The sequence below is a fragment of the Camponotus vicinus genome, unplaced genomic scaffold (assembly GCF_025532165.1).
Source record: "Camponotus vicinus isolate PSW18456_S1 unplaced genomic scaffold, iyCamVici1.0 SCAF_3, whole genome shotgun sequence".
NCBI lineage: Eukaryota > Metazoa > Arthropoda > Insecta > Hymenoptera > Formicidae > Camponotus > Camponotus vicinus.
The window spans coordinates 3,361,812-3,483,707 of record NW_028141967.1 but is presented as its reverse complement, the minus strand read 5'-3'; the positions used below and the strand labels follow the sequence as shown (position 1 = coordinate 3,483,707).

The following is a 121,896-nucleotide window of genomic DNA, read 5'->3' as shown; positions in this document are numbered from 1 at the left end:
CGTTAGTTGCTTTTTCGAAAAACAAAATAAGAAATCAAAAATAGATTATTCGCGTTACGATGAAAAATATAATTACAATACGGTATGACTACAAGAAATTTCAAACTTCTACATTTTTTTCGAAGTTCTCCGAGCGGCGATAAAAGTTTGTTTGGTTTTCCTTTTTCGAGTGGGGAACAAAATATATAAATGGACAACCTTTAACCGAATATAGGCATTTTCGAGATTTTTTTCGCCCGAGGAAACTTGTACGATTTTCGCTCGCGTGTTATTCCTTTGAGGAAAAAAAAAAATGGCGTGTAATAAAAATTTGATATCAAGTTGTGTAAAGTTGGCTACGAATTTATCTCCAAAGATAAATTTCGCGAGCTACATTTCCAATTTAGCGGAAACGAGTGAACATAATTATAGTGTATTTACGAGTTTCGCGTGTGCCTGCTCCGATACAATGCTTGCAATTTTATATAAATTGGGGCATTTAGGCGGCGACGCAAAATTGCTAAATATTGCCGGCGAAATAATTAGTGCACGAAGAGCCTTCAGAGAAGACGAGAAATACGAAGAAGAAGAAGATGTAGGTGGACATGTAACCTACCTACTCCAAAACTACAGCAGGATCCGGTCGACGAGTAATTATTTTACTTATTTTATTTATTTTTACTTTCGATGAAAAAATACGAAAAATCGCGATTATAAAGTTAAATATTTAATTACTAATTAATCGCAGGAAACAATAATCCCGCGAGAACAGCGACGATGCGACCTTCGCGTAGACGCCGCGCTGAGGAAGAACCCGAGGCAGGTCCTTCACGTAAGTTTGCACGTAATAAAAACGAGTGCTAATTTTTCTCAGATAAATTGTTCGGTAGTAATAAAAATAATAATTAATACTAATAAAAAATATTCTACATTTCAGGAAGACCGCGATTACTCGAGGAAAATCCGGCGATTCCCGTTGTCGTTCTTGACGATGACGACGACGGCGAGGAAAACATGAACGATGACGCTACCGACATCGCATACGCAGTCAGCAGCCCCGATAGCGAAGTGTTCTCGCCAGGTAAGATGATGTTGATGTAAAATATATACTAAAACGAAAATCCGAATATAAAAGTATTTTTCAAACTTTTTTTAAATTTTGTTTCTATAATATTAAATATTCAAATCTTAAAATATTATTAGAATTTCCGCGAGAGATGGAGGAGGAGCGCGAGAGAGTGGAGATTAATGAAGAAGAGACAGAGGAGACCGGGGAAGCAGAAGAAGTGCAGGAAGAGGAAGAAGTGATAGTGGTAGAAGAAGAAGAAGAAGAAGAAGAGACAGAGAGAGAGGAAGAAGAGGGGTATGAAGAAGAAGAGAAAAATGTATACGCTCCCTCCAGAGAAGGTAACTTTATTAATTTATTTCTCGGTATATTTTTATGCTCGAATTTAATCTAACAAATTCTTAATTTTTCTTTAGAAACTCGTCGCAGGGGGATTAGCTATTCCCCGGAATATTAGTAACGGAATAAAAAACAACGAATATTGCTAAAAAGGTGAGTTATTTCGTTGTATTAACATTCATAGTACGGATTACATTCGAGTATAAAAATATTAAAATAGTAAAAATAATAAAAATAGTATTTTATAATTTATACGGTTTTTTATTTTTAACAGTGCAATACGGAGGTGGTGTTGACGGCGAACAAAATTCAGCGCTCTCCCGCAGCAATGAGGAAGAAGAAGAAGAAGCGGCGGAGGAGGAGACTGAGGGCGAGGTAGCCGAGTTACCCCGCTCGGAAAATATTTCATCCGAGACTGAGGAGGGTGAAGAGGACGCGGAGGAGGAGGAGCATGAGTACCAGCAGCAACAACAACATCAACAATAGCAACAACAGCAGCAACAACTTCACCATCAGGTCGGAAATAATAATTTTAATTTTGTATATTTAATATCGGAAAATGCGCGCCAATTTAGAAGATTCCGGGTAATCGGCAGAGAAGCGAGTTTTACGATACGACCGTTGACTGAAGGCGTCGATATATATCACTCGTTAGAAAACGCGTTTCGCGAAATTCACGCGTATGCGTTAAATTCATGCGAACCGGGCGATTACGTAGGATTATCGTTTGATTCGCCGAATTTATCGCGTGGTCCTGCGGGGATATCTTTTCGTCCGGCTCGCGATTTGAGTTATGAGGATATTTGGAGACTCGTGAGTTCGTTAGCACAGAGCGCCGGTGGTCTCGATATCGCCGACCAATTTAACATACGGGTTTATAATGTCTCGATGCCTTCAGGTCGCGGTCGCGTCGCGTTAACACGCGGAGATGTCGCGAAACGTTCGATAGTCGAAATTAATAATTCGAATAACCTGTGCTTCCCTCGAGCCCTCGTAGTAGCTCAAACTTATAGCGAGCGCGGTAATATCCGTACAGGCGAACTGCATGAGAAATGGAACGCGATAAGATATCCGCATTCTTCGTTACAACGCGAATGTGCATTGCAATTAACGAAAAATGCCGGTGTCGTAATACCGGAAGAGGGATGTGGGATTCGCGAAATCGAACATTTCTAACGTTATTTCGCCGCCGACAATATCGCGATTGTTGTGTATAATTTTAAACTTTCGGTCGCGGCGAAAAACCGTTGTATGACGGAACCGAAATACTCGCTTCTCTCGGACGCGAGTCCTCGCGGCGATTAAATATCATGTATTACGAGGATTCGCATCATTATAATCCTATTTGAAATTTAAAAGCCGCCGCTGGTACTCGCGATTATTGTGTAGCGTGTAATGTAGGCTTTCGAAATGATAAGCCTAATAGTCACCGGTGTTTAAATAAATGCCCGCGATGTTTATCCGTACCGCCGTGCGATTCCACTTACGCCGAAATAAAATGCGACGCGTGCAATCGGTTATTTTACGGTGCAGGGTGTTTCGAGCGTCATCGTAGCGAGAAATCGTACGACGGTAGAACACGCGCTAATGTTTGTAGCATCGTGCGATTTTGCGATAATTGCGGTCGTATCGTTAAATCGAATTTAAAACACGAATGCGGCGTTTCTTATTGCAAATTATGCCGTTCACAACAACCGCGCAATCATATGTGTTATATGCAACCTCTTCGTCAACGTGTCGATATTTTCTCTGCCGGGCCATCTTCATCGTCGATAATACCGGATGAGGTAGATATATCTGAGGGAGATATATCTGAGGTAGATATAGCACGAGAGAAGAAGAAGAAGAAGCACGGAACATAAGTGATAACGCGGAAAAGAACGAACGTGCATATGAACGCGGAAAGGGACGTGTGGCTTTCGTATTTTACGATTTCGAAACGCGACAGGACGAGACGGTCGAAGGAACGGGAAATATAAAAAAACATATTCCGACGCTATGCATCGCGCAACAGATTTGCGAAGCATGCGTGGGGGAAAATGACATGTCCGTGTGGTGTCGTTGGTGCGGAGTGCGAGAGTTCGTATTTCAATCCGAACCGCGATCCGGTTAAACAGTTTGTAGATTTCGTTACGCGTCCGGTAAAATATTTTAAACACATAATTTGTATAGCGCATAATGCGAAAGCGTTCGACGCGCAATTTATCTTGGAAATATATCGTGGAAAATTGTAGGGATATTGAACCGAAAGTAATTTTAAATGGCACAAAAATTATTCTTTTAACCGCGGGACATAGAAAATTCATCGATAGCGTTAATTATATGCCGATACGCTTATCCGAATTACCTAAGGCTTTCGGGCTAAAGGACACTGAGGATAAAGGCATTCTTCCGTATTTATTTAATACTATCGAAAATCAAACGTACGTCGGACCGTTACTTGATGTACGATATTATTCTCCGGATAGCATGAAATTGCAAGAGCGCGAACGCTTTCTCACATGGCATACCGAAATGAGGGAAAAAAATACCGTGTTCGATTTCCAACGCGAGATAGTGCGTTATTGTCGTAACGATGTTGATATTCTTCGACGAGCGTGCGTAGCGTTTAGAAAAATTTTCCTAGATCGCGGAAATGTATGTCCGTTCGAGGAATGTACAACTATTGCTTCGACTTGCATGACGGTTTTCCGGAAAAACTTTTTGCAAGCCGATACGATAGGCATCATTCCTACGGGGGGATACAGATGCGCGAGCAATCATTCGCGTAAAGCCTTACAATGGCTGATATGGATGGAGCGCGAACCATCATATAAATCATGCGGGGCGTGCGCGGGAATATCGCACGATCGAGGGTACGCTCGTCGACGGTTACTTCGAAACGTCTGTTGCGGGAAGGACGCAGCGTCACATGTTGCAATTTCACGGTTGCTTTTGGCACGGATGTCCGTCTTGTTTCCCTGTAAATCGCGATAAAGCGCTTTCGTTGGGGGAGGATCGCAGAGATACATTAAATTCACGATATGAACGAATTCTCGCAGTTTCATGGCGACTTCGTCAGCGGGGATACATAGGTCCATATTCTGAATCCTCTTTTATCGATAAAAGTGCCTCTAAGAGTGGCTTATAGCCAATCAGAAGGCTTATAAGCCACTTTTAGAGGCACTTTTATCGATAAAAGAGGATTCAGAATATGGACCATAGTGTCGGAAAAGTGGGAGTGCGCCTTCGACCAAGAAATGCGCGACAATCGCGTAATGTATGATTTTCTCACGAACCATCCGATGGTAGAAACACCACCGCTCGATCCTCGCGACGCGTTTTTCGGTGGGCGTACGGGAAATATCCCAACTCAATACGAAGTCACAGGTACGGAGAAAATACGCTACGTCGACGTATGCTCTTTATACCCGTTTGTATTGAAGACGGGCGCTTTTCCGATCGGTCATCCGGAAATTTACGTCGGCGATGAATGTAGCGCGTTAGTCGGAAGGTCACCGAATTATAATTTCGACTCGCTCGAAGGCCTCATACGCTGTAGAGTACTCCCTCCTCGTGATTTATTTCACCCCGTACTTCCGCATCGCGTACGAGGAAAATTACTCTTCGCGTTATGTCGTAGTTGCTGCGAAACATTTTCTCAGACACCGTGCACTCATAATGATAGCGAGCGTGAATTCGAGGGTACCTGGGTAACCTGCGAATTACGCAAGGCCGTCGAGAAAGGTTATCTCGTAACGTCGGTAAGCGAAATTTGGCAATATAGAGTTAGCCAATACGATCGTGCGTCGCGGCAAGGTGGATTGTTCGCCGAATATATTAATACGTTTTTACAGCTTAAACAGGAAGCCAGTGGTTGGCCGAGCGAATGCGGGGAAAACGACGATGAGGCAAAAGAGCGATACTTGAGGGAATATGAAAAAACTGAGGGTATCGTTCTTGATAAGCGAAACATCGCGCGGAATTCTGGTTTACGCTCGGTTGCGAAACTGTGCTTAAATTCATTCTGGGGAAAATTCGGCCAACGATCCAATTTGCCTACTACCGAAATCGTAAAAACACAACAACGTTTCGCGACATTACTAACGAGCGCCGAATACGAGATAACCGACATATTACCCGTGAATGACGAGGTAATGTATGTTTCGTGGCGACTGCGACAAGAGGCTCTCGTTCCCTCGCCGATAACAAACGTCGTGATAGCAGCGTATACGACTAGACTAGCGCGTTTAAAATTGTACGAGTACCTAGAACGTTTAGATCGTCGTGTATTATATTATGATACGGATTCGTGTATTTTTATGAGCACCGGTGATTCGAACGAATACATGCCGCCTACGGGAAATTTTCTAGGCGACATGACGGATGAACTCGAAAGCTACGGCCGCGGTAGCTATATCGAGGCGTTCGTGTCCGGGGGTCCGAAATTTTACGCCTACATCGTGCGAACACCGGAGGATAATACTCACGAAACTTGTAAAGATAAGGGTATTACTCTCAATTACGAGAACTCGCGACGAATTAATTTTAATGCTATAAAAAAGCTACTATTAGCGAGAGAAAAAGACACACAGGAAAACGAAGAAGAAGAAAATAACGAAACTTCGATAAATCTACGCTTTAATGCGATTCGACGTACGGCGTTTCATGAAATTGTTACGCGAAGTGAAACAAAAATATGTGCGCCGGTATTAGTAAAGCGTAGATTTATCAATAGCAGATATTCGCTACCATACGGATATGTGGCGGTATAACAATATTCTTATTTCTTGGGTGACTTTTTCTTTTTTAAATAAAAGTCGCGCATTTTCCGATTTTATTTTAAAAAATAGAATTATAAATATTGTAAGTAGCATAAGAAAAATGTAAAATTTATAACAATATAAATATAATTCTTCTTTGTATATATTTCTGTATATTAATAATAAGCAAAAATTTTTTATAAAAAAATGGCTGGTTTTGAAAAATATTAATAAATGTGAAAATTTTTTATCTTAATTCGTGTTTAATACTTTTAACTTTTCCCTTCTTCCTTTATAACACCCCCGCCTCGCGTTCAATCATCCGCATGTTCATCTTTTTACCTCTGTAGTGCAATGTAGTCTAATTATAATAATTATAATAATTATAATAATTATTGTCTCCTACTGAGATGCTTTGTCTCTTTTTCCGATAAAGTGCGTCATGAACCGTTCGAGCGGAGGGGGCTTGTTTCGATATTCCATAGCGGGCTCCGAGACGGAGTGGGGAGGTAAGGATTGTTTCCTCGAGACATATACCGCCGGCTACCCTCCGAAAGTCGGTAGGTGGGGGGGTTCGTTCTGCCAAGACGTAGCGAGAGCGACTAAGGGCTAGGTAACGGGAATTTGACTCGGAACCCTATACAGGTGGGCCAGGGCTGGAATGGGAGGAGGATTGCTTCTTCGAGTCTAGTACCGCGGAGGTAGGGAAATAAAAATTTGATAAATCGGCGACACAGCCGGCGTCGACCAATCGCAGCTCTGGGCCACTATGGTGCGAGCCAATCAAACTCTAGACCACTATGGTGCAAGCCAATTAAACTCTGGGCCACTATGGTGCAAGCTAATCAAAATCGAGACTTCGGGAGGTGGGACATTGTTTCCACCAATCAGAACGCCTCCCTCCACTTCACCTGGCCACGCCCACGGCGCCAGGGGCCGAGTGGTGGGGGTTTGTTTTGACGCACCATAGTGGCCCATATCTACTTATATATACAGGGTGAGCCATTTTAATTAACGCACGCAATTATTTCGGAAACAAAGCATTTTAGAGAAAAATGTTTCAGACAAAAGTTGTTTGGTTTCGAGGGGGCCATAAGATGGTATCATTGGTTTGACCTTGAAGAGTTATTTGAAGGTCACATGAAGGTCACCTTCAATTTCTTAAATGGAACCTACTATTTGTCATTGCATATTCTTGTAGCTTATCTCGATAGCTTTCCAAAACACTATAATTAAGTACCTTTTCGTTAAGTAGTTTTCGTTAAGTAGCTTATCTCGATAGCTTTGCATATTCTTGTAGCTTATCTCGATAGCTTTCCAAAACACTATAATTAAGTACCTTTTCGTTAAGTACCTTTTTGAGTTATGAGGCTTGAAATAATTTCTTAATTTTACATAAACCGTAAAATATCTTGTAAAATATTCATTTTTCGATTATCTTACCTTAATACTTTTATGTACAAAATAATGAGAGGAATCAATTGGTGTAAAGGAAACACATAGTTGTTTCGAAGAAAAAATATGTAATTTGCAATTAACAATTAAAAATAAGAAAGATATTTGGGGTGGGACATTAAAATGGGACACCCGTATATATCACAGATTATTTTATTTATTTGTTAATTATTAATTGTAACTTTTTTCACATATATGACAGTCAAAATTTTTGTATAATAACAATAGATTTTTAATATTTGTTATTTTATTAAATTAAATAATTTATTGATAGATATTGTGACACATCTTTTTGTAATAATACATTTAACCTGTATAAATAAAATTTTAAATGTCTTATAAATACACTATATAAAATAGTATACGCAATAGAACATAATGTAAATAAAAATATAAATATAACATTGGTTTATACTTACTGTTAAATTCTTCATACTTTGAGCTAAAATGGAGATATCTCTTGTTGATCTAGAATTAGTAAGAATGGCGTATTTTAAGCTGTCATTAAATTTTATATTCGCCGCTGAATGGATTATTATAGTCACTCTTTCTGTTAGCATTTGCCTATCGACAGCTGACAAACCTAAGTTTTTTTCAGTGACATCACCGAAAATCGGAATTAATTTTTTGAAATTTAAGGGTTGCTCTTTTCGCACTTTATCATATAATTGAAAGAGAATATATTATGTGACGTATTTATTATAATAATTGTGCCATGATTCTTAAGAAATCTTTAATAATATTGCATAAAAATCGTAAAATATTTTGATTATTTTATATCTTATTTTTAATGTTTTTTTATCGTATACTTTTATCAAATTTTAAAATTAAGTTTCTAAAATAAAAAGTATTTTTTATATAATAAAATTTATAAGAAAAATTTTGCCACTTAAATATTGTAAAAGTTCTTAAAAAATACAGTGTTGCACAAAAAAGAATCTACTCATGTAATAATCAGTAATTAACTTACCGGTAAGTTTAATATTTTTTCGAGCCTTTCGTTAATACTTAGTCCTTTTTTCGAACGCATCAATATGAATATCTCACGAACATCTGGGCAAGATCGCAATATCTTCTCGATGTACACTTTACCCAGAAATCCTGTCGCGCCTGTTAAAAATACACTTTGTCCAACGTAAAATGTCGCAATTGAGTTGGCTGGATCAATTATATTCTCATCCATTGTTAAGTAAAAAAATAAAACCAATATAAATTATAATAACAACAATACTAGCCAAAAATATATGCAAGCTCAGAAATGGAATCGTCTGTTTTATGTCGATACCGTTATTAATAGGGGTATGATCGGACAGAAGTGATAAATTGGGACTAGTCATCAACGACGTACGCTATTTAATGAAAACATAATCGTTATGTGCTATATAATCATTTGCTAAGTAGAGATGTGTGACTATATATTAATAAAACGGAAATTCTGCAAGTTAAAGTTGAAAGAGCAAACTTACACAATGCAGTGATATAAATATTATAATGATATAAAATGACTGCAATTTATTCTACAAGTGTAATATGGGTAATTCTACACAAAAATTGGATATAATCTGTATATTTAAACCATTTCATTATAAATAAAAATAAATATATCTATTCAAATTAAATTGAAATAAAATTAATTAAATTGAATAAAATATTTATACAGGGTGTAACTAAAAAAGCGCCCACGGAGCAAATAGCGTTGTTCCTGATTAAAAATAGAGTTGAAAAGTACTGAATCATTTTTTTCTATAATGCTTAATAAAGCGGTAATTATTGAGTAAAGTTGCACCAATAAGCACCGACCTTTAGCCTCCTTGTCGAAATTTTCTTTAAGGAAACGCTTTTGACGAAAGAAATATGATTTTTAATGCAAAATAAAGTTTTTCGTATTATTACGACGCATAAGAATATTGCACGATAACGGCATGACATAGCGCCGTAGCGGCGGAGCGCTCACGCACACTACCAGCCGCGCGGCTCACTGACGTGCGCTCGGCTAAAGGTCGACGGCTAAAGGCTACTTATCGACGCACTTTTATTCAATAATTACCGCTTTATTAAGCATTATAGAAAAAGATAATTCAGGACTTTTCGATTCAATTTTTAATCAGAAATAACGCTGCTTGCTCCGTGGGCGTCTTTTCAGTTACACCTTGTATATGTATGACTGAAAAGTGTAAAAATAGTAATGAAAATAGTAATAACTTAATAAGTTAAGTAAATAACTTAAGATATTTATGTAAAGCGACTCTAAAGAACTTATTTGATTTCTCATGTTGCTGTTAATTAATATAATATTTCATACACAAGATACCGAATATATACATGCATATACGTATTAAAAAGTAAAAACTTTTAACTTTTTAACAACTTTTTTATCTTTATTATTTTTCATTTATTTTATATATTTTAATTTTTTTTTTTAATTAATTTTATTTTCTAAAATTTACAAAGTTTAATTCTAAGAATGTATATGAAAAACGTTTAATTTATTTCTTAAACATTTTTTTCAATTCTTTAACAATTAAATGCTGATCTATCAAAACTGATATAAATTTTCATTCATTTGGTTAGCTTATTTATTAGGAATTTGTATTTATTGTGTGTTTATATATTTTTAACTCGAGTATCAATAATTTTTGAGATTTTGAGATTTCAAAGTTTTTTTATGTAATTTAATCTTCTTTACTAGCTTCTTAATTAAAGTTTTTCCTGTATTTTTTAATGATTTTTAATGACTTTTAATAATATTTTATTTGACACAGTTTTTGTCCATAGGACATATAAAACGTAGAAAAATGATAATAAATAATTAACAAATCTGAATCAAATCTGATTCAAGTTCAGGACGTAGAATGTAGAACATAAAGTGATAATCACATAATAATTAACGTAAGCAAACGTAGGTGAAGGTCTGGATAGGTCTAGGAATTTAAGTTTTTGCATATTTATATGATGAAATACATTTATTACATCGTAGTACATCTTTTTTCCTCCACAGATTGTAAAGGCAAAATGTAATAACATATATCTGACAAGTTTTCTTTCTTATCACCAAAAAAAGATATATTTGATTTTATTTCACGAGGTCTCGCTGATGGGAGAAGGTGGAGAATGACTTGAGGAGGATGTCGGTTGACAACTGGAAAAGGAGGGCAAGGAATAGAGATGAGTGGAGGAGCATAGTGTTACAGGCTAAGGCTCACCCTGAGCTGTGATGCTATTGGAAGAAGAAGAAGAATTATTTTAAATATACTTTTAATAATATTTAATTATAATATAATATACTATATTAAATAATTTTATACGACATATTCGACAACTATTTCTCAAATAAAAAAATAATTTATAAGAATGCAATTTATCGTACTTCATCACGCCACGTTTCTATGCTGCAACAATCATAACTTTAACAACAGTCAATTAGTATATAGTTGTCAGAAGCAAATGGATTATTGTAAAACACTCGTACTATTCCTTTTCCATAACTGACCATTAATCTCACTGGACTGTTAAGGTTTTCCAACCAGCCTTTACGGGTTCATTTATCGCTGGTGAAACAGGATATAGAAAATTTTAATTTAGGAAAATTTCATATCAATAAATCCGTATATAGATTTATCTTATTGTTTAATTTAAATTATGTAGAAGTTTAAGGAAAATAGGATAATACTTTATAATTTTATAATAAACTCTTTTGATATTACTCGAAATAACGTAAATTGTTTAATTTATCGTTGTTTGATATTAAAAGAATTTTATACAATATTAAATGTGTGAAGTAATTTTTATATATAAAATTTATATATAAAATCCATAAAACCCAATCATAATTACAATTACATTGTCAGAATCATAGTGATAAATTACATTAAAATATTCTCTTATGATATATGCATTTATTTGACATAACAACGTATTTATAGATAGTCTGCAATTCACGCACGGCAGTGCAATTCACCCCCTCCCTAAATATCTGCAAATAATCTCGAATATACGTCAGATATGCTACATAAATGTAAGAAAACAATATTATTCAGATTAATTATGAAAAATATTAATGTAAATAATTCTAATGAGCACCGATTTGAAAAACAGTTATATCAACACAGAGAATTATTTCAAAGTCGTTTGCAATACACTGGCTCTAAATGTAATATGTCAATAAAAAAGAATTTAAACTTTATCAAAGGTATATATAATTATTATAATAAAAGTACATATATATAATTTTTATAATTTGTTTATCATAAAAATATGAGATACAGGAATCAGTGCAAGAATTTACACTCACTTTGATTTAAATACTTCCAAGAGATAATCATTCATGGTTTCGGTAATTTGAATCGTTTTTCTCTAGTCGATTTCCATTGGATATACGATCTCATCGACGGCAAATTTTTTTGACTTGCGAATAAGTCAAGCTGACATACACCAAAGCCTTAAGGAGATCCTAAAGTCGCCTGTTTTATCGACAAAAACGCCGCAATTTTCGGAAGTGTGCCATTTTTTATTGCCTGTATAGAATTAAAAATCCTTCTCCAGAATTGAAGTATACACGCAAACGGACACGTGAAAACTCTATATAGTATGAGATTTTATATTGAGAAAGAAAATAAGTATAAAATTACATTTTTATTATCGACTTCTTAAATCAACATGGCGTCAGAGCTGTCAACTTGTACAAATATTAGCTTCTTATAAAAGTTTTATAGCTTTTATGCATAAAATTGTAGTTTTCACGATTGTGTACTGCACCGTAGAACATTGTCGAACTATAAAAACTGAATTTAATTGCTTAATTAATAAATGGCATTCTTCCGAAAATTTTAGTCCGTATGTACCTGAAATATCGGTGAAATATCGGTGAAAAATAGAGTGGAAAAAGCAGTGCATCTTCTTTATAAATAACATGATAGAGAGAGATACAGGATGAGGATTAGATGAGGGCGCTGTAATCGTGTAAGAGTTCGCCGTTCAGTTTAGGATCCCCTTAAGAATAAAATTTAGTTAATGAGATAACGTTTACAAGAAATTATTTTTAATTGTAATTAATCGCGCAGAATTTTCAGGCGGAAAACACACCATCTCGATAATCTTACGATTACTTACCACCAAAGTTTTTAAACTTTCGCTTAAAACGCAGATGTCTCTTGTCGCCCGAAGGTTTATAAATATAGTCTTCTTTTTAGTGTATTATTAAATCTCACGTTCGTCGCTATGTGAAATATTATAGATACCTTTTCGATCAAAGTTTTTCTGTCAGCAGACGACAAACCTAATCCCTCGATGTCGATATCAACCTTCAACGAAATCAATTTTTCGAAATAATGAGGTCATTCGTTACGTAATCTATCAAATGACTGCAGAATATAATACGCATAAAATGGTATAATTTTCTTGATTCTTGAATCCCATAATTTTGGAAAATGTATGTGTATATATATATACACATAGAAATATAAATAAACGAATTATTAATATATATAACATTTTTATAACACAATATTACATACAAAGTAGACTTGATTCTGCATTCTCGACGCTTCTGTCGCACCAGCAATAACTAGGAAATTGCCAGTCATTTCTTAATCGTATTGCGGTTAGTTACCGTGGAAGTGCGTGTGATTAGTAGTGTTGCGGATTTAATTTAATTTAATTTAATTTAATTAATCAAAACATGAGAGCAGTACGAATAATTAACGACGACTGTCATTTTCACAGTTTTCGATTAATATTTCTATTTAAACTTGTAGCAAGTTTCCATCCTTAGTTGGCGCAATTTTTTGATACCATTATTTTTGTAGGATATATTATAATTATATTAAAATAATTTCTTGCCGCATAAACTTGCGCTTTTTTACCTTTTTTTTAAAAAGGTAAGTTTTTAGAAATTAGGTTCGTTTCCCGATTCAGCGACTTTCGGACCGATATTTTTCTCGCCTACTTCCATCTAGGGGGGAATTTGTTGGAACTAAATCTCAAACCAAGAGATTATTCCAAATAAAGTCTTGATCATTGTATCAAAGAAAAATTTCGCGCAATTACATCCGCGATAGGCTCTTATTACCCGAATATTAATATCACACAAGTTTATTTTATATTCGAGAGTCGACATCAAGAATCTAAAATTTAATTTTTAGAAATTATATTATTTTCTTAAGTAGATCTTTTTTACTTTTATTGCTTCAAATGTATTAGCGCCGTATCTGCAATTTTAATATAAGCAGGAAACCATGCTATAAGCAAGTAATTGCAATGTTAAGCTAATTAAGTAACTTTTTAAAAAATAAATTATTAGTTTAAATTGAAGGCTTTCTATGAGAGAAGTAAAGGGAGAATAATATTTTCAGTTGAAAAATATATATTGGAATCAGAGTAACATTCTATAATAAAATATTTTTTGTTACATAATTTCATAAATTCTCATTCCTGCTGAAGAAAAATATTATCATTTTTCTAATTTTTTAATGTCTTAAAAGAGGTTCCACAGAATATCAAATTACTTTCATCAAGGTACAATGTCTGCCTTATATATATATTCATATATTATATATAATAAACATAAATTAAAAAAATAATAATAAAAATTACACAATATAGCATAATATACCATAACAATATACCATGAACCATATAACAATAAAATATACCATGACAAAATAAAAATTAAATATACAGATTATAAAGTTCGTTATATAGAACGTATATCTTTCGCAGCTTTCATTCCAACAATAAAAGAATCAAAAGATAAACTTGAATCAATAAAAAACAATGATATTGCTATTTGAATGTCTCAATTCCATATGGTAAGATTCAGCTAATTTTATTATTTAACTTGCTCTTTATTATTTAACCTATCACTACTCAAAATGCGGTTAAATTATACATGTCATTAATTTCATATGTCATTAATATCGCAGAGCGTAGCTAACGCAATCTTCTATCGAGAGAAAAACTGTACGTTTTCTCTTTTTGTATTGTGTAGATGTGCATTGATGACGGTGATGATAAAGATCTTTCTTAAATGAAAATTTCCAACTTTGCATCATGATATCTCCATTTATAGATCACGCAGAACAAAAATAAAGATACTTTTTTTTATACAATTCAAACTCGCTCTATCGATTAAGCTTAAGAATTCGATCCGTTCAATCGTTGTTAAGATTCGATAATCTGATGACTCTCAATCCGACTTAATCGATAGAGCCAGTTTGAATTGCATAAAGAAAGTATCTTTATTTTTGTTCTGCGTGATCTATAAACGGAGATATCATGATGCAAACTCGAAATATAGAAATTTTCATTTAAGAAAGATCTTTATCATCACCGCACATCTACACAATACAAAAAGAGAAAACGTACAGTTTCTCTCTCGACAGAAGATTGCATTAGCGGCGCTCTGTGATTTTAATGACATATGACATTAGTGACATGTATAATTTAACAGCATTTTGAGTGACAGGTTAAATAATAAAGTGCAAGTTAAATAATAAAATTCGCTGTATCTTAACATATGAAATTGAGACATTCAAATAGCAATATCATTGTTTATTGTTGGTTCAGGTTTATCTTTTTATCCTTTTATTGTTGGAATAGAATCATTGTTAGAGAAAACGCGTATAGTTCTCTCTTCTTATTCATATTTTTATAATTTACAATAATTCATTAATAAGTGATACTACTTCGTCCATCTCCATTATTGTGATATGAGTACCTTCCACGTAATGTATTTGTACTGCACTTTCGGTAATCTAAAAATATTTTTTATTTATAAAAATAATCTTAAAAATGACAAAACATTACGTTCTAATCAAATTTACCTTATGTAGACCATAATCCTCTTCAGTAAAAGTGATAGACATAACTGTGGGTTTTAATAAGATTATAGATGATTTAAGACGTGGCAATGATGTTATATTATAATCTCGTATAGCGATTATATGATCGTAAATCGTCGAACATAACAATCTCTGATTTTCAACAGTTAATTCATTGATATCCTTCGAAAAGCTTGCAGTAAATAATTCTAATTTCTCTTCCCACGTATTGCACTTATTTAGTTCTAATGCAAACTGTAAATAATAATATTGTATCAGTACAACAAAATGACAATCTGCATTTTAAACTGAAATAAAATAGGTAAATGTTTACTTTAGGTTATACAGCTCAAAAAATTTTTATTTTTACATATGCTGTAGTGTATATATTTCCTAAATAATATACTGTTTGAATTTTGCGGCGGTCTCTCTTCGTTCCTGAGATATGCGATTTTGAAATTTTATACTTACTTGTATCATTTTTTCGTTACATTCTAAATATGTTTCTAAATATTTATATTTTTCTGTTACATTTACCGAGGTCATTTTTCTGAATAACTTTCAGAAAGTTTTAGCCACTTGTTATTTATTAAATAGTTATTAACAAAAAGTTTCATGAATAGAATATAATTTTACCACATCATATATGTTTAAGAAGAAATATATTTAATAGAATATATCTATTTGTAAACTTTGCTTTGTCTTGCAAAGTACATGCGTGGACACCGTGTGTTCCGCTACCCCCCCCCCAACAGGGGGACTCCACTTTCGGAAGATATAACCTAATCTAACCTGTGTCTGAAGTGTAAGAAATATTTTATTTTGACATATGACATTTCGCTTCACATGGTTCATATGGTTCATGAGTTTATATAAGTTTGCAACTTTCTATGCAAAGCCAGATATATTCCATAATTCAGACATGGGTTGGGTTAGATTACATCTTCCGAAAGTGGAGCTCCCCCCGTATAATAGGGACGGGCGGAACACACGGTATCCACGCGTGTACTTTGCAAAGCAAAGGAAGTTATATACAAACACTTATTAAATGTTACACTGGCTTCAAGATTTTTAGCGAAACTAAACAATAATTCTATAGCTTAGCGACATGGAAGCGACAACGAGCAAACGTAAACAAAAAAATATAAACACATAAGTAAAATATAATATGAAACCGTGATGAGCAAATGTAAACACATAAATAGAAACGTGAAAAGATGACATAAAAGTACGAAATTTCAAAAGTGCATATCTCAGAAACGAAAAGAGATCACTGCAAAATTCTAACGGTGTATTATTTAGAAATGTATCCTCTAGAACATATGTGAAAATAAAAATTTTTCGGGCTGTGTAACCTAAAGTAAACATTTACAATAAAATAATATGCTTATATTATATTATGTTATTTCATATAATTTTAATTACGTTAAAGAAACTTTACAAAATCTGTAATTTAGATTATATAAAATAATATAATAAAAAATTTAGCTTATTTTATAATTTTAAAGCACATTCTAACAAATTATTTCAAAATTTTTCCTCTTATTCTATTAACTATATACTATCCTATTAACTACACATATATATTTTTAATAATTGACTAACCGTTTCATTAGGGTCAAGATACAAATTGATTAAAAAAAGTAAAATGTTATTTTGTAGCTCTTGTTCTGTAGTATAATAAAATAATTTCTTAAGCAAGAATTTCATTTGATCAGGAGCTCCATCTATAAGTATTAAACGTCCGGAGAAATTCTTAGCTTCTAATAATCTTGCTAATTCGATGGTAATTAAAGTTCCAAATGAATAACAGACAATTAGAAATTCTTTTTGACTTTGTATTTTCTCCAACACGCGCTAGAAAAATAAGAAAAAACATGTATGAAACTGTACGTAAAAATGGCGCGCATGCGTGCATGCGCGTATATATAATCAAATATTTATTACTGTTTAAAGTTAAATATACAGCAATTTAAATAAAGATTTGAAATACATTATATAATAATTTCGTACAGGCAGAAGATGTGCTGCTGATTTCATTACTGAACGAGTAACACCCGGCATATTAAGTATACCGTGTTGCAAACATATCGCCGAAGATTTAATTTTCGATCCTATCAGTTTATATACACTTGCACACCCGTCGGTTCCTGGTATAAGGAATATTTCACTCCCAGCAACTTTCCTCTCTGTAGCGAATTTTACATAAATATCTGGACTCAAGTCTGAATCGTTAAGCTTTCGAGTCAACATTTTTAAACCGTCCAAATCATTTACATTAGCTTCGGTGTCATCTTTTCCGTACATCTTTTCTTGTTCAGCTGTATTTGTTAATTTTCTAAGTTTTGCAAAAGTGAGATTTTGAATATCTTGTAGTGTCAATAAAATATCGAATTCTTTCTCCAATGTCTGTTTAATCTCCACTGCCATCATTGAATCCACGCCTAGTTCAGCCAGTGATATGTTTGGTGCCACTATGTTTGGATTTTTTAAACCTATTTTGAAAATTAGAGAAAGAATTAAATATTTACACATGATTTTAATCTGATCTTATCTAATCTTCCAACTGCAATATAACAATTGTTAAAATGTACATTTTTGCAATAAAAATTTATTTTTTATAAGCAAATCTCTTACATAATACTTCTGAACTTACTCATAATGTTAGCAACAGCGTTAAATGGATCCGTTGCTTCGCTAGAATCTTTTTTTTTCTCAGCAACAACCATGCTGCTTACGATTGACCGATCTTGTAGCAAGAATGCTTCTAATGTGTCCAAGCAGGAGGATATTTCTTGTTGCAATGTACCACCAATAACAAGTTCTTTGTCGTCTTCTTGCATATCTGCGACAAGTCCAACGTCACCAATCGCGCCCCACTGTATAGCCAAACCATGTAAACCTTCTTTCATTCTTCTTTCACAAATTCTTTCCATTACGGAATTTGCCATTCCGTAATTTGTTTGGCCCGCGTTACCTCTTCCACATGAAACGGAAGAAAAAACGACAAAATGTCGGAGCTGGGGACAAATTGTTCTGGATAATTCGTCCATCCTTTTCGTCGTCCATGCCTTTGATATAAAGGAATCTTCGAATGTTTGTGGGGACTGATTCTTGAATATTTCATCTTTTAACACAACTGCGAGATTGAATATAGCATCCACGGGACCTTGTTCTTCGGCAAATTGTAATATAGATTTACAGTCTTCGTATTTCGAAGTATCAGTAGCTGCAACGATTTGAACATTCACACCGTAGGATTGCCATAACGTTATTCTTGATCGTTGATAACCGTTTTTTATCCCAGTTCGCGAAGTCAACACTAGGTTCCTTGCGCCACGTAATATTAACCAATCAATTAATTCTAGACCGAAACCACCCAGACCACCTATAACGATGTAGCATTTATGTTCCAGACAGTAGTACCGGGGATGTGCAAGTATAGGTACATCCAGTTCATCTTCTTTTTGAATTTTTATCATTATCTGTAAATAACATTATATTATATCTTAAAGTGTCAGGAAAAAAATAAGATGAACATAAAAAATGAGAAGCTATTATAAAAAATGTAGATTACAGATAGAAAACTATAAGAATGAATAAATTATCGGATAAACTTCCGAAAAGCCCATACCTCCGATTTTTTTTAAACTACGTGTACTTACGTATTTTAACGTGCTGATTACGAATATGATAGTGAAAATTGGCGCAACTTTCATTTTTATGGTGAAAATCATAAAAAATCATCAAAAATTGACGTTTTTTGGATTTATTTTATCAAATACTCGAAAATTCAAAACATGTCCTCCCACATAAAAAAATATAACAAAACTTGAGAGTGTGGAAACTACAAAAGCTAACAGTACTGCGTAGAAGTATCCCAATATATGATCTCGCTTTCCGTGAAAAGTTGCAAACCCATGTGGAATCGTATATGTACTGCAAAATACATGCTTAGATGAGAGGACAGATATAAGATTTAGAGTCCATCGTTTTTGTCGAAAACTATCACTCGTACGGTAAAAATGAATAGAACATAAAATGCATATTTCGAAAAGATGTACAACTTTTGTTTAAAACATTTTTTGAATTTTCCAGTATTTGATAAAATAAACCCAAAAAACGTCAAATTTTGACGATTTTTTATGGTTTTCACCATAAAAATAAAAGTTGCGCCAATTTTCACTATCATATTAGTAATCAGCACGTCAAAATACGTAAGTATACTTAATTTCAAAAAAATCGAAGGTATAGGCTTTTCGGAAGTACACCCAAATTATCAAATAAAATGTAGTTGTGTGTACAATAACAAAATAGAAACAAATTTAAAAGAATCGATAAAAAACCTTTAAAAGAAGGAGAATTTTTCCAAATGTAATGTAAAGAGGAAAGGAGTACAATGGATAACTTTTACATATTACAACATAGTTAAGAAGATAGAATACATAAAAAAAAAGCTGTATAATATTTTTTTTTAAAATCTCTTGAAAAATACTTAAAGTGGAAAAGTTTGCGTCACAACTTACGTTCAATATTAAGTTTTAATTAAGGAAAATGGATAGAAATATTCTTAGCATAGAAATGTTTGCGTTTCAAAATATAAACAGGAAACAAGAGTGATTTTGATTTATATTAAATAATTCTAATATTAAAGATAATACAATGGAAACAAAAGCTGTATACATTTTTTTGAGAATTTAATATTTTAATTCTAATTATACTTTCTCTATTGTACGTACACTAAAAAATGATCATACCTTTCCAATATGCTTTCCAGCAGCCATATATCTAAAAGCAGTTTCTATTTCATCCTTTTCGAAGACTTTTCTGCATAATGGTTTGATGGCGCTATTCTTTAAGCCTTCTTTTAATTTATTCCACATTATTGCCTTACGCTCTGGTTCTGCAGAAAATAACTTATCCAATAAAATGCCATGAAAACTAATGCCTTTTGAAAATGCAAATATTTCTAAAGGACTATTGGAGACCATATCAAACTTTCCAATCTCGAGAAAACGACCACCCTTTGCTAAGCAACGGACGGACGCTTGCAGTTTCTCTTCAGCTAAAGAATTCAATACGATATTCACTCCGCGACCTCTCGTTCCCTGAATAATCATTTGTTCGAAACTCGTATCACGAGAATTTCCGATGTGATCCTCGGGAATAGAGGGAAACGTTTCTCTTATAAAGTCTCGTTTCTCGATACTTCCAACCGTCGTAAACACTTCGCAACCCTCGTAAAGGGCAAGATAAATGGCAGCTTGACCAACACCTCCCGTACCAGAGTGAATCAACACTTTATCGTCTTTTTTCATTTTACCGCTTAAATACAAAGCGTAATAACACGTGCTATATACACAAGGAACCGTCGCAGCGTCTTCCATCGTCCACATGTCAGGTATAATCCAACTAAGATATTTGTCAGTTATGAGAATATTTGTCATTCCTCTGAAAATAATATAACTTAGAAAATCATTTAGAAATATTATAAATTATATATAAAATATAGCAATTTTTTCATTTCTTTCATTAAAAACGTTTCCAATTTAAATATAAGAAATGTATTTTATATCGTTTATTTTAGATCTTTATTTTTGGTTTATTATTAGAATTATTTTAAAGAATATATTCACACATTTTTCTAAGAATATATTCACACACATATCAAGATTCTCAAGTTTCTATCACTACCCAATATTCACTTACCCCGTTGAACACAATCCCATTATTCTTTGCCCAGTTTTATTAAAACCAACAAATTCCATTCCAATTAAAGAATTATTATTTCGTTCGGTTGTAATAAATACGATGGTGAGTCTACCGCTAGCTATCATGACATCTTTAAAATTGATAGATGCATAGACTACTCTTACAAGATTTTCTTCATCATTGTTGATGAAAGATATCATACTTTGCATCCAACAAAGAGTACTCAGATCACCTCGCACCTAAATATAAATAAAATAAATAAATAACAAGTTATTTTAAGCCTTTTAAAGTTACAGTAAGTAAAACTATTATTTAATTTATGAGGGAAAGTATCGCAAATTATCACTATTTCAATTTTCCTAAATACCGAATCTTCTTGAAATCGTACCATTTGAGAAACGTAAGCACTCTGTACGAGTATTGGTTCTAATAATGATAATGGAAAATGTCTGTAGGATCCCCAAATGCCGGAACGTATAACATTGATTGGTAAATCCAGTTGTAGCTGCCTCATGTATAACGATTCTTGCAACGAAAAAGCAGGCGCATCTCCATCTTGAATAAATACACTTCTAATTATTTCACCACCCGGTTCTTTTCGCAAACAATTGACAAGGCCGAGTAGACCGCATTCAAAGTCCCCTTCTGCGACGATTATAATTCTCGTATTTGTGTTGTCATTTTCCACGTTCATGAATGATTTAATCTTATTTACCCACGAAAATTCGTAATTGTTTACATGCACGATCTGTTGATTCGTCTGAAAATTTTGTATTTTTCTTAATAATATAATTGTCTTATCGTTGGTGCGTTTTTCCAAAATTACTTTTAATCCATATTTGTCCAGACATGAGTAATCGTAAATAGTATCTAACTCTTCCAATGTCAGAAGAAATCCCTTTGGCATTATGACAGACAACAATTGTTCGTATAAATCGTTTCTATTTTTTGTTAAAATTCCGAAACCTATGATCATCAAACAATTTTCATTTTTTGTCAGTTTTTCAAATTCTATCCTAGAAATATTATTGGGCAAGGAGATATCTTTGAATCTTTCGTTGATCGCTACTATTTTGATATTGTAACTAATTTGTGGTAAGTCGTCTAAAATTTTATAAACATGTAAAGAACTTAAATTCTCCGGCATCACATGATCGCTATTTTCAATAAATTCGATGATTTTTACGTTTATCATGTTGTAGCACTCAAGTGCAACATGCACCGACATTCTTATTGCATCTTGCAAAGGTATCACATTTAGATCTCGATGAGCAACAAACTTATACTCTTCAAAAACGAGGTTGGCTACATTTTGTCGACGAGATATAGCTGTAGCTACAAGGCCGTGTATTTCTATTCCTCCAGATATCAAAACATCTAAGTGTTTATAATTTTGTATAAGGACTTCTGCGGATATAAAGACAATAGCATATCAAATATATATTTTTCGAAAGATAATATTCGATTAAATATGTATATAATTACATTTATAATACTGTATACTTACGGTTTTCTTTATTTGCAAATTTTTCAATATATTTTATGTGAGATCTTGGATCGATTACCGCTTTACGAATTCTTGTTGGTACAAAAAGGCTTCTCGAATCCTGCCCTAAAATCATCATCTGTAACATATTGTCCATAAATGTTACCCAATTGTCAGTCCAGACAATATGACCATTCTTTCCTGTGATTGACGCGCTTCTTAATCCACGAAATTGGCCGGTATAATGATAACCACGAAGTTTCAACTCTTTGTAAATATCTTTTATATTCATCTCCTCTTTATCATTATCGTTTCGATCAACAAATGTACTACATATTTTCTCGTCTTCAATATTACCTGGAATTCGTACTGTTCCAGTGACGACAGAACTGTACCCTTCGATTATTTCGAATTTGCAACTACCTATAAGAATATAATTATCAATTTCTTGTATAAGTATTTAATTTACAAACGGAAATTCTATTCCATGTTTTATAACGCGATTCTATAAGCTATGTTTCATAACGAGAGGATGTTTTTAACGAAAGTTTTTAAACCATTACAGCCGGCCTTCAATCGTAGAAAGGAAATATCAATCATTGTATGCAATTTGCAAGTTAAATAAATGAAAATAAATTTTAATTTTAACGAAAGTGTTCCCATAGTATGGCACGCCGTTTTGCTATTTAATATCATCATAAAAATTCTATCACATTAAAATAATACTCAAGAAAAAGGAATTATTATTATGTCTAGACATATTTATAATTCATCAAATTATTATTTAGCTATAACATAATTGAAAATGCAGAATTCAAATTATGTCTAGACAAAAAATTAATTCTAAATTTATTTTATGTTATAACATAAATATTTCTCGGGAATAAAAATTATGGACATAATTTTAATTCCCGAATTTTTATTATGTACATAATTTCAATTACCGAATTAAAATTCACGAATTAAAATTATGCACATAATTTTAATTCCCGAATTTCCATTATGTACATAATTTTAATTCCTGAATTAAAATTCACGAATTAAAATTATGTACATAATGGAAATTCGTGATTGGCAACCCTGCACGTCTACGCGCGGCGTTACGTTCGATATCGCGGCGTTAAGCCTTGTGTCCACGATGCTAGAAATCGGTCCGAGTCCTCGGATCGAAAAATGTGTAGCCAATTAATATGCAGTTTTTACGGAAAGGCAGCAATTTCATTGGCTACACATTTCTCGGTCCGAGAACTCGGACCGATTTCTAGCATCGTGGACACAAGGCTTTACACATATGCCCCCGTCCTACGAACGCAATCTCAATGTATAATGTGTCTTTTGCCGCGTTTTTACATAACCTTAAAGTTCTATGTTCAGTTAATGACATTTCCTCGTGTTCCTCGATGACTATTTTCAATAATATGGTTTTTAATCTTTCATGTAATCAGATAAAATAATTGTTTTTACGGTAATTATTCAGTTTAGGGGCCTCACCTCAAATATCGATAAAATTAGACTCATTCGACGCGTTTTTGCACGAAATGACAGAATCTGGCAGAAAAAAGTGTCGCTCTGCTCTGCGAAGCGAAATATTAATGCTTAAAGTTGAGGACTATTCAGGTTAGAAAATCTGTCATACCGATGGCACTAGCACTCACACACACACACACACACACACACACACACACACACGCGCGCGCGCGGAGGGGGTGCAAGGGGGTCCTTTGGCCCCCGTCCCCCTCGCTTCGCGTGGAAAGTTGCAAAGTGGAACCTCGCTTCGCGTGGAAAGTTGCACCCTACCGTAGGCACCCCTACCGGCGGGGTGGGTGCAGGAGGATACAACTTTCCACGCGAAGCGAGATTCCACTTTGCAACTTTCCACGCGAAGCGAGGGGGACGGGGTGGGTGCGGGAGGAGGGCCGAAGGCCCTCCCTTGCACCCCCCCCCCCGTGTGTGTGTGTGTGTGTGTGTGTGTGTGCGTGCGTGCGTGCGTGCGTGCGCGCGCTAGTGCCATCGGTATGACAGATTTTCTAACCTGAATAGTCCTCAACTTTAAGCATTAATATTTCGCTTCGCAGAGCAGAGCGACACTTTTTTCTGCCAGATTCTGTCATTTCGTGCAAAAACGCGTCGAATGAGTCTAATTTTATCGATATTTGAGGTGAGGCCCCTAAACTGAATAATTACCGTAAAAACAATTATTTTATCTGATTACATGAAAGATTGAAAACCATATTATTGAAAATAGTCATCGAGGAACACGAGGAAATGTCATTAACTGAACATAGAACTTTAAGGTTATGTAAAAACGCGGCAAAAGACACATTATACATTGAGATTGCGTTCGTAGGACGGGGGCATATGTGTAAAGCCTTGTGTCCACGATGCTAGAAATCGGTCCGAGTTCTCGGACCGAGAAATGTGTAGCCAATGAAATTGCTGCCTTTCCGTAAAAACTGCATATTAATTGGCTACACATTTTTCGATCCGAGGACTCGGACCGATTTCTAGCATCGTGGACACAAGGCTTAACGCCGCGATATCGAACGTAACGCCGCGCGTAGACGTGCAGGGTTGCCAATCACGAATTTCCATTATGTACATAATGAAAATTCAGGAATTAAAATTATGTACATAATGGAAATTCAAGAATTAAAATTATGTGCATAATACAAATTCTGGAATAAAAATTATGTGCATAATACAAATTCTCTATAAATATTATGTCTTAACATAATAAAAATTTCTTTCCATTTAAAATTTAATATGAAATCTAGGATTAAAATGACAGTCACACGTAATTTTAATTTTCAATTTTTATTCTGTTATAACATAATTTATATTTACCGAATTTCTATTAGGACATGACATAATTTTTAAATCGTGATTTTCTATTATGTAGCTTAATTTTAATTTTCTATTATGTAGCTTAATTTTAATTCACTGAATTATTATGACAGCTTACATATAATTTATATTCCTACAATTATTATTTTGTTACGATATAAATAAAAATACATTAATATTATCTCAACATAATAAAAATGAATTAATATTATGTCTTGACATAAAAATAATTCCACTTCTAGTATAGGCTGTATATTTCTTTATGGTTCATATTTTGAATCCTCTTTCATCGATGAAAGTGCCTCTAAAAGTGGCTTATAACCAATCAGAAGGCTTATAAAGTCACTTTTAGAGGCACTTTTATCGATAAAAAAGAATTTAAAATATGGACCTATGTATTTTGAATTAATTTTGTCAAGACATATAATTTTAATTCATTTTTATTATGTTATAACATAATAAAAATGATGCCGAAAAACTATCTACTTCAGTTTAAATCAATTATTGAATTTTTATTTTAGGTTAAGAAAATCTTATTAATAAATAGCAAAACGGCGTGCCATACCATAGCATTATTAATGGTCAAATACGCGATAGATCTGATATGCATTTGCGTCAGAAACTTAGATATTTTAGGTAATCAATAGTTTTAATGAATTACAGAAAATTAACTTAGCTATGATGTCTTTAAATTGCAATCTTTCGAGCATAGATTTTAGCAATACATTAATTAAAATAGCAAAAGTAAAAATAAAAATAAGATGTATGAAAATCAATCAAATCAACAAAATTAACAATATATTTGTTACTGTAAATTGACAGAAACTAAGATTTCTTGATTATTTATTGTTTACTTTCTCAGCAGAATACAAGCTTAACCAATATACTGTAATTTTTGCTCATATCTACTGTTACTTTATTGGTAAACTGTTAATAATTTGTTTATTAGATACAAATCTTTTCTAAATTTTTTTAACTGAATTTTTTCGTTTATTCATATTTTATGTTTTAAAAAACTTTTATCTTTTTATATATCTAGATCACGAAATTATTTTAATTATACAAGTTACCTTTTTGGATCATAAGAGTTAAATCGACTGGATTTTGCTTTGACAGAATTGTAGAACGTAGGAAATTGACGTCTTCAAATACAATTGGTATATCGAGATGATTTTGCTTTTTTAACCAGCCGATCATTTGCCATATAAGGAAAAGGTATCCTGTAGCCGGTAATAAATTTTTTCTATTAATGACATGTCCAGTAATATATATTAATTCTTCATCTAATAAATTAATGTTAACAATTACTTCCTCAATATCAAGTTTTTTTTGTCCTAAAAAATGGTATATATGCCAATCTTCGGCATGATCCCATCTGTAAAACGTGTTATTAATTTAACAATATATAAAACATTAGCCTTATTAATGTTTAACGTCGTTAAAAATAATGCAATTTAATTTTCCGTTTTTTTAAATTCTGCTATTTTTCTGTAGTAAACATAACGTTGAAGAATCTTATGTTACATTAAGCAAAATTTACCTTATAAGATGAGAAATCATCGGTGTACTACGACTCACAGGAAATTTAACTTCCGGATATAAATTTGCGATTTGCAGCTGTAATCCTGCATTATAAAGTTTTCCAATTCCGTGTAAAAATATTTCAACATTAGGTTTGTGAGAGAATTTGTATAACGCAACATTTGTTACAGTTGCCTTTAACGAATTATTAAGAACGTATTGTAGAATGTCGTGCGACGCTATCTCAATCGTCACCGCATCATTTGGAATAAAACGCACAGCTTCTGAAAATATTACCGGGGCTAACAGATTATTTGTATAATATTTTGCTAGATACGAGATATTTGGAGATGTACTGAACCATTCGTAGGATTCATTCAACATGTTCAACCACTTTGAGCTCGGAGAGACTTTCTGTGGCAATATCTGATCCAAGTATTCCAAAAGTTTAACTCTCGCAGGCTCGACGTAACGACTATGAAAAGGTACATGTCCACAGGAAATTTCTCGTACAGAAATATTGTCATTCTATACAGAAAGAAATTTTGTTTAAATAAAATCATTTATTTAATTCAACATAATTATAAATATAGATATATTATTTGTACTTTTTAAGTGTTTTCAAACCTGTAGTTTAGCGAGGAATGCTCTCACAGAGCTTGTTGGTCCACTCACAATATAATTATACGAACTATTATAACAAGCTACATCGATATCCGATGGACACATATTTTTCATAGTTTTAAAATCTAAATTAATTTCAGCCATCAAGCCACTTATTATTTTTGACTTGAGAAATGCTAAACCGACATAATAAGCCAACAAGATGGTTTCTTCGGCCGTCAAGCATCCATCGGCATATCCACAAATCAATTCGCCAATGGAATGACCCATTATAATATCAGGAGTGATACCAATACTAATTAAAAGATCAACTATTCCGATCTGTATACGTAATATACGTAATTTTTGTTATATATTTCAACACTTTCTATTTTTCTTTTAATTAAAATAATATTATAAAATATTACAAATTTAACTTTCTGCATACAATTATGTAACATATAAAAGCTCTTTTCAACTTCAATTTTTTTACAAGAATTTTGAGTTTTTTATAAAATACTGATCTTAAAGATACGATGCTTCATTAGATAATACAAAAAAATTCCACAATATATAGACGATATATTTTTATTCATACCTGTAATCCAATAAGACCTACAAATAAGTTGACTACGTTATCGAAAATATATTTGTCTTTATTTATTAGAATATCTGTGACAAATATATCATAAGGTTTCAAAACAGTATCGCATTTTTGGATTGCTTTAGCGAACACTGGAAATTCTATTAAAGCTCGACCTATATATATGTATCAATATATAAAGGATATAATTATATTACATACGTTGTCGATAAATTATTTTAAATTATGTAATATTTTTACATAATTAATCTAAACATACATAAATGAAAAAACATACATAATCTCTAGAAATCGCTTATCTTTGTTTTGCACACGCTTTCTATAGTATCATTATTATATTTTAGTTTAATTCGTATCGAAGGATAGACTTTTTACATCTAAATCTACTTAAGCAATTATTTAATAAAAATTTACAAATGAAAATATTATAATTGTTAATTTTATTGTATATAAGAATATATATGTATAATTTAAAAATCTTTAAACGTTAATTGCAAAGAAACATCTTAATAATAATTATTACATTATAATATATTTGATTTACTTGCCCATATTAAAACACTGACATCCAATTCCAGAAAATATGAAGCAAATCGGTCTTTTCGTATATAAATTACATCTCCTTTTAATTATTGCATTATCATTTATTTTGGATCCAGCAATTATGTATCCTCTGTAGGGTCATCTTTTATATTGCCGCTATAAATACGATGCAGGAGAGATATATATTCTACATCTACTGACCGACTCTGTACCTAAAATGATATATTAATTATAATATATCTTTAATATAATTGTAAAAGTATAATTATCTTATAACATTTTAATAGATTATTCTTCTTTAAAGTTAATTATAATTAGAAATTTATTGTTAGATAAGCAAATGTTTTATATATGTATTTGATCTTGAAAAATCTGAGTGCTTTTAAAATATTCTATAATTTATTTCGTTGCCATGTTGGATATTATTTAGTCACTTTATTCAAGTAGGTATATTAACATAAGATGCGTTTCGAAAACAATCGATTTTAATATGTCTTAGACCTGTTCATATAATATTCTACTCTTTTTTTCGTTTTTATTGACTAAAACTAATTTGAATCTGTCTCTATAACTTTTATGTCTAGATCTCATTATTAAAATTAGTATTTCAATACGCGACTAATTTACTTTAATTAAATATAATTTAATTATTATAACAATGATTTTTTTAAATTCTTTATATAAACAATCTTTTAAATCATTTTTATTTTTCATTTTATATTAATATAATTTTTATTCTTCGCGTTAAATTATTTAATAGTAATATATACTTACGTCATCTAACATGATTTTAACTGCTTCTTCGGTACGTCCAGATATATTGTAACTACAAGCTTAGGTAAATTATTATTTGTTTCATTGACTTTAATTTTCGAATTTGATTTCAATAATAAATGGCCATTAGCACCACCAAATCCGAAGGAATTAATGCCGACGTAACCACCTTTCCATTCTGTCGGTTCAGTGACTATTTTTACTCTTCCTTCAATGATAGCAGTCATATTCTTTCGTGGATGTTTAAAATGTATAGTAGGAGGGATTAGACCAGTTTCCATCGCAATTAAAACCTTTACAAGATAAATATATTTGTTATTATGCACATAGATAATAATATCTTAGTTTTATAATTGTAATAAATCATAATTATAATAAATAATAAAAAATGACAGATAAATAAAAAATATATAAGTTTATATATACATTAGATTACATTATAATGCATATAGATAAAAATATCTTATTTCTTCAATTATAATAAATAATAATTATAATAAATAATTAATAATTAATAATTATAATAAATAATTAATAAATAAGAATTAATTAATAAATAATAATTATAATAAATAATAAAAAATGACCGATAAATAAAAAAAATACATAAGTTTATATACAGCACTAGATAACATAGATGTATTAACACCATTTTGTAAATCTTTGTTGTAAATCTTACCTTTGCAATTTGACAATAACCGCTGGCGGCTTCAGAATGTCCAATATTTGATTTTACTGAACCTATTAATAGAGGAAAATCTCTTTTGATGCATAAAGCTTCGTCGATTGCCTGAAGCTCCACGGGATCGGCGGCTACAGTGCCAGTTGCATGAGCTTCTAGATAAGATAGCTCAAGAGGCGAAACGTTACATTCTTTGTAAAATTCTTTCATTAATATTTTTTGTTTATCTAATGATGGAAAAGTAATTCCTTCTTCTTTGAAACCATCGCAGTTGGTTTTACCATAAATAAAAGTCGCATAGATTCTTCTTGCATCCTTTGCTTTTTGCAAGTATATTGCTGCAGCCGCATCACTACGCATGTAACCGGCACCTTTTTCATCATAAGGTTTACAATAGCCATCGCTAGATAAAACTCCTAAAATAATATCAATAATTTATTTCGATTGAATATAAAAAATATAATTTACTTTTTTATTTCCGGTTTCTTAATTAATATATCAAATATTTGGAAACTTCGATAAATATATAAAATAAGCGAATCAGATATATTGGTATATTTTGAAAAGAGAAACTATTAGATCAAATGTTGTGTTAATTAAATAATGCATCATTAAATAAGTTATACCATTTAACAATCTCGAATACATCTTTGAGAACATAATAATATTATTTTTCACATACCCAGGGAATAAAACTGTTGAGTCACAGAAGGATGAATGCACAAATTGGAACTAGCGACAATAGCCGCGTCGCAAATTCCAGATCGAATCAAATTGTAAGCTTCTACCATAGCGAAATGGCTCGAGCTACATGCGGTATCAATGTTATATGATGGTCCAGTAACGTTGAGCCAGTAAGAAATTTTATTTGCGAACATATTTTTATTGTAACCAAGTATGGGTAATCCAGCAACCTAATTACGATACAGTTTTTATATTAAAAATATTTTTTTTACAATATCCTTGCATATATATATTAATACGTTCATATATGCATGTTTTTCTTATCGATTTTGAATCGAATTAAGTTAAATTGTTGACATATATGAGTCTGAAATAGTAAAATTATTAACATACATGAGGCTTTTCGTATACTACATCGCAATATGAATCGCAAACTGTCACTGCTGTGACAACTCCCGTCCTTGTTCCCTGCAGTTCTGCGGGATTGACACCTGCGTCAATAATTGCTGCATAGGTGTTTTCGAGCCACATTCTAATTCCAGGATCGAGCGTATGACCTTCTACGACCGATATATTAAAAAATTCTGCATCAAATTTTTCTATATTGTTTATTTTTCCTATTCGAGGAGGCATTTCATAGATATCTGTCAAAATTTAAAACGATTTATATGAAAATAACATATATTTAAATCAAAAATAAGAACTGCATTCTTAAAGATAGGTAAGATAATTTTAAGAATAGATGACTTTTCGATTATTTTTTATTATAACATCAAATGCAAGAAACTTGCGAACATGTTATAATATAAATGATTTATGTAAGTAAATTGCACATAGAATATTAATTGTCAATTTTAATGTTCATATTTATAAGTAAACCGCATATATATATTGTAAATTCCTTAGTATGATTAATATATGTTTTACGAGAGATATAAGTATTATCTTTTTAAATATAAACCCAGCAAACACCAAGTAACAGTCATATAATTGTTAGTTATAATTTCCCACTCAACAATATAATTGGTATTTAACATATAATAGTTATATAACTGTTACTTGGTGTTTGCTGGGAAGAATAATGATATTCTTACCCAGGAAAAAAGTTTACATATACATCTAATTATATAAAATGATATATAAAATATATTTATATATATATAAGTATATTTTATATATCATTTTATATAATTAGATGTATAGGTAAACTTTTTTCCTGGGTAAAAATATCATATATATATATATATACAGGGTGATTCTGAATAACTTTATGTTTTTGCAAACACATAATCTTGACCGAATTCTAAGACGATTTTTACTTTGTCAAAATTTCGTGCAAAGCATAGTTTTTGAATTATTAAAGGAAGTAGTTAACGTATGACGGGTCGAATACAAGAGGCAGGCAAGGGTGGCGTGATTCACCGTCAGACGCGGGCGCTCACGCGGGGCGCCTTCGGCGATCAGCTGGTCGCTATACTATGCACGGACATACATGCGAATACATACATTCTCTCTCACTCTCTCTCTCTCTCTCATTCGCTTACTTACCCGTGGTTTTTTTTTTTTTTTTTTTACGAGGGGAAAATGCATTTTATGCATACTCACCGGTCGGTCTGGTGAGTTATGTGGGACTCGAGTACCAAGTCGAATTACCAACTCGGTACTCCCTACCCACTAAAAACCCCTCTCTTTTCACGAATTTCCTTTGACACACTGTCCCTCTGACTTCCCGAGATCTGTTTTCACATAACGTCAAAAAATAGTTATTATTACCTTGTTCGATGACTTTTGATGTATTGCTGTAATTGCTTGAAGGAGAAATGAATTTTCCGATAGATCGTACGTTCTCAAATTTAACGTAGATATCACGTTGCAAAAGACAAGAAATCCACACTAAATTACACAGCCACACAAAAAAAAAAATTTTCGGGTTCGGGGGTCAGACCATGTTTACTATATGTTTTTGGGGTCGCTGAATCCGAATCTGGGGTCAGAATAACCCCATCGGGCCAGGGTTTCCCATAACCTCAAAAAACCCCTTTTTTGAGCCATATAACGATAAACCCGTCACATCAGTACAATAATCATCACAATAACCCCATGATACCTCGAAACCATAACTCCATAATCATATAACCCCATAACACCATAACCCCATAACCCCATAGCCCCATAACCCCATTGCCCCCAAATCAAACGAAAACAGTTCATCTCAGGCAATTTGTATTAATGCAAATTTTTGGATCCACATCTTGATAAATTCCCAGAGAATCTTGGAGATTTTAGTGAAGAGCAGGGAGAACGCTTTCACCAAGATATAAGAGTTATGGAAACTCGTTATCAGGGACGGTGGGATGTTAATATGATGGCAGACTTCTGTTGGACTATGAAACGAGATACACCAAACAGTGATCGAAAGCGAAAAGCATTACGTAGATCGTTTGATGAAAAAAGAACCCGCTACAGTAGCAAAAAAGAGTGATATACTTTATATTCAATTTTTACATTTTTTACCCAGATATTTAGATACTTATTAGTCTTTTTGATATATTTTATATTTATGCATTGTAGTTATTCGTTTTCTATTCTAGTCTTTCGTTTTTTATTCTAGTCATTCGTTTTTTATTCTAGTCATTTCATACAAGGTCTTATAAGATAGGGCATATGATGTACAAAATCCGATCGTGCAACCTTCCCGCGGTGTACATCGAGTAACGCTAATGCCGACGGTTCTATCGTTGTTTAATGGTTTTATGGGTTTATAACATTTGATTCCGCTGGTAAAAACTATTCTGAACATCCGCGACGAAATGTATTAATACAGAATGCCAGAGATGAACAGGTTTCGTTTGATATGTAAAGGGTTTATCGTTATATGGCTCAAAAAAGGGGTTTTTTGAGGTTATGGGAAACCCTGGCCCGATGGGGTTATTCTGACCCCAGATTCGGATTCAGCGACCCCAAAAACATATAGTAAACATGGTCTGACCCCCGAACCCGAAATTTTTTTTTTTTGTGTGGCTGTGTTATTAACTGAAAGTTTTTCTTCTTTCATGAACTGTATTCTTTTATAAACTTTAACGTAATCACATTTATTTACTCACTCGATGAGACGAGAAATTTGCTAATGACTCTATCACTAATCACTATTAATCACTGTCGAATAATAACTATTGGCGATTAAAAATCACTCGATGAAAGAAACACGCGTGGACACGTTACTACACGACGCGACGACACGACAATGCGACGATAATTATTCGGCGACTGCAAGCAGTTTTTTGTCATGGTAGGTTGCGGTAGGTTAATGTACTACTGGCGCTATCGAACGCGATCATGTGTTCGATTGAAGAATGCGGTAAACATAATAAACATTTAACATATTAATATTATTATTATCATGAATGTGTGTGATATCCATACATCGTATGATATCTATTTAAAAATTAATTAGATTAAATAAGTGTTTTTAAAATACTAGAACAACACAGGCGCGCGCTTCGCGCGCGCTATTGAGCTATTACATGGAAAAAATAAAATATTCAAATATTTAAATATTCGAGAAATATAATATATATTCCAATATATACTTAATGTTATAATTCAATTTAATAATATTAAATAACTTTAATAATAAAATTGAACAACTATATATCTCTCTTTCTCATCTTTCTTCCTTTCCCTTTTTTAATAATTTAACTCTCTCTTTCCCTTTTAATTTTCCTCTTTCTTATTATTTTATTCTTTCTCTCTCTTTCTCACAATCTTACTCTTTCTTATTTCTCCCTTTTTCTTCCTTTTTATCTCTCTTCCTCTCTTTCTCTCTCCCTCCATCTCTCTCTCTTTCTCTCTCTCTCTCTCATTATTTCATTTTTTCTAAACTAATTTTTTAAATGTTATTTTTCCAAATTAAAAAGAACAAATATGTAATATTAATGTGTAAAATATTTAATAGTTTTTTAATAGTTTACAAATTTAAAATATGCAAATCAAATTTAAACACTTTTTTTAAATACTTGCGACAGTTTAAAATAAAATTTGCATAGTGATAATTAATCTGTTTTATACAAATTATCCATATACAATCAAAAAAATTTTTTTTTTAAATGTCATTTTTTGAATTTTTTAAATTTAAATATTAATTTAAATTTTAAATTATTATAATATATATATAAATTTTAAATTTAAAATTTTTTTTAAATTAAAATTTTTTTTTAATTATTATCGTGTTACCATCATTATCATTATTATTTATGAATTTATTAATTTTATTATAATAATTTTTTTATTATTAATTAATTAATTACAAAATATAATTAATGAATTTTTAATAAGTAATTTAAGCATTATATAAAAAATAATACAAAATTATAAATTAATTAATAACATTTAATAATTTTAAACATTATTATATATAATAAAGATATTTAATATAACTTTTATATATATAATTTACTTTTTTATTTTTTATATATAATTTATTTTTCTTTCTTTCTTTTCTCTCTATTTCTTTTTTTTCTTTCTTTTCTCTGGCTCTTCACTCTCTTTTTCTGCGCTCTCTTGATCTTTTGCTTATTCTTCCTTAATTTTAAATAAAGCGTTTAATATATGTTATATAATAGTTAAATATTATTACCTAATATTATATTATATAAAATTACATACGTCACAAAATAAATCAATATAATTGCAATCACTACAAAACACAAAAAAATTTTGATACATCTATATCAAGATCAAGTACATAAGCTTTATACACACGTTATATCGCAACACAAATTCATACCCACATATAATTGCTAAAAATTATCCTCATATAAAAATTTAAAAAGAGGAAAATCAAGTATATATTTCTTTATATACATAGTTTTTAACTTTTTTATTATCTCGTTGATCGCCAAGGTAAATTTTTAATGCTTGCCAAGTACGAACGCGTGAAAAAGCAATATAAAGTTGCCCATGATTGAAAATATCTTTGCGAAGATCTATTCCTACTCTGTCAAATGTTTGTCCCTGTGACTTATTAATTGTCATAGCAAAAGCTAATTTTATTGGAAACTGTCTTCTTTTAAAAATGAAAGGATATATATTTTCACAATATAGTGTTATACGATTCAAAAAAACGATATCTCCTACTTTATCACCCGTTAAGATTTTACATTTTAATAAATGATCAGAAAGTTCAATAATCATTAATCTAGTACCATTGCAAAGACCTTCATTGATATTGAGATTTCTAATCAACATAATGATACAATTCAGTCTCAAACGTAATTCATGAGGAGGAAGAGATGATGGAGATAAAGTATTTAAATATTCTGAGAGTAAAACTTCATCAATATTACCATTATCACCACAATTTTCAGTACTATCTATACTTGTATAAATTCGTTCTTCAGATATATCTAATAATTCAACAACTCGTTTATTAATTTCGTCGACGTCAGCATTTCTTGCTGAAAGTATTGCACACTTAGACATTTTATTAAATTCTTTATTTCGTATTAAATCACCATATATATCTTCTACAACATCAGCATTAATGGGTGCAATACAATAATCTGGAAGTTGTATATTATCATTAGAATCATTTAATATGCTATCTCCCAAATCCAACAGAAACTTTGCAAATTCAGTTTCCTCTGGGAAAACTCTCATGTTTTCCGTTAAAGAGAAACTTATAAAATGTTTCCAATTAGAACTAAACTTGATTGAAAGATTCACGATTTCACATCGGGTACCATGTATTTTAATAGGAAGAAGTTGCCTAAAATCACCACCTAATACGATAATTTTTCCACCAAAAGGTAAATTATTATTCATGATATCACGCAATGTTCGATCTATAATCTCTAGAGCATGTCGTGGTGCCATTGGCGCTTCATCCCAAATAAAAATATCGATTTTTTTCAAATATTGAGCTTCCTTTGATTGAATTTTAATGCTAGATGATGAATCAGCAAATAATGGAACTGGCAATCCAAATATCTTATGAACCGTTCTTCCTGCTGGCAACAATGTCGCTGCAATGCCCGTAAAAGCCATTGTACATACATGTTTATTACGAATTTTAGCTAAGTGATAAATAGTTGTATATGTAAACGTTTTACCTGAACCACCTGGGCCATCGATATAAAAACAATTACTATTATGATTATTATTGTCTAATCTATTTAATATAAGATCTACTATTTCTTTCTGTTTGTCATTTAATTGTTCATATTGTCTAACACCCCAATTTCCATAGTTTCTTCAAGTGATACATAATCATTCTCTTTATCATTATCTTGTAATTGTTCCATTTGTGGAAAATCAGCAAAACTTTTGCCTTCAGCACGCAGCATAGCATTGATTTGTGCATAAGCTTTATTTTGTCCTTGTAATATTCCAAAATGTCGTACATAATCTTCCGACATTGTTACTTTAAAATTTTCCCAAAGCTCTTCAGGATGCAATGGTTGACAATGTAATAATATACGTACAAATAATCTACGAAGTTGTCTTGGCATCATCCATCCAACAGCTTCGTTCATAGCTCGCTTCCATTCATCATCATCTTCAATCAAACCTAAAGCTAGACATGCCGCTGAAAATGTTTGACAAACTTCTCCATTTACAGTTTTTAGCTTATCAAAACTCGTAGCTCCCTTTATTGTCAGTAGTAATAATCGTAAATGATATAATTCAGTTTGTGTTGGACTAACGGAATACATTCGTCCTATGCAATTATAATGACTCTTGCGTCTACTCCAATGGGATATATTTTTACCATTAATTTTTTCTTTTTTAAATGTATAATAACGTGGAATTTCTATATACAAATATTGTTTTGCTTCTTCATCGCGAGAATTTAATGCAAAATAATCTATTAACATAGTAACTTGATTTAAAGCAGAAGTTGTAGCTTCTTCATTTGTTTCATTTTCAATTATAACATTTTGTTGATTAGGAAGATGGACAGGTAAACGTACGATAGTATGGCTTTTATCTTGTAATTTTTTCTCAAGAATACGCCAGCTCGCTTCTACAGGTCCAACATAACGAGCTTCTATAAAATTGCGTATTTCATCATGATCTATAATTATATTTTCTGTTATTGGTTCAATTGTAATAGCAGCAGCATCATGTCCTTTATAAATATATTTATACAGATATTTAACTGATTTGATACTTGAAACAATTTCAACATTAATATGACAATTAAATATAATTGATAAAATAGGACAATATGGAACTACATAACGATTATCAATTATATATCCACCAGGACGTTCAAAACTTTTGCCATTATTTCGTCGACGATAATAAGGATAAGCATCTTCATCCATTCTGGTCTCTTCATGATACGGTTTAGGGTAATTTTTTGAACATTTTCCATCTACCAAACACCAATCACCACAAGGTCCATGAATCATATGTTTCATAACTATGTCATGTAAAGCTTGATTTTCACAAGGATCAGGAATTTCAGCAGAGATATACTTGTCAACGATTTGTGGAGTTGTAATTTTGAAATTGTATTTTAAAGTAACTAACATGTGAACATGTGGCAAACCGCGCTTTTGAAATTCAATAACATATACAAAAGCTACTGTTTCCCCAAAAAACTTTTGCTTAACAATCAAATTAATTAAATAATCTTTTTTAAGATTAAAAACACGTGCACAAATGTCAGGTCTATCAGAAGCTTGTTGTCCAGGCAAAAGATTTTCTTCAATTTCGCGCCATTTTGGATTACAAGTCATTGTAATGAAAAGATCTGGTTTGCCAAATTTACTAACAATTGCCATTGCATCTTGGTAATTTTGTAACATATTACGAGGTGATCCAACAAATGTGGATGGAAGTATAACCATCTTTCCAATTCGTCCATTTAAATTATTTGCCGTAGTTTGCATGTAATCTCTTAAACCTTGATATGTTTCAGTACGTAGTTGTTTTTGATGATCTTTACAATACTTTATTTTGTCCTTTTCAATTTTCACATAATTGTCTACAAGCCACTGTTGAAATAAACGACGACCTAATAAAAAGACGTTAAATTCATCACGAATAGCCATGCGATATTTAATATACTGGCCTCTAGTTATTCATTTATTACTATTTAATTTTGTTAAATTACAATGCCATCCTTGAGTTCCATATGGATAAAATAATGGATATATCCATGGTTCAACATTTGGATCCATGGTACTAACATTTTGTAAAGTTTTAGTATTGCTATTACATATTGTTACATATGATTCTGGAATTTCTCCATTAGCAGTTGTACGAAAAAGAGCAGCAACTTCATTAATTCTTTGAGCATTATATCGACGTCGATCCATACCTGGTTTTAATGTAAATGATAATTGTAATTCTGGTAATATTTCTCCAGATTCTATTTCTAATTGTCGTTGATTTTCTAATTCTTCACCCATCATTTGATAAGATTGAGCAAATATATTCAATTCCCGCATTATATGTTCAAGATTTTGTATAATTTCAAAATCTAAATCTGAATTTTCAATAAGACGATAATTTATTGCTTCATTAGGATCTATAATAAAAAGTTGACCATAAGTTGGATTTTCATTTTGAACAGCATATAATGCTGTATTTATTTGATAATAAATTTGTCCTTGTATTTTGAAACAATACGGACCTGATCGCCTATTTTGAAAATTAACTAAATTAGCATTAAATGATGCAAACGAAAATGAACTATTATAACTACGAATATGTTTAAAAAATTTATTAGATTTTTCATGACTTCCATCGAATAAAGTACGAAGAAATTGAGGAAATTTAGGCATTAATTGCAAATGTACTGCACCGTGATTACAACAATCATGAAAAGAATTTCCATTATTTGATATTTTTTCAGCTGCAAAATGTTTGGCGTTACAATGAATACAATTTACATCCATAGAACCAATATAGTATTCAACTATGTCGCCAATTAACGTTGTATTATTAATATTTAAACGAGGTTGTTTTTCTTTTTGTGATCGATAAGAGGATTGATATTTTGCACGTTGTTGATATAATGGAATAATATTTGTAGAATTTTCTCCAACTATTTCATTATTTAATTCTATTATACGTTTATCATGTATATTGCCAGTGATACAAATACCATGATTTCTTTGATCAATTATTTTTGATGAAACAATATTAGTAATTATTGTTTTCGCATTTTGACGACGACGACGTTGATTCTCTGCATTTCTTTCGAGACGTTGTTGTCGAAATTGTTCTTCTTCTTCCACACTGCGCTTTGCTTTACGTTTTGGCATTTCGAAAAAACAAATTTTGAGATCAATGATTACTAATTAATATTTAATATTTAGTGTTTACTATTTATTATTTAATATTTAAATTTTTTAATAATTTTAATAATTAATATTTAATATTCTTAATCAATATTTAATATTTAAAATATACATACACATATAAATATAAATATATATATATATATATATATTATATTTTCACACATAAATATGTATATGTGTGTGTGTATACATGTGATTAACAAAAATGTAAATATTTATATAAAACATTATTTAATTAAATTAATAATAATTATTATTTAATGTACAATTGTTTTACTAATATTTATAATAATTATTTTAATATATTAATATAAATTATAATAATTATAATAATTTTAATGAATATTTTACTTTTATATATAATATTAACAATGACAAATAATAAGTTGTTATATTATTATTATTATAATCAATGTCATCATTTTTATCATCATCATCATCATTATTATCATCATCATCATCATCATTATCATCATTATCATCATTATCATCATTATCATCATTATCATCATTATTATCATTATCATCTTTATTATATCAATATCATAATCATCATTAACATTATCATTATTATTATTAACATCAAATTATTTTTTCAATTTTAATATAATACATATATAAAATTATAATATAATAATATAATGCAATAAATAATAAAAGATAAAAGTAAAACACAAATGATACGTAATATATATATAATGTATATAATGTAATTTTTAACTTTATAATATAATGTATGAATAATTAATATATGAAACAATGTATGAAACTATAATATATATAATATAAATCAAACTATATATAATAACTATAATGCCATATAATACTTTATAATATAATAAATACTTAATATTATTTAAACGCTCATTAATTACAATTATTATACATTAATTGTGAAGACCTTTGAAATCAGCTCGTTATGTCTCTCTCTTCCTAAAACATATAATAATAATAAATATTAACATTAATATATGAAATAAAGAATTTATATTTATAGATTTATATTTATATTTATTTTATATTTATAGATTATACTCCTATATATATTTCTATATTTATTTTTATTTTATATTTATTCTATAATAATTTTAAATAAATACACATCACATTAAATAAACATAATAACTCTAATAAAGATAAAATAAACTTAAAATAATATTTATTTTATTATAATAAATTAAATAAAATATTTTATAATAATATTAAAAACATATTAAATTAATTTGTTAAATTTTTAAACTATTATACTATTCTTATATTGCTTACCTAGATTTTCAACAAAATATGTTTTAATTTTGAGATGTTTAACCAAACGATTTTATAACTGTATTCCTGAAACGAAATAAAATCATATATGTTTTTAATTAATAATGTAATTTTTATATACAAATTATTATTGAAATATATTAATATGATATATTAAGTATTATTAAAATTATTAACATTAACTTATATTTTGCTTTTGATGTATATTGTAGAATATGAAATATTATACAAAATGTATCAGAGCTAGTGTATCAGCAATTTTTGAAAGTAACTACGCATTTTGAAAAATGTTTTAAACAAAAGTATAGTTTCAAAGGGAACATAAGATAATGCCAAAAATTTGACTTTTGATAGCCGTTAAGAATTACTTTTAATTTCTTAAATAGAACCTACTATTTTTGATTGCATATTTTTGTAGCTTATCTCGAAAACTTTCCAAAACACTATAATAAAGTACTTTTTTCTTAAATACTTTTTGAATTATGAGGTTTAAAGTTATCTTTTTTTTGACATAAAATGTAAAATGTAAAATATCTTGTAATATTCAGTTTTCGGTAATCTTATCTTAATTCTTTTATACATCGAATAATGAGATCAATCAATTGGTGTAAAGAAAACACATAATTAATTTAACAAAAAATATGTCGCAAATTATACACTTTTTTTTAAAAGTACTTAAGAGAAAAGTATTTTATTATAGTGTTTTAGAAAGCTCTTGAGATAAGCTACAAGAATATGCAATAAAAAATAGTAGGTTCCATTTGAAGATGACCTTCATATGATCTTTGAACAACTATCCAAAGTCAAATCTTTGCCACTATCTTATGTCCCTCTTGAAGTCATACAACTTTTGTTTGAAACATTATTCACAAAAATGCGTAGTTTTCTAAAAAAAAACTCTTGATACGCTCACTCTGATACACTCCGTATAATACGTGTTAAATTAAGTAGCTCTTTTTTTATTGTTGAAGATATGCGATTTTGAAATATAAAACTAAAAATTTTAGAAAAGAACAATAGTAATACCTTTTACATATATTTTCAAGATCATATCTAGTAATTTCAGGACCTTTCAAAAGATTTCTATTTCTTCTTATATTGTTTATTAAAATTATTATTAACACATAAAGTTAGGCCCTGCGCACAATAGGAAAAATATTAAATATTAAATATTATTTTATTTCCAAACAAAAAATGAGTTTAATTCCTTATTCCTAATTCTCAATACATTGTGCGTAAGTTCATTTCATTCCTTTGTTTTGAAATAAAATAATAATATTTAATATTTAATATTTAATATTTAATATTTTGAAATAAAATAATAATATTTAATATTTAATATTTAATATTTTTTAGATTGTACGCAGAGTTTATACAAATAAAGCTTTATACAGATAAAGTTGGTAAATGTTTACTTTACGTCACATAGCTCGAAAAATTTTTAATTTCAAATATGTTGTAGAGGACACATTCCTAAGTAATACACCGTTTGAATTTTGTGGCGCTCTCTCTTCGTTCCTGAGATATACAATTTTGAAGTTTCATACTTATTTGTATTATCTTTTCGTTATTTTCTAAATATGTTTATATTTTTGTGTTTACATTTCCCAAGGTCATCTTTCTGAATAATTTTCAGAAGGTTTTAGCTGCTTATTGTTATTTATTAAATAGTTATTAACAAAAAAAGTTTCAAGAATAGAATATAATTTTACGACATCATGTATGTTTAAGAAGAAATATAGGCGCGCGCGCGCGCGCACACACACACACACACACACACACACACACACACACACGCACGCGGGGCTGCAAGGGGGGGCCTTCGGCTCACCCCCACCGGTAGGGGACACATTGCAAAGAGTTCAATCACAATGGATATATGCTGTAAGTTGTAAAGCGAGGTCCACTTTGCCTACCGGCGGGATGGTTGCGGGAGGGGAGGTCGAAGGCCCCTCTTGCACGCGCGCGCGCGCGCGTGTGTGTGTGTGTGTACACATTCATTTGTGATATTTTTTAATTGTATTAAATTGTATTAAATTCTTAGCGACATGGAAGTCACAACGAGCAAACGTAAACAAAAAAATATAAACACACAACAAAAATATAATATCAAACCGTGTTGTGCAAATGTAAACAAAAAATGTGAACACATAAATAGGATATAATGAAAAAATGACATGAAATTATGAAACTTCAAAATTGCATATCTCAGGAACGAAGAGAGAGCGCCACAAAATTCAAACGGTGTATTACTTAGGAATGTATCCTCTACAACATACGTGAAAATAAAAATTTTTGAAACTGTGTGACGTAAAGTAAACATTTACCATAAAGTTATGTATATACGTATACATAACCCCATATACAAACATACTAAAATTATGTTTGACAACTTATTATATTAAAAAAAAAAACAAAAATACATCACAATAGAATAGAATAAAATTGAAAAAATTATGAAGAAGAAAATTATTTTACATACCGTATCAAAATCTTGATAACTCGTAGCGTCTTCGAAGATTTAGACACAATTAGATATATTAGAATTAAGTTTGTTTTTCAGGTTGCCTAAAAGACATGTAAAGTCGATGTCTCGAATATCTCGAAGTTTATTGTTGTCGTTTTTCCACGATGCTAATTGGTTTTATCGTTGCGCTTATTTCATGAGTGGTTGTCATCTCAGATTTGTGTGTATCGAGAGGTTAATATTGAAAGTAAAGAAAGAAAGAAAGAAAGCTCCATTTAAAATTAAAGAAAAGGAAGATAAGCAAAAGAGAGGAAGAAAAAAATAGATTGAAGGAAAAGAGAGAAGAAGATAATATTAGATAATAATGTTACTTATTTTTTTATTTAAAGTTAAAAGAATAGAAAGGAAAGGACGAGAGAACAAGAAAAATAAAGTGGGAATCAAAAAGAGGAAAAGAGAGAGAGAAAGCAGAATAAAAACTTTATTTAAAATTAATGAAGAGGAAAAGAACAAGCGAAAGAGAGGGATAAATAAAAAGACAATATGTACACAATATTTAAATACATTTTCTTTAATTTAAGATTAAATTTTATTCAATAATAAAATAAAAAACATTAAAATTTAAATTTGAACATTTTCTTATTAATTCTTATCTTATTAATTTTTAACGTAATTAAATTGAATGCCTCTTGCTTCCATCCTGCAAAAAAGAAATAATATAACAAATTAATAAATTGATAAAGAATTAGGCTCTTTTATGTATTAAACAACACGATACGAGAAAAGAATGGCTCTAAATCGCTCTTTTCTCGTATCATGTTGAAATAATATAAATTTATTATATACATGTGTGTGTATGCGTCTGTTTGCGTGCGCGTGTGTATAAGTTAAAATTTATATGATTTTTCGCTTACGACGTCATAATTCATTATAATGTTAAAGAGAAACCAGAAATCTTAAAAAATTTTATATTAATTATTTATTTTTTTTTAAATTGTCAATTTAAAAAAATAAATAAATTGCATTCAATAAACTTTATGTTATGTGTATAAGAAATACGACAAATTGTTTTAATAAATATTATAGGATTCATATACCATCCGATATCCGACGTACGACTCCGATACTCAATAAGAAAATTTGATTTCTAGAGACTCTGCCAGAGACTCTAGAAACCAAATTTTCTTATTGGATATTGGATATCTTACGTCGGATATCGGACGTAGTGTGAATCCTGTATAAGTTGGATAAATTTAATAATAAGATTTATAAAATAAGAATATAAACATAATTTTTTAATATTTGCACAATAATTGTACCTGTGTGTCATTAGAATCTTCTACTTTTCTCTTTTTAAGTGTACATGTACTATTCAGAAGTTCTAATATTGGCATATGTCCAGCAATTTGTTTTATATCTTTTAAGCTGTTGACTACTAAATGTGGTGGCATAGCTAAAAAATTATGAAAATATCAATTTTTATTAATTATAATATTAATAAACTGTATATGTGAGAAATATTGTTTTATTTGTAAAGAGACGTTATGTATAAAATTATTAATAATGTATATATTAAATAAATAAAAATATAACATATAAAAATACAAAAATAAAATTAATCTTAAAATTTCATCTTCGCTAATAGAAGAAATTAATCATATTGAACGTTTTAACAATTTTTTAAATTTATGTTTTCAAAAATCTTTTCGCTATAATGATATTTTAATTTGCGAATTTCGGAACACTCTCTATATATACAATACATAAATATATATATATATATATATATATATATATATATATATATATATATACATATATATATATATATATACACACAGTATAAAATTTAAAAATTTATGTTGGATGTATAATCCAAAATTAAAGAATTAATACTTTTATTATTAGTTTCATGATTCTAAAAAATTACTATATTACTGTATATATATATTACAAACTTTTTTTACCTGTACTTTGCATTATACCAATAATTTCTATATGATCGCCTTTCCGTATATCATATGTTGAATAATCATCGTCCGTAAAGTTCAATATGTGTACCTCGAGTTTATATATTCCATCTGTGATAGAGCCACAGCCAATCATTTTATTTAATTTATTATTGTGCGTGGTTAAAAAATTTGTCTTTACATATCCCCTTAAGACTGTAAAATAAACATTTAATAAGAAAAAGTAACATAAAATTATATTTTATTATATTATTAAAATTATAATAAATTTCTAGAAATAGTTTTACATGTGTATAAACAAATATATACGAAGAATCTCGCACGATTCTTATGTAAAATGGAGTTAATCCCGGTTAAATTTGCTGAAATTTTAAGATGATGTAAATTATGACTTATTGAACAAAAGTTTCAATAGTAATAGGCCAGATAATTAATAGTTCTTAAGTTATAGCTTAAATCTTCAAAATTGACCTCCATCGTCAGGCCATCATCAGATATGTTAATGTATTTTATTCTTTATAGAGTTTTTCTTTATACAAACACCATATAACCAATTTGACCGGGACCCCATTTTACATAAAAACCGTGCGCACTTCTTTATAATCTATTAATGTTAGCATTTGATCATTTAATTTTTTAAATATATTTTTTGTTCATATTAATATATAAATATATTGCATAAAATAATATTTAAAATATAATAATTACAATTGCAAAATATAATAATATAATAATTATTAAAGATATATTAATTATGAAAAAATATTCGTTATAAAAAAATATATTCTACAGTATTTGACAATCTTTGAATGTATTAATAAAACTTGTGATAACTATATTATTGTAATAAATAAGTATTAATTATACATATGTATGTTTATAAATATGTTAATAAATATATAATTTATATATTATTAAATAATATTTTATGTGTTATATCATACTTTATATATTTTAAATTGTTATAAAAATGTAATAATAAATTGAAAACGATAAAAATTAAAAGTATAAAATTAGAAGTATATATAAAAAAGATATAAGAAAAAATACTCACTAATTCGATTTGTAGTATTGAGAACTTCACAAAGTTCAACCGGTTCAGGTTCTGAATTCACTAAACTTATTGGATCGAATATTCCCAAATTCGAAACAATAGTGTTAGATTTAATTAATAATTCGTAAGACATATTGCCATTGTTAAACTGAGCCATTTTTGGCGGACGTGCCTGAACACCATCCAAATGAATGATCTATATATATATATATATATATATATATATATATATATATATAAAGAAAGGATCTATATATCTATATATGATATGATATGATCTATATATACAGGGTGAGCCATTTTAATTAACGCACGCAATTATTTCGGAAACAAAGCATTTTAGAGAAAAATGTTTCAGACAAAAGTTGTTTGGTTTCGAGGGGGCCATAAGATGGTATCATTGGTTTGACCTTGAAGAGTTATTTGAAGGTCACATGAAGGTCACCTTCAATTTCTTAAATGGAACCTACTATTTGTCATTGCATATTCTTGTAGCTTATCTCGATAGCTTTCCAAAACACTATAATTAAGTACCTTTTCGTTAAGTACTTTTTGAGTTATGAGGCTTGAAATAATTTCTTAATTTTACATAAACCGTAAAATATCTTGTAAAATATTCATTTTTCGATTATCTTACTTCATACTTTTATGTACAAAATAATGAGAGGAATCAATTGGTGTAAAGAAAACACATAGTTGTTTCGAAGAAAAAATATGTAATTGTTAATTGCAAATTACATTTTTTTTTTTAAAGTAAAAAAAAGCGCAAGTTTATGCAGCACAACAAATTATTTTAATATAATTATAATATATCCTACAAAAATAATGGTATCAAAAAATATCGCCAACTAAGGATAAAAACTTGTAGTTTTTAGAAATTATATCATTTATTTTAGTAGATCTTTTTTACTTGTATTAATTCAAGCATATTAGCGCAATATCTGCAATTTTAATATAAGCAAGAAATTGTGCCATAAGCAGGTAATTGCAATGTTAAGCTAATTAAGTAAATTCTTAAAAAATAAATTATTAGTTTAAATTGAAGGCTTTCTATGAGAGAGGTAAAGGGAGGAGAATATTTCTTTTTTCAGTTGAAAAATATGTTATTGGGATCAGAATAATATTCTATGATGAAATACTTTTTATTACATAAATTTTCATTCCTGTTGAAGAAAAATATTTATTATTAAAATAATTATTATTTTTCTAATTTTTTGATTTCTTAAAATATCATTCTACAGAATATCAAGTTACTTTAGAACAATGTCTGCCATAGAAGCAGCTAAACAAATTTTAAATGACGTTCGTCGAAATTATACAGAATTTAGTGTACTAGGATATCTGTTTTATCTTGAACATATTCCTAGATATTTTCGTCATTCTCTAGATCCTACATATATGAAATAACAGATCAGCAATGCTAACAAATATTTCTTTTCAAATATTTCTAGTGGTTACACAATGTACATAGAAATTTTATATATATACAGGATGTCCCAGACTTAACAAATCAGCCGTTAATGGTAGATTCCTGAGATTATTTGGAGACGAAAATTCTAATACCAAAATGTTGAGGAAGACTTCATAAAAATGTCCAAACTACTGACTACTGTCGCATGGAAAACACAATCGCGCTCACTGCAGAATCCTATTTTTTATTTTATATTCATCTCTCTATCGATATCGATATTGTCGCGCTGTACGCGGGCCCCTTAATGCGCCATGTCCCTGAGCATAGAAGAACGTAACACGTCGATTGGTAATATTTAATCTTTTGTAGCGCCGAAAGTACATCTTCCTCAACATTTTGATATTAAGATTTTCATTTCCAAATGATCTCAAAAATCTACCATTAACGGCTGATTCGTTAAGTCTGGGACACCCTGTATGTGTATATATATATATATATATATATATATATATATATATTCATAAAAAATACATATTATATATAATAAAGATAAATTAGAAAAATAATAAAAATTAAATCATATACCATAATATACCATAACAATTTTCCCATGACAATAAAATATACCATAACAAATAAAAATTAAATATACAAATTATAAACGTTTGTTATATAGAACGTATATATTTCGCAGCTTCGATCTTAACACTAAAAGAATAAAAAGATAAATCTGAACCAATAAAACAATGATATTGCTATCTCAATTCCATATGTTAAGAGATTCAACTAATTTTACTATTTAACTTGCACTTTATTACTTTTTCATTTAAGAAATATCTTTATCATCACCATCATCAACGCACATCTACACAACACAAAAAGAGAACACGTATAGTTTCTCTCTCGACAGAAGATTGCGTTAGCGACGCTCTAAGATATTAATGACATATGACATTATAGTGACATGTGTAATTTAACTGCATTTTGAGTAGTGACAGGTTAAATAAAAGGTAATAATAAAATGCAAATTAAATAATAAAATTAGCTAAATCTTAACATATGGAATGGAGACATTCAAATAACAATATTATTGTTTGTTATTGGTTCAGATTTATCTTTATTTCCTTTTATTATTGGAATAGAATCATTGTAGAGAAAACGCGTACAATTCTCTCTTCTTATTCATATTTTTATAATTTGCAATGCTTCGTTAATAAGTGATACTACCTCGTCATTGTTCATTATTGTGATATGAGTACCTTCCACGTAATGTATTTGTACTGCACTTTCAGTAATCTAAAAATATTTTTTATTTATAAAAATAATCTTAAAAATGACAAAAAATATTACGCTCTAATCAAATTTACCTTATGTAGACCATAATCTTCTTCAGTTACAGTGATAGGCGCAAGTGTGGGTTTTAATAAGGTTATAGATGATTTAAGACGTGGCAATGATGTTATATTATAATCTTGTATAGCGATTACATTATCGTAAATCGTTGAACATAAAAGTTTCTGATTTTCAACAGTTAATTCATTGATATCCTTGGAAAAGCGAGCAGAAGCTAATTCTAATTTCTCTTCCCACGTATTGCACTTATTTAATTCTAATGCAAGCTGTAAATAATAATATTGTATCAGTACAAAATGACAATCTGTATCTTAAACTAAGATAAAATAATATGCTTATATTATATTATGTTATTTCATATAATCTAAATTACGTTAAAGAAACTTTACAAAACCTTTGTAATTTAGATTATATAAAATAATATAATAAAATAATAATAATAATAAATTTAGCTGATTTTATAATTTTAAAGCATATATTCTAACAAATTATTTTTTTCATAATTCTTCCTCTCATTCTATTAATTATATACTATTTTATTAACTATATATATATATATATATTTTTTTTTTTTTATAATTAACTACATATATATTTTTAATAATTGTCTAACCATTTTATTGTTAGGATCAAAATACATATTTATGAAATTAAGTAAAATGTTATTTTGTAGCTCGTGTTTTGTAGTATTATACAAAAATTTCTCAAGCAAGAACTTCATTTGATCAGGAGCTCCATCTATAAGTATTAAACGTCCGGAGAAATTCTTAGCTTCTAATAATCTCGCTAATTCGATGGCAATTAAAGATCCAAATGAATAACCGATAATTAGAAATTCTTTTTGACTTTGTATTTTCTCCAATACGTGCTAGAAAAATAAGCAAACATGTAGGAAACTGTACGTAAAAATGGCGCGCATGTATGCATGCGCGTATGCGTATATATAATCAAATTAAGTGCACAACAATTTAAATAATGATTTCAAACAGATTATAGTATAATTTCGTACAGGCAGAAGATATGCTGCTGATTTCATTACTGAACGAGTAACACTCGGCATATTAAGTACACCATATTGCAAACATATCGCCGAAGATTTAATTTTCGATCCTATCAGTTTATATACACTTGCACACCCGTCGATTCCTGGTATAAGGAATATTTCACTTCCAGCAACTTTCCTCTCTGTAGCGAATTTTACATAAATGTCTGGACTCAAGTCTGAATCGTTAAGCTTTCGAGTCAACATTTTTAAACCGTCCAAATCATTTACATTAGCTTCGATGTCATCTTTTCCGTACATCTTTTCTTGTTCAGATGTATTTGTCAATTTTCTAAGTTTTGCAAAAGTGAGATTTCGAATATCTTGTGCCGTCAATAAAATATCGAATTCCCTCTCCAATGTCTGTTTAATCTCCACTGCCATCATTGAATCCATGCCTAGTTCAGCCAGTGACATGTTTGGCGCCGCCTTGTTTGGATTCTTCAATCCTATTTAAAAAATTAGAGAAAGAATTAAATATTTACACATGATTTTAATCAGATCTTATCTAATCTTGAAACTGCAATATAAGAATTATTAAAATTTATATTCTTTGCAATAAAAATTTAATTTGTATAAGCGAATCTTTTACAAAATATACAGGGTTAAAAGTGTGGAAACCCCTTAATATTTCGAAAAATACGCATTTTTAAAAAAAATGTTTCATACAAAAGTTAAAGGGTTTTATGTGGCGCATTACACAGCAACATTATTATGACCTCGAATAGCGTTGTCAAGGTTATGTGAAGATCACCTCCAACTTTTTAAATGGGACACCCTATATGCTTTTGCATATTCTTGTAGCTTATCTCGAGAGCTTTCCAAAACACTATAATTAAGTTAGTTTTCATTAAGTACTTTCCGAGTTATGAGGCTTGAAATCATTTCTTAATTTTACATAAACCGTAAAATATCTAGTAAAATATTCATTTTTCGATTATCTTACCTTAATACTTTTATGTACAAAATAATGAGAGGAATCAATTGATGTAAAGAAAAAACATAGTTGTTTCGAAGAAAAAATATGTAATTTGCAATTAACAATTCCATATTTTTTCTTAAAAACAACTATGTTTTTTCTTTACACCAATTGATTCCTCTCATTATTTTGTACATAAAAGTATTAAGGTAAGATAGTCGAAAAATGAATATTTTACTAGATATTTTATGGTTTATGTAAAATTAAGAAATTATTTCAAGCCTCATAACTCGGAAAGTATTTAATGAAAACTAACTTAATTATAGTGTTTTGGAGAGCTCTCGAGATAAGCTACAAGAATATGCAAAAGCATATAGGGTGTCCCGTTTAAAAAGTTGGAAGTGACCTTCACATAACCTTGACAACGCTATTCGAGGTCATAATAATGTTGCTGTGTAATTTGCCATATAAAACCCTACAACTTTTGTATGAAACATTTTTTTTTTAAATGAGTATTTTTCGAAATATTAAGGAGTTTCCACACTTTTGGTAAACCCTGTATACTTAATGAATTTACCCATAATGTTTACAACCGCTTCAAATGGATTCATTGCTTCGCTAAAATCTTTTTTCTTCTCAGCAACAACCATGCTGCTTACGATTGACCGATCTTGTAGCAAGAACGCTTCTAATGTGTCCAAGCAGGAGGATATTTCTTGTTGCAATGTACCACCAATAACAAGTTCTTTGTCGTCTTCTTGCATATCTGCGACAAGTCCAACGTCACCAATCGCGCCCCACTGTATAGCCAAACCATGTAAACCTTCTTTCATTCTTCTTTCACAAATTCTTTCCATTACGGAATTTGCCATTCCGTAATTTGTTTGGCCTGCGTTACCTCTTCCGCATGAAACGGAAGAAAAAACGACAAAATGTCGGAGCTGGGGACAAATTGTTCTGGATAATTCGTCCATCCTTTTCGTCGTCCATGCCTTTGATATAAAGGAATCTTCGAATGTTTGTGGGGACTGATTCTTGAATATTTCATCTTTTAACACAACTGCGAGATTGAATATAGCATCCACGGGACCTTGTTCTTCGGCAAATTGTAATATAGATTTACAGTCTTCGTATTTCGAAGTATCAGTAGCTGCAACGATTTGAACATTCACACCGTAGGATTGCCATAACGTTATTCTTGATCGTTGATAACCGTTTTTTATCCCAGTTCGCGAAGTCAACACTAGGTTCCTTGCGCCACGTAATATTAACCAATCAATTAATTCTAGACCGAAACCACCCAGACCACCTATAACGATGTAGCATTTATGTTCCAGACAGTAGTACCGGGGATGTGCAAGTATAGGTACATCCAGTTCATCTTCTTTTTGAATTTTTATCATTATCTGCAAATAACATATTATATTTTAAAGTGTCAGGAAAAAAATAAGATGAACATAAAAAATGAGAAGCTATTATAAAAAATGAAGATTACAGATAGAAAACTATAAGAATGAATAAATTATCAAATAAAATGTAGTTGTGTGTACAATAACAAAATAGAAACAAATTTAAAAGAATCGATAAAAAATCTTTAAAAGAAGGAGAATTTTTCCAAATGTAATGTAAAGAGGAAAGGAGCACAATGGATAACTTTTACATATTACAACATAGTTAAGAAGATACAATACATAAAAAAAAAGCTGTTTAATATTTTTATTTTAAAATCTCTTGATAAAAATACTTAAAGTGGAAAAGTTTGCGTCGCAACTTACGTTCAATATTAAGTTTTAATTAAGAAAAACAGAGAAATATTCTCAGCATAGAAATGTTTGCGTTTCAAAATATAAACAGGAAACAAGAGTGATTTTGATTTATATTAAATAATTCTAATATTAAAGATAATGGAAACAAAAGCTGTATGCACTTTTTGAGAATTTAATATTTCAATTCTAATAATACTTTCTCTATTGTACATATACTAAAAAATGATCATACCTTTCCAATATGCTTTCCAGCAGCCATATATCTAAAAGCAGTTTCTATTTCATCCTTTTCGAAGACTTTTCTGCATAACGGTTTGATGGCGCCATTCTTTAAGCCTTCCGTTAATTTGTTCCGTATTATTGCCTTACTCTCTGGTTTTGCAGAAAAAAACCTATCCAAGAAAATGCCATGAAAACTAATGCCTTTTGAAAATGCAAATATTTCTAAAGGATTATTGGAGTCTATATCAAACTTTCCAATCTCGAGAAAACGACCACCCTTTGCTAAGCAACGGACGGACGCTTGCAGTTTTTCTTCAGCTAAAGAATTTAATACGATATCCACTCCGCGACCTCTCGTTCCCTGAATAATCATTTGTTCGAAGCTCGTATCGCGAGAATTTCCGATGTGATCCTCGGGAATAGAGGGAAACGTTTCTCTTATAAAGTGTCGTTTCTCGATACTTCCAACCGTCGTAAACACTTCGCAACCCTCGTAAAGAGCGAGATAAATGGCAGCTTGACCAACACCTCCCGTACCAGAGTGAATCAATACTTTGTCGTCTTTTTTCATTTTACCGCTCAAATACAAAGCGTAATAGCACGTGCTATAAACACAAGGAATCGTCGCGGCGTCTTCCATCGTCCATTTGTCGGGTATGATCCAAGTAAGATATTTGTCAAATATGCGAATATTTGTCAATCCTCTGAAAATAATATAAATTAGAAAATCATATAAAAATATTTTATTAAAATTAAATCGAAGAAATTTTTTTTGTAAATAATATTTTAACAATAAAAAGAAGAATGTAAAATATAGCAATTTTTTCATTTCTTACTTCATCAAAAACGTTTCTAATTTAAATATAAGAAATTTATATTTTATATCGTTTAGTTTTAAAGAACATATTCACATTTTTCTAATAATATATTCACACACATATTAAAATTATATCAAGTTTTTATCACTACCCAATATGCACTTACCCCGTTGAAAACAATCCCATTATTCTTTGTCCAGTTTTATTAAAACCAGCAAATTCCATTCCAATTAAAGATTTACTTCGATCGGTAGATTCGATGGTGAGTCTACCGCTAGCTATCATGACATCTTTAAAATTGATAGATGCATAGACTACTCTTACTAGATTTTCCTCATTACTGTTGAAAGATATTCTACTTTGTATCCAACAAAAAGTACTCAGATCACCTCGCACCTAAAATAAATAAATATAACAAGTTATTTTAAGCCTAAAGTTACAGTAAGAAAAACTATTACTTAATTTATGAAGGAAAGTATCACAAATTATCACTATTTCAATTTTCTTAAATACCGAATCTTCTTGAAATCGTACCATTTGAGTAACATAAGCGCTCTCTACGAGTTTTGGTTCTAATAATGGTAATGGAAAATGTCTGTAGGATCCCCAAATGCCGGAACGTATAACATTGATGGGTAAATCCAGCTGTAGCTGCGTTATGTATAACGATTCTTGCAATGAAAAAGCAGGCGCATCTCCATCTTGAATAAATACACTTCTAATCATTTCACCACCCGGTTCTTTTCGCAAACAATTGACAAGGCCGAGTAGACCGCATTCAAAATCCCCTTCTGCGACGATTATAATCCTCGTATTTGTGTTGTCATTTTCTACGTTCATGAATGATTTGATCTTATTTACCCACGAGAATTCGTAATTGTTTACATGCACAATCTGCTGATTCATTTTAAAATCTTGTATTTTTCTTAGTAATACAATTGTTTTATCGTTGGTGCGTTTTTCCAAAATTACTTTTAATCCATATTTGTCCAGACATGAGTAATCGTAAATAGCATCTAACTCTTCCAATGTCAGAAGAAATCCCTTTGGCATTATGACAGACAACAATTGTTCGTATAAATCGTTTCTATTTTTTGTTAAAATTCCAAAACCTATAATCATCAAACAATTTTCATTTTTTGTCAGTTTTTCAAATTCCATCGTAGAAATATTGTCGGGCAAAGATATATCTTTGAATCGTTCGTTGATCGTTACTATTTTGATTTTGTAACAAATTTGCGGTAAGTCGTCTAAAATTTTATAAACATGTAAAGAACTTAAATTCTCCGGCATCACTTGATCGCTATTTTCGATAATTTCGATGACTTTTACGTTTTTCATGTTGTGACACTCAAGTGCAACGTGCACCGACATTCTTATTGCATCTTGCAATGATATCACATTTAGATCTCGATGAGCAACAAACTTGTATTCTTCAAAAATGGGGTTGGTTACATTTTGTCGACGAGATATAGCTGTAGCTATGAGACCGTGTATTTGTATTCCTCCAGATATCAAAACATTTAAGTGCTTATAATTTTGTACAAGGACTTCTGTGGATATGAAGACAATAGCATATCAAGTATATATTTTTCGAAAAATAATATTCGATTAAATATGTATATAATTACATTTATAATACTGTAAACTTACGTTTTTTTTCATTTGAAAGTTTTTCAATATATTTTATGTGAGATTTTGGATCAATTACCGCTTTACGAATTCTTGTTGGTACAAAAAGAGTTCTTGAATTCTGCCCTAAAATCATTATCTGTAACATATTGTCTATAAATGTTACCCAATTGTCAGTCCAGGCAATATGACCATTCTTTCCTGTAACTGACGCGCTTCTTAATCCACGAAATTCGCCGGTATATTGATAACCACGAAGTTTTAATTCTTTGTAAATATCTTTTATATTCATCTCCTCTTTGTCATTGTCATTTCGATCAATAAATGTGCTACATATTTTCTCGTCTTCAATATTACCTGGAATTCGTACTGTTCCAGTGACGACAGCACTGTCCCCTTCGATTATTTCAAATTTGCAACTATCTATAAGAATACAATTATCAATTTCCGTTTGTAAATTAAATAGGGAGAGCTTTAGTTGCCAACATTCCCGATTGCCTACATCCCGATTGCCTACATGTATTATTGCACACACGAAAAAAATAAAGAAACGAAAGTACGATTGCACACATGACATTATTGTTTACATGCACATTACACACATGATATTATTGCACGCATAAAATAAGAAAATCATATTAACACTTTCCACACATGACTTTATTGCACACATGAAATTATTGCACACATGACATTATTGCGCACATGATATTATTGTACGCATGCACGTTGCATACATGATATTATTATACACATGCACATTGCACACATGATATTATTTCATGTAAAAAATAAAAATATAATTAGATGCTTTGGGCAAGATTTTCGTATGCGACCCATCTCCGAATTTGATCAATTTTTACAGACATATAGTACGCGTACTACATAAATAAAGTCGAATGCCACAAATGCGAATAAGCAGAAACGTTTTGTTCTTAAGGTATTCAAATTTTATTTTTACATCATGTTATTTATATTATGTTGAATTTTTCGATTGTGTAAGCACAAGATTCTCGATTCTTTGGAGAATTGAGTGGATCACTCAGAATATAGTGCGGCCCGAAATGACGTCTATAATTCTTCTGTTCCACATGGGTTTTCAACTTCCACGCGAAGCGAAATTCGTTTCTATTTCAAAGTATAGTCCTAGGTCCAAAATATTTTTGAATTCTAATATTTCTTTCTAAATTGAAATTTTAAATATTATTCATTTAAGAAGAGATAATTAAAATTAAAATATAAAAAATAAACGTTTCTACACATTCGCTCTTATAGCATTCGACTTTATTTAGTACTATATGCTTGTAAAAGTTCATCGAATTCGAACGTGAGTCGCATACATTCAAAAGATTTTAAGATGGGATTCTGTGAGCAATCCAGTATCAGTCTGCTTTTAATCGTGGATGTGTATGTGCGCAATAATATCATGTGTGCAATCGTACTTTCGTTTCTTTATTTTTTTTGTGTGTGCAATAATACATGTAGGCAATCGGGATGTAGGCAATCGGGATGTAGGCAATCGGGAATGTAGGCAACTGAAACCCTCCCTATTTAATTTACAAACGGAAATTCTATTTCATGTTTTATAACGAGATTCTATGTTATGTTTCATAACGAGAGGATGTTTTTAACGAAGAATAAATTCCAGCCGGACTTCAACCGTGGAAATGAAATAGTGTAGAAAGGAAATACCAATCATTGTATACAATTTGCAAGTTAAATGAATAAATATAAATTTTAATTTTAATGAAAGTGTTCGTATAGCATTATTAATGGTCAAATAAGCGGTCAAATAGATCTGATATGCATTTACGTCAGAAACTTAGATATTTTAAGTAACCAATAGTATTAATAAATTACAGAAAATTAACTTAGCTGTGGTATATCTAAATTGCAACCTTTCAAGCATAGATTTTAGCAATACATTAATTAAAATAGCAAAAATAAAAATAATAATGAGATGTATAAAAATCAAACAAATCAACAAATTTACAATACATTTTCTATTGTTTGACAGTAGAAACTATGATTTCTTGATTATATTATGTTTACTAACTTTCTCAGCAGAATACAAGCTTAATGCAGTACCAATATACTGCAATTTTTGCTCAAATCTGCTGCTACTTTATTGATAAACTGTTAATAATTTAAAAGAAAAAAATTACTTTAATTAGAAGTGATTTTAATAGATAAGACTCAAAAAATTAATAATTAAAAGGCAATCAAACCACAAGCGTTGATAGGTTACGCAAATATCCAAACAGATAATAATTTAAAAGTGTATTAAATTTCAAAAATAATGATATTTAAGCGAAAGAAGGAGTACATGGTCGCTAGATATAAAAATTCAATACAATATTAAACGCAAACGTTTCGATCCTCTCAGCAATCCTCTCCTTCCAGAGAAAGATAGGGATGTATGTGGGAGGAGGTCGGACGTGTCTTTACGCCCATTTGATCAATGAGCGACAGAATTCATCCGTGGCAACGGCATTGACGCATATCCTGTGGAGAGACCATTCACACATTTTTCAGCCTAACGAATAATCGCTAGAAAACAATATTCGCAGACTAGAAAAATATGTGAGGCGCAAGTGGCTGGATCGGGAATCGAACCCGAGTCTTTCGCTTTCCGGGCAACTGCTCTAGACCACTGAGCTATCCAGACCTCACACCTAATGCTGCTTTTTAACACAGTGATATGCGGCTCCAGAGCGATGTTGGTATCTCGCTCGATGGATGCAATGCCGATTACCATGGAGGATCCCTGAAAGGTCGCTCGCTGAGCAAATAAGTACCGGTGGAGGTATTCGCGTGCATGCTGGCTTCCGACTGGCCTTCTGTATGAAACGGCACCGACAAGCCGTAGAGTGACCACATCCCCCAAGATCCCTCTAGTATATACTAAAATCTCCACTGTACCAAATAGCAGTGGCGGATGGACCCTAAGATAGGGCCGGAGCAAGCCTCCAGAGAAAGATAGGGATATATGTGGGAGGAGGTCGGACGTGTCTTTACGCCCATTTGAGATCCTTTCAGCCTGGATCCTTTTCAATGCTACTTAAAGAAACGTAATAATAAAAAAAAATTCAAAAGACATAAATTCGCAACGCAATGTCAAACAAAGAATCGTCGAAAAATTGCTAGCGTACAAAGATAAAAATAGAGATTACAGTCGAATCAAAATTTACATAATAAAAATTAGGAATTACAGTCGCATCAAAATTTACATAATAAATGACCGTTTCACAAATATACAAATAAGTCAAGCTATGGTAATGCTTGAGGGGCCGCATGTTACTCACCTGAGCTCCTAAACACAGATCGGAGCTGTGTAGAAAAAAGATGGAGAAATTTGTTGTCGGCTATAGGAAAAAGCCAGGCGTTGGAAGCCTTAGATGGGTAGCCTTATTATCAAAATTAAAAATGCTTCTTATTTTGCAAGTAATAATATGTCCAAAAGAAAGAAAAGCCGAGATCTGAAAAATAAAACAGGGCACAGCATTCCCGCAACTAAAAACCAAGCAAAAAGAACACAGCACAAAAAATGTCATAAATGCAATTGAAGTAAAAATTAAATAAGCGCAGAATACGTACGAGCAACAAACTGTGTAGGAAAAGCGTGCCAAATGCAAGCAGAAACATATCGCCATAATTCGACAATGATAAGAGAACGATGTGTCGCCGGCGGAATGGCGCCACACACTGAGCCGCGCGAAAAGAAGCTTAGGCATACCAATGAAAGGGGGGGGGGGAGAGACCGAAATACAGGAACGGAACGAGCACAAAACGTGGCTCCATAATTATTCTGAAGGAAAAGACTTTATGATGGGAAGATAAGATTTGTCTAAATTAATGGTGTCACTCTGAACATTCAAACTATTTTTTTGCCGTGTAATGTGGATCATTCCCGAAATGATTCTTCTTAAATACGAAGAATCTTCATCCAAAATTTTCACTTCATCCCATTTAAATTCATGCCCCTCTAACCTGTGTTGAGAGACCACTGATTGTGAGAGGGATTCAAAGGGCCTATTAATGTTCGATTTATGCTCTTTAACTCTAGTAACGAGCTGTCTACTAGTCTGCCCAACATAAGAAGCTGTGCAATTTTCACAACAGATTTTATAAGCCACATTAGAATAATTTACTGTTGGCAAAGGATCCTTGTAAGTTTTAATAAAACGATTTAATTTATTCAAAACGACAAATGCTAAAGATTTGTTCAAATTAGCGGCAATATTTTTGAATTGTTTAAAAACACCATTAATATATGGAATAACAAAAAAGGAACGAGAGAACGGAGGAGAAGAAGCCGGAGGAGAGGAACTGACGATATTGCTATATATGAGAGATTTAATCCTATGCGAAATAGTAGTAAAGATAAATTCTGCAAGTGTGTGTATTCTACGCTTATTTAATTTTTACTTCAATTGCATTTATGACATTTTTTGTGCTGTGTTTTTCTTGCTTGGTTTTTGGTTGCGGGAATGCGTGTTGCTCTGCCCTATTTTATTTTTCAGATCTCGGCTTTTCCTTCTTTTGAACATATTATTACTTGCAAAACAAAAAGCAGTTTTAATTTTGATAATAAGGCTACCTATCTGAGCTTCCAACGCCTGGCTTTTTCCTATAGCCGACAACAAACTTTTTTCTCCATCTTTTTTCTACACAGCTCCGATCTGTGTTTAGGAGCACAGGTGAGTAACATGCGGCCTCTCAAACATTACCATAGCTTTACTTATTTTTATATTTGTGAAACGGTCATTTATTATGTAAATTTTGATGCAACTGTAATTCCTAATTTTCATTATGTAAATTTTGATTCGACTGTAATCTCTATTTTTATCTTTGTACGCTAGCAATTTTTCGACGATTCTTTGTTTGACATTGGCTGCGTTCAGCAGAAAAAGCTGCTTTGCAACTGTTGTAAAATTCGTGAGCTTGATTGGTGTATGCTCTTAATTTTGACTGAATCTAAGAGCATACACCAATCAGATTCACGAATTTTACAACAGTTGCAAAGCAGCTTTTCCTGCTGAACGCAGCCATTGCGTTGCGAATTTAGGTCTTTTGAATTTTTTTTGATTATTACGTTTCTTTAAGTAGCATTGAAAAGGATCCAGAGAGGATCGAAACGTTTGCGTTCAATATTGTATTGAATTTTTATATCTAGCGACCATGTACTCCTTCTTTCGCTTAAATTATTATTTTTGAAATTTAATACACTTTTAAATTATTATCTGTTTGGATATTTGCGTAGCCTGTCAACGCTTGTGGTTTGATTGCCTTTTAATTATTAATTTTTTGAGTGTTAATAATTTATTTATTAGATACAAATATTTTCGTAATTTATTTTTTTCAATTTAATCTTTTCGCTTATTCATATTTTGTTTTAAAAAACATTTATCTTTTTATATATCTAGATTACGAAATTATTTTAATTGTACAAGTTACCTTTTTGGATCATAAGAATTAAATCGACTGAATTTTGCTTTGACAGAACTGTAGAACGTAGGAAATTAACATCTTCAAATACAATTGGTACATCGAGAACATTTTGCTTTTTTAACCAGCCGATCATTTGCCACATCAGGAAAAGATATCCTGCAGCCGGTAATAAATATTTTCTATTAACAACATGCCCGGTCATATATGTAAATTCTTCATCGAGTAAATTAATGGTAACACTTGCTTCCCTAATGTGAAGTTTTCTTTGTCCGAAATAATGGTATGCATACCAATCTTCGGAATGATCCCATCTGTAAAACGTGTTATTAATTTAAAAATATATAAAACATTAGCCTTATTAGCGTTTAACGTCGTTAAAAATAATGCAAATTAATTTTCCGTTTTTTTAAATTCTGCTATTTTTTTTGTAATAAACATAACGTTGAAGAATCTTATGTTATATTAAGCAAAATTTACCTTATAAGATGAGAAATCATCGGTGTATTACGACTCACAGGAAACTTAACTTCTGGATATAAATTTGCGATTTGCAGCTGTAATCCTTCATTATAAAGTTTTCCAATTCCATGTAAGAATATCTCAACGTTTGGTTTGTGAAAAAATTTGTATAACGCGACATTTGTCACAGTTGCATTTAACGAATCATTAAGAATGTATTGTAGAATGTCGTGCGGCGCAATCTCAATCGTCACTGCGTCGTTTGGAATAAAACGCATAGCTTCTGAAAATACTACTGGGGCTAACAGACTATTTGTATAATATTTTGCTAGAGACGAGATATTTGGAGATGTGCTGAACCATTCATAGGATTTGTTCAACATGTTCAACCACTTTGAACTCGGAGAGGCTTTCTGTGGCAATATCTGATGCAGGTATTCCAAAAGTTTAACTCTCGCCGGCTCGATGTAACGACTATGAAAAGGTACATGTCCAGAGGAAATTTCTTTTACAGAAATGTTGTCATTCTAAAGAGAAGTAAATTTCTTTTAATAAACTCATGTTTACTTAATTCAACGTAATTATAAGCATAGATATGTTATTTGAACTTTTTAAGTGTTTCCAAACCTGTAGCTTAGCGAGGAATGCTCTCACAGAGCTTGTTGGTCCACTGACAATATAATTGTGTGGACTATTACAACAAGCTACATCAATATTCAATGGACACATATTCTTCATAGTTTTATAATCTAAATTAATTTCAGCCATCAAGCCGTCTATTATTTTTGACTTAAGAAATGCTAAACCGACATAATAAGCCAACATGATGGTTTCTTCGACCGTTAAGCATCCATCGGCATATCCACAAACCAATTCGCCAATGGAATGACCCATTATTACATCAGGAGTGATACCAATACTTATTAAGAGATCAACTATTCCGATCTGTAATATACGTAAATTTTTTTATATATCTTAACACTTTCTATTTTTCTTTTAAATAAAATAATATTTTAAAATATTACTATAAATTTAACTTTCTGTATACAATTATGTAACATATATAAAAGGCTCTTTTTAATTTCAATTCTTTTACAAGAATTTTGAGTTTTTTATGAAATACTGATCATTTTAAAGATACGGCGCTTCATTAGATAATACAAAAAAATTCCGCAATATATAGACGATATATTTTTGTTCGTACCTGTAATCCAATAAGGCCTACAAATAAGTTGACTACGTTATCGAGAATATATTTGTTTTTATTTATTAGAATATCTGTGAGAAATATATCATAAGGTTTCAAAACAGTATCGCATTTTTGGATTGCTTTAGCGAATACTGGAAATTCCATTAAAGCTCGACCTATATATATGTATCAATATTTAAAAGGGTATAATTATATTACACAACGTAGTCGATAAATTATTTTAATTTAATAATTAGAGATTTGGCTCAAGTAATCAAAAAATTAAAAAGAAAATGGCATAAGAGCCAACGCGCGGTAGTTGGAGCGCAGAGAAGCAACAACACTTCTTTCTTTTTTCAATATTAGTTTATTAAAAAACACATTATAACAACAAAAAGCGAACGTTTCGGGTCATCTTTTGATCCTTCTTCAGCGCGATGTTAACAATATATATTACAGATAGTGACGCGTTACATTAAACGAATTTGTTTTCGACGCGTAGGTGACGCTAAATTGCATCCCGCGGAGGTCTAGTAAGCACTCTGCTTCCAACAGTTAATTAAATATACTATAGTTATGCTATGCGACGTCACAGCAATATTATTTTATTATTTTTACTCGATTTGTTAGATCTGCTCGAAAACAAATTCGTTTAATGTAACGCGTCACTATCTGTAATATATATTGTTAACATCGCGCTGAAGAAGGATCAAAAGATGACCCGAAACGTTCGCTTTTTGTTGTTATAATGTGTTTTTTAATAAACTAATATTGAAAAAAGTAAGAAGTGTTGTTGCTTCTCTGCGCTCCAACTACCGCGCGTTGGCTCTTATGCCATTTTCTTTTTAATTTTTTTAAATTATTTTAAATAAAGTAATATTTTTATATAATTAATCTAAACATACATAAATGAAATCTCTAAAAATCGTTTATCTTTGTTGTGCACATGCTTTCTATATATTGTAGTATCATTATTATATTTTAGTTTAGTTCGTATCAAAAAATAGATTTTTTATATCTAAATGTAACTTAAGCAATTATTTAATAAAAACTTACAAACTAGAAATATTATAATTGTTAATTCTTTATTGTATATAAGAATGTATATGTATGTATAATTTGAAAATCGTTAAACGTTAATTGCAAATAAACTTAATAATAATTATTATATTGTTACGCGCCCAAGTCATTACGGCCCTGTCATTGTCCGGATCCCGTAGTCAAGAAGATTAAAAACAACGATGGTCAGCTGAATCGAAAGATAGCTGTCAAGCTATCCGGATGTGTTTTATATATGAGCCATTATTAAGCCGTTGTGTTATTAATCTGTTGTTCGTGTGTATTCTGTGTTTCGCATTAAAGTTCTTGTGTTCTCTAAAAGTGTCTTGTTATTACTTGCGGTCCGCGAGTGCCGTTGGTCCGCTAATCCGCGCTTCGATATATCTCGAAGCCCTTGCCCTGGGCGTAACAATATTGTAATATATTTGATTTATACTTGCCCATGTTAAAACACTGAGATCCAATTCCAGAAAATATGAAGCAAATCGGTCTTTTTGTATATAAGTTGCATCTTTTTTTAATTATTGCATTATCAGTTATTTTGGATCCAGCAATTATGTATCCTCTGTAGGGATGATCTTTTATATTGCCGCTATGAATATGATGCAGGAGAGATATATATTCTACATCTATTGATCGACTCTGTATCTATAAAGATATATTAGTTATTATAATTTTTAAAATAATTATCATAACATTTTAATAGATTATTCTTCTTTAAAGTTAATTATAATTAAAAACTTAGTTAAACAAATGTTTTATATATTTGATTTTGAAAAATTTGAGTGCCTTTAAAATATTCTATAATTTATTTCGTTGCCATGTTGAACATGTTATGTAATCACTTTATCCAACTAGATATATTAAAAGATGCGTTTCGAGAACAATCGATTTTAATATGTCTTATTAGACCTGTTCATATAATATTCTACCCTTTTTTTTCGTGTTTATTGACTAAAACCAATTTGAATCTATCTCTATAACTTTTATATTTAGATCTCATTATTAAAATTAGTATTTTAATACGTGATTAATATACTTTAATTAAATATAATTTACTTATTATATTAACAATGATTTTTTTAAATTCTTTATATAAACAATTTTTTAAATCATTTTTACCTTTTATTTCGTATTAATATATTTTTTATTTTTTGCGTTATATTTAATAGTAATATATACTTACGTCATCTAACATGATTTTAACTGCTTCTTCGGTACGTCCAGATATAACTACAAGCTTAGGTAAATTATTATTTGTTTCATTGACTTTAATTTTCGAATTTGATTTCAATAATAAATGGCAATTAGCACCACCAAATCCGAAAGAATTAATACCGATGTAGCCACCCTTCCATTCTGTCGGTTCAGTGACTACTTTTACTCTTCCTTCAATGATAGCAGTCATATTCTTTCGTGGATGTTTTAAATGTATAGTAGGAGGGATTATACCAGTTTCCATCGCAATTAAAACCTTTACAAGATAAATATATTTTTTATAATGCATATAGATAAAAATATCTTAGTTCTTTAATCATAATAAATAATAATTATAATAAATAATCAAAAATGACAGATAAATAAAAATATATAAGTTTATATATACATTAGATTACATAGATGTATTAACTCTATTTTGTAAATCTTTGTGATAAACCTTACCTTTGCAATTTGACAATGACCGCTAGCGGGTTCAGAATGTCCAAGATTCGATTTTACTGAACCTATTAATAGAGGAAAATCTCTTTTAATGCATATAGCTTCGTCGATTGCTTGAAGCTCCACGGGATCGCCTACTAGAGTGCCAGTTGCATGAGCTTCTAGATAAGATAGCTCAAGAGGCGAAACGTTACATTCTTTGTAAAATTCTTCCAATAATATTTTTTGTTTATTTAATGATGGAAAAGTAATTCCTTCTTCTTTGAAACCATCGCAGTTGGTTTTTCCATAAATAAAAGTCGCATAGATTCTTCTTGCATCCTTTGCTTTTTGCAGGTATACTACTACAGCCGCATCACTACGCATGTAACCGCTACTTTCTTCATCGTAAGGTTTACAGTAGCCATCGGCAGATAAAATTCCTAAAATATCAGTCATTTATTACGATTGAATATAAAAAATGTTATTTACTTTTTTATTCCCGGTTTCCTAATTAATATATCAAATATTTGAAAATTTTGATAAATATGTAAAATAAGCGAATCAGTTATATTGTTATATTTTGGCGAAAACTTTGATGAATATGTAAAATATTTGAAAACTTTGATAAATATATTAAATAAGCAAATCAATTATATTGGTATATTTTGAAAAGAGAAACTATTAGATCAAATATTATGTTAATTAATGCATCAATAATAAGTTATACCATTTATACAATCTCGAATACAACATCTTTGAACATAATATTATTTTTCACATACCCAAACAATAAAACTGGTAAGTCACAAAAGGATGAATGCACAAATTGACACTAGCCACAATAGCCGCGTCGCAAATTCCAAATCGGATCAAATTGTAAGCTTCCACCATAGCGAAATGGCTCGAGCTACATGCAGTATCGATGTTATACGATGGTCCAGTAACGTTGAGCCAGTTAGAAATTATATTTGCCAACATACTTTTACTGCAACCAAGCATGGGGAATCCAGCAACCTAATTACACGATACAGTTTTTATATTAAAAATATTTTTTTACAATATTCTTGTACATATTAGTACGTTCATGCAGTTTTAAGAATGCATATTTTTCTTATCGATTTTGAATAGTTAAATTATTGACATATATGAGTCTGGAATAGTAAAATTATTAACATACATGAATCTTTTCGTATATTACTTCGAGATATGTATCAGACATTGACATTGCTGTGATAACTCCCGTCCTTGTTCCTTGCAGTTCTGCAGGATTGATACCTGCGTCAATAATTGCTGCATAGGTGTTTTCGAGCAATATTCTAGTTCCAGGATCACACAAATGAGCTTCTTCGATCGACATATTAAAAAATTTCGCATCAAATTTTTCTATATTATCGATTTTTCCTATTCGAGGAGGCATTTCATAGGTACCTGTCAAAATTTAAAACGATTTATATGAAAATATCATATATTTAAATCATAAATAAGAACTGTATTCTTAAAGATGGGCAAGATATTTTTAAGGATAGACGACATTTTTTGATTATTTTTCATTTTAACATCAAACGCAAGAAACTTTCGAACATGTTATACATAATAAAATTGATTTATATAAGTATAAATTGCATATAGAATATTAATTATCAATTTTAATGTTATATTTATAAGTAAACCGTAAAGATATTGTAAATTCGTAAGTATCATTAATACATGTTTTAGGAGATATAAATATTATCTTTTTAAATAAAAAAGTAATGATATTCTTACCCAGGAAAAAAGTTTATATATACATACAGGGTGAGCCATTTTAATTAACGCACGCAATTATTTCGGAAACAAAGCATTTTAGAGAAAAATGTTTCAGACAAAAGTTTTATGGTTTCGAGGGGGCCATAAGATGGTATCATTGGTTTGACCTTGAAGAGTTATTTGAAGGTCACATGAAAGTCACCTTCAATTTCTTAAATGGAACCTACTATTTGTCATTACATATTCTTGTAGCTTATCTCGAGAGCTTTCCAAAACACTATAATTAAGTACCTTTTCGTTAGTTTCGTTAAGTACTTTTTGAGTTATGAGGCTTGAAATAATTTCTTAATTTTACATAAACCGTAAAATATCTTGTAAAATATTCATTTTTCGATTATCTTACCTTAATACTTTTACGTACAAAATAATGAGAGGAATCAACTGGTGTAAAGAAAACACATAGTTGTTTTGAAGAAAAAATATATAATTTGCAATTAACAATTCCATATTTTTTCTTAAAAACAACTATGTGTTTTCTTTACACCAATTGATTCCTCTCATTATTTTGTACATAAAAGTATTAAGATAAGATAATCGAAAAATGAATATTTTACAAGATATTTTACGGTTTATGTAAAATTAAGAAATTATTTCAAGCCTCATAACTCAAAAAGTACTTAACGAAAAGGTACTTAATTATAGTGTTTTGGAAAGCTCTCGAGATAAGCTACAAGAATATGCAATGACAAATAGTAGGTTCCATTTAAGAAATTGATGGTGACCTTCATGTGACCTTCAAATAACTCTTCAAGGTCAAACCAATAATACCATCTTATGGCCCCCTCGAAACCATAAAACTTTTGTCTGAAACATTTTTCTCTAAAATGCTTTGTTTCCGAAATAATTGCGTGCGTTAATTAAAATGGCTCACCCTGTATAATTATATATAAAATTATATATAAAATATACCTACATACATATACATGTTTTCTTATTCTTGTACTCTGCTGCGTATATACAGAAAAAATAATAAAAAAAATAATTGATGAATAATTAAAAGAATAATTTTTTTATTCTTTCTTTTAGAAAAAATGAGATTTGAAGAAATAAAAAAGGGCCCATATGTAGTCAATTTTTTTCTTTTTATATAATTACATATAGATCATTTATCCTCAATACTTTTTCTCAATTTTATTTATTTTTTATGTAAAAATTTTAATTATTTTCTAAATTATTCTCTATTTTTGTATATAGAAATAGAGATTTACAAGAAACATAGATCGATATATATTTTATATATACTTTAACTTATTTTATTTATTTATTTAATTTATTTAATTTATTATATATTAATGTGTAGACTTTTTTCCCAAGATAGAGAAAAAAAATTTGAGAAAAAATATTACAGTTGGTCCAGCGTTGATGATCCTCCGAACCAAGATCCATTTTATTGAAAAGATTGTCCTGAAATTCTTTCATATTATCAGAATTAGGAAATCGTCCAGCAATACCAGAGATAACTATTTCTTCCTCAGCATCAACGCTGACATATGGATTGAACCGTTTATTATTATTCATTTTCTACAAATTCTAATAAATCTGAAAAAAGATATTTTATTTCAGAATTATATATGTATAATTAGAAAGACAGAAAATGAAATAATCTTTGAAATAATTTACTCAAAAATTGAAAAAGAATATATACAGAAAAGAGCAAGAGAAGAATTTGTACTCACCACATTCAAAGATTTAAAAAAATTTTTTTATGAAAGCAGCGCGTGGCGATTCTAATAAAAACACAACTTTATAAAACTGACTATCACAATGGCTACTTCATATCATAGAGCGAAACGTGTTTTACTATTAAATCAGATATGAATGTATAACCCGTGTGATAACAAATCAATATATAAGCTTCATAATAATAACAATTTAACTGGAAAATGTGGGGATTGTATAATCAGTGTAATTTTAGAACTAAAATGAAATCTACATATGCATTATGTCACTAAGTTCAACGGATGCGCAAAGTAGAAATACGCGGTTAAAAATACGCTAATGTTTTAAACGCAGTTTAAAAAACATACTAATGCGATTATTGCGATGTACTAATTTGCGGTTTTTAGAAAATATATTAAAATGCGAGAATTTTTTATTCAAATTCATATGTACAGTTGTAAAATGTACAGTATCAAAAAATATATAAACATATCTACAAATAATAATAGAATTTTAAAAATTAATTTTAAAAAGTAAAACACCCTTTTGAAATTCGCAGCAGTCAAAATTAATTTTCTACATTAAAATATTGAATTATTATTTAAATAATATTTTTGATAAAAAATTTATTACACATTTAGTTTTTCTAGTAGCTGTATAGCTTCAAAAGGATATTTTTTAAATTTTATTCTTTTTATTATTTTTAAGAAAAAAATTTGAAAAATTAAATTTATTCATTCTTTTTTATTATTTTCGAATAAAAATATAAATACTTGAAAGCATTTAATGCAAAAGATAGATCTATTTGTACACATACATATCTGATAATAATCATATCACCTTTCCATTCAGATAGAGTGGATCAAATCAAATAAGGAAGCTCTCTACCGTGTTCCGTGCCATCTTCATACAAAAATAATTAATGAGAAATTAATTTTCAAAAATCCACGCGGAAGAAATATTCCAAGAGATATTACGCAATTGCTAAACGCAATACATAATTAAATTTTTATTATTAATTGAGTATTGATTGTTTGATTATTAATCCCAATGTTTAATCGTACGGAAACTATTCTTGTTCAATCCAAAACTACTCTACCTGCAGATGAGACGTGATTAGGTTATTACCAGGCACCACATATATACATTATACGTATTGATCTTAACAGCATTTGTCCTTTTCAGTTTTCAAAGTAGAATTATGCAATATAAATTATACATTTCATATTTAAATCAATATATTATACGTAAATTCAAAGTCCATAGGAACATTGTCGGAGAATTGTGAATATTTAATTAGATCAAAGTAAATACAACAGTACAATTGTAATATTATTTTATACTTTTGTTACATTGTAATATTATTTTATACTTATTACATTCTACGTGTGTTCTATTATTTGGATTAATGAAAGGCGCACTTTTTGTTCACACTGGCGTGAAAAATGAATAATATAAAATATTACAAAGAAAATGGCAAAAGAACCAACGCGCGGTAGTTGGAGCGCAGAGAAGCAACAACACTTCTTTCTTTTTTCAATATTAGTTTATTAAAAAACTCATATTACACAACAATCCGAAACGTTCGCTTTTTGTTGTTGTAATATGAGTTTTTTAATTAACTAATATTGAAAAAAGAAAGAAATGTTATTGCTTCTCTATGCTCCAACTACCGCGCGTTGGTTCTTATTCCATTTTCTTTTTAATTTTTCAAATAAGGAAATTCTCTGCTGTTTTATGCGATTTTCATACAAAAATAATTAATGAGAAATTAATTAACAAAAATCCACGCGAGAATAGATACGCGACGAGAAGAGATAATCCAAAAGATGTTACGCATTTCCTAAACGCAATATGTTAATGCCCAGCTAATATACGCTCCGAGGTCTGTTTTTTTCAATATGTATTTTATGAGATCTGTTTCTTTTCACTGTATTGTATCTACAGCGCATGCCCTTTTGGGGGTCAGAGTGGCCCAGTCATCCCTTTTGGGGGGTCTAAGTGACCCCGTCGTACGATCGAAAAGAAAAAGCAGTCAGTCGCGTGTTAGCCAAGTCTTTGAATAAAGCTAATTATTGAAGTGCGACTCAATTGACTGTTTTTACCTACATTTTCCTTAGAAAAAAAACGCAAAAATAAGTGGTCCAAAACGTAAAACTTTTGCCACTTGGGTAAATCTTTTTCACGTGTATAAACTACGATTCTTTCGGGGCACGTCGAACGAAGATTTAACAACCATAAAATTGGTCCTTTGAGCCGGATAATTTACAAATTCTCATCGCATGAAACATCATCGAAGATTACACGAAGACATTGTTTAACATTTGTGGTCCTTTATGTTTTTTCCTTATGCGAAGTTCAATGTGTGAATGAAAGACACGGATCATCTATTTACGACACAAGAGAACAAAGGGACAACGGAACAGCAATACAACGATACTAAGACGATTTAAGCGTAATCATAGATAAGTAATCTAAAAATACTTATTGCATAAGTCTTATAAATCTGTAACAATACTCGTTAAATATTTCTTGCCTTATTCATTTGTTAATCATAATGAATGACGAAATTCGAATGCTTGTACAAAAGCGTGCTATAAATACAATAAAATCGCAGCTAACTCGTTTTAGAGGGTATTTAGAAAAATGTAGTGAGCATCCAGACGAACAACAATTAATCGAATTTTTGAAAAAATTAGGTCTACACGTGGGATAGTTTCGACCAAGTACAATCCAACCTTGAGTTATTGAATGTGAACGAAGGCGAGCATGAAGTGGAATCAAATGACGATAACGAAAGAGCGTAATTCGAGGAGGCTTTCTTTGAATTAACCGCCCGCGCCCAGCGTCTGCTGGCATTTCTTAGGATCCCCGCTGCTAACGGTAATCTTGAGACTGTCCAAAACCAGCCTGTCGTACAAAGCGTAAAAACGAATATAAAGCTTCCTACAATTAATTTACCTACTGTCGACGGAAAATACGAGGTGTGGTTGAGTTTCTATGATAATTTTAAATCTATCGTTCATGAAAACGTAAATCTTACACCTGTGCAGAAACTGCAATATTTGAGATCGTCATTAACAGACGAAGCTGCACAGCTGATTCAAGCATTGGAAACGACATCGCAAAATTATGAAGTAGTTTGCGCTTTATTAGTAGAGCGTTACGACAATAGGTGAATAATAGTTCAAAGTCACATTCGCGCACTTTTTGATCTGCCGGTAATCTCTAAAGAATCTCCATTACAGTTACGATTTCTCGTTGACGCCGCGTTAAAACACACGAGAGCATTACACGCGCTCGGTCAACCCACGGACCACTGGGATGCCTTATTGCTGCATTTAATAACGTCTAAACTAGATCGATTTACTCATAAAGAATGGGAACGCTCCCTTGATGGTACGGATATTTCATCCATTGATGAATTTTGGAAGTTTCTAAAAAATCGCTGTCATGTATTAGAGAGTGTAATTCGAGATGATTCAAATCAATCCAATCAATTTAAAAATCAATCCAAGATAAATAACTCACGATCTAATACGAATAAAAATAAACAGCAAACTTTTGTGAGCACTCATGCTAAACTCGAATGCGCCGTTTGCAAACAGAATCATAATATATTTCATTGCGAAAGTTTTCTCAAACTTGATCGAAATGCCAAATCTGTCATGGTGAGGTCCCTGGGCCTCTGCTACAATTGTTTAAGAGCCAATCATAGTAAGCGATTGCAAATCAAGCACATGTAAAAAATGTAAGCATAAACATCATACTTTATTGCATTTTGAAAATGAATCAGCAAGTCAACAAGCAAGTAATTCCAGTGTCGTGAATGCTAATCCAATCGCGAGTCTTTAAGCTATTGTTATGCCTCAAGTTCTTTTATCCACAGCAGTAATATTTGTTTTAAATAATCGTAGAAAACAGCACTCTGCGTAAATGCAGAGTGTTATTAAATAATGGATCTCAGTCTAATTTTATTATTGAACGATTGTGTAATCTTTTAAATCTCGAAAAGAAGGAAGTCAACGTTCCAGTTTCGGGTTTCAATCAAAATTTAACTTATGTTAAATATTCTATTGTAACGACTATCAAATCAAAAAATGGCTCCTTTGCAGCCGATTTACCTTTTTTGGTAGTTCCTAGAATCATAGAGACGCTTCCATCACAAACAATTAATTGTCAAGATTTAAACATTCCACGGAACATTACTTTGGCAGATCCTGAGTTTGGCAAGCCCTCCGAGGTTGATCTCATTGGAGCTCAACTCTTTTATCAATTGCTATGCGTTGGTCAGATAAGCTTAATTCGACTTTAATATTGCAAAAAACAAGGCTTGGTTGGATAGTCTTAGGAGCAGTATGTAGTCAAGATACTCCCGCTTGAATCGCGTGTAACGTATCGGTAGATTCGCTTAACGCTCAATTAGCAAAATTCTGGGAGATTAAGGAAATAGCGAGCGTTAAGCATCATTCTAATAGCGAAAAGGCGTGCGAATTGCGCTTTACTCAAACGGTTTCTAGGGATACAAACGGGCGTTACATAGTTAGATTGCCATTTAATAAAAAAAGGCATAATCTTGGAGAGTCATATCAAATAGCATTGAAAAGATTGTATTCACTAGAACGGCGATTAATGCGAGATCCTCAAGTGTACCAAGAGTATTCAAGCTTTCTTAAGGAATATGAAGACCTGGGTCATATGACTGAAATTTCTAATCATAACGCTGTTGAAGTTGGATATTTTATTCCTCATCATCCGATATTCAAGCGCGATAGTCATACAACTAAAATACGAATTGTTTTTGATGCTTCTTCGAAGACTATCACCGGTATATCATTAAATAATGTGCTCCTTGATGTAGACCAACGATTCAAGAGGATTTATTTTCAATAATTACAAAATTTCGGACTCATCAGTATGTGTTGAGTGCCGACATTGAAAAAATATATAGACAAATTCGTGCTCATCCCGACGATGTGAAATATCAAAAAATATTATGGCGTAAGACTCCAAATCAATCAATCAAAATATTCCAATTAAATACGCTTACTTATGGCACTGTTCCAGCATCATTTCTCGCTATCAGAACGTTGCAGCAACTATGGCTATGGATGAGCAGAAACAATTTCCACTAGCCAGCAAGGTTATACAAGAAGACTTTTACGTTGATGATCTGCTTACTGGCGCATCGACCATACGAAAAGCGGAAATATTACGAGACGAACTTATCGCATTGTTGGCAGTTGGTGGATTTCATTTGATGGTGTTCAAACGAATCAAGTCTTCTGGAACCATTATTGGAAAAATCCAATGATCCACACATCTGTTTAAACGAATCTGAAGTGCAAAAAACTCTAGGCATCCATTGGCAACCTCATGGCGATAAACTAATACACATTATGAAGCCGTTTGATTAACATCAGCGAATAACCAAAAGAACCATGTTATCCCAAATCGCTTCACTTTTTAATCTTCTTGGACTTTTAGGTCCAACAATAGTAAAAGCAAAAATCATGCTGCAGAAACTGTGGGAGATTAAGTTAAATTGGGATGAGTCAGTGCCGATAGATATTGCTACTTCTTGGAATAAGTACAAGAAACAAATCGAGCTTTTAAGCAACTGTACGTTTCCACGTCAGATTATCGGGAATAGTGCTGTAAAAATCCAATTGCATAGCTTTTGTGACGCTAGCGAAGACGCATACGGAGCTTTAATATATCTGCGATCTACGACTATCACTGGTGTTCATACAATTAGTCTGGTTTACTCGAAAACTCGCGTAGCTCCGCTCAAGAAATTGTCGTTGCCTCGTCTTAAATTATGCGCAGCAGTTCTTCTTGGAAGACTCTATAAAACTACTAGGAAATCTCTTCGAATTAATAAAATAAATGATTAAGATAGGCATGGAGAGCTGAAGATCATTATTAGTAACGAGTTGTACAGATTAAAAAGACAGTAGAAAACATTAATAGTTAAAGCTTCAATTTAATAAAACAATGATGTTTAGACAATTTAAAAGCGGACGTTTCGACTTGTATTTAAGTCATCTTCAGCGCATATTATTCTCGGAAAGTATACAAATGTTGTACGCAATGAACATGTATATAAATTTATAAATCGCAGTAAAACGGCAGGGAGATCATCTTACGGTTAGACCCATGGAGGAAACGGACACTACAAATTTAGGTTAATAAGCCCAAATTTGTGTGGTTCTAATGGACGTTTGTCAACCACCAGATCATTAGCCGGACTAAAATTAAGTGCACTCGTATACAGTTGATTCAAGAAATTACATTAACATGAGACAATAACCGGTGAACAGAATTAAAATTAAAAATAATAAAATTAAATTAAATAAATACAAATTAAGAAATTGTTGCACTTATCAGTGATTTACATCAAATTAACAATGTAAAGTTTAATGAGTAAAGAGTAACTTACAATATCATGATGAATATGGATAATTTATATGTCATTGGAAAACTTTATGAACTATATACGAATACCAATCTAATAATCCCTTAAAAGCTATATGTTACTTCCTTCATCGAAGGTACAAATATAAATGATAGATAAACGATCATTATACTGGTATAAATTTTTCCGTGTATGACCTTAAGCATCAGGAAGTTTGTTTATTATTTCATTGTATATGTCAGGAAAGCATTCTGTGTCTGTTTGTGAATTTAAGCCGTTATGTTGTCGTTTAATATAAATCAAATCTCTTCGAATTAATTTGGATGAAGCAATTTTTTGGTCCGATTCAATCATCGTACTTTATTGGATTCAAACATCGCCGCATAAATTGAAAACATTTGTCGCAAATCGTGTGTCACAAATACAAAAGGATACTGAACATGGAAATTGGAGACATGTACCTTCTCAAGATAATCCTGCGGATGCGTTGTCAAAAAAACAATTTCCTTATGAATTCATTAACATTTCCATCTCCATGGTTGAGCGGTTCGATGTGATTATCTAATGAAGAGGATTCTTGGCCGCTTAATTTAATACCCAGCATCGAAATTCCAGAACAATGCGTAACAGTTATCGAGTACTTTCAACACAAACATGGATATACTATTACGGTTCTCATCGTTCATCAAAATGAAAAGGATTATCGCTTATTGTCTACGTTTTGCTGCTAGTTGTCGGGCACAAAAAACTTTCCCAAAATATCTTACGACGGAAGAATTAAAGGAAGCCGAAAAGCGTATAATAAAATTAATTCAGCATGTTAGTTTTGGAAGTTAATTACAAAATTTGAAGGCGAACCTCCCGATGAATAGGAAAAGTAAATTATTATCACTCAATCCATTCGTAGACAGTGAAGGATTGCTTCGTGTCGGAGGTAGATTAAAGCATGCCAATTTAGAGTTCAGCCAAAGGCATCCAATTTTGTTACCATCTTGCAACCATGTCGCTGAATTGATAATCAGAAAAACGCATATTAAACTTTGCCATGCTGGTAGTCAGGCAACTTTGTATGCGATAAGATAATTTTATTGGATATTAAACGGAAGAAATAGCGTCAGAGGAATAATTCGAAAATGTATAAATTGCTCAAAATGGAAGCCCTCGACACCTGAATATCAGATGGGTAATTTACCAGAAGCTAGGCTTGTATGCTTGAAACCGTTTAAAAATATAGGCGTTGGTTTTTGCGGTCCGTTCTGGATTAAAGAAAAGAAACTTCGCAATCGCAACAAAATTAAGATTTACGTAGCTGTATTTATATATTTAGTTACTTAGGGCTGCACATTTAGAAATTGTAAGCGATTTGACTTCTGAAGCGTTTATAGCTAGTTTGAAGCGATTATTTGCACGTCTTGGCAAGGCTCAGATTATTCAATCAGATAATGGCATTAATTTGGTAGGCGCGAGTAATAATTTAAAAGAAGTGTTTTAGTTTCTGAAGGAAGAAGAGAATCAACAATCCATCGCTCGTTATCTAGCAAATGAAGGGATACGTTGGTCTTTCATTCCTCCTCGAGCACCTCATTTTGGAGGTATTTGGGAGTCTGTAGTGAAAGGCTTTAAGCATTATGCGACGAACTGTTGGAGATGCTCTCTTCACCTTTGAACAATTCAATACCTTCGTAATAGAAATAGAAGCAATTTTAAATTCAAGGCCTCTTACTCCAATGTCATCAGATCCAAATGATTCAATTGTTTTAACACCCGCGCATTTTTTGATCATGCATCTTTATTATCCATTCCAGAATATGATTTTACAAATACATCTTCAAATCATCTCTCTACTTAGCAACATATTCAAAAGATAAAGCAACATTTTTGGAAGCAAAGAGTATTTAAATGAATTACAACAGCGAGCAAAGAGTATTTAAATGAATTACAACAGCGTGCCAAGTGAATTTCCAGGAGACCTTGTTATATTCAAGAAGGATAATACACCTCCGTTGCATTGGATTACTGATAGTAATAGCTACCCATCCTGGCAATGATGGGATAGTACGAGTAGTTACAGTCAAGACAGCAAATAGCATATATAAAAGATGCATAAAAAAGTTAGTTCCTTTACTGACATTATAAGCCTTAGTTATAATAAACTCTTTTTTTGTTGTTTTATTTGAAACTGTCGTTCTAGAGGGGGCGATATATGTTAAGGCCCAGCTAATATACGCTCCGAAATCTGTTTTTTTTCATTATGTATTTTATGAGATCTGTTTCTTTTCACTGTATTGTATCTACAACGCATGACCTTTTGGGGGTCAGAGTGGCCCGGTCGTGCAGTCGAAAAGAAAAAGCAGTCAGTCGCGTGTTAGCTAAGTCTTTGAATAAAGCTAATTATTGAAGTGCGACTCAGTTCACTGATTTCACCTACATTTTCCTTAAACGAAAACGCAAAAATAAGTAGGGCACGTCGAACGAAGATTTAACAACCACAATACATAATTAAATTTAATTATTACATATTAAATTTAATTATTATTATAATTATTACATATTAATACATATTAAATTTAATTGAGTATTAATTGTTTGATTATTAATCCCAATGTTTAATCGTACGGAAATTATTCCTGTTCTGTCCAAAACTACTCTATCTACAGATGAGACGTGCTTATTACCAGACACCACATATATACATTATACGTACTGACCTTAATAGCGTTTGCCCTTTTCATTTTTCAAGATAGAATTATGCAATATAAATTATACATTTCATATTTAAATCAATATATTATACGTAAATTCAAAGTTCATCGGAACATTATCGGAGAATTGTGAATATTTAATTAAATCAAAATAAATACAACAGTACAATTGTGTAATATTATTTTATACTTTTATTACATTGTAATATTATTTTATACTTATCACTTAAAGAAACATGATCATTAAATATATCCTAATAAAGTCATGTAAAGATAGGGATCTAAAAAAGATAAGGATGTATGTGGGAGGAGGTCGGACGTGTCTATACGCCCATTTGATCAACGAGCAACAGAATCCATTCGTGGTAACGGCATCGACGCATATCCTGTGAAGAGAACATTCACACATTTTTCAGCCCAATGAATACTAGCCACAAATATACAATACATTTTTTACTGTAAATTGACAGTAGAAACTAAGATTTCTTGATTATATTATGTTTACCAACTTTCTTAGCAAAATACAAGCTTAATGCAGTATCAATATACTGCAATTATTGCTCAAATCTACTGCTATTTTATTGGCAAACTTTATAATTTGTTAATAATTTGTTTATTAGGTACAAATTTTTTCTTAATTTATTTTTTTTAATTGAATTTTTTCGTTTATTCATATTTTATGTCTTAAAAAATTATGTCCTAAAATCATCATCTGTAACATGTTCTCCATAAATGTTACCCAATTGTCAGTCCAGGCAATATGACCATTCCTTCCTGTGATTGATGCGCTTCTTAATCCACGAAATTCGCCGGTATATTGATAACCACGAAGTTTTAATTCTTTGTAAATATCTTTTATATTCATCTCCTCTTTGTCATTGTCATTTCGATCAATAAATGTGTTACATATTTTCTCGTCTTCAATATTACCTGGAATTCGTACTGTTCCAGTGACGACAGCACTGTTCCCTTCCATTATTTCAAATTTGCAACTATCTATAAGAATACAATTATCAATTTCCGTTTGTAAATTAAATAGGGAGAGCTTTAGTTGCCAACATTCCCGATTGCCTACATCCCGATTGCCTACATGTATTATTGCACACACGAAAAAAATAAAGAAACGAAAGTACGATTGCACACATGACATTATTGTTTACATGCACATTACACACATGATATTATTGCACGCATAAAATAAGAAAATCATATTAACACTTTCCACACACGACTTTATTGCACACATGAAATTATTGCACACATGACATTATTTCGCACATGATATTATTGTACGCATGCACGTTGCATACATGATATTATTATACACATGCACATTGCACACATGATATTATTTCATGTAAAAAATAAAAATATAATTAGATGCTTTGGGCAAGATTTTCGTATGCGACCCATCTCCGAATTTGATCAATTTTTACAGACATATAGTACGCGTACTACATAAATAAAGTCGAATGCCACAAATGCGAATAAGCAGAAACGTTTTGTTCTTAAGGTATTCAAATTTTATTTTTACATCATGTTATTTATATTATGTTGAATTTTTCGATTGTGTAAGCACAAGATTCTCGATTCTTTGGAGAATTGAGTGGGTCACTCAGAATATAGTGCGGCCCGAAATGACGTCTATAATTCTTCTGTTCCACATGGGTTTTCAACTTCCACGCGAAGCGAAATTCGTTTCTATTTCAAAGTATAGTCCTAGGTCCAAAATATTTTTGAATTCTAATATTTCTTTCTAAATTGAAATTTTAAATATTATTCATTTAAGAAGAGATAATTAAAATTAAAATATAAAAAATAAACGTTTCTACACATTCGCTCTTATAGTATTCGACTTTATTTAGTACTATATGCTTGTAAAAGTTCATCGAATTCGAACGTGAGTCGCATACATTCAAAAGATTTTAAGATGGGATTCTGTGAGCAATCCAGTATCAGTCTGCTTTTAATCGTGGATGTGTATGTGCGCAATAATATCATGTGTGCAATCGTACTTTCGTTTCTTTATTTTTTGTGTGTGTGCAATAATACATGTAGGCAATCGGGATGTAGGCAATCGGGATGTAGGCAATCGGGATGTAGGCAATCGGGAATGTAGGCAACTGAAACCCTCCCTATTTAATTTACAAACGGAAATTCTATTCCATGTTTTATAAGAGATTCTATATTATGCTTCATAGCGAGAGGATATTTTTAACGAATAAATTCCAGCCGGTCTTCAACCGTGGACGTGAAATAGTGTAGAAAAGAAATACCAATCATTGTATACAATTTACAAGTTAAATGAATAAATATAAATTTGAATTTAAATGAAAGTTCGTGTTGCATTATTAATGCGGTCAAATACGCGATAGATCTGATATGCATTTACGTCAGAAACTTAGATATTTTAAGTAACCAATAGTTTTAATAAATTACAGAAAATTAACTTAGCTATGGTATCTCTAAATTGCAACCTTTCGAGCATAGATTTTAGCAATACATTAATTAAAATAGCAAAAATAAACATAATAATGAGATGTATAAAAATCAAACAAATCAACAAATTTACAATACATTTTTTATTGTTTGACAGTAGAAACTATGATTTCTTGATTATATTATGTTTACTAACTTTCTCAGCAGAATACAAGCTTAATGCAGTACCAATATACTGTAATATTTGCTCAAATCTGCTGCTATTTTATTGGCAAACTGTTAATAATTTGTTTATTAGATACAAATCTTTTCCTAATTTATTCTTTTCAACTGAATTTTTTCGCTTATTCATTTTATGTTTTAAACAATTGTTATCTTTTTAGATATCTAGATCACAAAATTATTTTTGTACAGGTTACCTTTTTGGATCATAATAACAATAACTTTCTGCATACAATTATGAAATAAAAGGCTCTTTTCAATTTAAATTCTTATAATTCTTGCAATTAACAATTACATTTTCTTTTTCGAAACAATTATGTGTTTTCTTTACACCAATTGATTCCTCTCATTATTTTGTACATAAAAGTATTAAGGTAAGGTAATCGAAAAATGAATATTTTACAAGATATTTTACGGTTTATGTAAAATTAAGAAATTATTTCAAGCCTCATAACTCAAAAAGTACTTAACGAAAATGTACTTAATTATAGTGTTTTGGAAAGCTCTCGAGATGAGCTACAAGAATGTACAAAAATATATAGGATGTTCCGTTTAAAAAAATTGAAGTGACCTTCACGTGACCTTCAAATGACTCTTCAAGGTCAAACCAATGGTACCATCTTATGGCCCTCTCGAAACCATATAACTTTTGTCTGAAATATTTTTCTGTAAAACGTATTATTCGGGAGATATTTGAGGTTATTTAAAATGGGACACCCTGTATATACAGGGTGATTCTAAATAACTTTATGCTTTTGCAAAAACATAATCTTGACCGAATTCTAAGACGATTTTTCCTTTGGCAAAATTTCATCCGAAGCTTAGTTTTTGAATTATTAAAGGAAGTAGTTAACGTATGACGGGTCGAATACAAGAGGCAGGCAAGGGTGACGCGATTCACCGTCAGACGCGGGTGCTTACGCGGGGCGCCTGCTGCGATCAGCTGGTCGCTATACACATACAGACACACATGCGAACACATGCATTCTCTCTCTGTCTGTCTGTCTGCCTGTCTCTTTTTCTCTCTCTCTCTCTCTCTCTCTCTTCCTCCCCCCTCTCTCGCTCATTCGCTCACTCACCTGTTTTTTTTTTTTTTTTTTTTTTTTTTACGAGAGAGGGGAAAATGCATTTTATGCATACCCACCGGTCGATCCAGTGAGTTATGTGGGACTCGAGTACCAAGTCGAATTACCAACTCGGTACTCCCTACCCACTAAAAACCCCTCTCTTTTCACGAATTTCCTTTGACACACTGTCCCTCGGACTTCCCGAGATCTGTTTTCACATAACGTCAAAAAATAGTTATTATTACCTTGTTCGATGACTTTTGATGTATTGCTGTAATTGCTTGAAGGAGAAATGAATTTTCCGATAGATCGTACGTTCTCAAATTTAACGTAGATATCACGTTGCAAAAGACAAGAAATCCACACTAAATTATTAACTGAAAATTTTTCTCCTTTCATGAACTGTATTCTTTTATAAACTTTAACGTAATCACATTTATTTACTCACTCGATGAGACGAGAAATTTACTAATGACTCTCACTAATCACTATTAATCACTGTCGAATAATAACTGTTGGCGATTAAAAATCACTCGATGAAAGAAACACGCGCGGACACGTTACTACACGACGCGACGACGCGACAATGCGACGATAATTACTCGGCGACTGCAAGCAGTTTTTTGTCATGGTAGATTGCGGTAGGTTAAGGTACTACTGGCGCACTCGAACGCGATCATGTGTTCGATTGAAGAATGCGGTAAACATAATAAACATTTAACATATTAATATTATTATTATCATGAATGTGTGTGATATCCATACATCGTATGATATCTATTTAAAAATTAATTAGATTAAATAAGTGTTTTTAAAATATTTATTACTTTTACTATTATCTTAAATAAATATTTAATATTAATATTTTGTATGATAATAGTAAAAGTAATAAATATTTTAAAAACTATTTTAAAATATATAAGCTTCATAATAATAACAATTTAACTGGAAAATGTGGGGATTGTATAATCAGTGTAATTTTAGAACTAAAATGAAATCTACATATGCATTATGTCACTAAGTTCAACGGATGCGCAAAATAGAAATACGCGGTTAAAAATACGCTAATGTTTTAAACGCAGTTTAAAAAACATACTAATGCGATTATTGCGATGTACTAATTTGCGGTTTTTAGAAAATATATTAAAATGCGAGAATTTTTTATTCAAATTCATATGTACAGTTGTAAAATGTACAGTATCAAAAAATATATAAACATATCTACAAATAATAATAGAATTTTAAAAATTAATTTTAAAAAGTAAAACACCCTTTTGAAATTCGCAGCAGTCAAAATTAATTTTCTACATTAAAATATTGAATTATTATTTAAATAATATTTTTGATAAAAAATTTATTACACATTTAGTTTTTCTAGTAGCTGTATAGCTTCAAAAGGATATTTTTTAAATTTTATTCTTTTTATTATTTTTAAGAAAAAAATTTGAAAAATTAAATTTATTCATTCTTTTTTATTATTTTCGAATAAAAATATAAATACTTGAAAGCATTTAATGCAAAAGATAGATCTATTTGTACACATACATATCTGATAATAATCATATCACCTTTCCATTCAGATAGAGTGGATCAAATCAAATAAGGAAGCTCTCTACCGTGTTCCGTGCCATCTTCATACAAAAATAATTAATGAGAAATTAATTTTCAAAAATCCACGCGGAAGAAATATTCCAAGAGATATTACGCAATTGCTAAACGCAATACATAATTAAATTTTTATTATTAATTGAGTATTGATTGTTTGATTATTAATCCCAATGTTTAATCGTACGGAAACTATTCTTGTTCAATCCAAAACTACTCTACCTGCAGATGAGACGTGATTAGGTTATTACCAGGCACCACATATATACATTATACGTATTGATCTTAACAGCATTTGTCCTTTTCAGTTTTCAAAGTAGAATTATGCAATATAAATTATACATTTCATATTTAAATCAATATATTATACGTAAATTCAAAGTCCATAGGAACATTGTCGGAGAATTGTGAATATTTAATTAGATCAAAGTAAATACAACAGTACAATTGTAATATTATTTTATACTTTTGTTACATTGTAATATTATTTTATACTTATTACATTCTACGTGTGTTCTATTATTTGGATTAATGAAAGGCGCACTTTTTGTTCACACTGGCGTGAAAAATGAATAATATAAAATATTACAAAGAAAATGGCAAAAGAACCAACGCGCGGTAGTTGGAGCGCAGAGAAGCAACAACACTTCTTTCTTTTTTCAATATTAGTTTATTAAAAAACTCATATTACACAACAATCCGAAACGTTCGCTTTTTGTTGTTGTAATATGAGTTTTTTAATTAACTAATATTGAAAAAAGAAAGAAATGTTATTGCTTCTCTATGCTCCAACTACCGCGCGTTGGTTCTTATTCCATTTTCTTTTTAATTTTTCAAATAAGGAAATTCTCTGCTGTTTTATGCGATTTTCATACAAAAATAATTAATGAGAAATTAATTAACAAAAATCCACGCGAGAATAGATACGCGACGAGAAGAGATAATCCAAAAGATGTTACGCATTTCCTAAACGCAATATGTTAATGCCCAGCTAATATACGCTCCGAGGTCTGTTTTTTTCAATATGTATTTTATGAGATCTGTTTCTTTTCACTGTATTGTATCTACAGCGCATGCCCTTTTGGGGGTCAGAGTGGCCCAGTCATCCCTTTTGGGGGGTCTAAGTGACCCCGTCGTACGATCGAAAAGAAAAAGCAGTCAGTCGCGTGTTAGCCAAGTCTTTGAATAAAGCTAATTATTGAAGTGCGACTCAATTGACTGTTTTTACCTACATTTTCCTTAGAAAAAAAACGCAAAAATAAGTGGTCCAAAACGTAAAACTTTTGCCACTTGGGTAAATCTTTTTCACGTGTATAAACTACGATTCTTTCGGGGCACGTCGAACGAAGATTTAACAACCATAAAATTGGTCCTTTGAGCCGGATAATTTACAAATTCTCATCGCATGAAACATCATCGAAGATTACACGAAGACATTGTTTAACATTTGTGGTCCTTTATGTTTTTTCCTTATGCGAAGTTCAATGTGTGAATGAAAGACACGGATCATCTATTTACGACACAAGAGAACAAAGGGACAACGGAACAGCAATACAACGATACTAAGACGATTTAAGCGTAATCATAGATAAGTAATCTAAAAATACTTATTGCATAAGTCTTATAAATCTGTAACAATACTCGTTAAATATTTCTTGCCTTATTCATTTGTTAATCATAATGAATGACGAAATTCGAATGCTTGTACAAAAGCGTGCTATAAATACAATAAAATCGCAGCTAACTCGTTTTAGAGGGTATTTAGAAAAATGTAGTGAGCATCCAGACGAACAACAATTAATCGAATTTTTGAAAAAATTAGGTCTACACGTGGGATAGTTTCGACCAAGTACAATCCAACCTTGAGTTATTGAATGTGAACGAAGGCGAGCATGAAGTGGAATCAAATGACGATAACGAAAGAGCGTAATTCGAGGAGGCTTTCTTTGAATTAACCGCCCGCGCCCAGCGTCTGCTGGCATTTCTTAGGATCCCCGCTGCTAACGGTAATCTTGAGACTGTCCAAAACCAGCCTGTCGTACAAAGCGTAAAAACGAATATAAAGCTTCCTACAATTAATTTACCTACTGTCGACGGAAAATACGAGGTGTGGTTGAGTTTCTATGATAATTTTAAATCTATCGTTCATGAAAACGTAAATCTTACACCTGTGCAGAAACTGCAATATTTGAGATCGTCATTAACAGACGAAGCTGCACAGCTGATTCAAGCATTGGAAACGACATCGCAAAATTATGAAGTAGTTTGCGCTTTATTAGTAGAGCGTTACGACAATAGGTGAATAATAGTTCAAAGTCACATTCGCGCACTTTTTGATCTGCCGGTAATCTCTAAAGAATCTCCATTACAGTTACGATTTCTCGTTGACGCCGCGTTAAAACACACGAGAGCATTACACGCGCTCGGTCAACCCACGGACCACTGGGATGCCTTATTGCTGCATTTAATAACGTCTAAACTAGATCGATTTACTCATAAAGAATGGGAACGCTCCCTTGATGGTACGGATATTTCATCCATTGATGAATTTTGGAAGTTTCTAAAAAATCGCTGTCATGTATTAGAGAGTGTAATTCGAGATGATTCAAATCAATCCAATCAATTTAAAAATCAATCCAAGATAAATAACTCACGATCTAATACGAATAAAAATAAACAGCAAACTTTTGTGAGCACTCATGCTAAACTCGAATGCGCCGTTTGCAAACAGAATCATAATATATTTCATTGCGAAAGTTTTCTCAAACTTGATCGAAATGCCAAATCTGTCATGGTGAGGTCCCTGGGCCTCTGCTACAATTGTTTAAGAGCCAATCATAGTAAGCGATTGCAAATCAAGCACATGTAAAAAATGTAAGCATAAACATCATACTTTATTGCATTTTGAAAATGAATCAGCAAGTCAACAAGCAAGTAATTCCAGTGTCGTGAATGCTAATCCAATCGCGAGTCTTTAAGCTATTGTTATGCCTCAAGTTCTTTTATCCACAGCAGTAATATTTGTTTTAAATAATCGTAGAAAACAGCACTCTGCGTAAATGCAGAGTGTTATTAAATAATGGATCTCAGTCTAATTTTATTATTGAACGATTGTGTAATCTTTTAAATCTCGAAAAGAAGGAAGTCAACGTTCCAGTTTCGGGTTTCAATCAAAATTTAACTTATGTTAAATATTCTATTGTAACGACTATCAAATCAAAAAATGGCTCCTTTGCAGCCGATTTACCTTTTTTGGTAGTTCCTAGAATCATAGAGACGCTTCCATCACAAACAATTAATTGTCAAGATTTAAACATTCCACGGAACATTACTTTGGCAGATCCTGAGTTTGGCAAGCCCTCCGAGGTTGATCTCATTGGAGCTCAACTCTTTTATCAATTGCTATGCGTTGGTCAGATAAGCTTAATTCGACTTTAATATTGCAAAAAACAAGGCTTGGTTGGATAGTCTTAGGAGCAGTATGTAGTCAAGATACTCCCGCTTGAATCGCGTGTAACGTATCGGTAGATTCGCTTAACGCTCAATTAGCAAAATTCTGGGAGATTAAGGAAATAGCGAGCGTTAAGCATCATTCTAATAGCGAAAAGGCGTGCGAATTGCGCTTTACTCAAACGGTTTCTAGGGATACAAACGGGCGTTACATAGTTAGATTGCCATTTAATAAAAAAAGGCATAATCTTGGAGAGTCATATCAAATAGCATTGAAAAGATTGTATTCACTAGAACGGCGATTAATGCGAGATCCTCAAGTGTACCAAGAGTATTCAAGCTTTCTTAAGGAATATGAAGACCTGGGTCATATGACTGAAATTTCTAATCATAACGCTGTTGAAGTTGGATATTTTATTCCTCATCATCCGATATTCAAGCGCGATAGTCATACAACTAAAATACGAATTGTTTTTGATGCTTCTTCGAAGACTATCACCGGTATATCATTAAATAATGTGCTCCTTGATGTAGACCAACGATTCAAGAGGATTTATTTTCAATAATTACAAAATTTCGGACTCATCAGTATGTGTTGAGTGCCGACATTGAAAAAATATATAGACAAATTCGTGCTCATCCCGACGATGTGAAATATCAAAAAATATTATGGCGTAAGACTCCAAATCAATCAATCAAAATATTCCAATTAAATACGCTTACTTATGGCACTGTTCCAGCATCATTTCTCGCTATCAGAACGTTGCAGCAACTATGGCTATGGATGAGCAGAAACAATTTCCACTAGCCAGCAAGGTTATACAAGAAGACTTTTACGTTGATGATCTGCTTACTGGCGCATCGACCATACGAAAAGCGGAAATATTACGAGACGAACTTATCGCATTGTTGGCAGTTGGTGGATTTCATTTGATGGTGTTCAAACGAATCAAGTCTTCTGGAACCATTATTGGAAAAATCCAATGATCCACACATCTGTTTAAACGAATCTGAAGTGCAAAAAACTCTAGGCATCCATTGGCAACCTCATGGCGATAAACTAATACACATTATGAAGCCGTTTGATTAACATCAGCGAATAACCAAAAGAACCATGTTATCCCAAATCGCTTCACTTTTTAATCTTCTTGGACTTTTAGGTCCAACAATAGTAAAAGCAAAAATCATGCTGCAGAAACTGTGGGAGATTAAGTTAAATTGGGATGAGTCAGTGCCGATAGATATTGCTACTTCTTGGAATAAGTACAAGAAACAAATCGAGCTTTTAAGCAACTGTACGTTTCCACGTCAGATTATCGGGAATAGTGCTGTAAAAATCCAATTGCATAGCTTTTGTGACGCTAGCGAAGACGCATACGGAGCTTTAATATATCTGCGATCTACGACTATCACTGGTGTTCATACAATTAGTCTGGTTTACTCGAAAACTCGCGTAGCTCCGCTCAAGAAATTGTCGTTGCCTCGTCTTAAATTATGCGCAGCAGTTCTTCTTGGAAGACTCTATAAAACTACTAGGAAATCTCTTCGAATTAATAAAATAAATGATTAAGATAGGCATGGAGAGCTGAAGATCATTATTAGTAACGAGTTGTACAGATTAAAAAGACAGTAGAAAACATTAATAGTTAAAGCTTCAATTTAATAAAACAATGATGTTTAGACAATTTAAAAGCGGACGTTTCGACTTGTATTTAAGTCATCTTCAGCGCATATTATTCTCGGAAAGTATACAAATGTTGTACGCAATGAACATGTATATAAATTTATAAATCGCAGTAAAACGGCAGGGAGATCATCTTACGGTTAGACCCATGGAGGAAACGGACACTACAAATTTAGGTTAATAAGCCCAAATTTGTGTGGTTCTAATGGACGTTTGTCAACCACCAGATCATTAGCCGGACTAAAATTAAGTGCACTCGTATACAGTTGATTCAAGAAATTACATTAACATGAGACAATAACCGGTGAACAGAATTAAAATTAAAAATAATAAAATTAAATTAAATAAATACAAATTAAGAAATTGTTGCACTTATCAGTGATTTACATCAAATTAACAATGTAAAGTTTAATGAGTAAAGAGTAACTTACAATATCATGATGAATATGGATAATTTATATGTCATTGGAAAACTTTATGAACTATATACGAATACCAATCTAATAATCCCTTAAAAGCTATATGTTACTTCCTTCATCGAAGGTACAAATATAAATGATAGATAAACGATCATTATACTGGTATAAATTTTTCCGTGTATGACCTTAAGCATCAGGAAGTTTGTTTATTATTTCATTGTATATGTCAGGAAAGCATTCTGTGTCTGTTTGTGAATTTAAGCCGTTATGTTGTCGTTTAATATAAATCAAATCTCTTCGAATTAATTTGGATGAAGCAATTTTTTGGTCCGATTCAATCATCGTACTTTATTGGATTCAAACATCGCCGCATAAATTGAAAACATTTGTCGCAAATCGTGTGTCACAAATACAAAAGGATACTGAACATGGAAATTGGAGACATGTACCTTCTCAAGATAATCCTGCGGATGCGTTGTCAAAAAAACAATTTCCTTATGAATTCATTAACATTTCCATCTCCATGGTTGAGCGGTTCGATGTGATTATCTAATGAAGAGGATTCTTGGCCGCTTAATTTAATACCCAGCATCGAAATTCCAGAACAATGCGTAACAGTTATCGAGTACTTTCAACACAAACATGGATATACTATTACGGTTCTCATCGTTCATCAAAATGAAAAGGATTATCGCTTATTGTCTACGTTTTGCTGCTAGTTGTCGGGCACAAAAAACTTTCCCAAAATATCTTACGACGGAAGAATTAAAGGAAGCCGAAAAGCGTATAATAAAATTAATTCAGCATGTTAGTTTTGGAAGTTAATTACAAAATTTGAAGGCGAACCTCCCGATGAATAGGAAAAGTAAATTATTATCACTCAATCCATTCGTAGACAGTGAAGGATTGCTTCGTGTCGGAGGTAGATTAAAGCATGCCAATTTAGAGTTCAGCCAAAGGCATCCAATTTTGTTACCATCTTGCAACCATGTCGCTGAATTGATAATCAGAAAAACGCATATTAAACTTTGCCATGCTGGTAGTCAGGCAACTTTGTATGCGATAAGATAATTTTATTGGATATTAAACGGAAGAAATAGCGTCAGAGGAATAATTCGAAAATGTATAAATTGCTCAAAATGGAAGCCCTCGACACCTGAATATCAGATGGGTAATTTACCAGAAGCTAGGCTTGTATGCTTGAAACCGTTTAAAAATATAGGCGTTGGTTTTTGCGGTCCGTTCTGGATTAAAGAAAAGAAACTTCGCAATCGCAACAAAATTAAGATTTACGTAGCTGTATTTATATATTTAGTTACTTAGGGCTGCACATTTAGAAATTGTAAGCGATTTGACTTCTGAAGCGTTTATAGCTAGTTTGAAGCGATTATTTGCACGTCTTGGCAAGGCTCAGATTATTCAATCAGATAATGGCATTAATTTGGTAGGCGCGAGTAATAATTTAAAAGAAGTGTTTTAGTTTCTGAAGGAAGAAGAGAATCAACAATCCATCGCTCGTTATCTAGCAAATGAAGGGATACGTTGGTCTTTCATTCCTCCTCGAGCACCTCATTTTGGAGGTATTTGGGAGTCTGTAGTGAAAGGCTTTAAGCATTATGCGACGAACTGTTGGAGATGCTCTCTTCACCTTTGAACAATTCAATACCTTCGTAATAGAAATAGAAGCAATTTTAAATTCAAGGCCTCTTACTCCAATGTCATCAGATCCAAATGATTCAATTGTTTTAACACCCGCGCATTTTTTGATCATGCATCTTTATTATCCATTCCAGAATATGATTTTACAAATACATCTTCAAATCATCTCTCTACTTAGCAACATATTCAAAAGATAAAGCAACATTTTTGGAAGCAAAGAGTATTTAAATGAATTACAACAGCGAGCAAAGAGTATTTAAATGAATTACAACAGCGTGCCAAGTGAATTTCCAGGAGACCTTGTTATATTCAAGAAGGATAATACACCTCCGTTGCATTGGATTACTGATAGTAATAGCTACCCATCCTGGCAATGATGGGATAGTACGAGTAGTTACAGTCAAGACAGCAAATAGCATATATAAAAGATGCATAAAAAAGTTAGTTCCTTTACTGACATTATAAGCCTTAGTTATAATAAACTCTTTTTTTGTTGTTTTATTTGAAACTGTCGTTCTAGAGGGGGCGATATATGTTAAGGCCCAGCTAATATACGCTCCGAAATCTGTTTTTTTTCATTATGTATTTTATGAGATCTGTTTCTTTTCACTGTATTGTATCTACAACGCATGACCTTTTGGGGGTCAGAGTGGCCCGGTCGTGCAGTCGAAAAGAAAAAGCAGTCAGTCGCGTGTTAGCTAAGTCTTTGAATAAAGCTAATTATTGAAGTGCGACTCAGTTCACTGATTTCACCTACATTTTCCTTAAACGAAAACGCAAAAATAAGTAGGGCACGTCGAACGAAGATTTAACAACCACAATACATAATTAAATTTAATTATTACATATTAAATTTAATTATTATTATAATTATTACATATTAATACATATTAAATTTAATTGAGTATTAATTGTTTGATTATTAATCCCAATGTTTAATCGTACGGAAATTATTCCTGTTCTGTCCAAAACTACTCTATCTACAGATGAGACGTGCTTATTACCAGACACCACATATATACATTATACGTACTGACCTTAATAGCGTTTGCCCTTTTCATTTTTCAAGATAGAATTATGCAATATAAATTATACATTTCATATTTAAATCAATATATTATACGTAAATTCAAAGTTCATCGGAACATTATCGGAGAATTGTGAATATTTAATTAAATCAAAATAAATACAACAGTACAATTGTGTAATATTATTTTATACTTTTATTACATTGTAATATTATTTTATACTTATCACTTAAAGAAACATGATCATTAAATATATCCTAATAAAGTCATGTAAAGATAGGGATCTAAAAAAGATAAGGATGTATGTGGGAGGAGGTCGGACGTGTCTATACGCCCATTTGATCAACGAGCAACAGAATCCATTCGTGGTAACGGCATCGACGCATATCCTGTGAAGAGAACATTCACACATTTTTCAGCCCAATGAATACTAGCCACAAATATACAATACATTTTTTACTGTAAATTGACAGTAGAAACTAAGATTTCTTGATTATATTATGTTTACCAACTTTCTTAGCAAAATACAAGCTTAATGCAGTATCAATATACTGCAATTATTGCTCAAATCTACTGCTATTTTATTGGCAAACTTTATAATTTGTTAATAATTTGTTTATTAGGTACAAATTTTTTCTTAATTTATTTTTTTTAATTGAATTTTTTCGTTTATTCATATTTTATGTCTTAAAAAATTATGTCCTAAAATCATCATCTGTAACATGTTCTCCATAAATGTTACCCAATTGTCAGTCCAGGCAATATGACCATTCCTTCCTGTGATTGATGCGCTTCTTAATCCACGAAATTCGCCGGTATATTGATAACCACGAAGTTTTAATTCTTTGTAAATATCTTTTATATTCATCTCCTCTTTGTCATTGTCATTTCGATCAATAAATGTGTTACATATTTTCTCGTCTTCAATATTACCTGGAATTCGTACTGTTCCAGTGACGACAGCACTGTTCCCTTCCATTATTTCAAATTTGCAACTATCTATAAGAATACAATTATCAATTTCCGTTTGTAAATTAAATAGGGAGAGCTTTAGTTGCCAACATTCCCGATTGCCTACATCCCGATTGCCTACATGTATTATTGCACACACGAAAAAAATAAAGAAACGAAAGTACGATTGCACACATGACATTATTGTTTACATGCACATTACACACATGATATTATTGCACGCATAAAATAAGAAAATCATATTAACACTTTCCACACACGACTTTATTGCACACATGAAATTATTGCACACATGACATTATTTCGCACATGATATTATTGTACGCATGCACGTTGCATACATGATATTATTATACACATGCACATTGCACACATGATATTATTTCATGTAAAAAATAAAAATATAATTAGATGCTTTGGGCAAGATTTTCGTATGCGACCCATCTCCGAATTTGATCAATTTTTACAGACATATAGTACGCGTACTACATAAATAAAGTCGAATGCCACAAATGCGAATAAGCAGAAACGTTTTGTTCTTAAGGTATTCAAATTTTATTTTTACATCATGTTATTTATATTATGTTGAATTTTTCGATTGTGTAAGCACAAGATTCTCGATTCTTTGGAGAATTGAGTGGGTCACTCAGAATATAGTGCGGCCCGAAATGACGTCTATAATTCTTCTGTTCCACATGGGTTTTCAACTTCCACGCGAAGCGAAATTCGTTTCTATTTCAAAGTATAGTCCTAGGTCCAAAATATTTTTGAATTCTAATATTTCTTTCTAAATTGAAATTTTAAATATTATTCATTTAAGAAGAGATAATTAAAATTAAAATATAAAAAATAAACGTTTCTACACATTCGCTCTTATAGTATTCGACTTTATTTAGTACTATATGCTTGTAAAAGTTCATAGAATTCGAACGTGAGTCGCATACATTCAAAAGATTTTAAGATGGGATTCTGTGAGCAATCCAGTATCAGTCTGCTTTTAATCGTGGATGTGTATGTGCGCAATAATATCATGTGTGCAATCGTACTTTCGTTTCTTTATTTTTTTTGTGTGTGCAATAATACATGTAGGCAATCGGGATGTAGGCAATCGGGATGTAGGCAATCGGGAATGTAGGCAACTGAAACCCTCCCTATTTAATTTACAAACGGAAATTCTATTCCATGTTTTATAAGAGATTCTATATTATGCTTCATAGCGAGAGGATATTTTTAACGAATAAATTCCAGCCGGCCTTCAACCGTGGACGTGAAATAGTGTAGAAAAGAAATACCAATCATTGTATACAATTTACAAGTTAAATGAATAAATATAAATTTGAATTTAAATGAAAGTTCGTGTTGCATTATTAATGCGGTCAAATACGCGATAGATCTGATATGCATTTACGTCAGAAACTTAGATATTTTAAGTAACCAATAGTTTTAATAAATTACAGAAAATTAACTTAGCTATGGTATCTCTAAATTGCAACCTTTCGAGCATAGATTTTAGCAATACATTAATTAAAATAGCAAAAATAAACATAATAATGAGATGTATAAAAATCAAACAAATCAACAAATTTACAATACATTTTTTATTGTTTGACAGTAGAAACTATGATTTCTTGATTATATTATGTTTACTAACTTTCTCAGCAGAATACAAGCTTAATGCAGTACCAATATACTGCAATATTTGCTCAAATCTGCTGCTATTTTATTGGCAAACTGTTAATAATTTGTTTATTAAATACAAATCTTTTCCTAATTTATTCTTTTTAACTGAATTTTTTCGCTTATTCATATTTTATGTTTTAAACAATTGTTATCTTTTTAGATATCTAGATCACAAAATTATTTTTGTACAGGTTACCTTTTTGGATCATAATAACAATAACTTTCTGCATACAATTATGAAATAAAAGGCTCTTTTCAATTTAAATTCTTTTACAAGAATTTAGAGTATTTTATGAAATACTGATCTTTAAAGATACGACGCTTCATTAGATAATACAAAAAAATTCCGCGATATATATAGACGATATATTTTTGTTCATATCTGTAAATCCAATAAGCCCTACAAATAAGTTGACTACGTTATCGAATATATTTGTCTTTATTTATTAGAATATCTGTGACAAATATACCATAAGGTTTCAAGACAGTATCGCATTTTTGGATTGATCTAGCGAATATTGGAAATTCCATTAAAGCTCGACCTATATATATGTATCAATATTTAAAAGGATATAATTATATTACACAACGTAGTCGATAAATTATTTTAAATGAAGTAATATTTTTATATAATTAATCTAAACATACATAAATGAAATTTCTAAAAATCGTTTATCTTTGTTGTGCACATGCTTTTTATATAGAATCATTATTATATTTTAGTTTAATTTGTATCAAAGAATAGACTTTTTTACATCTAAATGTAACTTAAGCAATTATTTAATAAAAATTTGCAAACTGGAAATATTAAATATTATATTATAATTGTATTAATATTAATTTTATTATATATAATTATATATAATTATATTATATATTATTATATATTATATATATGTATAATTTAAAAATTGTTAAACGTTAATTGCGTTAAATAAACATCTTAATAATAATTACTACATTGTAATATGTTTGATTTACTTGCCCGTATTAAAACACTAAGATCCAATTCCAGAAAATATGAAGCAAATCGGTCTTTTCGTATATAAATTGCATCTCCTTTTAATTATTGCATTATCAGTTATTTTGGATCTAGCAATTATGTATCCTCTGTAGGAATGACCTTTTATATTACCGCTATAAATACGATGCAGAAGAGATATATATTCTTCATCTATTTACCGACTCTGTACCTATTTATAAAGATATATTAGTTATTATAATTGTGAAAGTATAATTATCTTATAACATTTTAATATAGATTATTTTTCTTTAAAGTTAATTATCATTAGAAACTTAGTTAAGTAAATGTTTTATATATTTGATTTTGAAAACTCTGAGTACCTTTAAAATATTCTATAATTTATTTCATTGCCCCATGTTGAATATTATTTAGTCACTTTATTCAAGTAGGTATTAACATATTAAAAGATGCGTTTCGAGAACAATCGGTTTCAATATGTCTTAGACTTGTTCATATAATAGTCTACTCTTTTTTTTCGTTTTCATTGACTAATATCAATTTGAATCTATCTCTATAAAACGATTTATATAAAAATAACATATATTTAAATCATAAATAAGAACTGCATTCTCTTAAAGATAGGCAAGATAATTTTAAGAATATGATATTTTAAGAATGACTTTTCGATTATTTTTTATTATAACATCAAATGCAAGAAACTTGCAAACATGTTATAATAAAAATGATTTATGTAAATAAATTGCACATAGAATATTAATTGTCAATTTTAATGTTTATATTTATAAGTAAACCGCATATAGATATTGTAAATTCCTGAGTATGATTAATATATGTTTTACGAGATATAAGTATTATCTTTTTAAATATAAAGAATAATGATATTCTTACCTAGGAAAAAAGTTTACATATACATATAATTATATAAAATTATATATAAAATATACTTATACAGGGTTAGGAAAAAGTCTGGATACCGAAAATTTTGGAAACTAAGGGTTATGGAGGAAAACTTCAAATACAAAAGATGTAGGATATCAAACGGAGCATCTTATGGTAACCTTGACTTGACCTTGAGGGTTGTTTCAAGGTTAAGTTGTTTTTTTCAAATGGAACCCCCCATTTTTTATTGCATATTCTTATAGCTTATCTAGAGAGCTTTCCAAAACACTATAATTAAGTTAGTTTTCACTAAGGCTTAAAATCATTTCTTAATTTTACATAAACCGTAAAATATCTTGTAAAATATTCATTTTTTGATTATCTTACCTTAACACTTTTATGTACAAAATAATAAGAGGAATCAATTGGTGTAAAGAAAACACATAGTTGTTTCGAAGAAAAAATATGTAATTGTTAATTGCAAATTACATTTTTTTTTTAAAGTAAAAAAAAGCGCAAGTTTATGCAGCACAACAAATTATTTTAATATAATTATAATATATCCTACAAAAATAATGGTATCAAAAAATATCGCCAACTAAGGATAAAAACTTGTAGTTTTTAGAAATTATATCATTTATTTTAGTAGATCTTTTTTACTTGTATTAATTCAAGCATATTAGCGCAATATCTGCAATTTTAATATAAGCAAGAAATTGTGCCATAAGCAGGTAATTGCAATGTTAAGCTAATTAAGTAAATTCTTAAAAAATAAATTATTAGTTTAAATTGAAGGCTTTCTATGAGAGAGGTAAAGGGAGGAGAATATTTCTTTTTTCAGTTGAAAAATATGTTATTGGGATCAGAATAATATTCTATGATGAAATACTTTTTATTACATAAATTTTCATTCCTGTTGAAGAAAAATATTTATTATTAAAATAATTATTATTTTTCTAATTTTTTGATTTCTTAAAATATCATTCTACAGAATATCAAGTTACTTTAGAACAATGTCTGCCATAGAAGCAGCTAAACAAATTTTAAATGACGTTCGTCGAAATTATACAGAATTTAGTGTACTAGGATATCTGTTTTATCTTGAACATATTCCTAGATATTTTCGTCATTCTCTAGATCCTACATATATGAAATAACAGATCAGCAATGCTAACAAATATTTCTTTTCAAATATTTCTAGTGGTTACACAATGTACATAGAAATTTTATATATATACAGGATGTCCCAGACTTAACAAATCAGCCGTTAATGGTAGATTCCTGAGATTATTTGGAGACGAAAATTCTAATACCAAAATGTTGAGGAAGACTTCATAAAAATGTCCAAACTACTGACTACTGTCGCATGGAAAACACAATCGCGCTCACTGCAGAATCCTATTTTTTATTTTATATTCATCTCTCTATCGATATCGATATTGTCGCGCTGTACGCGGGCCCCTTAATGCGCTATGTCCCTGAGCATACAAGAACGTAACACGTCGATTGGTAATATTTAATCTTTTGTAGCGCCGAAAGTACATCTTCCTCAACATTTTGATATTAAGATTTTCATTTCCAAATGATCTCAAAAATCTACCATTAACGGCTGATTCATTAAGTCTGGGACACCCTGTATGTGTATATATATATATATATATATATATATATTCATAAAAAATACATATTATATATAATAAAGATAAATTAGAAAAATAATAAAAATTAAATCATATACCATAATATACCATAACAATTTTCCCATGACAATAAAATATACCATAACAAATAAACATTAAATATACAAATTATAAACGTTTGTTATATAGAACGTATATATTTCGCAGCTTCGATCTTAACACTAAAAGAATAAAAAGATAAATCTGAACCAATAAAACAATGATATTGCTATCTCAATTCCATATGTTAAGAGATTCAACTAATTTTACTATTTAACTTGCACTTTATTACTTTTTCATTTAAGAAATATCTTTATCATCACCATCATCAACGCACATCTACACAACACAAAAAGAGAACACGTATAGTTTCTCTCTCGACAGAAGATTGCGTTAGCGACGCTCTAAGATATTAATGACATATGACATTATAGTGACATGTGTAATTTAACTGCATTTTGAGTAGTGACAGGTTAAATAAAAGGTAATAATAAAATGCAAATTAAATAATAAAATTAGCTAAATCTTAACATATGGAATGGAGACATTCAAATAACAATATTATTGTTTGTTATTGGTTCAGATTTATCTTTATTTCCTTTTATTATTGGAATAGAATCATTGTAGAGAAAACGCGTACAATTCTCTCTTCTTATTCATATTTTTATAATTTGCAATGCTTCGTTAATAAGTGATACTACCTCGTCATTGTTCATTATTGTGATATGAGTACCTTCCACGTAATGTATTTGTACTGCACTTTCAGTAATCTAAAAATATTTTTTATTTATAAAAATAATCTTAAAAATGACAAAAAATATTACGCTCTAATCAAATTTACCTTATGTAGACCATAATCTTCTTCAGTTACAGTGATAGGCGCAAGTGTGGGTTTTAATAAGGTTATAGATGATTTAAGACGTGGCAATGATGTTATATTATAATCTTGTATAGCGATTACATTATCGTAAATCGTTGAACATAAAAGTTTCTGATTTTCAACAGTTAATTCATTGATACCCTTGGAAAAGCGAGCAGAAGCTAATTCTAATTTCTCTTCCCACGTATTGCACTTATTTAATTCTAATGCAAGCTGTAAATAATAATATTGTATCAGTACAAAATGACAATCTGTATCTTAAACTAAGATAAAATAATATGCTTATATTATATTATGTTATTTCATATAATCTAAATTACGTTAAAGAAACTTTACAAAACCTTTGTAATTTAGATTATATAAAATAATATAATAAAATAATAATAATAATAAATTTAGCTGATTTTATAATTTTAAAGCATATATTCTAACAAATTATTTTTTTCATAATTCTTCCTCTCATTCTATTAATTATATACTATTTTATTAACTATATATATATATTTTTAATAATTAACTACATATATATTTTTAATAATTGTCTAACCATTTTATTGTTAGGATCAAAATACATATTTATGAAATTAAGTAAAATGCTATTTTGTAGCTCGTGTTTTGTAGTATTATAAAAAAATTTCTCAAGCAAGAACTTCATTTGATCAGGAGCTCCATCTATAAGTATTAAACGTCCGGAGAAATTCTTAGCTTCTAATAATCTCGCTAATTCGATGGCAATTAAAGATCCAAATGAATAACCGATAATTAGAAATTCTTTTTGACTTTGTATTTTCTCCAATACGTGCTAGAAAAATAAGCAAACATGTAGGAAACTGTACGTAAAAATGGCGCGCATGTATGCATGCGCGTATGCGTATATATAATCAAATTAAGTGCACAACAATTTAAATAATGATTTCAAACAGATTATAGTATAATTTCGTACAGGCAGAAGATATGCTGCTGATTTCATTATTGAACGAGTAACACTCGGCATATTAAGTACACCATATTGCAAACATATCGCCGAAGATTTAATTTTCGATCCTATCAGTTTATATACACTTGCACACCCGTCGATTCCTGGTATAAGGAATATTTCACTTCCAGCAACTTTCCTCTCTGTAGCGAGTTTTACATAAATGTCTGGACTCAAGTCTGAATCGTTAAGCTTTCGAGTCAACATTTTTAAACCGTCCAAATCATTTACATTAGCTTCGATGTCATCTTTTCCGTACATCTTTTCTTGTTCAGATGTATTTGTCAATTTTCTAAGTTTTGCAAAAGTGAGATTTCGAATATCTTGTGCCGTCAATAAAATATCGAATTCCCTCTCCAATGTCTGTTTAATCTCCACTGCCATCATTGAATCCATGCCTAGTTCAGCCAGTGACATGTTTGGCGCCGCCTTGTTTGGATTCTTCAATCCTATTTAAAAAATTAGAGAAAGAATTAAATATTTACACATGATTTTAATCAGATCTTATCTAATCTTGAAACTGCAATATAAGAATTATTAAAATTTATATTCTTTGCAATAAAAATTTAATTTGTATAAGCGAATCTTTTACAAAATATACAGGGTTAAAAGTGTGGAAACCCCTTAATATTTCGAAAAATACGCATTTTTAAAAAAAATGTTTCATACAAAAGTTAAAGGGTTTTATGTGGCGCATTACACAGCAACATTATTATGACCTCGAATAGCGTTGTCAAGGTTATGTGAAGATCACCTCCAACTTTTTAAATGGGACACCCTATATGCTTTTGCATATTCTTGTAGCTTATCTCGAGAGCTTTCCAAAACACTATAATTAAGTTAGTTTTCATTAAGTACTTTCCGAGTTATGAGGCTTGAAATCATTTCTTAATTTTACATAAACCGTAAAATATCTAGTAAAATATTCATTTTTCGATTATCTTACCTTAATACTTTTATGTACAAAATAATGAGAGGAATCAATTGATGTAAAGAAAAAACATAGTTGTTTCGAAGAAAAAATATGTAATTTGCAATTAACAATTCCATATTTTTTCTTAAAAACAACTATGTTTTTTCTTTACACCAATTGATTCCTCTCATTATTTTGTACATAAAAGTATTAAGGTAAGATAGTCGAAAAATGAATATTTTACTAGATATTTTATGGTTTATGTAAAATTAAGAAATTATTTCAAGCCTCATAACTCGGAAAGTATTTAATGAAAACTAACTTAATTATAGTGTTTTGGAGAGCTCTCGAGATAAGCTACAAGAATATGCAAAAGCATATAGGGTGTCCCGTTTAAAAAGTTGGAAGTGACCTTCACATAACCTTGACAACGCTATTCGAGGTCATAATAATGTTGCTGTGTAATTTGCCATATAAAACCCTACAACTTTTGTATGAAACATTTTTTTTTTAAATGAGTATTTTTCGAAATATTAAGGAGTTTCCACACTTTTGGTAAACCCTGTATACTTAATGAATTTACCCATAATGTTTACAACCGCTTCAAATGGATTCATTGCTTCGCTAGAATCTTTTTTCTTCTCAGCAACAACCATGCTGCTTACGATTGACCGATCTTGTAGCAAGAACGCTTCTAATGTGTCCAAGCAGGAGGATATTTCTTGTTGCAATGTACCACCAATAACAAGTTCTTTGTCGTCTTCTTGCATATCTGCGACAAGTCCAACGTCACCAATCGCGCCCCACTGTATAGCCAAACCATGTAAACCTTCTTTCATTCTTCTTTCACAAATTCTTTCCATTACGGAATTTGCCATTCCGTAATTTGTTTGGCCTGCGTTACCTCTTCCGCATGAAACGGAAGAAAAAACGACAAAATGTCGGAGCTGGGGACAAATTGTTCTGGATAATTCGTCCATCCTTTTCGTCGTCCATGCCTTTGATATAAAGGAATCTTCGAATGTTTGTGGGGACTGATTCTTGAATATTTCATCTTTTAACACAACTGCGAGATTGAATATAGCATCCACGGGACCTTGTTCTTCGGCAAATTGTAATATAGATTTACAGTCTTCGTATTTCGAAGTATCAGTAGCTGCAACGATTTGAACATTCACACCGTAGGATTGCCATAACGTTATTCTTGATCGTTGATAACCGTTTTTTATCCCAGTTCGCGAAGTCAACACTAGGTTCCTTGCGCCACGTAATATTAACCAATCAATTAATTCTAGACCGAAACCACCCAGACCACCTATAACGATGTAGCATTTATGTTCCAGACAGTAGTACCGGGGATGTGCAAGTATAGATACATCCAGTTCATCTTCTTTTTGAATTTTTATCATTATCTGCAAATAACATATTATATTTTAAAGTGTCAGGAAAAAAATAAGATGAACATAAAAAATGAGAAGCTATTATAAAAAATGAAGATTACAGATAGAAAACTATAAGAATGAATAAATTATCAAATAAAATGTAGTTGTGTGTACAATAACAAAATAGAAACAAATTTAAAAGAATCGATAAAAAATCTTTAAAAGAAGGAGAATTTTTCCAAATGTAATGTAAAGAGGAAAGGAGCACAATGGATAACTTTTACATATTACAACATAGTTAAGAAGATACAATACATAAAAAAAAAGCTGTTTAATATTTTTATTTTAAAATCTCTTGATAAAAATACTTAAAGTGGAAAAGTTTGCGTCGCAACTTACGTTCAATATTAAGTTTTAATTAAGAAAAACAGAGAAATATTCTCAGCATAGAAATGTTTGCGTTTCAAAATATAAACAGGAAACAAGAGTGATTTTGATTTATATTAAATAATTCTAATATTAAAGATAATGGAAACAAAAGCTGTATGCATTTTTTTGAGAATTTAATATTTCAATTCTAATAATACTTTCTCTATTGTACATATACTAAAAAATGATCATACCTTTCCAATATGCTTTCCAGCAGCCATATATCTAAAAGCAGTTTCTATTTCATCCTTTTCGAAGACTTTTCTGCATAACGGTTTGATGGCGCCATTCTTTAAGCCTTCCATTAACTTGTTCCGTAGTATTGCCTTACTCTCTGGTTTTGCAGAAAAAAACTTATCCAAGAAAATGCCATGAAAACTAATGCTTTTTGAAAACGCAAATATTTCTAAAGGATTATTGGAATCTATATCAAACTTTCCAATCTCGAGAAAACGACCACCCTTTGCTAAGCAACGGACGGACGCTTGCAGTTTCTCTTCAGCTAAAGAATTCAATACGATATCCACTCCGCGACCTTCCGTTCCCTGAATAATCATTTGTTCGAACCTCGTATCACGAGAATTTCCGATGTGATCTTCGGGAATAGAGGGAAACGTTTCTCTTATAAAGTTTCGTTTTTCGATACTCCCAACCGTCGTAAACACTTCGCAACCCTCGTAAAGGGCAAGATGAATGGCAGCTTGACCAACACCTCCCGTACCAGAGTGAATCAACACTTTATCATCTTTTTTCATTTTACAGCTCAAATACAAAGCGTAATAGCACGTGCTATATACACAAGGAATCGTCGCGGCATCTTCCATCGTCCATTTGTCGGGTATGATCCAACTAAGATATTTGTCAGCTATGCAAATATTTGTCATTCCTCTAAAAATAATATAATTTAGAAAATCATATAGTATTATTATATTAAAATTAAATCAAAGAAATTATTTTTGTGAATAATATTTTAACAATAAAAAGAAACATATAAAATATAGCAATTTTTTCATTTTTTATTTTATCAAAAACGTTTCTAATTTAAATATAAGAAATTGATTTTATATCGCTTATTTTTGAAGAATATATTCACTCAATATTCACTTACCCCGTTGAACACAGACCCATTACTCTTTGCCCAGTTTTATTAAAACCAACAAATTCCAATCCAATTAAAAAATTACTATTTCGCTCGATTGTAGATTCGATGGTAAGTCTATCGCTAGCTATCATGACATCTTTAAAATTGATAGATGCATAGACTACTCTTACTAGGTTTTCCTCATTGTTGTTGACGAAAGACCTACTTTGCATCCAAAAAAGAGTACTCAGATCACCTCGCACCTAAAATAAATAAATATAACAAGTTATTTTAAGCCTCTTAAAGTTACATTAAGAAAAACTATTACTTAATTTATGAGGGAAAGTATCACAAATTATCACTATTTCAATTTTCCTAAATACCGAATCTTCTTGAAATCGTACCATTTGAGAAACATAAGCACTCTCTACGAGTTTTGGTTCTAATAATGGTAATGGAAAATGTCTGTAGGATCCCCAAATGCCGGAACGTATAACATTGATGGGTAAATCCAGCTGTAGCTGCGTTATGTATAACGATTCTTGCAATGAAAAAGCAGGCGCATCTCCATCTTGAATAAATACACTTCTAATCATTTCACCACCCGGTTCTTTTCGCAAACAATTGACAAGGCCGAGTAGACCGCATTCAAAATCCCCTTCTGCGACGATTATAATCCTCGTATTTGTGTTGTCATTTTCTACGTTCATGAATGATTTGATCTTATTTACCCACGAGAATTCGTAATTGTTTACATGCACAATCTGCTGATTCATTTTAAAATCTTGTATTTTTCTTAGTAATACAATTGTTTTATCGTTGGTGCGTTTTTCCAAAATTACTTTTAATCCATATTTGTCCAGACATGAATAATCGTAAATAGCATCTAACTCTTCCAATGTCAGAAGAAATCCCTTTGGCATTATAGTAGACAACAATTGTTCGTATAAATCGTTTCTATTCTTTGTTAAAATTCCGAAACCTATAATCATCAAACAATTTTCATTTTTTGTCAGTTTTTCAAATTCCATCGTAGAAATATTGTCGGGCAAAGATATATCTTTGAATCGTTCGTTGATCGTTACTATTTTGATATTGTAATGAATTTGCGGTAAGTCGTCTAAAATTTTATAAACATGTAAAGAACTTAAATTCTCCGGCATCACTTGATCGCTATTTTCGATAAATTCGATGATTTTTACGTTTATTATGTTGTGACTCTCAAGTGCAACGTGCACCGACATTCTTATTGCATCTTGCAAAGATATCACATTTAGATCTCGATGAGTAACAAACTTGTATTCTTCAAAAATGGGATTGGCTACATTTTGTCGACGAGATATAGCTGTAGCTATGAGACCGTGTATTTCTATTCCTCCAGATATCAAAGCATCTAAGTGCTTATAATTTTGTACAAGGACTTCTGCGGATATAAAGACAATAGCATATCAAGTATATATTTTTCGAAAAATAATATTCGATTAAATATGTATATAATTACATTTATAATACTGTAAACTTACGTTTTTTTTCATATGGAAGTTTTTCAATATATTTTATGTGAGATTTTGGATCGATTACCGCTTTACGAATTCTTGTTGGTACAAAAACGCTTCTCGAATTCTGCCCTAAAATCATCATCTGCAACATATTGTCCATAAATGTTACCCAATTGTCAGTCCAGGCAATATGACCATTCTTTCCTGTGATTGATGCGGTTCTTAATCCACAAAATTCGCCGGTATATTGACAACCACGAAGTTTCAATTCTTTGTAAATATCTTTTATATTCATCTCTTCTTTATCATTGTCATTTCGATCAACAAATGTGCTACATATTTTCTCGTCTTCAATATTAACTGGAATTCGTACTGTTCCAATGACGACAACACTGTCCCCTTCGATTATTTCGAATTTGCAACTACCTATAAGAATATAATTATCAATTTCTTGTAGAAATATTTAATTTACAAACGGAAATTCTATTCCATGTTTTATAACGAGATTCTATAAGCTATTTTTCATAACGAGAGGATGTTTTTAACGAAGGTTTTTAAATTTCATCCAGCCTTCAATCGTGGAAAGGATATACCAATCATTGTATGCAATTTGCAAGTTAAATAAATGAAAATAAATTTTAATTTTAATGAAAGTGTTCCCATAGCATTATTAATGGTCAAATACGCGATAGACCTGATATGCATTTGCGTCAAAAATTTACAATTAGATATTTTGGATAATCAATAGTTTTAATGAATTACAGAAAATTAACTTAGCTATGATATCTTTAAATTGCAATCTTTCGAGCATAGATTTTAGCAATACATTAATTAAAATAACAAAAGTAAAAATAAAAATGAGAATAAAATGAGTATAAAAATCAATCAATTTAACAAAATTAACAATATATTTTTTACTGTAAATGGACAGTAGAAACGAAAATTTCTTGATTATGTTTACTTTGTCAGCAGAATACAAGCTTAATGCAGTACCAATATATTATAATTTTTGCTCATATCTACTGCTACTTTATTGGTAAACTGTTAATAATTTGTTTATTAGATACAAATCTTTTGTTCTAAATTTTTTTTTAACTGAATTTTTTCGCTTATTCATATTTTACGTCTTAAGAAACTTTTATCTTTTTATATATCCAGATCACAAAATTATTTTAATTATACAAGTTACCTTTTTGGATTATAAGAGTTAAATTGACTGGATTTTGTTTTGACAGAACTGTAGAACGTAGGAAATTGACATCTTCAAATACAATTGGTATATCGAGATAATTTTGCTTTTTTAACCAGCCGATCATTTGCCATATAAGGAAAAGATATCCTGTAGCCGGTAATAATTTTTTTCTATTAATGACATGTCCAGTCATATATATAAATTCTTCATCTAATAAATTAATGTTAACATTTACTTCCCCAATGTTAAGTTTTTTTTGTCCGAAATAATGGTATACATACCAATCTTCGGAATGATCCCATCTGTAAAACGTGTTATTAATTTAACAATATATAAAACATTAGCCTTATTAGTGTTTAACGTCGTTAAAAATAATGCAATTTAATTTTCTGTTTTTTAAAATTCTGCTATTTTTCTGTAAACATAACGTTGAAGAATCTTATGTTACATTAAGCAAAATTTACCTTATAAGATGAGAAATCATTGGTGTACTACGACTCACAGGAAATTTAACTTCCGGATATAGATTTGCGATTTGCAGCTGTAATCCTGCATTATAAAGTTTTCCAATTCCGTGTAAAAATATTTCAACATTAGGTTTATGAGAGAATTTGTACAACGTAACATTTGTTACAGTTGCCTTTAACGAATTATTAAGAATGTATTGTAGAATGTCGTGCGGCGCTATCTCAATCGTCACCGCATCGTTTGGAATAAAACGCACAGCTTCTGAAAATACTACCGGGGCTAACAGATTATTTGTATAATATTTTGCTAGATACGAGATATTTGGAGATGTACTGAACCATTCGTAGGATTCATTCAACATGTTCAACCACTTTGAGCTCGGAGAGGCATTCTGTGGCAATATCTGATTTAAGTATTCCAAAAGTTTAACTCTCGCAGACTCGACGTAACGACTATGAAAAGGTACATGTCCACAGGAAATTTCTCGTACAGAAATATTGTCATTCTAAACAGAAAGGAATTTTGTTTAAATAAAATCATTTATTTAATTCAACATAATTATAAACATAGATATATTATTTGTATTTTTTAAGTGTTTCCAAACCTGTAGTTTAGCGAGGAATGCTCTCACAGAGCTTGTTGGTCCACTCACAATATAATTATACGAACTATTGTAACAAGCTACATCGATATCCGATGGACACATATTCTTCATAGTTTTAAAATCTAAATTAATTTCAGCCATCAAGCCACTTATTATTTTTGACTTGAGAAATGCTAAACCGACATAATATGCCAACAAGATGGTTTCTTGGGCCGTCAAGCATCCATCGGCATATCCACAAACCAATTCGCCAATGGAATGACCCATTATAACATCAGGAATGATACCAATACTTATTAAGAGATCAACTATTCCGATCTGTGATATACGTAATTTTTTTATACATTTCAACACTTTCTATTCTTATTTTAAATAAAATAATATTATAAAATATTACAAATTTAACTTTCTGCATACAATTATGTAAGATATAAGAGGCTCTTTTTAACTTCAATTTTTTTACAAGAATTTTGAGTTTTTTATAAAATACCGATCTTTAAAGATACGACGCTTCATTAGATATTACAAAAAACTTCTGCAATATATAGACGATATATTTTTGTTCATACCTGTAATCCAATAAGACCTACAAATAAGTTGACTACGTTATCGAAAATATATTTGTCTTTATTTATTAGAATATCTGTGACAAATATATCATAAGGTTTCAAAACAGTATCGCATTTTTGGATTGCTTTAGCGAATACTGGAAATTCCATTAAAGCTCGACCTATATATATGTATCAATATTTAAAAGGATATAATTATATTACACAACGTAGTCGATAAATTATTTTAAATGAAGTAATATTTTTATATAATTAATCTAAACATACATAAATGAAATCTCTAAAAATCGTTTATCTTTGTTTTGCACATGCTTTCTATATAGTATCATTATTATATTAATTTTAGTTTAATTTGTATCAAAGGATAGAATTTTTATATCTAAATGTAACTTAAGCAATTATTTAATAAAAATTTACAAACTGGAAATATTAAATATTATATTATAATTGTATTAATATATTAATTTTTTTATATATAATAATATATATGTATAATTTAAAAATCGTTAAACGTTATTTGCAAATAAACATCTTAATAATTATTATTACATTGTAATACATTTGATTTACTTACCCATATTAAAACACTGAGATCCAATTCCAGAAAATATGAAACAAATCGGTCTTTTCGTATATAAATTGCATCTACTTTTAATTATTGCATTATCAGTTATTTTGGATCCAGCAATTATGTATCCTCTGTAGGGATGATCTTTTATATTGCTGCTATAAATACGATGCAGGAGAGATATATATTCTACATCTATTGACCGACTCTGTATCTATAAAGATATATTAGTTATTATAATGTAAAAGTATAATTATCTTATAACATTTTAACAGATTATTTTTCTTTAAAGTTAATTATAATTAGAAATTAGTTAAGCAAATGTTTAACATATTAGATTTTGAAAAATCTGAGTGCCTTTAAAATATTCAGTAATTTATTTTGTTGCCATGTTGGGTATTATTTAGTCACTTTATTCAAGTAGATATTAATATATTAGCAGATACATTTCGAGAACAATCGATTTCAATATGCTTTAGATCTGTGCATATAATATTCTCTTTTTTTCGTTTTTATTGACTAAAACCAATTTGAATTTATCTCTATAACTTTTATATCTAGATGTCATTATTAAAATTAGTATTTTAATACGATTAATATACTTTAATTAAATATATTTATTTTTATAATAATGATTTTTTAAATTCTTTATATAAACAAACTTTTAAATCATTTTTACCTTTTATTTCATATTAATATATTTTTTATCCTTTCCGTTAAATTATTTAATAGTAGTATATACTTACGTCATCTAACATGATTTTAACTGCTTCTTCGGTACGTCCAGATATAACTACAAGCTTAGGTAAATTATTGTTTCTTTTATTGACTTTAATTTTCGGATTTGATTTCAATAATAAATGGGAGTTAGCACCACCAAATCCAAAACCATTAATACCGATGTAGCCACCCTTCCATTCTGTCGGTTCAGTAACTACTTTTACTCTTCCTTCAATGATAGCAGTTAGATCTTTTCGTGGATGTTTAAGATGTACAGTAGGAGGGATTATACCAGTTTCCATTGCCATTAAAACCTTACAAGATAAATATATTTGTTAATGCATATAGATAATAATATCTTAGTTTTATAATTGTAATAAATCATAATTATAATAAATAATAAAAACTGACAAGTAAATAAAAAATATATAAGTTTATATATACATTAGATTACATAGATGTATTAACTCTATTTTGTAAACCTTTGTGGTAAACCTTACCTTCGCAATTTGACAATGACCGCTAGCGGGTTCAGAATGTCCAATATTCGATTTTACTGAACCTACTAATAGAGGAAAATCTCTTTTGATGCATAAAGCTTCGTCGATTGCTTGAAGCTCCACTGGATCGCCGGCTACAGTGCCAGTTGCATGAGCTTCTAGGTAAGATAGTTCAAGAGGCGAAACGTTACATTCTTTGTAAAATTCTCCCAACAATAATTTTTGTTTATCTAATGATGGAAAAGTAATTCCTTCTTCTTTGAAACCATCGCAGTTGGTTTTACCATAAACAAAAGTCGCATAGATTCTTCTTGCATCCTTTGCTTTTTGCAGGTATATTACTGTAGTCGTATCGCTACGCATGTAACCGGTACCTTCTTCATCGAAAGGTTTACAGTAGCCATCGTCGGATAAAACTCCTAAAATAATATAAATAATTTATTTCGATTGAATATAAAAGATGCAATTTATTTTTTTATTCCCGATTTCTTAATTAATATATATCAGATATTTGAAAAATTTGATAAATATGTCAAATAAGCGAATAAGTTATATTTTGATAAATGTGTAAAATATTTAAAATATTTGAAAACTTTAATAAGTATATAAAATAAGCGAATCAGATATATTGGTATATTTTGAAAAGAAAAACTATTAAATCAAATATTGTGTTAATTAATGCATCATTAAATAAGTTATACCATTTAACAATCTCGAATACAACATCTTTGAATAATAATATTATTTTTCACATACCCAGGTAATAAAACTGATGAGTCACAGAAGGATGAATGCACAAACTGACACTAGCGACAATAGCCGCGTCGCAAATTCCAAATCGAATCAAATTGTAAGCTTTCACCATAGCATAATGGCTCGAGCTACATGCAGTATCGATGTTATACGATGGTCCAGTAACATTGAGCAAGTAAGAAATTCTATTTGCCAACATATTTTTACTGCAACCAAGTATGGGTAATCCAGCAACCTAATTACGATAGTTTTTATATTAAAAATATTTTGTTTATAATATCCTTGTATGTATTAATACATTCATATAGTTTTAAAAGTACATGTGTCCTGGCAAGAATAGTAGAAAATGTGCCCGAGCACTTGAATATTTTTCGATAAGTAAACAAATAGACCACCCAAGCACTTGAGTTAGATATAAACAGATAAGTGCTCGGACATTTTCTGTAAATAAGTCGAACGATAACGAAAAGATTGTCGATGATCAGAACCTAGCCTCATTTTGCGTGACGCCGGATGTTTGTTTACAAACTCTTCGAATAAAATTGTATTCTCAAACGCGACATGTAATGGGGAACATTTGTTCGGAACAGAATAAAAGAAATACGCGAGTTCAGTAGACACGAGGAATGGAAATATGTACCCGGGGATTTAAATCCTGCGGATCTTCCGTCGCGTGGTTGTAGTCCCGCTCAGCTAGTACGATCTGAGTGGTGGTTAGGCCCCTCATGGCTTTATAAGCCAGATATAAATTGGCCCAAAGAAAAGAGCGACTTTGTCGAAGAAAAAATAAATAGCGAAATTAAAAAGTCGGCTTTAGTATATACAATTAGCACGGAAACTACTTCATTTAAAGTCGATGATTACTTTTCATCTTATAATAAGCTAATACGTTTTTTGGCATGGATGCATAGGTTTCTCTTAAATAGGAAAAAAGAGATCGATAAAAGAAAGAAATTAAACGACGATCTTGATATGCACGAATTATCTAGAGCATATTTATCTGGAAAAGAACGAAAGAGATTATACTTAACTTTCGCGGAAATAAGAGCAGCAGAAACTAGATTATTTAAATATTTACAAGATCAAATGTTTACGACTGTAAAAGGTAAAGAAAAATTATCTGCCTTTAAGATAATGAGGAATGAACACGATTTATATATCTTAAAGACTAAGATTTTTAATCGAATCGATGATTTCTCAATTTCTCAATTTCTTATGTCCTATTCTATTAGATAATAATCATGACATAATTTATATGCTAGTAAAAGAAACCACGAATCCATGGGCCATGCCGGAACACAGATTATTAACAATTACTTACGGGAAAGATTTTGGATTATTTCTCTTCGAAAAATAATAAGATCGGTGATAGCCAATTATATAGTCTGTAAGAGGCAGAAAACGAAACGTATGGAAACTGAAGTTCCTCCTTTACCTCCCCATCGCGTTTGCGACGCAACAGTTTTCGAGATAGTTGGGATCGATTTTGCAGGTCCACTATTTTTGCGTGGTGGGGAGAAGGGATGGATTTGTATTTTTACCTGCGCCATGTACCGAGCGGTACATTTCGAGTTAGCATCGATACTATCGACTCAAGGTTTCATAGAATGCTTACGTAGATTTATAGCAAGACGCGGACAACCACGTACCATATATAGCGATAATGGGACTAATTTTACGGGCGCCGCTAACGCATTAAGCAAATTAGACTGGGAAAGAATCGCTAAACACAGTTCGGCATTACAGATCGAATGATATTTTAATCCGCCAGCAGCACCGTGATGGGGTGATTGGTGGGAGAAATTGGTACAGTGGAGATTTTAGTATATACTAGAGGGATCTTGGGGGATGTGGTCACTCTACGGCGTTGTGCTCGTCGGTGCCGTTTTATACGGAAGGCCAGTCGGAAGCCAGCATGTACGCGAATACCTCCACCGGCACTTATTTGGTCAGCGAGCGACCTTTTCAAGGATCCTCCATGGCAATCAGCATTGCATCCATCGAGTAAGATACCAACATCGCTCTGGAGTCGCATATCACTGTGTTAAAAAGCAGCATTAGGTGTGAGGTCTGGATAGCTCAGTGGTCTAGAGCAGTTGCCCGGAAAGCGAAAGACTCGGGTTCGATTCCCGATCCAGCCACTTGCGCCTCACATATTTTTCTAGTCTGCGAATATTGTTTTCTAGCAATTATTCGTTAGGCTGAAAAATGTGTGAATGCTCTCTCCACAGGATATGCGTCAATGCCGTTACCACGGATGGATTTTGTCGCTCATTGATCAAATGGGCGTAAAGACACGTCCGACCTCCTCCCACATACATCCCTATCTTTCTCTGGAATTTCCTCATAGCAATTCTGAAAACACTATTGCGAAAGATACTAGGAAAAGCGAGTCTTTCATACGAAAGTTTGAACACAATTCTGTGTGATGCAGAAGCAATAGTTAATACTCGACCTCTAACGTATATCTCAGAAGATCCCGAGGATCTTAAGCCATTGTCATCGTCGGTTTCTTCAAGAAAAATCGAGAATACGATGTACCCGATTGCGATATGCTATATCGGGCAAAATTAGAAAAGAAACTCAAACACAGACAGAAAATTATCGAAGACCTTTGAAAAAGATTTCGTACGGAATACTTAGGTCAATTATTATTGAAGGAAGGAAAAAAGAAAGATGGAAAAAAGAAAGAAAATAGAAATCGGCGACGTCGTTCTAGTCGGCGACGACACACATAAGCGTATAGATTGGCCCTTAGCACGCGTAGTGAAAATAATTCCGGGCCCCGACGGTCAAGATAGAGTGTTTGTTTTAAAAACCAAGAATGATTTGTTTAAAAGGCCGGTGCAAAGAATCTATCCGTTAGAAATAAAGCGAGGAGAATCTGAGACCCTCATCAAAGATTTGGATAAGCGAGCGAGCTCCAAAGAACTTAGCGATAAGACTGATTGTATTAGTAAGGAGCAATCTGTTTATAAAGAGAAAGTCGACGATTTAAAGATTGTAATCACACGAAGTGGAGTTAGTAAAAAACCTGATCGTTTTGAAATCAAGCGTTAGTTGTAAGAACATATTTAGCGTTTTGTTTTGTATAATTTCCTGAGTTCATTTTTTCTGTATTAAGCTATTTCGATATATGTACAATCTTAGACTAAACTTTTACGATAAGTTATAGATATTCGTTCCCACGAAAAGGGGGAGGATGTCCTGGCAAGGATAGTAGAAAATGTGCCCGAGCACTTGAATATTTTTCGATAAATAAACAGATAGACCACCCGAGCACATGAGTTAGATATAAACAGATAAGTGATCGGGCATTCTCGGTCCGCAATGTCAAGAGGCAGTGAGAATCTCGGCGTCGTTGCGAGAACACGAAGAGTTGCAGAAGAATCGCACGAGTAGGAAGATCGACGCCTTGTATACATGCAATATTAATAAAGTATTATCTCCTTTTAAGCCTAGAGAAGTGGCTCAGCTCATTTACGATCCCGATATTCGCGATTACGTTCATAACAGCATGTTTTTCTTATCGATTTTGAATAGTTAAATTATTGACATAGATGAGTCTGGTATAGTAAAATTATTAACATACATGAGTCTTTTCGAATATTATGTCGAGAAATGTATCACAAGATGACATTGCTGTGACAACTCCCGTTCTTGTTCCCTGCAGTTCTGCAGGATTGACACCTGCGTCAATAATTGCTGCATAGGTATTTTCGAATAATATTCTAACTCCAGGATCAAGTGTATGAGCTTCTGTGGCCGATATATTAAAAAATTCTGCATCAAATTTTTCTATATTGTTGATTTTTCCTATTCGAGGAGGCATTTCATAGTTATCTGTCAAAATTCAAAATGATTTATATGAAAATAACATATATTTAAATCATAAATAAGAACTGCATTTTTAAAGATGGGCAAGATATTTTTAAGAATAGACGACATTTCGATTATTTTTCATTATAACATCAAACGCAAAAAATTTGCAAACATATTATAATAAAAATGATTTATGTAAGTATAAATTGCACATAGAATATTAATTGTCAATTTTAATGTTATATTTATTTTAAGTAAACCGCATATAGATATTGTAAATTCCTGAGTATCATTAATATATATTTTATAAGATATAAGTATTATTTTTTTAAATATAAAGAATAATGATATTCTTACTCAGGAAAAAAGTTTATATATACATACAATTATATATAAAATTATATATAAAATATACCTACATACATATATATGTTTTCTTACTCTTGCACTCTGCTGCGTATATACAGAAAAAATAATAAAAAAGAATAATTGGTGAATAATTAAAAGAATAATTTTTTCATTTTTTCTTTTAGAAAAAAATGAGATTTGAAGAAATAAAAAAGTCCCATATGTAGTCAACTTTTTCTTTTTATATAATTATATATAGATTATTTATCCTCAATGCTTTTCCTCAATTTTATTTATTTTTTATGTAAAAATTTTAATTATTTTCTAAATTATTCTTTATTTTTGTATATAGAAATAGAGAGATTTACAAGAAACATAGATCGATATATATTTTATATATACTTTAACTTATTTTATTTATTTATTTAATTTATTTAATTTATTATACAGGGTGAGCCATTTTAATTAACGCACGCAATTATTTCGGAAACAAAGCATTTTAGAGAAAAATGTTTCAGACAAAAGTTTTATGGTTTCGAGGGGGCCATAAGATGGTATCATTGGTTTGACCTTGAAGAGTTATTTGAAGGTCACCTTCAATTTCTTAAATGGAACCTACTATTTGTCATTACATATTCTTGTAGCTTATCTCGAGAGCTTTCCAAAACACTATAATTAAGTACTTTTTTGTTAAGTACTTTTTGAGTTATGAGGCTTGAAATAATTTCTTAATTTTACATAAACCGTAAAATATCTTGTAAAATATTCATTTTTCGATTATCTTACCTTAATACTTTTACGTACAAAATAATGAGAGGAATCAACTGGTGTAAAAAAAACAACTATGTGTTTTCTTTACACCAATTGATTCCTCTCATTATTTTGTACATAAAAGTATGAAGTAAGATAATCGAAAAATGAATATTTTACAAGATATTTTACGGTTTATGTAAAATTAAGAAATTATTTCAAGCCTCATAACTCAAAAAGTACTTAACAAAAAAGTACTTAATTATAGTGTTTTGGAAAGCTCTCGAGATAAGCTACAAGAATATGTAATGACAAATAGTAGGTTCCATTTAAGAAATTGAAGGTGACCTTCAAATAACTCTTCAAGGTCAAACCAATGATACCATCTTATGGCCCCCTCGAAACCATAAAACTTTTGTCTGAAACATTTTTCTCTAAAATGCTTTGTTTCCGAAATAATTGCGTGCGTTAATTAAAATGGCTCACCCTGTATATTATTGTGTAGATGTATTATTGTGTTTTTTCCCAAGATACAGAAAAAAAATTTGAGAAAAAATATTACAGTTGGTCCAGCGTTGATGATCTTCCGAACCAAGATCCATTTTATTGAAAAGATTGTCCTGAAATTCTTTCATATTATCAGAATTAGGAAATTGTCCAGCGATACCAGAGATAACTATTTCTTCCTCCGCATCAACGCTGACATATGGATTGAACCGTTTATTATTATTCATTTTCTACAAATTCTAATAAATCTGAAAAAAGATATTAGAATTTTATTTCAGAATTACATATGTATAATTAGAAAGACGGAGAATGAAATTTATAGTTGTCATATAGAAATAATCTTTGAAATAATTTGTAACGATGCACCCCCAGTGCATGTTACTATTCCCGGCCGAATATCAGCCGAAAGCTGCCGCCCGGAAAACAACCGCCGGGCAGGGGCAAGGGCGCGCCGCGTCGCGCCGATTAACCGTTAATTTCGAACCGATTATGGCCGAAGCCATCAGCAAGTCGCGCCGATGACAGCCGAGGGCGCCCGAAGAGCCCTGGGTGAGAACCCCGCGCCCAGCTCCGCCGCGCCCCACCGAGTGGATCCGTTCCGCACCGTTTTTCCGCCGCTCGGTGGAGGCACCCCGTTTTTACGCCGGCGCGGGATTAATTACCCGGGGTATAAAAAGGCCCTCGGCGTTATCTCGGCACCCAGATTCCGATTCTGCTTGCGATAACAAGTACGATCCGAACCTAGAACTGATCCTAGAAACCGCCTAAAGCCTCGAACAGAAGGTGGAGCGAACTCCTCCTCAGCCGAGCACTCTCGGTTTCGGGCCTAAGGCTAAGATCCAGAATTGCATTTCAATTCCACCAAAAAGAATATTGGAGCGATCTCCGATATTGTCGAGTGATCTCGACTTCGGCAAAAGATCCCGCCGCCGCACCGCCGTTGCAAACAGTTACCGAGGTAGAGAGGAGAGCTACCCCCAACGAGCTGTTCTCGTCGGCACGGCGTATCCCCGCGATCTTCCATCCACGCGAATTAATTAATTAATAACCGAACCAGAACCGGAGCGCGTTCGATATATCGAAAACGACGCTAAGACCGCGCGTCAAAACACAGCACAAAAACACCGGCACACGTCGCGTAACGTCACGCGGTCATCGATCGCACGCCGATAATAGATCGGCGAAACAGCTGACAGGGTTTTTCTGCATCGCGCGAAGCCCTTTAATACATTCCGATTTCCGCGGCGGTTAAGCTAACGCTCAGCATTTTATGCACAACGATAACGCCTGTATTTAAGATCGAACATTTATACCGCGCACTCATGCCGTGCATCAGATTGCGCATTCGCACCGTATATTCATTGTACATTTACACCGCACCGTTCTACCAGACAGTTATACATTTATACTGCGCATTCGCATCGTACAATCACACCGTACACCGTGCATTTATATTGCGCACTCGCACCGTATATTCATACCGTACAATTACACCGCACACCGTACATTTATACTGCACATTCGCACCGTATATTCATACTGTACAATCACACCGTACACCGTGCATTTGTACTGCACACTCACAGCTTACATTCATACAATACCCGAAACACGTTTGTGCTTTCATACACACACACGCACTCTTCTCTTTGTATACACTCAACACTTGAATAAATCAATTTTAATTTCTGAAACAACAATTTCTAAACACCGAGAGAAATTCTTAAGCTTGCCTAAGAAACCGAATCCTGATCCCGGCTGCGATTATCCGCCGGCGTGCGCGGAGGTCGTCCGTGATAAATTTACTCAAAAATTGAAAAAGAATATATACAGAAAAGAGCAAGAGAAGAATTTGTACTCACCACATTCAAAAATTTAAAAAAATTTTTTTATGAAAGCAGCGCGCGGCGATTATAATAAAAACACAACTTTATAAAACTGACTATCACAATGACTGATATCATAGAACGAAACGTGTTTTACTATTAAATCAGATATAAATGTACAACCTGTGTTATAACAATTCAATATATAAACTTCATAATACTAATAATTTAAGCAGAAAATGTTTAGATTGTATAATCAGTGTAATTTTACAATTAAAATGAACTTTACACATATATTATGTTACAAAGTTCAACGGATGCGCAAAATAAAAATACAGGATTAAATATGCTAATATAGGATTAAATATGTATATGCTAGTACAGGATTAAATATGCTTATATAATACGATTAAAATATGCTAGTATTTTAAACGCAGTGTTTTGATAAAATTTAAAAAGCATACTAGTGCGATTATTGCGATGTATTAATTTGCGGTTTTTAGAAAATATATTCAAATGCGAGATGAATTTTTTGTTCAAATTCATATGTTGTAAAATGTAAAGTTTCAAAAAATATGTAAATTTATCTATAAATAATAATAGAATTTTAAAAGTGAAACAACCTTTTGAAATTCACAGCAGTCAAAATTAATTTTCTACATTAATATTGAATTATTAATTAAATAATATTTTTGATAAAAATTGTATTGCATATTTAGTTTCTAGTAGCGGTAAATCTTTACTTTAACTTACCCACCTCCAATGACTTTGACCTTGACATATGTTGTCAAGGTCACTACCCTGAATGATCTCCAAAAAGTTTTAGCCGTCGGTCATTGTTTATTAAAAAGTTATAAACAAATAAAGTTTCATAAATTTCACGTAATTTTCGAACATATTACGTACTTAATAAAATGTATTTATAAGAAATATACGTTTATTTAATTATTTTTTATTTTTAATAACAAATATTTAATAAATTATTTAGGCAAAATAAAAAAAAATATCAAAACAACAGTATCTCTATCACAAGTGAAATAAGTAAGCTAAATCAGAAATATATAAACATGTTATTACACAGTGCTTCGCAGTATATCAAACATTCAGTATATTCAAAGTTGTCAAATAGTGAACATGTTGCTTCACGAATTTCTACATTTAACATATAATAAGAATCAGTTATTAGAATTTTTATTCAGTCATAATGTAATTGTATCCTTTAAATGAAAATGTATCTGATAATACAGCATAATAAAAATACATATTAAATACATATTTTAATATATGTTATAAATAAATTCGGTAATTATATACTTATACGTACGTTCGTTTCTGATAGACCTCTTATGAAAAAATTACAAACTCATGAGAGGTCCATCAGAAACGTATGTGTACACATACAAGACGCGCGCACACACACACACGCGCGCGCGGGGGGTGCAAAGGGGCCTTCGGCCCCCCCTCCCGCACCACCCCGCCGGTAGGCAAGGTGGACCTCGTTTTACAACTTCAACATCTGTCCATTGTAGCAAAGCAACGTCCACCTAGCCTACCGGCGGGGTGGTGCGGGAAGGGGGGCCGAAGGCCCCCTTGCACCCCCCCCGCGTGTGTGTGTGTGTGTGTGTGCGTGTGTGTGTGCGTGTGTGTATGTGTACACATACATTTCTGATGGACCTCTCATGGGTTTGTAATTTTCTATGCTAAGCGATGTATCCATTGTATCCATATAATTCGTCAAACTTTATTTGTTTATAACTTTTTAATAAACAATGACCGACGGCTAAAACTTTTTGGAGGTCACTCAGGGTAGTGACCTTGACAACATATGTCAAGGTCAAAGTCATTGGAGGTGGGTAAGTTAAAGTAAAGATTTACCCTAGTAGCTGTACAGCTTTAAGAGGATATTTAAAAAAAATTTTTTTATTATTTTTGAGAAAAAAAATTTAAAAAATTAAATTTATTCTTTTTTTTATTATTTTCGAACAAAAATATAAAATCTTTAAAGCATTTAATGCAAAAGATAGATGTATTTATACACATACAGGTCTGATAATAATCATATCACTTTTCGTGTGCAGATCAAATCAAATAAGGAAGCTCTCTACCGTTTTGTGCGATTTTCAAAATAATTAATGAGAAATTAATTCATAAAAATTCACGCGAGAATAGATGCGTGACAAAAAGAGATATTCCAAGAGATGTTACGCAATTGCTAAACGCAATACATAATTAAATTTTTATTATTAATTGAGTATTGATTGTTTGATTATTAATCCCAATGTTTAATGTCGTACGGAAACTATTCTTGTTCAATCCAAAACTACTCTACCTGCAGATGAGACGTGATTAGGTTATTACCAGACACCACATATATACATTATACGTATTGATCTTAACAGCATTTGTCCTTTTCAGTTTTCAAAGTAGAATTATGCAATATAAATTATACATTTCATATTTAAATCAATATATTATACGTAAATTCAAAGTTCATAGGAACATTATCGTCGAGAATTGTGAATATTTAATTAGATCGAAGTAAATACAATAGTACAATTGTAATATTATTTTATACTTTTATTACATTGTAATATTATTTTATACTTATTACATTTTAAGTGTGTTCTATTATTCGGATGAAAGGCGCACTTTTTGTTCAAACTGGTGTGAAAAATGATCAATATAAAATATAAATTTATATTAAACAAATCAGTTTTAATGGCAATACGAGTTGAGTGTCGATCTTATAACACAGTTATTTATTATACAATCAAATAAGTATGGAACAAATTACAAAGAAAGGTTAGCGAACGTTTCGACCCTATTTTTGGGCCATCTTCAGCGCAATTGTGATGATGTGATAAAAAAGAACAAAATGTTTTATATCGGAGTCAATTACAAAGGGTGCCGTCTAAAGTAATAATAAATGTCTCGGTATCTCATTATTTTGACGATGCCTGTAATAAAATCAGTCAAATTTGTCAAAGAAAAAATTATGTGAAATAAAAAACAAAAAGTGAAATAAATTAAATAAATAATGTAAACTAATGTGAACAAAGATAGAAATAAGTAATAAAATTAAACTTGAAATGTTAAAAGGTTGAAACTTTTATGTCAATTTTTTAAAAGTCAATAACAATAAGAATAATTTAAATAAATATAAACTAAACATAGAATCATAAAGAATTAAAAATTAAAAGGATAGGAAGTTAAAACTACGAAATTAAGACTTACTTCCAAGGATCGAAAACAATCCGTTGAAGACGAATGGAGATAACTCAACATCTCCGAAGACAAAGATCGACTAGTCTTTAACGGATAGATGAGACTTATTTATAAACGATAAAGCGAGTCAAATAATATATAAATGTACACATACGCAAAGTCGCAGACCTATTTATTATGATAGAAAACTGTGTTAAATTTTTGGCAAATTGTTGACAATGTTTAAATAAATTTCTGGTAAACGTTCAGTATCCGTTTGCAAATTTAGACCATTTTTTTGTCTTTTGATAAATAGCATTTCAGAAATCAATCTTTTATTCAAAAATGGTTCCCGATCTAAAATCTGAACCTCATCCCAATTAAAAGCATGATCAAAACCAACCCTGTGATTAGTGATGACAGATTGAGTATTACAGATTGAGTATGTTACGTCTAATATGACTGCGATGTTCGTTGATTCTGGTATGCAGTTGTCTGCTAGTTTGTCCAACATAGGACGTATCGCAATCAATGCAATTTAATTTGTATATAACATTTATGGAATTAGAGGTAGGAAGAGAGTCCTTATAAACCCTGATAAAGCTTTTCATTTTATTGATACTATAGTACGAAAGTCGAACATCCAAATCTTTAACGATATGCTT

General features: G+C 31.1%; 6 protein-coding genes, 3 long non-coding RNA genes and 1 pseudogene across 11 annotated transcripts; 3 read left to right on the top strand and 7 right to left on the bottom strand.

The window, feature by feature from the left end:
- Positions 1–1,143: 1,143 nt before the first annotated feature.
- On the top strand, positions 1,144–2,290 carry LOC145968680 (uncharacterized). Its single transcript, XR_014437825.1, has 3 exons — positions 1,144–1,386; positions 1,462–1,537; positions 1,659–2,290. It is a non-coding gene; the product is annotated as an uncharacterized LOC145968680 (long non-coding RNA).
- On the top strand, positions 1,836–6,138 carry LOC145968309 (uncharacterized). Its single transcript, XM_083093689.1, has 3 exons — positions 1,836–1,900; positions 5,007–5,127; positions 5,221–6,138. The coding sequence occupies exons 1-3, from the start codon at positions 1,836–1,838 to the stop codon at positions 6,136–6,138; spliced, it is 1,104 nt and encodes a 367-aa protein (XP_082949815.1).
- A 9,065-nt stretch (positions 6,139–15,203) lies between these two features.
- Positions 15,204–27,855, bottom strand: LOC145967769 (fatty acid synthase-like). Its single transcript, XM_083092705.1, has 12 exons — positions 27,589–27,855; positions 26,981–27,489; positions 26,511–26,815; positions 22,618–23,019; positions 21,499–22,517; positions 21,108–21,349; positions 20,156–20,849; positions 18,055–18,883; positions 17,412–17,893; positions 17,004–17,255; positions 15,402–15,653; positions 15,204–15,332 (listed from the first exon to the last, which is right to left on the bottom strand). Exons 1-12 carry the CDS (start codon positions 27,853–27,855, stop codon positions 15,234–15,236), a joined length of 5,352 nt encoding a protein of 1,783 aa, XP_082948831.1. The 3' UTR covers positions 15,204–15,233.
- LOC145967770 (uncharacterized) lies at positions 24,701–28,094 on the top strand. Of its 3 annotated transcripts, XR_014437552.1 has the most exons (5): positions 25,807–26,076; positions 26,480–26,669; positions 26,935–27,113; positions 27,295–27,446; positions 27,726–28,094. It is a non-coding gene; the product is annotated as an uncharacterized LOC145967770 (long non-coding RNA). The 3 variants fall into 3 exon arrangements; XR_014437553.1 differs by lacking the exon at positions 26,935–27,113 and having other exon boundaries at positions 25,816–26,076; XR_014437554.1 differs by lacking the exons at positions 25,807–26,076; positions 26,480–26,669; positions 26,935–27,113 and adding an exon at positions 24,701–24,754.
- A 614-nt stretch (positions 28,095–28,708) lies between these two features.
- Positions 28,709–32,646, bottom strand: LOC145968308 (fatty acid synthase-like; annotated as a pseudogene).
- Positions 32,647–33,753: 1,107 nt separating this feature from the next.
- On the bottom strand, positions 33,754–36,745 carry LOC145968307 (uncharacterized; the record flags this gene model as incomplete). The annotated part of the gene is made up of 3 exons (XM_083093688.1): positions 33,754–33,884; positions 36,056–36,637; positions 36,721–36,745. Coding segments are annotated over 3 exons (738 nt in total), but the record flags the coding sequence as incomplete, so codon positions are not given.
- Positions 36,746–37,060: 315 nt separating this feature from the next.
- LOC145968306 (uncharacterized) lies at positions 37,061–39,310 on the bottom strand. Its single transcript, XM_083093687.1, has 4 exons — positions 38,974–39,310; positions 38,116–38,874; positions 37,671–37,980; positions 37,061–37,550 (listed from the first exon to the last, which is right to left on the bottom strand). Exons 1-4 carry the CDS (start codon positions 39,308–39,310, stop codon positions 37,061–37,063), a joined length of 1,896 nt encoding a protein of 631 aa, XP_082949813.1.
- A 1,719-nt stretch (positions 39,311–41,029) lies between these two features.
- LOC145968376 (uncharacterized) lies at positions 41,030–43,985 on the bottom strand. Its single transcript, XR_014437727.1, has 3 exons — positions 43,917–43,985; positions 41,435–41,500; positions 41,030–41,101 (listed from the first exon to the last, which is right to left on the bottom strand). It is a non-coding gene; the product is annotated as an uncharacterized LOC145968376 (long non-coding RNA).
- A 4,058-nt stretch (positions 43,986–48,043) lies between these two features.
- On the bottom strand, positions 48,044–69,502 carry LOC145967768 (fatty acid synthase-like). Its single transcript, XM_083092704.1, has 20 exons — positions 69,370–69,502; positions 69,040–69,232; positions 67,065–67,315; positions 66,670–66,901; positions 65,909–66,327; positions 65,433–65,720; positions 64,687–64,894; positions 63,203–63,363; positions 62,626–62,943; positions 62,017–62,525; positions 61,546–61,850; positions 56,110–56,511; positions 54,991–56,009; positions 54,623–54,852; positions 53,649–54,342; positions 52,228–53,056; positions 50,699–51,180; positions 50,303–50,557; positions 49,704–49,955; positions 48,044–49,632 (listed from the first exon to the last, which is right to left on the bottom strand). Exons 2-20 carry the CDS (start codon positions 69,209–69,211, stop codon positions 49,519–49,521), a joined length of 7,140 nt encoding a protein of 2,379 aa, XP_082948830.1. The 5' UTR covers positions 69,212–69,232; positions 69,370–69,502; the 3' UTR covers positions 48,044–49,518.
- A 27,927-nt stretch (positions 69,503–97,429) lies between these two features.
- On the bottom strand, positions 97,430–116,444 carry LOC145968432 (fatty acid synthase-like). Its single transcript, XM_083093876.1, has 19 exons — positions 116,257–116,444; positions 114,367–114,617; positions 110,778–111,009; positions 110,022–110,440; positions 109,548–109,835; positions 108,808–109,015; positions 108,234–108,394; positions 107,665–107,982; positions 107,057–107,565; positions 106,590–106,894; positions 105,425–105,826; positions 104,306–105,324; positions 103,929–104,164; positions 103,015–103,708; positions 101,593–102,421; positions 100,064–100,545; positions 99,668–99,922; positions 99,082–99,333; positions 97,430–99,010 (listed from the first exon to the last, which is right to left on the bottom strand). Exons 1-19 carry the CDS (start codon positions 116,426–116,428, stop codon positions 98,897–98,899), a joined length of 7,146 nt encoding a protein of 2,381 aa, XP_082950002.1. The 5' UTR covers positions 116,429–116,444; the 3' UTR covers positions 97,430–98,896.
- Between the last annotated feature and the right edge of the window lie 5,452 nt (positions 116,445–121,896).

Bases quoted from the DNA above. Each gene is read 5' to 3' on its own strand.
- LOC145967769 (XM_083092705.1), bottom strand. From the start codon at position 27,855: ATGGGTCATTCCATTGGCGAATTGATTTGTGGATATGCCGATGGATGC. The intron at 20,850-21,107 runs GTAAGTGAATAT...TATTATTTTCAG, and splicing joins ATGGGATTGTGTTCAACGGG to AGGAATGACAAATATTCTCA. The intron at 15,333-15,401 runs GTAAATTTGATT...AAATATTTTTAG, and splicing joins AGGATTATGGTCTACATAAG to ATTACCGAAAGTGCAGTACA.
- LOC145968309 (XM_083093689.1), top strand. From the start codon at position 1,836: ATGAGTACCAGCAGCAACAACAACATCAACAATAGCAACAACAGCAGC. The intron at 1,901-5,006 runs GTCGGAAATAAT...GTTATGTCGTAG, and splicing joins AGCAACAACTTCACCATCAG to TTGCTGCGAAACATTTTCTC. The intron at 5,128-5,220 runs GTAAGCGAAATT...ACGTTTTTACAG, and splicing joins AAGGTTATCTCGTAACGTCG to CTTAAACAGGAAGCCAGTGG.
- LOC145968432 (XM_083093876.1), bottom strand. From the start codon at position 116,428: ATGAATAATAATAAACGGTTCAATCCATATGTCAGCGTTGATGCGGAG. The intron at 111,010-114,366 runs GTATGTTAATAA...TATCGTAATTAG, and splicing joins TAATATTCGAAAAGACTCAT to GTTGCTGGATTACCCATACT. The intron at 99,923-100,063 runs GTACGAAATTAT...TTATTTTTCTAG, and splicing joins CAGCAGCATATCTTCTGCCT to CACGTATTGGAGAAAATACA.
- LOC145968306 (XM_083093687.1), bottom strand. From the start codon at position 39,310: ATGCGGGAATTGAATATATTTGCTCAATCTTATCAAATGATGGGTGAA. The intron at 37,981-38,115 runs GTGGATATATAA...ATATTTATAAAG, and splicing joins CAAAAGTTTTGAACGTCCTG to GACATGATGCTGCTGCTATT. The intron at 37,551-37,670 runs GTATATAGAAAT...GTATTCCGTTAG, and splicing joins GAAGAAGCAAAACAATATTT to TCCAACACAAACTGAATTAT.
- LOC145967768 (XM_083092704.1), bottom strand. From the start codon at position 69,211: ATGAATAATAATAAACGGTTCAATCCATATGTCAGCGTTGATGCTGAG. The intron at 64,895-65,432 runs GTAAGTATATAT...ATATCTTTATAG, and splicing joins TTAAAATCATGTTAGATGAC to ATACAGAGTCGATCAATAGA. The intron at 51,181-52,227 runs GTAAATTCATTA...TTTTTTAAATAG, and splicing joins AGCGGTTGTAAACATTATGG to GATTGAAGAATCCAAACAAG.